The sequence below is a fragment of the Gavia stellata genome, chromosome 6 (assembly GCF_030936135.1).
Source record: "Gavia stellata isolate bGavSte3 chromosome 6, bGavSte3.hap2, whole genome shotgun sequence".
Taxonomy (NCBI): domain Eukaryota; kingdom Metazoa; phylum Chordata; class Aves; order Gaviiformes; family Gaviidae; genus Gavia; species Gavia stellata.
The window spans coordinates 14536604-14680782 of record NC_082599.1 but is presented as its reverse complement, the minus strand read 5'-3'; the positions used below and the strand labels follow the sequence as shown (position 1 = coordinate 14680782).

General features: G+C 37.5%; 1 non-coding gene across 1 annotated transcript; it reads left to right on the top strand.

The window, feature by feature from the left end:
* Positions 1-128162: 128162 nt before the first annotated feature.
* Positions 128163-128234, top strand: TRNAG-UCC (transfer RNA glycine (anticodon UCC)). The gene has a single exon. It is a non-coding gene; the product is annotated as a tRNA-Gly (tRNA).
* Positions 128235-144179: the final 15945 nt, after the last annotated feature.

Here is a 144179-nt window from a genome sequence, read left to right as displayed (position 1 = left end):
TGACTACGATCACCTGTGATGGGCTTTTTGATATATGAAGTAGTCAGGTTTTATAAAAAGTCTCAATTTTGTTTCTATAGAACACAAGGGTATGTTTTATCTGATCCAAACATTGTGTTTAAAAATGTGGTATCATCTACATTTACTTCCTTTTATATATATATAAAAAAACATGTATACACGCAATATACACAGTAAACATGTATTTTCACATGCACATACATTATATATTTTTAACTTATTTATACACATACAGACAGACACAAACACACATGTATATATAGCAGTGATTAAAATGAGGTGGTATATAATTCTATGGCATTCTGGTCCCTCAGATTTCAACCTTTTTCAGGCATGGGTGGCATACATTTTGTATTCTATTCCAGATTTTCATGTATGACTTCACAATTTTCGTGTCAGCTACTTCTTATCCTCATGTAATGTTCAAAAAACTTCGATCACAAACTCATCTCAAGAAATTTCTTGTATCATCTAGAACTTAAGAAAACAAGGAGTAAAACAGATGTTGCATTTTAATATTTTTCTTCACATATAAATTTAAAAAGCTGTTTTTTCTGTTTAGTAGATATTGGTAACAATAAATCAAATATTCTACAGCTGACTGAGTGGCATGTTACAACACTAAGGAATGAAATACCAATGCTGCATAAATTAGTGCCTGTTTATTTAGGATAATTTACAGGATACTTGTAAGCTATGTTGTTCAGAACATTTTTTTTTTTTTTTTTTTTTTTTTTTTGTGGATGATGTTTTAAAATCTAATTTAATTATATACCTGTAGGAGGAAGTGGCAAGATTTAGGTAATTGCACTAAAAATGTGCTTGGGACTAATGTGTATAAAATTGTATGCTGGTTTGGGGCTTCAACAAAAATGTGTTACTAGGCTTATCTCTAAAAATATATTGGCAGTATTGTCTCAAAGGAAAAACTTGTCACCAAATTGTACTGAAAGACAGGATTTTTACAAGTAGCCTTTAATACAGCATTTGTGATAATTCTATTGTTGAATTGAATCTATTTTCTTGCTGTTGATCAGAAAGTTTTGGGCCCCCCTTTTCTTCTGCTATATTCAAAATGCATACACAGCTAAGCGGAAGGATAACCTGATATATGTGACTTTAGCCACTTGTAAATGCAGGGGTTTTAGCCCTTTCTGTACTCACATGCATGTTGATATAAGTGCCTCTTTCTTATTACCTGTGAAGACACACACAGGCCATCCCTGTAGAGTTTCTCCTCCCACCACAGTCAACTTGATGTGAAAGGTCTTGCCAGGGGGTTATTTAAATCCTGATATTCTGTTCTTGCTTGTCAAGAATGCTGGGTATAAATCTCTTGGCACTTATCTTTCTATGCTGCCCACTAACATTTTCTACTACTTCTGTCTGTCCTCATGACATTTCCTGGAGAGCTTAAACTGAAAGTGCTAATTATTAATTTAGGGCTAGATTCTGGCTCCTTCAGCCAGAGGCATGCTGGAGGGAATGCAAAGGGACTCTGATTTGTTATATGCATGTTCCTTACCACTGAGCTCCTCGCACATCCACTCCTTGGCTCATATTTGGAAACACTCATGATTCTTTTTAATCAAACCTGTCCACATCAGTTATAAGTTCAGATTACAAATAAAAAAACAGACCGTTAAAGTTTGAAATGACTTTTTTCAAATATGTAGGTACATTTGCTCAGTTTGAACAATGGATTGAATTAATCACTGGTGGTTTTTTTTCACACCACAGAGGGGACTTAGCTCTAGGAGAGAAATGTTTCATCATCTTGAAGCCCAGTAAGGCTCAGTGTTACTATAGCAGTATAACAGGTTAACTGTGACATAAAGGTGAAGTGACTTGCCTAAGGTCATGCAACGATCAGTGGCAGAGCTGTGAATCAAGTACAGGGTCACTTAAATCCCTGCAAAATGCCTTGCTCTATAGGATTTTCTTCCACCCTCTTGTCAAGTATAAATAGTTTAGGCTTTCTTTGGCAGGCAGAAAGCCTTCTACTCTTTCTCTTCATGTATTCCCAAGATAAAATATATTCACTGACCTGACTCTAAAATTTCAGGCCAAATGAAAAGAGACTGTTTTGTTCAAAGGACTCCTTGAATTTCCTGCAACTTCACCATGGATTGACTTACATATTTTTCCAAACCTTCTTGTTTGTTTAGCAGCCAGTTCTTCTTATTTCCCTTGTTTTCAAGTCTCTTCCTCCAGCGCTGTCCCTTCCTACTTTTCAGCTGTATCAATTACTCCTTCTACTGGCAATTTTTCCTATAATTGTCTCTTATCTTCTTTTCCAGCCACACCCTTTATGCATGTTATGGCAAGTCAGAGGTTCTGGTTATGCACAGTTTACGAATTGTGAAAAAATAAGCCCCCCAAACACACAAAGAAGCCCTCTGGCTTTTACCATCTCCCCCTTTATAGTTTTCTCAAGAACACCTTCTGAAAAGGTACCTGCTCAAGAGTGGTATGAGAGAGTGAAGATGGAGAGTGAAGATGAAGAGAAAGTGAAGAATCTACAGCAGAATGCTGTAGATTGTGTAATAGCTAAAATGTCAAATGTTCATACAGTTGTATATATTTCACTGTAGTCTCTTTTCTCTCTGCCATATGAACAAGCCAGGGACGTGATGTCTGCATAGCACTCACTGATTTTTTTTTAAATTTAAGATAAATATTAAAAAAAAGAAAGTTATTGTTCAGTGGTGTTGCTCAAAAGTTGATGCCATAAACTGGAACAGTATGTGAACGTGTCAGCTTTTAACAGAAAATGGATTCTCATGTGGCAGAGAGAAGAAACCCAGGAGTCTAATCTAACGCATAGTCACCATTATGAATTAATGGCCCTGTGATGCTGTGGTTTTTTATTCCCTCGCTAGGAAAGACAGGTGTATAAACAAAGCCTCAGGGAGGTCAAATAAATATAAAGTGGGTACCAGAGCTGCCCACTCTTCTCTCAGCCCCCCTGTCCCTGTGTGAGGCTGGGCTGGTGGGTTAGGGGCTCCTGAGAACGCCAGGCTCCCCGAGAGCAGTTTTGATGAAGAGATCTGGGTTACTTGAATGGCTAGTGTGTGTGTGTGTGTCGGAGGCATTAGTAGATAGAAGGAAGCAGCTAGAAGAAAGGTTCGATTATCTCTTCTCTTTGAGGAAGCACAGCCAAATTTCAATTTTGGTTAGGAATCTGGGGATCATTTTGTTTGTTTTGCAGTTTCTGACTGCTTAGGCAGGAACTTTGAGCAAAATACTTTGGTTTTGTTTTATTTTTGTCAGCACAATCTGACATTTTTATTTTCACCCCTGCTGTATTATCAGGAATGTATTTATCTTTCCAGGACTAGGCTATTGTAATGATTGTATCCTAGACCATTGAAAATGAAAGCACTGCAGAATGTCGCTACCTGGAACTTACTCAGATAGCAACAAAGCAAACAGTTTGTATTTAGTGGTGTTGACTTGAAGCTACAAAGTCCTTAGTATTTTGAAGACTGCTTCAGAGACTACATCTCTCCTACTGAGACAAAGCCATAGTTATGGACAGCAGAACTGCTTAAACTGTCATTCCTCTGGTATTAATATAACTGGGCATTTTTACAGACATTTTTTTGGGGGAATTATTGATAATGGAAATTTGCCAAAACAGGTGAATCACAGAATGCATTTCTTCATGCACTGGTGAAGAGAAAGGACACCTATGGAAAAGAGATGATTATTCTGTTTCGCCATGTGTGATTTATATATATATATATAGAGAGAGAGAGGATGCTGGCAAAGAACAGGAAGTATTTTTTCAGGTGCTTAATACATCGCAGAAATAACAAATTGAGGAAATTACTCACATTAGTAAGCTTTTACATGCTTGGCGCCACATGCTTAACTATGCTTAAAGCTTTTTATTCCCAAGCAAGCAAAGAATGAAGTTTATATTGCTCCTCTTGATAACATTACAAAGTTGGCGTTCCTTCTCTTTCTTGCAGCCTGAGCCTTGCACAATTATTGTCAACGAAGCACTAACGAAACTGTAATCTTTTATTCTGTGTGTTTGGTTTGTATCAAAAGCTGCTAGTGATGGAAGGTGTTTAGAAATGTCTATGCCTGCTGAATAGGGTTGCATGAAAATGCCCCTTTCAACAGACAAAGGGAAAGCAATTGGACCACTCTGCAGGTACTCCAAAAGCCTCAGCCTTGACTGAAACACAAATTAGATGCCATCATTGGTAAGGTGCTCTAGGTATGGATACAGACTTCAACAACCTTTACAAGCTCCGTATAAAAAACTGTGCTGTTGTACAAAATGTGCCCCCATTATTTGGCATTTTGAAACAAGTTTTATTTTTCCTAAGCTATATCAACAAAGCCAGTGATTCAGAGCTCAACTAATCCTTATTTTAATGTTTTATGGGGCCAACATTTTTTAGTTCTAATGTTTAGTATTGATTCATGTTGCTTAATCACTGAGGAAATTCCCATTAGAGGGGGAGGCAAAAAACTGTTAGATCATTTTTGTCTAAACTTCAGCACTCTGAGAATCATTTCTAAAGCTAGTAGTCTATGGAGAGGGGCTCTCTGCTCAGAGAGCATTTTAAGAAATACTTACTCATTGGCCAGATTAGCACTAAATCTTGTACAGGGTGTGCAAGGTAAAACTATCTGAGTTTTCAGGGGCCATAATGAGTCAAAAAATATATTTTGAGAAAACTAGTTCTTTGAAAATTCAAGCTGAATTAGAAAAACATAACAACTACCAAAAATTATGAAAGAAGTTTAGAATATCAACTACTTCATAGCTTCTCACAAAACAATTGAAAATTTTAAACTGATTAGATTCCCCCCCAAATGAAGTGAAATATCTTTTTTTACAAGAAATCTTACTAAAATTAAAATTTGGGTTCACCTAAGGCAGGTGGTCAGTTTTGATTTAGAAATTTAACCACCAAAGTGAAAACAACAATCTATTCTCATGGCTTTAAAACCTCTCATTTTTGCACTGCTCTCCAATGTTCTTTAGAATAGCCCTTTGCCTCATGTGAGATACCTTCTAACATAACAAACAAATAAAAAAATTAATGCTCAGAATTCATGCTTTAGTTCCATTCTTAACGATAAAATTCTACAGATGTGAAATGGAGACAAGCCACTATTTGTACCAGAACTTCAATTTCTCATGCAGAGGGACTGACAAGTCTCTATGTCTGAAATCCCAGAAGGTTTCTCTGGAGCTATGACTTGCACTGAGCTTAAGCAAGAGGAAAGCAGGAAAAAAGTTTAAATTGCGGGGATTTTATTCCCAGTGGAATAACTGTAATAGAAATAGCAACAATGATAAATCAGATTCTCTTAGTGCCATGTTGGGCATTGGCTGAACATATCCTCTAGAGATGCCAGTTACAGTATGGTATTTACATCATGTTGTGGTGCAGAAGGAAGTTGATAAATTTTCTTTAGAAACTAAGTTCTCTTCAAGATACCTATATATGTTATTGATAGCTTTTGCTCAGACATCTTCCCAGATTAGTCCACGGTGGGGCCTAACTTGCAAAGACCTCATTATTGAAGACTCGTTACTGCTATGCCTGGAACCCTCTTCCCAGTCTTTTCTTACTGCAACGTCCCTATTCACTACTTGAGAGGTCAAGCTTACTTTCAAGTCAGAGCTTTACATGTATCAGCTAGATCCACTTGAGGGTAGACCCCACTCTCTACCAGTCTTCCTTACTCTATCCCAGCTTTGCTTTTTCTTCATTCTCGTTACGACATTACTGATGAGTCTCTTTGTAACTAGCTCTTCTAAATGGTATGCAAAGTAAATTGTGAAGTATCCCTTGTTATACTGCTCTAAAGAGAGGTAGATGGTGTTGCTGCACTTATGATGGTTTGGTAGATTTTTCCTTTACTTTCAGCCCCCTGTACTTTCCTAGGAGTGGGAGAGGAAGAAGACCTGTGTCCTTCATATGTCCCTACGTTGGGTAGTGACTGCTCCTTACAGGTCCCCATATTTTTTGGCTGCCATTTTAGAAATTTCATCTCGTGGTTTCTATCGTGGTTTCTATTGCAGGGGAAAACTGTTGCAAAGGGATTAGTGAAGGATTTGTGTGGGATAGGAAGAGGGGGAGAATAAACTGGTTTCCTTATCTTACAAAGAGCAGGTCGGGTACAGTGAAGCAATAGTTTGGAATTTCCAAAAGGAAGGTAGAGTAGGGTGTAGTCTTTTTCTGTGCTCCAGAGCAATTTTATCTTGCCAAAGCATGATACTCTCAGTTGTGCCTACACAGCATGTCTGAGCCCTGACATTCGAAGTTGCTCTAAGCAGGGAGTCTGTCCTTGTTTGATATGTTAAATGTTGTGCCCTCTGTATTCTTCCATAAATAATTGACCAATTTTTAAAAGGCAAATACTTTGTGAACCAGTGACAAAAAAGATATGAACATATGAGCAAGAAACAAGGAAGAGTTTAGACTGGAAGTCTGCACAGCTAGGATTTATGAAATGCAGTTAATAATACTACGCCACGTACGAACATGTTGTTGTCTGACTGGCCTCCCTGGATCTGAGTAATATTCTGTTTATATCAGACACTACTGTTCTTGGGGGCCGGGGAGAGTGCCTTTCTGCAGTCAGTGTGAAAAATAAAACATACCAAATAACTACAGTAATGATGCAAAGAGCTGGGGATGCAATGTAAAATTTCATATTAAATCAAATTCGAAAGTGCCTCTTGGCGTGGCCCACTAATGCTTTCTGCAACCGTAAAATTTGGCTGCAATTGTGCAATACAATACTGGTGAGAAAATGCAAAGATTATTACCATGCTCTCTTAAGAGAAATCCTAAAGCTGGACAACCAAGGTATGTAAAGCAATGGCAATTTATTTCCCTAACCAGCAGAGAAACACACAAGTATAGAAAAAAAGACCTCCCAGACCCCTATGATTACGAAAAGAAGAGAGGCATGTTTATGTAAATGGTGGAGAAATCCTAAAATGTTTCACCTGGCAAACGTCCCAAAAGAGGAGGGCCCAGAAACCATTTTTCCTTGTCTGCCTCTTGGCAGGAGGTTTGCTGGCTTTCATTTTGCACCATGGAGTTTATACCTCTTCTTTTTAGTGGAGGCCACAAGGCAACCCTGCCGATAAAAACAAACAAATGCCAACCTCATCCTCTTGATGTACCCCACAAGGCGCACACAAATTAGTAATCACAGTAATGAGTTCAAGGTGCCCAAGATCCCTTTGACCTTTCTATCCCCTTTCTCTAGCCTCTCCTATGGTTCAGACAGCCAGAGTCCAAGTTTTCTCCCCTCCCTCATCCACTCACTTTGTAACACACAAAAAATTTGCCCAAAAAAGTACTGTTATGTTTCCTCCCAAAGCCAATGACCTTATAAAATGGACTTAAAATTATAGAAAGTTTGCCTGCTGATGATCTTTTTTTGCCTTTTCTAAGCCTATACATGTGCACATAAAGACATACATGGTGCTTTCTGGATGACAGAGTGACCCTGAAGGACACACAAGTTTTTGGAAAGAGCTTGGTAGCTTCAAGCAGAAACGATCTACAGCTGTACTCCCTTCATCACTTCTCTGCTTTGCCTGCAATGTGTTACTGTCTCAGTAAATCTAGACAGTTGATGTAAGTAACCAAAAAGAAAGATTTTTTTTCCTGATAAAGTTGGGTAAATTAAAGTTTGTGCTTTACTGAACCATTTAAAGTTACAGAGGTCTTAGAGATCTTGTTGCTGGTGTGATTGTTGTCTAAAGACTGTCCCTCTTAATAGTCTGTTTTTTACCTTAAATGTGCTATCACTTTGAAGGAAAATACTTGCCTATTCACTCATCCTCTTAAGTCCAGCAGTGCTTGTCAACCTCCCAGTAATACACTATGATATAATTTTTTATCTCTACTTGCTTCAACAGTATATGGCATAATTGAAACATATGGAGTTGCTATTTGATAGTGGTTGTGGAGGGGCATGTGAACCTACTGTGAAGTGCTGTATCAGCTAAATACAGTGTGCCAAAAATAATGTAATTTTATATAGCTAGGTATTGGCGGTATAAACACTGAAAGGTGCAACTGCTGAATCTCCTCCCTGGTTTACTGTACAACTCTTACTTGCATGAGTAATATTTACTGATATGAATTCTATTTCCAGATCTACCAGGAATTTGACATAAAAGTTGCTGTAATGAGCTAATAACGATAGGTTTAGCAGAACAGTATAAACTGAAGTAATTGGATCACCAGCATTTTGTTTTTATATTATTATTGATAGAGACTAATTAGAAGATGAATGTGCTTTGAGTTATATACACACTATGTGCAGAGACCACTATTTATTCTTTTTAGTGTATATACTGGGTTGTCTAATTTTCTACAGACACAACCACACTTTATTTTTTCTTGTAAGAATAGAAAGGGGCTTTGAGGAAAAAAATTTGAGAGGCCAAAGATGTTGTAGTTGGTCACATCTAGAGAGTAGTGGTCAAGAGCTCAATGTCTGGATGGAAACCAGTGACGAGTGGTGTCCCTCAGGGGTCCACAGTGGGACCAGTACTGTTTAATATCTTCATCAGTGACACAGACAGTGGGATCGAGTGCACCCTCAGCAAATTTGCAGATGACACCAAGCTGAGTGGTGTGTTTGACACACCTGAGGGATGGGATGCCATCCAGGAGGACCTGGAGAAGCTTGAGAAGTGGGCCCATGTGAACCTCATGAGGCTCAACAAGGCCAAATGCAAGGTCCTGCACCTGGGTCGGGGCAACCCCTGGTATCAACACAGGCTGAGGGATGAAGGAATAGGGAGCAGCCCTGATGAGAAGGACTTGGGGGTACTGGTGGATGAAAAACTTGACATGAGCTGGCAATGTGCGCTCACAGTGCAGAAAGCCACCTGTATCTTGGGCTGCATAAAAAGAAGCATGGCCAGCAGGTCAAGGGAGGTGATTCTGCCCCTCTACTCCACTCTGGTGAGACCCCACCTGGAGTATTGCATCCAGGTCTGGAGACCTCAGTACAAGAAAGACATGGACCTGTTGGAGCGGGTTCAAAGGAGGGCCACAAAAGTGATCAGAAGGATGGAACACCTCTCCTATGAGGAAAGGCTTGAGAGAGCTAGGGTTGTTCAGCCTGGAGAAGAGAAGGCTCCAGGGAGACATTATTGTGGCCTTTCAATACTCAAAGGGGCTTTTAAGAAAGATGGGGACAGATTTTTTAGTAGGGCCTGTTGCGATAGGACAAAGGATAATGGTTTTCAACTAAAAGAGGGTAGATTCAGACTAGATATAAGGAAGATTTTTTTTATGATGAAGCTGATGAAACACTGGAACAGGTTGCCCAGAGAGGTTGTAAGATGCCCCATCCCTGGAGACATTGAAGGTCAGGTTCTGAGCAACCTGATCTACTTGAAGATGTCCCTGCTCATTGCAGGGGGGTTGGACTAGATGAACTTTAAAGGTCCCTTGCAACCCAAACTATTCTATGATTCTATGATTCTAGTTCAAAAAGACATTTCTGACTGAGTCACTAGTTGTGTCTACATTGACCTGTAATGTGGCCTTATAAGAACAGATCTGTATAGTGAAGTAGAGTGTGCAAAGGATCCATGTCCACACCATGGATTTCACGGGCATTTATTTCAAGCCAGTTTTAATCTGAACTGGTGGACCTTCAGGGGTGATTAGGTGTCATTCTGGAGCATACCTTCACATTTAGTTTTATCCCTAAAGAATCCAGATTGGTCTCGCTGATGAGATCATTCACTGATATGAACCAGTTTTGATGATTTTCAACCACTTGCTTCAAAAACACACTATTCATCTGAACTAAGACAATAATTGGACACACCCATGAAGAGGTACATGGTATAGCAACATATATACATATGTTGTGTATATAGTAACACATTTATATGTGTTGTGTTCATAGCAACACAGAGTATTTTCACACTACACATCTATCCTGTGCCTGACCTTGGGCTTATATCCTAATGAGCCTTGTGGCCCACTGTGTTTGGATTGGGATACTGCTTTTATTAGCTGTCTTCTTATTGAGACTGAATCTGGTTTGTGGAGGACCTGTGCAATCATTTCTCCAGTGGTGAAGAACGACATCTAACAGTTATGTTTCAACCAGAGGTTGAAAGACAACTTACCCAACCAAGCAGACAGCTGTTTCATATGACAGGCAGCAGTTAGCACCATAGTCTCTTAACAGTCAGCTGGTTGCAATTTTTGTATGGTTCACTGATGTGCTCCAGGTGGGAGAGAGCTCAGACTCTCTTGGGGGTATGGGCTGCCTTCCGACGTCTTACTCTTAGATTTTCCTGAGATATCCAGAGAGAGTCAGAGAAGGCACTAGAGCAAAAGCAAAGGGATTTAGTCAATCACCCATAAGCATGTAACTAAATTTCAGAAAAAATATACCCAAAATAAAAGAAAGGTTCCTTGAGACTTCTCTCTCCCTTCCAAACTTTTGTCAGCACCTTTATGGGAGAAGCAACTTGTCAAAACTGGGAAGGTTTCAGTAACTAAAAGGAAAAACATTCGAGATGTAGGATGAGATGGGTAGATATGGCACTTAGGGACATGGTTTAGTGGTGGACTTGGCAGTGTTAGGTTTATGGTTGGACTCAATGATCTTTTCCAACCTAAATGATTCTATGATTCTATGAACTATTTGTGCCCACCACCTTTGATAAATAATCTCAATTTGCTTCACCTATTATTATTCTATTTATTAATTTTATTTAAAATTATAATATCCCAAATGCTGTTACTCCCTGGCAGAGAACTTTTATGATACAGACTGTATGATAAAAGATGTCGTATGTGTATCCAGATCTTTTTGATCAGTAATGTCTCCTACAAAATCTCCTTCTACAGCTGGTAAAATATTCCCCAAATTATAATAGTGTAATGGACACAAACAATTAAAACTCCAGTGTTGGTAAATAATTCAACATCCCACTAAACATCTGAAGCAGTGTCTTATCACAAATGTACTGTGTATTGCTACTATGGAGATTTTTAATGTACAGATGTGGTTAATTATTACAGGAAGCTGCAGCATTTTATATGAAGTTTTTGCTGCCTGCTAAATTAAATTAATGGTTTTCTGATTAACTTGTTGCAGTTAATCAATTGGATAAAACTTCAGGGAGTCTATAAAAGAAAACTGGATTTGAGACGTTTTATATTAATCGTGATGGGAGAACTACAGCTGCTGCTCACTTCTGTTATAATGGATGATGATCAGTAATTTAGGAATAACCTGATTGCTGAAAGAGGAGAGAGAAAATATGAACTTATGTCTACTATATGATTACCTTAACTTTCCTATTTCTTAAAGCTTTGTAATTCTTGTAAAAAACAGAAAGAAAGGAAGGAAGGAAGGAAGGAAGAAAGGAAGGAAGGAAGGAAGGAAGGAAGGAAGGAAGGAAGGAAAAGGGTCCTGTTAATTGTAGTAAAAACTCTGGTAATAGTAGAAAAATTTAACAACTATTTGTGACACTTCAGCCTACATGCATGATATGGTCCTGCTATTCAAATTATAGCTGGATTGGAACACCTTAGAAGAAAATGGTAATATTAAATCTACCCCCAAAACTGCCTATTGAAAACAAAATTTTCAGAAAAGTTATATTTATTTAGGGTTCCAATTTTTTGTGAGGATAGACATGATATTTTCAAAAATACTGCAGAATATTATACAAAAGATTGGTCTTGCACCTAAACATTAAAACCTCATCCAAATATGTTTTTATTTCTATTTTACATTTTTTCCAGGTTTGAGACAGTTTGTATTTTAAGACTTACTTTAATGTCTGATTTTTAAACTAACTTAAAAGTATTCCTGTAGAACTACATACAGCAGAACTGTTGTTTTCACAGGGCATTGTGCTTTGGTATCTCAACACATGTAGGATGAAATGCATTCCTCCCATCACAAATCTTGATTATCAAATCATTTTGGTTTGAGATTGTCCCCAAAGACTGAAGCAATAGGATTTATATCCTTATTCAGAGGGTGAGCTGTGTTGTGTGGGGACTACCCCTTTGTGGCTGTTTGTACAAGGCCTGTGCTGGGGACAGTTTTGGTTTCCATAAAAAAGGCTACCTTTTAGATCTCTTTCCAATGCCTCTGTCACAGCTTATGCAGCACCTTTGCATCTCTGTGCTTAGATGTTGAGGGTGATCCATTATTCCACCCATCCCATTAATTCCCCCAGCTCTGGTTAACTTGGTGAGCTACTTGGTGATAAGACCTCTTTAGATTATGTTTGTAGGCATGTTATGGAGTCAAACCATTGAAATAGGTCAGTGCTTTATTATAGACTCTGTTTCAAGTTAAGAAACATCTCATTAGTATATTAATGCTCATTACCAGGAGTGAACCAGAGAATGTAGATCCTGAGTGTTGAGTTGAGGGGCAATGATTTAGCTGGATGCATGTCACGAATGATAGGATTCACCAAGTGTTGCTGCTGTATCAAAAAGTGCCTGTAGCCAGAAGTCTTAGAGTAAAAGTTCAAAATTCACTAGAAGGCAATGAGAGAAGGTTAGTTTTTCTATTTTTCTATGGGAAAAAGATACTAAATATTGTATAGAACTCAAAAGCTTGGAAATCAATAGTTAACTTCTAAATCAGTCCAAAATGGGGAAAAGCCAGTGGACAGATCAGAAAAAATGATTATTGTGTTCACTACGAAGATATAAGTGGTCTGGCTTTACCAGGTTCAATGGGTCTAGTATATAAGATATATAATTTAACTAGGAAAGAAAAAGCAGGGTGAATTGGCCCTTTTGCAATGTAAATAGAATATCAACCTTACCTATCTGATTGTCATTCTGGAGAGTAACATATTCATCCAAGTTAATAAGCAAGACGTAACAATTGATGTAATAGATCTACACAAAACCCAATGTTCACTTTTTAACTTCACAAGAAAAAAGGATGGAATCTGTGGTGAGCCAGGAAAAGTCCCAGTGCAATCAAGGACCTTGCATCAATACAATGCTGATGTAGGAGTTCAGTTAAATAGGAGTGAAAAAGGCAATTGTTTTTCACACAGACATAGTCCAAAGTATCCAGATAAGGCTTTGCTGACATCCTCAATTAACTGTATTTTGTGCTGCTTTCATTTTGGTTTTCAGTCTTCCCACTGTGATCTGAATCTCTGACAGTCATTGGGAAAAGCTGAATGGGACACAAGACCGGTTGGACAGCTATGCTAGAGTAAAATCATCTCCCATTCAAACCAGAGATCAGTTCTTTCTGCTACTGCAGACTTCCTTGGTAAAAGCAAAAATCTCATCTGACTCCTTCTGCCTCAGGTTCCCCCACTGAAGCTGGAGGCCCTATTGCCTGTCTGCCTTACCAGGCAATTAAAGGCATTAGATTGCAAATACTGTCTGTTGCTGAATGCTATAGCAAAGGGGACTTAAGACATAGCCAGTACCTGACAGCAGGAATGTATTTTGTGCTAGAATGAAGGAAATCTGAAACCAGATTCATAGCTGGTGCCACAAGAGAAAATACCTCCCTTGACTGCTCAAGAAACACATGTTCTTTTTTCATTGGAGGTTGTAGCCCACAAACTGGATCAGGGGTTTATGTGGAACGCATGTACCAGGAAGGGTGACCAGAACAGATACCCCATGCAAAATAATTACATTCTAGAGAAAGCCTGAGAGCATCCCATCACCAAAAGCAGTATTGCCTCATGGTTAGATCTTCCACACCTTGGCCAGCAATGAACATTTGACTCCTGTTGCCTACCTCAAGGGTGGGTACTCTAATTACTGAGCTAGTGGGTGGGGCAATCTAAGGAGGAGGGGACCATTTTTTGCATTGCTGGTTGGGAAAATACACTAGAGTACACAGCCCCAGTCAGACCAGTGGGTACTAGTTTGTGAGTTGACAAGATTTGGCAGGTGCCCAGTGTTCAAGAGCATTAGATTTAGTGGTGAACATGTTCAGAAATAGACTTCTAAGCAAAAGGAATGTGATGACAATGTGGATGCTTATGGACCTCAGCTTAAACATCAGGCATTTACATCTGAGATCAGGAGTTTTGATAAACTCCTTTTGGTGAGGTTTATGGATTTGATTCTAGGTTAACTGATAGTGTTACATATTTGCTCATGTAGTATAGTATGAGCATGTTATACTTAAAGAAACATGTAACATATGCAATGCCAGTACTATATACTATCAATAATATTCTATATTATATATAAGGACTCAGATATAGATATACATGTATAGATATAGAAGCCAAAAAAGGCAGACATCCAAAGATGGTAGCCAAGCACATCTGCTCAAATAGTTTGACAAATTTAGATAAGCATAGTGAAAACAATCAAAACAATTTATGTATGTGTCAGCTCATGGCTGCACTTGAAACAGCCAGTGTATGGGGCAACTGAACTCTAACACTACCTGTTATTTCTGCAGAGTAATCGTTTGTTTCAAATCAATCATATTTAACCACTGAAGAGTCATTAGTATGAACAGATGGAAATGTGGAATTAACAGGCTAACAAAAAGACTTGAGAATCAGGGTTCTTCTCATGAAGAAATGAGAGTTAACAAAGGTCAAGCTACTTTTAAGTCAGACAGAGTGGATTATATTACAATAAAATTAACATAGAAAGGAAAGAAGATTTCTTCTTCTTTGTTTCTTTCTTCACCAGAGAGGAAATTAACTATTTTCACAAGCTAGCAAAGGAAATACTGGGCCATTCATATTTTCATGCAAAAAAAAAATCAAGGCTAGTTGCTTCCCTGACATTGCCTTTAGTCAGAGAGAGAGAACTGGGTCTAGTACAGGGTAATGTTGTAGAGTAGTCTTGGTATAATGATCCTTTCTGGCCTTAGAAGCCCTTGAATTTGCCATCTACTGATTTTTTTTTTCTTGAATTCCCTAATAAGCTAGAACTTTTGGCATGGTAGATTCCATTCTACCATGGTGGTAGAAATTCTAAAAGTTAGATCTTAAAATGTTCTCTATTAAAGAACTGGAATTCTTTTAAAGAAGCAGGATTAGCTTCTCGATGAAGGGAAAGGGGCTACTCAATTTCCTCTCAGAAGCAGGATTCTGATGAGCAGTTGTGTTTGGGGTCATGGGTGAATGCTCTTCACAGAATAATAATGGCAAGATATCTACTACCTCATGAAAAATTAGGTGTACAGTGCACAGGCTGGGACTGGTTCAGTAAAATTCCAGCCTAGTGTATGTCAGAAAAGAGGAAAAGACAGATCTCAGCAGGATTTCTATAACTTAGCCAGGTTTCATTACATTAGTTGATCGGTAACTTCTAAGTGATCAATTTATCCAGTTTGTTAAAAAAAAAATCTTTACAAGCAGAAAGCATATAATGTCAAAATTTCTACAGGCAATTTAGGTGAAATTCTTTACAACTGTGCAGTGATGCACAAATCAGTGTCCTTGCAAAAAGCGAAATTGTACCATTCAGGGGAGATGCGTGCCAAAACAGGGTCTCCAGCTGGACAGCGGAAAGGTCTTCTGACACTGCAGTCAATTGTTTTCCAGCTGGAGCACAGAAGGAAAAGTCAGCCTTTTACTGCTTATGACTCCTGACCAGGATTCACCTGCAGGGCTATGACTACATGTTATTCTGGAGTCCAGAGTGAGCTTAAAAAATTGTTCCACATGTATAGTATATTCTTTTTCCTGGGATGTCCAGGCTAGCTAACAGTTTCAAAAATCTTCTTTCTGCTTTAAATAATTTTCTCTTGAATTTAAACTATCAGGAAAGGAAGGTAGTGATGATAGAACATAATCTGTTATTCTGTGATATTTTTCACAGAAGTAATATATTTTTATAGCACTGTTCTTTGACATATCACTCCTCCAAAGTGTGTGTAGAAAGAGGAGAAAAAGGCTTAGTCTTGTAAAATGTTGACTAATCTTTCCCCTGTGAAGTAAAATAAGTTATCTGTTCGAATAAGGGTGACTTCTAGGGTCTACTCCTGTACATGTATATTCTCTACCTCTAGTTCACATTTGGACTGCAGAGTAATGGCTCCTTTTTGAGTAAAAGGCTTTTAAGGATTGAAATTTATCTCAGCACACAAAAGACCTCTTAGGACCACTGAGTTTTGCAAACAAGAAACCATTTAATTTGCCTCCATTTTCCAGCTTCGAGTATGTATTCTTTCTTAATGTTAACTTGTTCTAGGAAGCAGTGCTTCTTGCCTGAAAGCAAACCCTGCTCTGTTTCTAGGGTTACCAGAGTAATATTTAATAAAAAAAAAAGAAAAGAAAGAAAAAAAAATGTAGCAAATAGCAGACCAGAGCAGTAGTCAAAAGTTTCCAGGTCTGTTTTGCAATACAGAACCCAAGGGTTTTTGATAGGGTCTAAATTTGGCAAAATCAGCTTTCCCATCCCTCCCTAACTTTATTTTTCTGTCCTCTAACTATTTTTACTCCAAGTTTTCCTCTGTCTCTGTGGATATAGAGAAAAGATCTATGGATAGGAGTCTGGGAATAGGATAAGTAAAGTAAAACTTCCTGTAAAAAAATAATGTTATTATGCTGAAAGCAAAACCAGGGACATAACATAAGAAATTAGTATATATCAGCATAAATGTGTGGGGACTATATAATCCATTAATTCATGTTAATGAATAGGTCGAGCATGTTGTCTAATTCACAGCCAAAACAAGAGCCTGTGGTCTCATCTGCATTTCTTTAGTGCATGTGATGTTTTGCTGCCATGCATTAGTTCATCAGGAAATGGGTAAGGATCTTATTCCAGTGTAGAAGTAATAAAGCTGATGTCGGCTATCTCAGGTAGCTTCAGCTACAGGTGTTCAGGCTGGCAAGGTTTTTAGATCTCATTTGTAGGCACCCACCATCTGATTCAAACCAAGTATATGAAGCTGAGGAAGGCGGTCGCATCACTTCTTCAAGAACTTAGCTGTATATAAGTCACAGGCATATTCTTCCCCATTCCCTGTGACAGCAATGGAAAGCAGTAAGAGGTAGTTCAGTACACACAGATATTTAAATCAGGTACCTAACTACTGTCTAATTTAAACAGCTTTGTTGTAATTGCTGGAGGCACCCACCTGTCTTCCATTATCTAAAAGGAAAACTGAGGATCTGAGTCTCTTCATTAAGGTGTGAAAAATGAAGTTAGACAGGATCAATAGTCCCCTTTGCACTAGATTAGTACTTTGGAGATGTGTATTTTGGTGAGCACTATGGCTTCTTACAGTACTGTAGCATTCAAGCTACTATGCAGTAATTGTCGGTTTCTTTAAAAAGGTTGTATTTTTTTAAATAACATCATTATTGGCACTGGCATTTAAAAAATCCACCAAGTCTCATGAGATGATAAAAAAAGATGATGAAAATCAGAGTGGATGGCCACTTGCATAATGTTTCTGTGTCCAGCAGTACTATACTTTGCCCTGAACATAAAATGTACAGAATATCTGCAAGACCTTAGGCTCTTTCCCGTGGTTCTAAATGCAAATTAAGATTAAAATCTTCTTTGTGTGCTATCTTTTTATTTTATTGAAAGGATACATTCTGCATTCATCACAGAATGAATGGTTGTCAGAATGAAGTTGGAGAAGTACTTTGTCTCTTCTTAGCAGCATGCTGATACTATGTTTTCCACATTATTTCTACCAATGTTTGGAAACATTAATTGGAAGAAATATATGTATTTGTTGTGTGAATTTGATTTACTACCTAAAAAGTTTTTAGACTTCAAAAGAAATGTTATCAACAACTTCTACCTTCATACAGATTTAAAAATAGTTTCAACAGATGATGTAGACTTTTTAAAAAAATTCTACTGACATTATGAGTTCTTTAAAAATCTTAGCTTTTTTTCACTGAAAGATATGCAGGAAATCCATCACTACTCGATATCTCTATAGGATTCTTGCTTGAGTGGAGTCAAGTCTCCAGCTGCTATGAGATTTAATAACACTCTGGTTATGATATCATCAGATAGCAAAACCTTCTGGACAGCTGGAACAATTTTTACACTAATGCTGTAATTAGATACATAGAATTGTCTTGCTACAGAAAATTACTTAAGGCGCAGACAAAATACAATGTACCACTTACTAGCCAAAGGTCAAAGAACTTGCTTCCAAATCCGCCAGCCTGTTCTTTAGAAGAATTGTCTGGGAACACTGGGTTCTGGATAGTTTGACTGAAGAGCTCATATGGAAAGACAAAACTGCAGTTTCCAACTGGAATTATTTTTCTTATCATGCCACCATATTTATACCATAGGCCAGTAGTTCAATGTTTTTCTCCTAGATGGAAATCTTTACCTTAGTTTGGATCAGTTTCATAACAGACAGATACTGTTTTCTTTTTTTTTTTTTTTTTTTTGGGGGGGGGGGGGGAGGGGAGGCGGGAATCACAAGAAACTGCATGCAGAAACATAAGCTTGTGACCAAAAGACTAAAAGCAGATCTACATGTCTGGGATGATTGTACCTATTCGATATCCAAACTCACTCATTCCATAAGCTCCATATCAAGTGAGTACAGGATGAGGCCCTTGCAAATAGGTCATGCTTCTCAAAGACTGCTATTTGGCCAACTTGGTTCATTAGTTATAGAATTATTGATGGTCCTTCATATGCCTTTGATAAAAGTGTATTGATTCAGACTGATTAAAGGTGCCATTTGGAACGTGAATTCTTGCAAGACCAAAATGGTGTTACATAGCACTACTATTGACAAAACTGAATTTGGCACACAGATAAAAGATTGAGTAAAAAAAATTCCTTGAATGATTTGAAAAACTGAAGCTGCAAAACTTGGCAAAATTGTAAATTTTTTAGGAATTAAATCTATAAGTGTTTGATAAAAGAGCGGGATCTAAGTCTGTTCTTCTAAATTCAGAAGAACAGAGCTGCCTGTGACGTTAGCCTGAGTTTTTAACTGCTACACCAAACAGAAAGGGAGCTATTCAAGCTTTTTATGCACTGCAGTATTATTTTTACTTCGTCAATAACTACTTGAATGAATGTGAAATGAGTTAAAGCAATTTGGCTGGGATTCAGTAATGCATGGGAAATACTTAAGATGCAGTCAAGAAGGCTGCAATCAAAATTAATCCAAGTAAAATAAATACCCATCCCCCTACGTGGCAGAAAATATAGTAGAATAGTGAAGAAAAATATGAGTGGAGAAGATTAACAGGGGGCCCTTGAACTAGATAGCTAATTTCTCTGTACAAGGTGTTGTACTCAGGCTGCTGAATGGAGACTAAAATCTAGCAGCATTTTAAAATTGATCTTTGTTTCTGTCTGTATAAAGAAAAAACAACTTTCCTCCAAATTAAGGATCAATTTTCTGGACGATAGAGAACAGGGAGGTGGAAGTGAAAGTGATTGATTTCACAGAAGATGAATCAAAGAATGGCACTAAGAGAGGTGATTAATAAAATTTAGAAGGCAGTTAGATAAGTTTCTGAAGGATTGCACCAAGGAACAAAGTGAAATGACAATGTTAAGTATATAAAACACAGAAAACTTTTGACAGATATCCTTTCTTCTACATTGTTCGTAGCCTGGTGAATTTGTGACATTGTTCCTAATATGATGTGCAACATTTGGGGTTTGAGGAAATTCATCAAGTCTTCATCAATTCTTCATCAAGCTCTTAAATCCACTCTATCTCCCACATTGTATCCCATCATTGAGATCATGACAGATTCCTGTGTAAACCCTGCCTCATTTGTGCCTCCCAGTGCCAGAGAAAATGCTTCTGAGAGAGTGACTGACTGGGAAGAGATGGTGCCCCTGGATATTAAAGGGAGAGTTTGTGTATGGATATGAAGCTGGACATTCTGAGTGGAAAACTTTGTGCCATAAAACCCAAGTATCATGGTTTGATATCTGACAGCTGCATAATATCCCAGCAGCTTTTTCCTCTCCCAACCTACCAGCTGTCCAACTAAAAATGGAAATGATTTATGTTCCCAAAGTCTAATTGATTGACAGGCAATGCAGGAAGGAGTAGTAGGGCCCCACTGTGACTGTGGCATCTCTAAAGCAATGAGAAGGAAAGTGGTGAGATCACAGGGATACTCACTCTGCTGGGATCAGGAGATTTCTCATACCTAAAAGGTTGAGCTATGCGTGCCCAGGCATGGAAGAGAGCTGGGTTGTGATTTTTACTGAAATTAAAAAGAAATGCACTACCCCACAGGGTACATATTTTTCTGATTTGTAACCCAGAGATACATGGTATAGTGGATTGTATATGTTCACCATATAGCAAACAATCAGATATCACTTTGACATAGTGTATGTGTATATTAGTTTCAGGAGGGTAAAAATATAAACTCGCTGGAGTCTCTGATTTCCCTAGGTAATAAAGATATTCAGAGAATATTAGTTGACAGCTACACCCACTTGCAATCATCAATTCTGCAAGGGCTGTTATGGAAGTTTAAAATGCCAGTATTCATCTCTTTCTCTCCCCTAAGTCTTCATTATAATGTATCTCACTATTTTTTAGAAACTTTCAGTCTACTTTTTGGCAGATGTGACAGGCGGCTGTAACATTGATACCATCAGTGTTGTTCATCCTGCTTCTTCTTCTCACAATGATTCTTAGCACACATTAATTAACAGAAATAGGAAAGGTGCAATCAATTTATTTAATGCAGTTAATTAAAAAGAACTTGCAAACTACTATCAGATAAAATTTGGCTTTTGCAATTGCAATTCTACAAATTTTAATGAAAACCTTTTCTTTTTTTTAACATAAATGTGATTCTCAAAGTTATTTTTCGTTAAACAAAATATTTTAAGGCACATAGGAGCTCAGTGTTAGGCAGAGGCAGGAGCAAGGAGGGAGGAAAGGTTTTGAATGCTTGTAAGAGCTGGGTTGCCTTTTCCTTACATTTGCTTACCTATTAGTAATTATTAGTAACATTTAAAAATATGATTTATAAGATATACTTATGAAATGTTACTTACCATATGCAAAAATATGCCACAAGTTAATTAAATCATATGCATAATTTTAAATAATTGAGCTAAGTACAGCTGGAGAGTTCAGTGGGACTAGTAATGAAATCCTTAGCATAGTATTTAATTACCTCCTTGTGTGATCCAACAGAAAAAAAATGGCCTTACAAAGTGATCTAAAGGTCAGGCGATTCAGCCTGCATTAGATCAAAGACAGTGGCAGGCAGATCAAGAAATGCAGCTAAAATATAGAGGTAGTTTATTAAAACGAATCCTTTAGATAATCTTGTGTGGTAGGGCTAGAAGAGGGAGAAAGATGTTTCCTAATGAAATTGAAAACCATTTGAGGGTTTTGCAGTTCACCAGCAAACAAACTGACGTTGGAAAGATATACTTCTACTCACCTAAAAGGAAAAGCACCTTGGACTGTGTGTTTGTCACAAAAGCTGCTTGAGATTTCCACTCATTTCTCTGTTGAGAAAAATATTTTGAAAAAGCCTAGGACTTGTTAAAAAGACTTGTGTTTTGAACTTCAAGGTTTTTTTATCATTTGATGGGTCAGAACTAAAGTGACACATTTCAAAATTGGATAAAAAAATCTTCATCGATTAAGTTAAGAGGAGAAGACATGAGGAGTAGCAAATATTTTCTTAAATTCTGAATTTGATCCCAGTGATGAATGGGGATTGTCTCAAATTTAGAAAAATATTGAATGGTTGCTCCTTTCTTTGGGGACAGCAGCTTCCAAGATTCATACTCAGTTGTAGAGCACTGCATTAATGCATCCTGTTGGATCACAGACCTTCATCTTCCCAGTTGTGGGAACTTTTCTATTCTGTGAGAGTTAGCCTGTAAAGTTCTCAGTGTCAGTGAAGGAGCAATGACTTGGCTGAAGACATGATTTCGTGAATTACTTATTATCCAATGGAGATTCTGCATAATGTTACAAACCGGAGGACAATATCTTTTTCATCAAGGAAATATGTTCTGTAGCATATCTTATACTCTGCTTATTACCTCCTTTCTACCATGAGCTTTGTTTTGCTTATTCCAGCCCGTTATTGTTCAATTTCAGTACAGTGGGAGTGAGTAGCAGGGCTGAAAGATGATCTTCATAGAAAAGTTATGAATAAGGATAATAATCACAGAAATGTTATGAATTTTTGCATTTCACTGTTATAAGTAGGCAAAACTAAGGAAAAGAAATTTCTCTCTCTCCTATGTAATTCAGCAGATTCTTATAAGGCAAAAATTCTGTAATTGAAATTACACTTGTACTGTCCAGAGGGGAAAAGAACAGAGGCATTTATGTATTGTTTTATCTCTACTGGTGTCTCTATCTGCTTATAGCTCCACGGTTACAAACATGCAGTAGATTTGAAACCATCATAATTAGAATTTCCGTATACTTGTATAGTACTTAATCATAAATGCATTTTTCATGTTAAAATCACAAAAGACAAACAATGACTGCTTTCTGACCAACACAGAAATATTCTTCAGTTCATGTCAATTACTTGTACCCAGTTTGTACAGAGTATTAGGATAGTGGTTCAGGAAGGATTTCAGAAACAATTGACAGAAGACAGAAAATGTATTTAAGTTCCCATAAAAATGTACTATCTATGATAAAAATATAAGAGAAATCTGGAAATAAATTAGTACAGTTGTTATGGCAAAAGTAGAACAAAATCATGGACATAGATGAGAAGAATTTGAATTTTTGCTGTAAAAAGCATGAGAAATTAATTCAGATGAAGACGTACACTAGATATTTGAGAAGTGAGGAAACACTGTTTTGCAATGGAGTAATTCTGAAAAGTGAAAGGCAAGCGAGAAGAAGGTGGAGATGGTGAAGTGGAAATTATGGATTCTCAAGTGGGAGGAGAGGGAAAATAAGATTAGACGATAGCAGCTTTGTTTCCTTCTCTAGATTTTTAGATGTGAAATTACTACTGAAATGGATTGTTAAAATATATAAAAAATTTTACTGGGTGCTTATCATCTCTACTGCTATGAAATGGAAGTTTCTAAAACTACCAGCGTCACCAGTTTCTTTGGAACTGCTTGTTATAACTACATGCGTGTAAGCGGGTTCGTGTGGGATGAACGTGTTTGTCTGCATGTACATGGATACTACATTGCCATATTGTGTGCATCAGTTTAACTGCACTGCAATTATCAGAGCTAAGTTGGTTTATAACAGCTGAGAACATGGTCCATATATACATTGTACAATTATGATGTCTGTAATAACATAGTCTGCTTTAGGCGTGTTTTAGCTTAGTAAACAAAGCTATGAAAGTAAATGCAAAAGTGTATCCCTATTGCAGGCTTGGAACTACTGAAGGACTGTTATAGTCCTTGCATCATAAATATCTCCTATATACTAAGCTAATCCATTTGGACTGATGCAGTATGGCAAAATAAAAGGACCTTTTTGCGTTTAGTCTAAAAACCTTCAATACCATGAAAAAATGCAACCATGAATTTTCTGTTTTTAGAGTCAACAAGTGAATTCTGTAATTTAAGTCATACATTTGCTTCTTAGAATTTATCCTGCTAATTTATTGCCTTTGGAAGCAATTTGGAAGTGTTGGGTGCATAATAGTCAATAAATCATATAAGGAAAGAAGAAAAGCATCTTTGTTCTTTAACAAACATGGTAGAGGCTGTAAAATGACGGCATTTTTTAAAGCAAACAAAAAAAACCCAAACAAACCACCAGAAAAATAATTACAGATGCAGGATCTGATAGTGTCAAACTGCAATGAGATAAAAGAAGTGAAAAATTATCCAAATATAACTGCCATAAACTGTTGATTTCAGAAACAGACCAGAGCCATATTCACAACAGACTTATTTCCATTTAACTCTTATCTTTACATTATGTTATGTCACTGATGAAATACAGCAGCCCATGCAACAGTCATCAGGAAAGCAACATTTTAATTGCAAGTAAATGCAAGTATGTTAAATCTAATCTCCAAAGAGCAAATATTTACCAAGAGTTTATGATCACAGATAGACTTGTAGAATAAACAAAGTGTACAGTATCTGCTTGTCTACATATGTATTTGACTTTTCTTATTTAAAAAGCATTAGACTACTGAATGCAAGTACAGCACTGGCTCAATGCAAACCTTCATTGCTCTCCAATCCTGCTATGCTAAGGACCACACACACAAAAATGTATTCTTGTAAGAGAGAAACATTTGTAAAAGAGCTTTCAGGATTTGAAGACTTTATGGGTCTTTGTAACATTTTAAATAAACCACATACATACATATTTCGAGCTTTATTTCATTAGACATGATCTGTGGTTTGTTGTGTCTGTGTAGATGGTTATATGCATTTCATACTACTAAAAGAATTATATGGTTCTTTTGGTCATTCAAATCAGAACCAAAAATCATATGAAAATTATCTGATTTTCAAGTTTGTTGAAAATTATATGACAAAATTATTAGTATTTTGAAGATAGATTTCAGTACTGACTATTATGTATCATACCCCAGATGTTATACAGTACCTCATTTCAGAAAAGATGGACTATAAAAGCAGGCACAAAGAGGATTAAGTTGTATATTTTAAAAAGCTGGGCTGAACTATCTTGAACAATTATAAAAGCAACACAAATTAGAATGACAGGAATTTGTCTTTCTGCATTTAAAATATTTGGAATAGAAGCAGCTCTTGAGACAGCTGAAACTACATTTATTCCTAGTAATCATCACATAGGATAATCAAATGTTTTGGAAAACAAAACCAATTTTATAGACCCTACTGATTTACTGGATAATATTGACAATGTGCTATTAGAGGAATCAGTCTGAGAATTTAAGAACATAATGGTAACTGCTGTGATGTAGTTCAGTGCTTTATCTGAATACTATAGGTGAATTATTCTTCAAGAAGGGAAAATGCCAATTAAAAAGTTACATTTATCTCTTTGGAAAATAGACTAAATTCTTATCAAGCTGCTAGAATTAAGGCTATCACCAGATTGAAATCTTTCTAATCCAATTTGACATTTGAGAGATAGATGACTCAGGTTCCTATTATTGTGTTGTTAGGGAACTAACGTAAAATGCTAAATTAAATGAAAAACAGATATTTGGTAATTGATGTGAACAAAACACTCTGTCCTGAAACTTGGAAACATAAAGTTGCATGGCCTCACTGACCTCAGCAAGATACTCAGAATAACATTATTTATGTGGGTTTTTTTCTTTGATCCTTGTACATAAAGACCAATCATAGATGAGAATAAGTAAGTTTGAGAAGGAAACTGGTATAATTTACGTTTTCTTTGCTCCATCAGCACGTCTATCATTACTAATTTTGTTTCCCATTGGACTGAGATTTTAATTAATGCCAAAAAAAGCTAAAATTCAAGTAGAGTGAGTAAAGAACAACAACTCTAACACCTTTTAACATTCATCCGCTCTCAGTATAAAAGAGTTGGATACTAATTTACACGCTGAGAAAGCAGAAGTTTTAAAACTAAAATTATTCCAAAGTAACAGCATCCCACGGTGACTTTCCCTCTGCCTTGGATAGGTTATATAATGACTATGCTGAATTCTGCCCCCCTCACTCAAAAGAGCAGAAGACCTTTTAACTCCAACCTTTCCTGGCAATGCCGAATCCACTCCCTGGAACAGATAGGTGAGATGGAAGAATGTTGCAAGTTCTACTCCTCCATCGTAACAGTGGCAGTACTCCCTCTGGCATGATGCAGCTCCAGCCACCTCTCAAATAAAGGCTGCAATAGAGGAGCTGGTGTTATTTTGCACAATTAAGCCCAGAATCATTGTGTGATCCACTGAATGGCAGTGTCCAGAGACTTTGTTAGAGCACATGAAAGATCCATAGCACAGAAGCAGTACCAAATGCCCAATCTACAAAGTCATTTCCATTTTGAAAACAAATTGATGTTTGAGAGCCATGTCTTTCAGCCATGGGCAATCATACTTCAAAGGCCACACTGTAACTGTCACACTGTCTACATTATTTTGCATACATCTTTCTAAAAGAGTCAAAACCACCTGCCAGTTTCTTCATGTGCTGCCTCATCAGATTACCTGTTCCTAGTGATGAAAATGGGGTAATAACCTGCTTAAGTTTGTTAGGAGACAGAGGGAAGACAAATACCCTGCTAGTAACACTGCTGCTGTGGGTGATGTGTCTTCTAGATCCCATCATGCAAGACACCAGGTTGTGCTCATAACCCAGAAAGTGGTTTTAGGATAAAGAAATAAAAAATGAACGTGTCAGGATCTCAGGACCTATGGGTTTGCTGTGGGGTAGTATTTTCACGATGCTGTTCTCACAGTCAGTCAACAAATTGTGTTATTACACAATTCGTAGTTGTCATAATTGAGGATATTTTTTTTGTTACACAATCTGTTGACTATCCTGACTCAATGCCTGTGAGGGAGAGAGTTAATTTTTCGTGTTGGGTCCTTCCACAGTGAATTACTGTGAGCAACAAGGAAAGAGACAGTGAGATTTGTGCTTCTGTCTGAATTACTGCAAGCTACAAATATAACCTAAAAATCCTGTCTGTTCTTCATTTACCTATTCCTAGATAAGATTGCTATTCCTTCTCTTTCAAATTGCTGCTGGAAAATACTGTACCTTGCCTGTGCAACCAGCCTGTCTTCTTGGTCAGCTGGCAAGAACGAACAAATGCTAAATACGTCTTGGTGACCTTAGGAGTTTTCAGCAAGCTTCATTACTGCTAGATCTTGTTCTCCTGCGTTGTTAGTCACTTCAGACACTTCAGGTCAAGGCAGTGAATCAGCGTAGCTGGCGCGGAGCTGGAGTGTCCTGCCGGCCAGCTGCCGTCATGTGATTAACCAAAGGCACTGCCAGCACAGAGGCACCAGCCAGTCTACTGGTTTTGCAGACTAAGGGTGGCAGTGGTTGTAGCACTGAATCAGTCATCCTTCTCTGTCAAGTGGTGTCACTTAAACCACACAAACTCCCAGATGATGAAAACCAGACTGCACAGTTTGAAGGCACATTGTGTTTGTTACTACTCTTTATCTCCACCTGCTGGAGTTTATTCCAAACATTCCCAATTCCAACCTCTTTCTCAGAAGGTTGAAGTACAAAAGCTAGAGACATGATACGCAAATACCAGTGGTGGTTATAACAACGCTATAACTAGACATGCATAGAAAATTGCGGATACGGACAAAAATAATTTCAAAATGCTAAAACATTGACTTTCTTCCGAACCAATACTTCAGCTTTCCCTTTGGAAAGAGTTTTAATTTCTATATTTATGTTTTGCTGTTACAAAGTAACAGAAAATTTTTAGGATTTATAAAATGAAAAAAACAATTCAAAGCAAAACATACTCAAAAGGTAGATTTTTTTGCATTTGAGGGGGATTCCAGTTTCTTTTAGAACAGATTATGATTCAGCACTGTTAATTTTCTCCTTAAATGATAAAAGATAATGCTCATTTATGGATATTTACAATATTTAAAAACAAATAGTACACCTAATTAAAAAATCTTTTAATAGGATATGTTAAGAAAAACTGAAATTTCTGTCTGTATTTGAATAGATCCCAGAGCTTGGATAGCTGGATGTACAGGAGTGTCAGTAACGCTATTTAAAAAAAAAAGAAGGAGAAAGAGTTTAATTCATTAATGGGGTTTCTTATGTATGGAGCTTTGTGTGAAGAAAAAGTAAACTGAAAGAATAACTTTTTCACATACTCTGACAGAGAGATATCTGTGGTTTATTTATCTCTTGTAGAAAAGTGAGTTCCATTGCATAGGCTCAGTGCTTTTGAATTTTCCATCTCTGCTGCTCATATATTTTTTAGGACAGTTTTATCATGACAATAGAAGGTAGCTGTTATGAGACATTATAGTCATAAAAGGAGACGTGATTTAGTATTGATGGCTGGGATGAAGAGTAACCTTTAATCCAAGCTTCATATTAATGGTTAGTCCACTGGTGTGGGATTAATACCAATAGGTTCAATCCTGCTTGCTGGCTGGGGTGGCCTAATTTTTCTACTTCATGGACCCAGACACTAAGCACTAGGCTGTTATGCAGAATCACTGCGGGCAATATAATGTTGTCTATATTGTTTTTCAGCTTGACTGGATGGAAGTGGCAAGTATGAGAAGTGCTCTGACTACACATAGAAGGGCTCTCATGACTTGATGCTTCCTTGTTGATTCTGCCAGCTGTTAGGGTATTTAGGGGGAGCACAGATGGAATTATGATTAGGGACATAGATATCTTCAGAGTTGAAAACATGATGGCAAGACTAAATGTATGGATTTCCAAAGTCTAGAAACATTGCAAAACAAGTATCCTGAATAACCTCTTTTAGTCATGTAAATACTACTGGTTATATATGTCCTAAGTACTGTAGGAAGTGATCTGAGTTTGGCTCCAAAACTCTTGTAGAGCAATGACATTTTTGGCTTTTTTTTAGCTTGCTTGATAGGAAAGTCGTCAGTGTACATGCTGAAATAAAAGAAGTTTGCCTAGGATCAGTACTTATCTGTGCCTGTATCTTTTCTAAGGAGACACAGGAAGCTGAGAATATGGAACCTGATTAAGAGGATCAGGATTAATGGAGAGATCATGAATATAGATTTTTAAGCAAGAAAGAAGGCAAATTTTGTGAACTTTTTCATCTTGTCAAAAAAGCAAGATGAACTTTCATAGTTGGAGACACTAGAGATTAGCAGGAAGTGGAAGATACTCTTTTCTCTAGAGTCGCAATATGGATTCACTCAGAGACTAGGGTTCAGGAGAGCTTATCAAAATATATTGTCTCTGGATCTGAATCTGTAGTGAATTAAACTCTTTGGAGAACATGTTCAGCTAACACAGAATAAATGATATCAATCCATCAAGTTTCTGTGATCAGGCAATGCATTATACTATAGCATTCATGTATGAGATATGTATTTTTCATAGCACATCATTCATACACCGCAGAACATTTCATTTTGTTGAATCATTTAAAAAAGAGAATCTGGAATGTGATGCTACAAAAATTCTATTAGCTTAAATGTATTCACATCTGTACAATGACTTGGGATCTTTAAATAAAAGTGTTTAAAGAGATGCAAAATTTTCCATTGAAACCACTTCATCCTATGTAAAATACAGTTCCAATTATATAAAAATAGATAAAAAGAATAATTTTTAACCTATAGATATTTATAATTTCTAATATACCCTCATACTATAAAGTTTTTTTTTTTTTGGGGGGGGGGCATTATAAGATACATAAATTGTTTACAAAACTCTTACAACTGCTGTAGGGGTTCTAGGAATATTATTAGTTTAAATATATGGCCTCTGTAGTTTAGACCTTCCTTTTCTACAAAGTCAGACCTTCAATGTGTTAATTTTGTCCATAACTGAAAATGGGACTAACCAGATCTACTCTTAGTCAAATAAAAATCAGAGAATGGATTGTTTCCTGAATGTAGGCATCTAGGTTTATTGAAGTTTTGTGGTATCATCTCATGCCTGACATCCATCTGACACTCTAGATGGTACGTCATGGTGTCCCTGAAGTCTTGTGTCCTGCCTGTAAGATCAGATCTTACAGATGATTTAAAGACTCTCAAATGGCACTAGGTGCTTATGTTTAGGCAGCTGAAATTCCTGCTGGGTGTATTGTTAGGCCATCAACCAAAGAATGATCCAGTTTAATACAGCTACATTTAGGGGATTACTTGTAATCTAAGCTCCTTATACAGTCCACAGAGGTCAGTCATTCAGTTCAGATGCCTAAAAATAGTCACCTAGTTTCAACATGAAATGCTTTAGGATATTTCACCTGGCTTCCACATTTAGCTCTAGAAGAACGTGGGTTTTCTCTGAGTCTTATCTATCGATCCTATATGTATATCTTGGATTCTCCAGGGCATCTGAGATTACACTAGAAATCTGTTTCAGCAACCTTATCCAGCCCTTAGTCAATTCAGATGGTAGAGTCAAGAGAGCCCCCCAGTTGATCAGATGTTGGTGTCCGCATTGGGTTCTGAATAGCTCTCCAGACACTTCTGTATAGGCACTTACATTCATCTGCCTTCAGCTGTGAGCAGAGTCTCACCTCCTATATTTCTTTTAGAGGTAATGGGAAATCAAGAGACAGTTGATCCCCATGGCAGTTCATCTGGAGGGAACTTAGGTGACTTCCTCTTAGGTGGCTAAATTAAGGGAAATGAATAACACACTAAAGAATTACATTAGTCAAATTCCTGTTGTTATTTCCTTTCTATCAAGCAATCAAGAAAGGAAGAAAGGCAGGCAGGAAGGTAAGAAAAAGAAGGTGTGGGAGGGAGAGAGAGAGAAAGAAAAGAAAAGAAAGAAAATAAGGAAAAAGAAGGAAGGAAGGAAGGAAGGAAGGAAGGAAGGAAGGAAGGAAGGAAGGAAGGAAGGGTGGAAAGAGAAAGAAAGAGAGAAAGAAAGGAAGGAAGAAAGGAAGAAAGAAAGAAAAAGAAAGGAAAAGCAGGCTTCTGACTGTGCTAAATACCTACACACGTGAATGTGTAAATATGCATGTGTGTGTGTATGTATGTTTGTGTGTTTGAAGTCATCATAAATACAGGAAAGCATCTGCTGTTTAGAACCAGAAATAAACACTGTCAAATCATTCAGGGTGTGTGAAAATATTGACCCTGTGTTAGTGTCCTGGAGCTATTTACTTTGTCTCTATCCTAAGCTCTTTGTTGAACAATTTTCTCCTACTTCCATAAGGAACTAAAGACCACTTAACTAGCTGAGATCTACAACATTTGTGTATACATCTATAATGTGCTTATTAGAAGCATTTCAGTGACAGGAACAAATTTATCACTTGCTACTCATACTAGAGTGCTCATTAATGTTTAGTGCTAGTATTTTCATGTTTCATTACAACTTACATGTATTGGTATTGAGAAAAAGAGTAAATTTGTTTCAGTAACTGTGCAGATCTACAACTAATGAGAACATCTGGGATGTCTTGAACATGGTAGATACTGACTAGAACTAAAGTTTGCAGTATTGTAGTGGAAGTAAGAGTAACTTGGCTGAAAAATAATCCAGAAAAGGCAGATGCAGAAAGACATAATGTTGTAACCTATCCTTCAAATATGCACATACACAGGTTTATGAGTGGAAGACTACAGGTAGTCTTAATGCACTTTCTACTGTCCTGTAATCCAGATCATGCAAATTTACAAAGGAATAGAACTGAATTATGACATTTTGGGTCACTATGTGGCAAATGGAAATTGCCTGTAGTTTATCAACATTTCTTTCTTTCCTTTACCAATTATAGACAATTATTCTTTTCAGTCATTAGCTTTTCTTCCTTGCTTTACTACAGTGCAATCTTACTGTAGATATCAAAGGAGATGGTAACATGAGGAAGATAACATAAGGAATCAGTAAGTGGAGGTAGTATCACTTGTTAAAGCACAGTTATAATTGGGGAAAAAAAGAAAAGAAACTTATAAAACAACTTTGAGAGATGCTGAGAATTAAAATTTATCTCTCTATTGATAATCATGGGCTCTGTAGAGAGATACTGATTTTACAGCAGAGTAAAATCTCTATTCCTCTCCCTCTCAACCCCTCCATCTTCCACAGGATACTTTTCTTTCTCTTTTCCATGGGCTGAAAGTACCTTACCATCTCTCTGTGTCTCTTTCCTCTTCCTCTAATTACATGTCCTCTACTCCACAGTCACCAACTATCTTTTCTTTCAGAGATGGTCTGATTGATATGTATCTAACTGATCTCTGAGCCATTGGTCTGTACTAGTATTTAGTTTTTAAAGTTATTTCAGACTTAAAAAAGGGCTTCTGTGCCTAAAAGTGTGTCTAATTTCTCCAGCCACTCCAGGTGGTAGAATAAAAGGTACTGTGTCTGCCTACAGACCTTGTCTTGCTTTGTTAGAGACCTCCTACGGAGCACCAGTGTGAGTTCAGAATTCCCTCTACTTGAACCCGAAGTGCTGGGCAGCAATTTTTTGACAAAGCATTATGACTCATTAGTGACTCAGAAACTGAGCTGGCTCAGGCACCCCCTGGGGAATTTATATCAAGGCATTCAATATGATTGATTCACCTAGTACTAAAAGCAAGAAGTTCCTCAAGGTACCTGACAACCCTAAGAGCAGCTTCTTAAATTGTCATCCCATATGACTCTGTTATGGCTCTCTTCTTCTTTGATGTTGTTGGTGTCCCCTTAAATACCAACATCTTCCCATTCGCAGAGTTATTTTTGAGATATGGAAACTGGAGAAATTATAACCAATAGCAGCAGTAAAATCAAAGGCTATGAGATTGCTGTCACAAGAAAACACATGACAATTCTTTGGAACCCAATGTAGAAACTTTTAAGAAAAAGAATGGAAAATGAAATAAAATAATATAATAAAAAATAAAGCAAAATGAGAGATGGCACAGCCCTTCAGGTCTTCTTTCCATAACATTAAGGAACAAAATAGTGCTCAAAATCTAATTATTTTTGTTTTTCTTTGAGAAGCCCTCTGAATATCGTAACTTATTACGAAAGTGCTTATTTAGCAGGGCAAAAAACTGAACAACCAGCTATAAATCAGGAGAATAGTTTTACTTTGCCTTAGTAATGACCCCTTTTAGCTAGTTAGTAAAGAAGAAAAAAAAAAGTATATGTGCACTAAATAAGTAGAATAATAGTGATCCATTTCTATTTAGAGAAACAATTATTAGTCTAGAGGCTTAAACTAAAGGTTTTGAGTTTCCACAGTCTTTAGACCACAACTACTGCAGACTATCTGCACCTTCAGGGCCTTTTGTGAATTCTCTCAATGCTCATAAACTGACTGTGGTTTGTCCATAAGACTCTACTGTAAATCCAATCTGAGTGTGTTCCTGAAAAAGGCAGGAACACAAATACTGCTAAATAAGCTATACAGGACCTGCCAAAAGAAAAGAAACAAGATCACCAATTCACAATTTCATTCCTTCTGTAAATTCCACCCCTGAAATATACAGGCTGACTTTCTTGAAAGACTTTTGCAAAGGTGACAATGCAGATAGTTTAAAGTGTTTTAAAAATAGAGGTTCTTCTTTTCTTTTGACAACAGTAAGTGGAGTTATAGATTTTAAAATCATAGAAGGTTGTCAATTTGTCTGTACAGATATGTATATTTTATGCATTTGTCCATAAAAATGAGAAAATATGAATAAATTACAAAAGCCTACAGAGGGCTCAGTTTACATTGGATAGCCATTGAATGAAGGTGAAACTTATGAAAGTACAGCTATATGGTTCCTGCTGCTGCTTAGTAATGTATAGGCACTGAAGGTTTCCATCAGACCCAAGATCAGACTGAGATCTAGTTGAGACTAAAGCTATAGAAGAATAAGATGAAATCATGAGTTGTTGAAATCATTACCAAAACTGGCATTAGTTTCAACACAATTATCTTCTGTCTATTTTATTGTCTTCTCTTTTATTGCTCTTCCTTTTTTACTAAGTTTTAATTTAGAAAATGGTAATAAAAAGTTTAGTATTTTCTCATGCAGTAAAAAAATATAGAAAAGTTTTATCTCACTCAAGCTGCTCAAGGTCAGCTTTGTCGTCTTGGCTTTATGCTTTTGTGTTAGTATCTTGTGTTATCATACTAAGGTGTTTGGTTCATTTTAGGAGACTACCTGTGTTTCTCTTCACTGTGTCATTGTCCTAACTCTCCTTGCCAAAGTTAAATTTATGACTTGATGTTCCAGGTGCTCAACACTCCACTGCAAGCAGACATTTTAATTCTTTGCCACCTCTGAAAATCAGACCATAAATTTAGTTTTGGCAAAGACAATTAGGAATAAGTAAGTTCAACAGAAGAAAAAAACCCATGCTATTAATTGATAAAGATTCAGACCGTCTTTGGTCTGAATCCTCAATCCTTTGAGGATTGAGATGTCTAAAAATATGGTGCTCGTCCATCTATATATGCCTGTATTAATGAACTACATGAGGCCAGGGCAAGGAATTGAGCACTTTCATGCTCCATAGTGTTTAATTATTCATATTTCCTTGGCATGGTTTTGGCTAGCATTACTAGCACTATCCCAGACAATGCTTGGGTAATGATGAGGCCATGCCAATGAAATCATCCTGTTCTGGGCTGTGTCACAGGTGGTGACATGTGTTCTGTGCCAATACACCTATTGACTGAGAGGAGAGAGAGCTCTTCTGAGAGAGGAGAGAGAGCCTAATTGAGTGGGAGTCACTCACTAATGGCAGCAGCCTTCACTGTCTCTTAAAAAGGAGCTTGGTAGGATGGGATGTATCCAGGAGATGTTTTAGGGCCTTTGCAGTCAAAGAGGGTTTGAGTGTAGATTTGCTGCCTTCCAGGAGGCTGCCCAAACAATGAAGGAGAGGGTTTTGAGAAAATAAGTTTTTAATTTTTTTTTCTGTTGAATTCATACTTTTAGGCAGCCAAGATTAGGAATTCGAGGGCTACAGGAGAGCAGGTAAAAGTAAGATTCCTGCCTGTTGCTGGGGAAAGTAAAAGTGTGTTCTTGGGATTATTTCAGATTATAGTGTTTTTTTCTATATTAACTCTCTAATGGAAAAATTAATATATAAAAAAACTATGGACAGGGATTTAGAAATCTATAGCTCTCCACTCAAAGCCATTTCTTGCTAGACTGCCTACTTGGTTCTTGCCCTATTATTCTTGAATAGGTTGCACAGTGTCTCTTTTCCACCTCTTGAAATTTCCTTACAGCCTTGAAGTGAAGTCTGTAGAGCGCTGTTTTAACATAGAATACAAAAGACAAAATTAAATATATGAAGAATGTATGCAGTTGTATTTTGCTGCAAAACCACATATGACTGGCTATTAAAATTTTTGCTAAATTAGTAACTGGTTTATTTGCTGTTTGTGTGGTACCATCTTGCTTTCTTCATACTTTGTGTGCTAGGTTGCAGTGTTGTCTCTCCATAACACAGGTTACTTTTGTCGTGGAGAAATAAGAGAAAAATGGATTAATATAATATTGTGTTAAAAATGTGCTGAAGATCTGCATAGTGACAACTCCTAGGAGGATGGAGAGGAAAAAAAAAAATCACACATTTTCGTAGACTTGTGCAATGAAGTCTGCAGCTTTTGGCTCACGGTTTATTTTTCAAACAAATCTGCAATAGTAATTTCCGTTCTGAATGCTCTCCCAAAGCAATGTAATTATTGGCAACATTTCAAAATGCATTGAAAACTGAAGTTGAATTAATATTTTATTAATTTTTGTTACTTAAAACCAGAATCTGGAAGATTATTTGATTGTGGTAGCTGTAGAAAATATTACACATGTCTGAGTTTTTGAGGTCATATGATACATACTCAGACATTATAGTGACCTGTAGTTTTGGAATGTAGAAATGAACTGTGTAATTATTTTACAAGCGGTAAATGGTGGGAAAGTGTACTAAAATGATCCAAAAAAAAAGAGATAATCAGCCATATGGATAGGCAAACGGATAGGGGAAGACAATTTATCAACCAAATCTGATTCGTGCACATAATGGTTCTGTATTCAAAAGAGTTCAGGCTATATTGCGTCAAGCAAGCCACTGTGTAAATGAATTGCCATACCAGGCCATAATCTGCTGTAAGTGTGCTTAACTTCCTTCTATGAAATGAAGAACCTTCTTTTTCCAACTTCTATTTCATTTTTGATTTTGATATCTCTATAGCATCTGTACATTTAATCAGCATAGTTCACAATGTATTACTTTCTTGTTACTAATTCAGCTAGTATTTTTTCTATTTTATTAGCACAGGATTTTGATGTTGTTCAAATCAAGGCATATTATGAAAACTGTAAATACGTTAACTAACTTAGAGCTGCAGCAAATAATAAAGAGTAAGAGAACCTGGTGAGACTGAAGAAGTTAAATCGGTATAATTGTTACTGTGTAGTATTTGTATTGCTATAATACATGGATGTTCACAGTTCTAAATTTTAATCCAGGAACAATTTAACTTTTTACGTGTACAGGCTAGGCGGATTTTCACATTTTTGACTGAGAATTAAACCTTCTCCCACTATGATATCTAAGGTATATGAAGTTATGAAGAAAAGATGAAAGGAATGCTGCAATGTGACTCTGGAAAAGTAATCAAATGGCTATCTAATCACTAAAACTTTTTCTATAAATTAGGAATGATGTGTTAAATTAAAAAAAATAAAAATTAGTTTATCTTCAGTATAGGAACTTTTTTATTTCAAGATAGTTTCAGTTTTCAGCAAGTTGCAAATTTTTTTGTCCAGGCTCCCTCCTCCTAGTAAATTTGTGCTTCTCAGGTGTTACCTGATGTGAATAATAAACTACAAACTACTCTTGCGGTGGTATGCAAGAAGCACACGCTTAAGGTAGTCTTCACCTTGTTACTTCTATGTCTGTTACCACAGTGTGAATGCTACAGTGCATTTAAACTACTTATTTTACTCTTGCATAGGTGCTCTTTGAATTCTTTTACCCATAAGCATTGGGTGCAGAGAGTTATATTTCAGTTTGCTTTCCTGCCATGGACAAGGGAAGAAAAGAATGTAAAATACTACAAGTTACACAGTTTGACTTATTCTAGTCCACAGAGAAAGGAAAAGGATCATCTACATGTGTGGAGCCTCAACATGGAAGTGTTTCTCCTTATTCTTGTGGTCTTTCTGCTGAATTCCACTGATTTTGATTTCTGAATGCCATTTTGCTTTCAATATAAGAAAATTCAAACAGTTGCTCTTGATTTTAGTATGCACATCTCCAAGTTTAAAATGTAAACATTTGTATAGCATTATCTTTGGTGTCAAATGTCAGACAAACTGGCATTATATTACACACTGGGCTGTGCTCCACACATATACACATTTCACTACATAAAACAATATCCCCTCTACAGTGTACAAAATTGCAAAAATTCCCTTTTCTATAAATAAAACCTGAATTTTGCAGTAACAAACCCAAAATGAGCAGAGGTTAGACTATGGCAGGATTACAAGAACTTATTTGATCAAGAGTTTTTTAAGCTAATTAAATAAAAAAGATACGTGTTCAGATATTTTCTTGAATCTGCAGATTCTTTGAGAAACAATTCACACTCTGAGTTTATTAGGAAAGATGGTAAATATATTTTGTCTGCCCAGCAAATTGAACAGAAAATGTACAGTGGCAATCTGAAGTAAATGCTCTGTCCAGACTCCTCAAGCTGCTGAGCAGTGTGCTCTGAAGTGGGAACACTGAGTTCTGCCACTTCATTAAACATTTTTGCTTCTTACTCCTTCTTCCTTGTTTTAATATATTAAACCTTGTCCAGCATAATTCAGACACTAGGTTACATAGATTGGGATCCTTAAATATTTTCAGAGGACTAGAGGGAGAAAGAGAAGTCAGTTTTGCAGTTTTGCTGATAAGAAATAGTGTTTCAGATGCCAGAGAAGATTAAAACATGATGAAGAATGCTGGAACAGAAAATTAATTTAGTGGCATTACAGTAGTTTTGAAGAAAAGGTTAGGGAAAAAGAACATTAATTCTGAAAATAAAGCCTTCCTTTCACAAGTTGCATAAGTTTATGTAGAGTTTTACTCCTTGTCCTACTTTTGGCTTCATACATAAAATACAAATTGACTTTGACTCCTGTGTAGTTTTTAGGGTTAGAGGAATTTTTCCTGCTCCCAGTCTCCATTACTTTCCAATAATATACTAAGAAAATTAGACTCATCACTGTTGCCAGTTTGACAATATTAACCAGGAAACATTTCTTGCCAGTGAGCTCTAATTTCAGCAAATTGCATTTTTATAGATATATATTTTTACTGCAATGTCTTGCATTTCTTTGTGGTAGCCTACTTCACCTGCCCTTACAAATCACCCCTAAAAATTACAATTGGGAATGAATTGCCAGAAATACACATCTTGCTTTAAATGCTGTGCTTTGAATAATGCACAGGGCTGTTCTTGGTGAACTGGTCACCACTATACTTTTAGTTATAAAGGGTGTTTGTTGGGTTTTTTTTGGAGTGTTTTACAAAATATGAATGTCAAGACTTTTCTCAGAAAATGAGTAAGAGGTTAATCAACTTGAAAAAAAATTTTTGTTACTATGTTTAGGAAAAAAAAATAGCTATGTTGTTTTTGAAAAAACATGTTATTTTGCTTATATTTGCTTGCTTCCTATGTATGGTCTGGACATCTGCATGTGAAGGTCCAGAAGCCACTTGTGTGTTTCACATAAAGCACAGATAGTGTCATAGGCTTTGGCTCATAGGATTCCTGATTAGGAGTTCATAGAGAGGTGCTAGAAGTCTTGCTGTGTGCTCTGAGCCTGGGACTTAGCAATAAAATCAGGCCACCAGCCAAACAATTTTTGCCTAGAGCTTCAGCAAATGTGGGGAAAAGAAAAAAAAAAGAATCCGGTTGTTATTACTAACTGTTGATGCATTCATTTGCTGAAAGTAAATTACCTGTCACCATTACTATTAATCCGGTAAACCTATCTACCTTTAACTAAATCTAAGGTCCTATAGGATCTCAACATTTACTCCACTTTGCTCCTTTGAAAGACAATGGTGTAAATCCTTTTTTGCATATTAACCAGCTCTTCCTGGTATTGAAATGCAGCACTTCCTAGCACAAGTAACTTATTATTGTCATTTGCCAGAGAAAAGAGAAAACAAACCCAAAATCCTAACAATAGCAGCAGCAGCTGGAAAGGTACCTAAAAATATGTATGTTTATCACTGTATAGACAATCAGCCTCTACACAGAGACTGTGCTGACAGTGGTGTTGACAAAACTCTACCCCAGATAGTTAACAGTTTGAGATGAATTATCACGTCTGACGTTTTGGGCTTGAGAATCTTTTTAGAAGTGTCAAAGTTTCTTAGGAGCGTTAATGCACAATACTCTGAACGGATTTTGATCATTCAGTTTTAGTGTAATGCAAATGGATATCTCCCAATAATTCTTTGTTCCATACCTTTTTTTATGCTTCCTTACCAGTAGCCTCACTTTCCATGTCTCCTTCTCAACCCAAACACTTATTTTCACAATACCTTTCTCCTGTTTACTTTCCCCTCTGCATTTCTATCATTCAAACACTTACACCTTTGTTAAATTAAGCTAACACACCCAGCTTCCCCAAAGCCCCTTTGCTCAGTTCACTTCTATTTTTTTACCTTTCTTCCATCTGTGTTTATAGACGTCAGCATCTCTGCAGCACAATCTGTCTTTTGGCACACTTTTGTGTAGTTACTTTTGCTCTAAGCAAGATGGGTGCTGAAGGACTCCCCCATTACCAAGACTAATATAAGAAGTTATTATGTATGACCAGGTTGGCTGACATATTGGTTGTCTGGGGAGTTAGAAAGGAAAAAGCCAATTTAAAGTTATATTAAAGAGAAAATTAATTTTAAGATTCCAGAATGGATTAAAAGTAAAGACTGGAAAATTAATTTACTTGGATTAGAAGTAGTTGTTGGGAAAAAAAGGTATTTCTGACAGGAAACCTTTGTTTACTTTTGACTAATGAGGTTCAAACTTCATTAAAACTTCATTATGGTTAGTTTTTAAACAGTGATTAGAAATTCCTGGATAAAGAAAAACATACAAGGCCAGAAAATATCAAGTAATATCTGGAAAGGCACTAAGTTCCTGTCCCATCCACCCACTGAATTCAAAGCTGACAACTAGATTCTGCTCAGATACGAGCCACTTGAAATTAGTGATATCATGGAGACATTGCCCTCTGACAGTGTTCTTGTTGCAAACAAAGATGGGGAATTTGGTCTGTAAGTGAATAAAGAATCCTTATGAACATAGACTGTGATATGATCTCTCTGCAAAATACACTGCTAGGAGAGTCTTATAATTTCTTGCAGTCTTGTCAAAGTATGAAAAAAAGACTGAAAGAACCTCCAGTACGGACCTCTGAAATGGACTGCTGAATTTGGTAAGATCAGGCATCAGCACTTCTTTGATGAAGCCTTCTGTAGACATCACTGAAAGTTTAAACCATAACTTCATAGCATGTGGAATCAAACAAGTGTGAAAGTACTTGTAATTAGTGATCTGCATGGAAAAGAAAGAGTTTGTTCTTGTCAATGAGCAACGGTCAGGCAAGGTGAACTGCATCTCTCACTTGGGGGGAAATTATTGGGAAAAAGTTGCTAATGAATAATTTTGATCAGCTGAAAACATTTTAGAAGGTGGAATAGCAGGGCTTTGTGGGAAAAAAAGGTTAAAGATTTCTAATGGATTAAATTACTTGATGTTTATACATGAAGGTTTTAACATGAATATATACACGTTTATATTGATCTTTCATATATCTTTGTGTGCTATGCCTGAGTATACTAACACAGGATAAGTGTATGTGTTTACACACCATTCTACCTCTTTCATTATGAAACATGGTAACTTGACAGCAAACCCCACATTTACTGTGATGAAAGAATGTGAAAGAAGGAAGTAAAACAACCTTCTCCCCCAGCTTTGGTAAAATCTTTGGCTCACTCTCTGCAGGTAGAATTCACCACTTGTGAAGCCAAACTCCAGCTGTTGGTCCAGCATGGCACACGCCTGCCCCAAAATCTTACATTTTATCTGCCAGCCCTGGGTTTGTTTCTACAATACCCCAGCCATCTCAAGCAGACCTGCATGTCTGTATTTAAGCAGCTGACAGCCAGAAGTTAATCTGGATGAGCCATGAGGATAAGGCAGCTAAGCCTAAATTAGACACCTATGCTTTAAGTACCACTGGCTATAAAGTGAGTTTAGGTACCTGGTGTGTATGTAGACATCAAGGCACTGCACAACCAATCACATCCAAAATACTTGTTTCTTTAGACCAAGATAACTTTTTACTCTTCTGCCACACCTAAAAGGAGTTTTCTTAGTGTGTGACTGTAGTGTTGAAGGCCTTGAGGTTAATAATGAACACCAACTGTAGTTGACTGTGTGTACATAACTACACTTTTTTCATTAAGAAGTATGTTATAATATTTTGACAAAATACAGTTCCATATTTAGCCCAGTCTTCCTACATTAGATACTCTATTGAGGATGGAATACCTGAGCAGGAGATGTCAGAGGGTTGGCTACATGACACCTAGGGCTGTCTTGAGCTGCCTCATTTCCCTATTGAAGTATGAAAGACAAGCGGACGATTTCTCCATGAAACAAGCCAGCGAGAAACTGTGGGCACAAGACTGCATCTCTGAGTCTCCTCGTCCTCTCCAGTTTGGTGCTTACATAAATGACTCAAGGCTGCAAGTTAGATATGATGTCAGCTGAATGTTTGCACTACCATGTCTCTGGAGTAGACCTAAACCTGGAATAGGAGTTTCTCTCTTACTTCACTATTAATTTATTCAAGATATTTTAAATGCATTTTTCTCCCGCAAAAAAGAGTTTATAAGAACACTTCTTCTCCTATTCTGTGTTTGCCTCCATGGAATTATTTTCCCTTGAAAAAGCAATATATACAACATGCTGAAATTTCTTCAGTCCCTGTTTTTTTCCTTAATATATCAGTGTTGATAGTAACACTTAGCAATGTACACAAGTTCTTTTATTGATTTTCCAGTATCAACTCACCCTAAAAATAGAAGTTTGTCCTAAATGGATACTCAATGCTATTAACTTAATTAATTCTGACTTGCCAAAATTTGTAAAGAGGAGGTGTTAAAGATACTCAGGATCCAACATATAATATAAAATCTATACTTTGGCAGTGGTCATTCAAAAACAATGAGCCCTACCCCATATATCCCAAAGTGTGTCACATGTTGCTGCTGCAAATCCCAAGCAAAATGAAGTAGCTAGAGCAAAACAATTCCCAGAAACAGGCTGACATCTTGATAATGGCAGTACCCAAAGGGGAAAGTGAAAACCAGTGATATTGCTCGTTTCCTGAAGGGGAAAAAAAAAAGGTAAACAAAAAGAGACTAAGAAGGTGTGATGAGTACTGAGAAGTAAGCCATGTTGTGATGAAACACCTAAAAGGCTGTGACAAGCAATGGAACGTTAAAAAAGGTAATTCAATGGGATACTTAGCAATTTTTTCTTTGAAAATGAGAGTCTCGTCTTGCAAATACGATTTAAAGCATTCTGCTGCTCACCTATAGCCTTCCCTTGTGGCACTTGTTAACAATGAATTGTTGCAATTACAACTCCACCCATTATTAGAATAGAAATTTGTACTTACTGTTTTTCAGCTGGAAAAAGGCTTTCTTGGTGACAGAAGAAACAATTGAATGCAACCTTTAATGGGACAGTGTTTCCTCTCAGAACACCATGGGATATGAGGTTTCCCTCTGTAGCTTTCAGTTAATTGCACACAAAAGACTGCAGGAGATGGTATTTGTTTAAAATTGTTGCTGGCATTGCAATAAGAGATGCCACTCCTAATTAAATTGGAACATGTTATAATTCTGCATGGGAAAGTGGTGATGCCAATACAGATCTTGAAACATTTTGGGGTGACAAATGCTAGCAATAAGAAGACATAACCATGAGCAGCAAATACATGAAAGAGTTCTAATTCATATCAAATAGAATTCCAGGAATACATTTTCTGGAATAGCTACAATTTTAGTTACCTTTAGTTAAGAAGTCAATTTGTTTGACCTTACATTTTAAGCAGATCTGAATATTCTTGGCTATATCCAGCTTTGGTGGAATGACCTAGATTTCATAATAAATCAATATAGGGAGTGATTTTTGTCCTTCAACCTTCTGTGAATAAATGCTCAACATCATTGTCCAAATTTACATCAGTAAAACCAATAATCCAGCACTGTTATTTTAAGGAAAAATTACATGTTCTCCAGCCTGTAGCATAAGTAAAGAAGGTTCTTTGGTATCTAATATTAAATCAAAGGGCAAAATTCAGAATCGAGGTAGGTTGAATATAGTCTCATAATTAAAGCAACAAATTAACTTTCACATCTAAGCGTTTTCTTTTGGAAAGAAAGGAAAAAAAAAAGCAGATGTGTTCCTTCACTCAAATAAGAGAAATTACTCTGCTCCTGAAAACCTTAGCCCGCCAGAAGCTGGCCTTGTATATTAGTAGATGACTTGAGTGTATAAAGTGTAGTATAAAGGAAAGATAAATACCAATCTTCTTTCATTAAATTTCTTCAACACGTCAGTGGAATATTTTGTTTCTCACAGGAGCTCAGAAACTACCATCCAAATTTCCTGAGGGTCTGGTCTAATTCAGAACAGCATTACTCTGTCATCAAAAACTTTCATGATTTCCTAAAACATGCAGGAGAGATGATTGACAATACAAAAGGATACAATTAAAAAATTGCATAAGAAAAGCTATTTAGATGTAAAAGAAAACGATTCCCGCTTTGCTATAGAGGGAAAATGGTTCGGATGTATCATCTCGGGATGTCTCCTGTTCCTGGAACTCATTTAGCTGCTAAATTTAGTAATTGTACAACCAACTTCAATCTAAGCTTTCCACCTGAAACTCAGTCTTTCCTTCACAATCTCTCTGTTCCAGACATTATTTCCCTCTCAACACCTGGTGAAAGCACTTCAGAAGAAGTTTAGTGTGCTTCTGGTCTCTAATCTGTTTGATTTCTATGAACTGACATTCTCAATAAACTAAAAAATCTCAATTAACATAATCCAAGATGCCATTCCATACTATATTTCAACAATCCACTTCAAGGCTTAAAAAAAGAAAAAGCACTGCTGAACTCAGATCAACTTTAGAAAAAAAAGTGAAACCACTAATTTCTCTGTAGTTTGCAAATGGTGGTCACCTATTTCACCACTTTTCATATTAACACCACTTTAATTAAAAATGATAAATGCTCCCTTAAACGTTGTGACAACTGCTTGTGCATTCTTCCTAACTGTGTGTGCTACTCTTTTAAAATGTTAATCACAAAATGGTATTAATTAAGGCTAAACTCTTTGGCAGTGCATGCTTTGAAGTGGGTTTTAAATCCTGTAGGTTTTCCCCACCCCACACCCACCCACCGGTGACCAATGTTTTGAACTATGCCAGCATAAAGTCAGGGCAAAATGTGCTTCATTAACTCTTTCACCTTAATAAAAAACAAATACATTTCAATAACGTTCCACTTAGAATCACAGATTTTCCACTTCCTGACTTTCCAGCTCCTGTTATATGACAGTGATCTGAGTTCAGGCCCGTGAATACTTGTCTATTCCTTTATGCAGCTGCTATCACTCCCAGTTGCTGAAACTGGGGACTGCACACCATACATACCCATCTTTTTTTAGCTTCGTTCATTAGTGTATGGTGAATAGACCTTTCTGTGCTGAGATGGATCCTGTACCTTTCTATCAGTAGTACTTGTTGGTTTTCCACAACTTGCGTCTAATTACTGAGCATCAAAGTTCTGAAACAAACAGACTTGATGATATTTCTAAAGATGCTTTATGAAATATGGAATTTAGTAAGTTAACTCTTCAGGCAGCTTTGAAAGCTGAAGGCTGAACCTGCAAATAATCCTGAAATTCCACCAGTCCTTTCAGTAGGAATAGCACAAATTACTCCATCTGCGGGTCAGTGTCTTGCCTCCGTCCTTCTCCTCATCAAAATCTGTGAGAACAGATACATCAGAAAGTATGTTTTTAAAGTGTGTTTTAAATATGTTTTTAATCTGGCCCCTGGCTAGCCACACTGAGAAGGGAATTCTACAGCTGTTTAACTCCATGTCGAGAATGTCCTGTGACAAACCTTTTCCCATTTCTATCCAGACCTGGGTAGAGTTAAGAAACATCAACTCTGTAAGTGTCAAAGACAGAGCGAGAAAAACTCCACTGTGATAACACTCATTATAAAATCAGTGGGACCCTTACTATTTCACGTACCCCTGCCAGGAGTGCCTCTGCTTCCTTCAGTTCCCATTAGAAACTCAGTGATAGCCAAATGAATTCACTCATTCTTATGCTTGTAAAAGGTGGAAATACACCGTGTATATTTGTTGAAGCCTTTTATATGGAAAAATGATGTTTTGCCAAATGATTTTGGATTTTGACAAAATATTTTCATTGGTTTAAGAAAAGAGAGAGAAGAAAAAAACTTTTTTGGCCCAACCAGAAAGAAAGAGTTTGTGTTTTTACTTGAAAACAGCTTTTCCTTCAGAAATCCTTTTTATTTAAAAAATGTTTTCAGAATAAACCATTTTTATCTGATAAGATGGTGATGGACATGGACATATGTGATGTTTCTTAAAAAAAAATACTTTGGGTTCCAAAGTGTCTTAAACCTTTTTTTTTCCCAATACATGGAAAAACCATTCTTAGACCAGCTGTCATGACCCCAGATTTGATGTTTATGTATATTTTCCCATTATTAGATTATTAATTAATATTTCCACAACAACTAACAGTCTTTTTTCAGGCACTGTGCAAAGACAAAGTCTCTCTAAGAAGACCCTGTACAGGCATCTTACAAGCTAACAGACCTGTTTTGTAAAAAAATAAAACCAGCATTTCTGGCTCTGTTACTTTGTGGCTCTCAGACTACAGTGGCAAAACAAAAGAATCCCCATTGCTTGGACCATTTAGTATTGCTGAAGTAAATAACTATGCAGTACAATCTAACTAACAGTAATGAAAAATAGCAATACAAATATGCGTGCATGCGTGGAATTAATACCTCTGCCAGTTTTACAAGAGTTGCAATGTGCAATTTCAGGTTATAAGTAAGAATAAAATTTCCCTATGGACAAAGACACATTTACTCACAATCTAACAATTTATAAAATAAATGGTGCTACAGGATTGTCTCCTAGAGGACTTGTCTCTAGCAAACCTAAAACACAATCCTGTCTCTTTTGAAAATACAGTGCCCACTTTATAGCTTCTGTGGCAAAATGCAGTTGTTATTTAATTTATCTTGATTCGAGAGTTCTCTTGAAAACAGTTTCTGTATTCCTCAAGAGCTTATGTACATTTCCTTAATAAATAAATATATGTTATCAGGACACAACCTTTCTCCAGAGACAAATCATCATGTTTTTCAGAGGGCTTAGAGACAGAGAAATGAAGGGGCAGAGTTGAATCATCACACATTAACAGCAGACACACAAAAAATTGTGCAAATGCAGGGCTGGTTAAAACGTACTCTTTGGAGCTTTGCAGAATATATTATAGTCTGCAGCATAATGGCTTCTGCTTTAGGTATCTCACAGTTCAGCACAATATATTTCAGTGAGGCAGGAAAATGCTAATAATGAACACGTATATACCGAATTAATTTCTCAAGGGACAAGCCTGTTCAGCCCAGACTACTGAGGCATCATTCCTTCTAGACTTCAGCTAATTAATGTAATGCAATTTAAGAAAAGGTGGAAGGGATCATATTGATAAGTGTCAATAGTGTACATTCAAAACATCTATTATTTCTCTTCTGTGTCCTTGGAGTCCTGAAAAAAATGTTCAGCAATCACTTATAGTTAATTGCTAAGCAGAAGACAATTAAAAAAAAATTAAAAAACCCTCTTCTCTTTTGTTGCTATTTTATCTGTAATCCTTTCCTCCACTCTCAATCTATCAGAAGCAAATACAGAACCAGGAAATACTCTTTTTAATCTATTAATTGCAACACTGTTTCTTCAGGAGTTGGATCATCATCTAATCCATTTGGACGTTAGAAGAATTATTAATTTTATGTAGGTTGTTTTTGTGTCTGATTGTAGGATGCTGTTGAAAGCCTGGCTTACACTGAGAATCATTCATTCTCACTGGTTTCAATGTAGAAAACACATTACAAAATTAGGACATCCAGGAACATTAAAACACATAGGTGCTCTGAATCTTCTGTAAACTCAGATCCTACGAAAAAAGAAACTTTACTTGAGACCTAACATCTAGATTTGTTTTTTCCAAGGTTAAAGAGTCTCCTTTTGTCCTTTACTGTGGAGACTTGTAATACTTTTTGTTTAATTAAGTGACAGAATAAATTGACCAAGGCGATCAGGAAGTGTTTTGATCCAGATTATTGGAATGGAAACTATACTCAGCTTTCCCAGTAACTTATAAGCCAGCATCCTTCTCCATTAGATCTGACAACTACAATTTACTCTGGACCTCCTGATACAGCTTGTCACTACCAACAGGCCAGTATGTACATGGCCAGGGGTTACAACATACCGATTCATTAGCTACAACCATGAATCTGCCACTTCAGAGAAAAGGCCTATCCATCTCTCTACATTTAGCTGTCATTCCTACCATGAATGTAATGCTATTACTGAGACAGCCAAGTCCATTGCTCATGCCAGATGTTGTTAGGAATTCAATCCATCCTATCTGTGAACACTAGTCCCTTCAAACAACAAGATGTTGAGTGAATTACATATTGAGTGGTGAGGTTTTTTGGCATTTAATTATCCAGCTGAAAGGAACATGCTTAATTGTTACTGCAGTTACTGGTTAGTGACTAAATAGAGGAATTTTATGAAGAGATGGTAGAGCATCGGCAGCTGAATAAACTTTTCACAGCACTGTAATGGCTATGACAAAAAATCTTTATGTCTTTACTGAACACAAACGCCTCTCTTGTTGGGTAAGATGAACAGGTTTTATCTTTGTTTTTAAGTAAAAACCCATGTCACTATTTCAATAAAGCAAATTCATGTTGCTCAACCTCCTGCTAACCAGTTTTGGCCCTTCAAGCAGGAATGTTGCCAGGGTGTACGGGGGTAGCAGCATAGTGCCGATTATTCATACATTCTAAGATATTCATGCCTGGGTAGCTAGGGAAACGTCTGTTGGGACTGCTGCATTCAGCAAAAGGGGTACATAATCTGCTTGGAGATGAGCCGGTCCTACAGAAGTCCAGAGCCATCGGACACTACCACGTCATCTCTCCTTATGTCTGCAAGGCAGCAGAACCCAAGACCATCACTGCACTTACCACATGGAAGCAGGACTATGAAACTGAAATGGAGTTAAGCCTCATCCTTTCATTAGGCTCATTAAAACTGTCCACATTACAGAAATAGTCTTCTGCTTCTGTACTTGGCTCAAGCTGAAGAAAGAAATATTATGAATATACATGATATTTTCAGACTAGCTAATAATGCTGTACTCTCCATGAATGTTCTATCTTGTAATATGCCCAGATACATTTCCGTAATAAAACTTTGAGGAAATTGAATCAGGGCTTGGGACTTTATTAATTTATCCATGTGAAGCTTCGTTCTTATTTATAAGAAAGCAAAATAAGCAGCTAAAAAGGCAAAAGATTATTCCCCTAGATTTTAACTGGGAAATGAGACATGCTCCATATGACAGAACAGAATAAAGCCGACATGTCGGAGGGTAAACATGGACACTGCCTTTGGGGTTTTTTTAAATTTTATCTGGCTTAATGATATAGTCTGGAATCTAGGAAGTAATAATCCCATTCATTCACTAACAAGTGAGTGATGTTTGGTTCATTTACTGACTTTATTTTGTTGCCAGCTAGAAAGAAATTATTTGTGATCTTTACATTCCTTTGATAAGGCCAGTTTGTCTAACGTTGTTGAACTGACTGTATTTAAAGGAGAAAAACAAGTGCCTGAACTGACTATCACTGGAGATTTTTGTAAAAGTATTTGAACTAAAATTACACTAAATTTAGTGAAAATTTAGCAAAAATTTAGCATAGTTTGTCAGAGCTTAGACTGAAGAGGGCTGAGCAGCCTGTGGAAGAATTTTTTGCCATTATAGATATAATTACTTACAAGGACAATGTCTGATAACTTGATATAGTCTAGGAGAATGTTTTTTCTGCTTCTGCTCTTATTTGGTGAGACTAACAGCCTTCAGAGCTGAAGGATCCCAATTAGCAGCAATATGTGGCTCCACTAGATTGGCACTCTTGCACATTAAGACCTAGACTTAAATAATTTCACAGATTCCAACAGATGTCACTCACACCAGCACAGGGAATGCTGTTCTTTCTTCTACCTTAATGCTTTTTTTCAAAATCTTTATATAAACAAGTGCATTGAAGTCAGCTACATCTACTACTGTTCTAATTCTACTCTCCTAATTCCTCCCATCTTAAAGCCACAGTAATGATCACTTGAGAGTGGCACATCTATGGGCTCTGGTGGCTAGATGTCCATTCACTCCAGCTTGGTAAATACTAAAACAAATGACAACTGACTCACAAATCCCCTGCTAAGTTTTAAGAGTTAATCTGTTGACAGCTTGATACCTGACAAAAGAGTGGGAACAGGTATTAATATAGTTAACTATTTAGGGTTAATAATCCATTTATACAGTGCCGTCTGCAAGACCTGATCTTGCAAGCTGGAAAGCAGTCTTAACCTTCTTTTGCTTTAATGAGGTTTAGACCCATCAGGTGCTGTGCCATGACAGCCTTGTACTCTACACAATACAGTCTGCAGTGTTAATCTTTATTTATTTGGTTTTAAAAACCTACAGCAAGCATCACACCTTAAAAGAATTTATGTACCTTATATAACCACAGCACCTTAATGAAGTATATACAACCACCTCCACAGATTTCACAGCAGTAATATCCAGTATGATCTGACTAGAATTTGACTTCACTGAGGCTCACATACAAATATTTGCATATGTGATATTTAAGGTAAGGACAGAGTCACAGTAAGATAGAGTTCCAAGCTCACAGGCAAAAAATATGAAGGAAATGAAAGAATATAAAAACTATTTTACAATTTACAGTCCCTGTGAATCTATCTCCAGTTGGTGGCCAGTCACAAGCGGAGTTCCCCAGGGCTCAGTTTTGGGGCCGGTCTTTTTTAACATATTTATCGATGGTCTGGATGAGGGGATTGAGTGCTCCCTCAGTAAGTTTGCAGATGACACCAAGTTGGGCGGGAGTGTTGATCTGCTTGACGGTAGGAAGGCTCTGCAGAGGGATCTGGACAGGCTGGATCGATGGGCTGAGGCCAACTGTATGATGTTCAACAAGGTCAAGTGCTGGGTCCTGCACTTTGGCCACAACAGCCCCATGCAACGCTACAGGCTTGGGGAGGAGTGGCTGGAAAGCTGCCCAGCAGAAAAGGACCTGGGGGTGTTGACTGACAGCTGGCTGAATATGAGCCGTCAGTGTGCCCAGGTGGCCAAGAAGGCCAACGGCATCCTGGCCTGTATCAGAAATGGTGTGGCCAGCAGGAGTAGGGAGGTGATCGTGCCCCTGTACAGTGCTGGTGAGGCCGTACCTCGAATACCGTGTTCATTTTTGGGCCCCTCACTACAAGAAAGACATTGAGGTGCTGGAGCATGTCCAGAGAATGACAACAAAGCTGGTGAGGTGTCTGGAGCACAAGTCTTATGAGGAGCAGCTGAGGGAACTGGGATTGTTTAGCCTGGAGAAGAGGAGGCTGAGGGGAGACCCCATCACTCTCTACAATTACCTGAAAGGAGGTTGCAGAGAGGTGGGTGTTGGTCTCTTCTCCCAAGTGACGAGTGATAGGCAATGGCCTCAAGTTGCGCCAGGGGAGGTTCAGGCTGGATATTAGGAAATAATTCTTGACTGAGAGAGTGGTGAAACACTGGAACAGGCTGCCCAGGGAAGTGGTGGAGTCACCGTTCCTGGAGGTGTTCAAGGAACGTGTGGACGTGGCATTGTGGGACATGGTTTAGTGGGCATGGTGGTGTTGGATTGATGGTTGGACTTGATGATCTTACAGGTCTTTTCCAACCTTAATGATTCTGTGTGATTCTGTGTGAAGTTTTCAGATTTCTATTCCAGTCATTATTATCCAGTCACTAAATCTGGTTGGCAGTTAATGTGCAATGTTATATTACTTATTGCTTTTTAATGTACATCATTGATACAACGACCTTTGTGATTTTCCCATTTACACCATGCTTTGCCAGCTTAATTGATTATATTTATAAAATTTATTTAATTTTATTTATTTATTTATTTATCATCTGCAGCTGATTTAGGTGAAATGGGAATTGTAAGACCATGGGAGTTTTTTTGGGCCACCACATGCAAGGTCATGGAAATAAAATAGTGTTAATAGACCTGAGCTCCTCTTCACTCACTTGGATTCAGGTCTTTGAATAATGATATATTGTTGACACAGACATTTGGGCATTGATTCACAAACTTCAATTATTATGGAACATTAGATTCCTAGTCTTCCAGTCACATGTGCTGATATTGGCTAGTGGTCTTTCTGCAAACAACTAGAAGTACGTTTTTGTCAACTGAAAATTTAGCTCACATTATTCATTCTGCTTTTGCCTTTAATTGCTGTGTATCTTAATTGCGAAGTATAGTGTAGTAGTTTGATAATGCTCTGAATATGTTTTTTCTTTCTCCTGGGAAAAGGAGAGCTATCTCTGTTAAGACAGTATAGAATCCTATAATGACAACCAAGATCATTAACATTTTACAGAAGCTATCCTACATAAATAATTATTTCAAGAATAGCTAAAATCACAGTCTAGCCTACTGCACTTTGGAGAAGTTAAAAATTATTGGGTGTTTGTAAGACAAGATGCCTTTAAGAAACCAAGGTTCTGACCACTTACAGCTAAGCGAATATTATTGGCCCAATGTCCTGGACACTTATTATTCTACATATTTAAAGTTTGCCTGAGATGTCCATAAGAAAAACTATTCTGCATTTTCCAGGCTGAAATAAGTACAGCCCTAGTTTGTATTATCTAAATGCAGCTCCTTTCTTGTGAAATGGCCTTTCATTATAAGGCAATGCAAATGCCTCACAGAGCTCTCTTCTGTTTGCATGCAGTTTAGTTTATTACATTTTGAGGCCCTAATTATGGACTAAGTTTTGCATACCTAAGAAGTACCATTAATATGTGATTCCTAGTTGTGAAATGTAGAGTTGAAGAATTACCAGTGTCACATTTTTTTGGAAAATCAGAATCATCTCATGGTTTTTACTAAATATTTCATGTTCTCCTCAGTTCTTATTATGCAGGGACAGTATTACAAACAAAGCGTATTATTGAGCATTTCTTCAATTTTGTTTTAGTAGCTCTCTTTCAAGTGTTTAACTTTTGGCTAAGATCTATTTTCTGTCTTGTACCATATCAGGCATTCTGTGAGCAATGCACAAACAATTAAACATAAATAATTCTTCCAATAAGCAGGAATCTAATAAAGTCACTTCTATTTAATATGGCAAATACTGGCAAAAAAGTCCCACAAGCAAACAAACAAAAACTCCTAAAGAAATTGAATAGGAGAGTTATATATGAAAATCAGGTAATAAGCCGTAGATAGACTCTAAAAATGATTTATGAAAATGATATCGTTGAAGGGAGAGGGGATGTCCTGAAGTTGTGAATAGATTTAGGAAGGGAAGTCCTATGGTTTTTCATAGGGACTCAAGTTTCTAAGTTTCCTATGTGCTTTAGTTATTCTCCCATCCAATAAATTACTTACAAACTATTCACTCTATTCCAATTAACTGCATCTCCCAAACATAAGTATAAATTAACTAACGCTAGTGTCATTTAGAACTGGTCTTAAAGGCTTGAGATTTAAATTTTAAAATGAGACAATTGATGATTAGCAATACAGGTTGTTATTATTAAGGTATTTTCTATAAACTATGCTAAAAAACCCAGATTTATCTGGTCAACACTGGATGATTCTGAGGGTAAATATTAAAGCAAGATTTTTTAAATGCAACATCATGTGTTTACTCATTCAGTGTGATCTTCTTCCTTGTAAGACTAGCCTTACTGCATGAGTTTCTGTGGCTTGTGACTGGTGTTGCAAGTCTGGCTGCCTTTCTCACTTCTAAGGGTGTAATTGCTATCAGGACAGACACTGTGCTTAACATTTTGGTTTAGGATGCAGCTTAGCCGAAACTGTAACAGAGACAACATTTGTGCAATTCACTGCAATGCAAATTTTTGTCCTCTAGTCAACTGTACAGTAAGTGTGAAGGGATTCCAGACAGCTAACTCAAATGTGTATGTCTACAGTGTAGGCTCTGCATTAGTTCAGTTGGATTTTATCCTTTTCATCCCGCCTTTGATGCTTTTTGCTGCAAAGATATGGTCAGTAATTTGTGGCACTTCATTTTCTGCCTACCAAGAAAAAAATTGGACCTTGAAAACAATTCTTGAAGATGAGGCCATGGAGAAAGTTATCCTGTCATATCTCCATTTGATAGTAAGGAATGGTTTCTGAGGGAACTGTGAAGCACTTTGGCCTATTTCTTAAAACCAGTATGGAAATAATAAAAATTATGTCTGGAAAATAAGTAGAGACTGCCTGTTGTGGGATGTATCAATGCACGTTCTCTCTGTAGGAACACTAAACAACCCTGATCCAGCAGAACTCCAAGTCACACCTTGAAGTCATTCAACAGGTTTAGTGAAATGCTTATACTTTTTCAGGATCAAGTCTGTGATCTGATACAAAGCTCTGAGGTGAACGGGAGAATTTAAATTGGCTTTGAAGGGTTATGATTGTGCTTTAAGCATAAGCAGCATTGGTATTATGTGTATTGAATAATCTGACTATTCTTCCCCAGGTACTTTGAACTGATACTTAGACTGTTGCTTGCCAAAAGAAATCTGTCCCTGCGGAAAGCTGCTGAGGTAAATCGCACAGGGAAGACACATTTTGTGAAAGACAAGTCCATCATAAATCATTCCTCCTGGCCATCGACCAAGTCTGTATGCAACTCGTGAGAAGTGTATATTTAATCAAGCATTGAAATTGGGACCTCAAATCACGTAACAAGTGCAATGTATCTGTTCAATAAATCTGTTTTAGCTGTTTAATTTTTGAATATTGGATTTATTTTGTTTTTATTGTAAAGTGTAGGGGCTGAGGTTCTATCTATTAGTTATAATTAGGTCAGTGCATGAAGATGTAAATGAGAAAAGCGGGTGATTAACCTCAGACACAGTTATGAGTTAAGGTGGGAAAACTGGATTTGTATAGTCCATTAATAATACCACTTGGTGTTAACCATGATGTCAGTTTTGTACTAAGCCACTTGTCACTTCATTAAGGCTGCAGTAGGAATCTAGCTATGGTTTTCCATAGCCTGACAGCAGTGTGGCAATTAAAACACACTTGTGGTGGAAAAGGCCTGTATTTACTTTTTGCTATAGAGTTCATATTGGCAAGAAAGTGTTGAAAAAAGAGCAGGAGGGTGGGCGGGTAGCAAGTGAGACTGAGGGAACAAAGGAAAGAAACCTTTCAGAGAATTTGCAAGGAGTGAGAAAATATATTCAAATATATTCAAGGTAGCAGTGGCTAAATGGCTACAGCCCAGATGACAGGACTGAAAGTGGTTCCCTTGGAAACATCCTTCTACTCAGAGAAGTAGAAGAGTGTAACTGTCTTTTAGGTCATGCAGACCATCTTTCCACTAATGCAAAATATAGCTGAAAAACATGGAATAACCAATATCAGTTAAAAATTAAAAGAGAAAAAAATTCCCACTTTAAATCCCAAAATCTTGCATCATAGAATGCAGGCTTATTCTGCCTCCACTACTTGGGGCTGTTCGTCACATAAAATTAGAACATAAAGGCTGGTTTGAGTTAGGGCCTGTCGTCTCTCATTTGGATATGTGGGGGTTTAAATAGTTTAAATAGTCATCATAGAGAACTCCAAAATACACCTCAGTTGACATGTTTCTGAGCTTGGCACTGTACATATATAAAAAAAGGTTATAACACTTTCTAGAGAAAATTACAAGCTGAGGAAGCAGAAAAATCCCTGCATTCGCTGGGGCAAGGTATGTTTTGAGCGATTTTTCAGCTTTCTCTTCAGGACTCTGTAAATGCACCTCAGTTTTGAAGGAAGTATTAGTCCATGAGCAGGATATTTATTGAAAATTAATTCTTTCCTATTTAGTTCAAAATTATTAATAATCAGAATTTTTTCATAAATAAGATATACTATTTTTTGTGAATAGTCACTGTTATTAATTTAGTTTTATTGTTTCTGAAATAAAACATTCATGGTTGTCAGGCTGGATTTATAGCCACTGAGAAAACTGCAGAAAAAGACATTTCCTGGCTTATAGATCATATAGGATCCATCCTCTGAGTCCAGCAGAGGGGGGGGGGGGAAGAAGGTGATTTCAATCTCTGATATCCCAGAAGCCTAGGATAAGTATTTCTAGACGAGATGAGGTACCTGAGGAATAGGCTGAATTAATTACTATGGAATTCTTTGTGGATGTGGCTGGGCAGCTGCTGCAGGTACCTGAATCATGTCAGGCACCTTCCACATCACCGTTGACTGAAATCTTATTCTTCAGCTCCTGTAGTGTCATTGTATTTTTTCATTTTGAGTATTTATGCCTCACTGTAGCTATGTAGACTGAAGGAGGGGTATTTTCCACTGTATTACATAACTTTGCCTAATCTACACAGCACTTATTCATACCTGTCTTCCTAATATTTTTTTTCATCTTCGAATTATCACCAAATCAGACCTCACTTCTTATAGAGGGCTCTTCTGCTGCCTTTACTGTATGTATCCATATGTTCACTGAGAACAGAAAACACCTGTGCTTCCTTCAGAGTGCTATGGTTTTGATTTTTTCTTGCCTGAGTACACTGACATAAATGATTATTTATCTCAGTTCAGCAAAGCTCTCTCTTGATACAAAATACATCCAGAGCATACTGTAAAGCAGAAGGGAAAATTTCAATTATAGCATCTCTTTCACAAGTTTCTTCCCCCCATCACTGCTTGATAACCACTATGTTTCAGATCTGAAATTTTTTTTCAAGAGCAGTGAATGGTGTATGGGTAACAAAATATGGCACCAATAAAATCAGTGATAGAATTGCCAGTGTCTTCCATGGAGGCTGAATTTTCATTATTTTGTGAATATATGAGCAGGCAAAGATTCATCAAAAGCTAAACATGCTGTTGAGTTGAACGATATGGTTGATACAAGATACTTTCTACACTTCTTCAGGAAACAGTAATAGTTTCATTCATGTTTCAAAAATGTCAAGACAATAAAGAAGCAGGTGAGAAACGATGAATAAAGGTAAACACTGTACCTGGAAGAGAAGGTCGCCAGTGGCTGTCCCAGGGTTGAGTGGAAAGCTGAAGCAGAGGATTTATGCTAATGTCCCTCTTGCCATAGTCCTATGATGTGAAGTGTATGGTGGCCACAATGACCTAAAATTTCCTGGCCCATCTTCTCTGCAGCTACTTGTTCCCAGTCTTCATCTCAGTTTGCAGTCTGCTCAGCAGCTTTAATGCAACTGTTTGTGGCACTACTTTTTAGACTGAATAAATGATCTGATCTGAGATGATTGTTTTCTGAGGGACAGAGTATGGGGCAGGGGGCGAAGAAAAGTAACTAAGGAGAGGAATTCTTAAATGTAGCCCTCCTATAAAATGGAATGACATCCTGACACAAAAGCAGCATTCTGTAAATATATGACAAGTTAAAAAAGGAGAATCACTGGCTAATGAAGTTGCAGGATTGCAGAGCTGAATAATGCTCATGGTCTAGAAAGGTCCTTCCAGTACTGGCAACAAGAAAGGTCAAAGGTGGTGCCATTTAAGGTTAAGATGGCTTCACAGTGAAAAATGGAAGATTTTAATACTGCGCCAGTAAAAAGAGAACAGATTTTCTTTTCTCAGACTGTGACTTACTATAAGCATTTGTAGATTCTTGCTGGGTGAAATCTTAAATTCCATCTAAATGAAACATTCATCTACTTGACAGTTTGTGGTGAATAGCAGCTTCTGTTTTCTGTCAGTATGAATTATGCATGTTTGGAAAAAAGCTTCCAAATTTCAATTAGTGAATCTTAATTTTCTTTCTTAGACCAGATGGACTTTGTTAACAAAAGGATTGTATCTATATCTAATGGAACCTCAAATTGTTCTAATCAGTTTCAATTGAGATAAATATTTGAAGCGTTAAACCTGTCTCCACTATTTTTTTAACAAAGTTGATTCTGGATATCAACAGCACACTGCTCAGTTTATTACTTTTTTATCCAATTAGAAAGCAGAATCCCCATGCACTAATTGGCAAGTACATAAAAGAATCTACATGTTGCTTAAGCAGCAGAGAGGCAAGGAAGTTTAATTAAGTTGTAACAGGCAATTTGTAACTAATTACATTTGGTGTTAGATGGTGCTGGTTTACTGGCATAGAGGGGGGAAAATTCTTGTACAGTTTATTGCAAGTCCCAAAATAGATAAAACATTTTTCCTATAGTAATGACATAAGTTTTAGTAATGAATATTTTACAGCCTTTTTGAACTGGTTAATGTCTTTGAAAGACTACAGTACTGTACATTTGGGGACTCTGGGTTTGCACCAAATTCCCTTGTATTCAACAGGAGTTGTACATTTTTTCTCAGACTTAGCATTTTTAATTATACAGTTCAATTACTTCAGCCTGTTCAGTAACTTTAGTATGTTCATTTAGCTCAATACCTGCAGCAGTTCTCTCTCTTGTTTGTGAAATCCGTTTAGGAAATGTATACGAAGTTGTGAGTAATTTAACATGAATACCTAATTTGTTGAAATTTTGCTAAATCATAGAATTTTAATTTGTTTTATTTTCCAGAATTCATCCAGCAGATACTTGGGAAGTTTTTGTAGGTACTTCAATATCCAGAACTGAGAAGTATACATTTTGATTGGATAAGTACTTTTAACCTATAGCTTGACAGTATTACTTAGATTTACACATTAACTAACCCTTAAGATGAGTTTTTACTGTGAATTTTTAAATTTAGACATTAAAATTCTTCATTCATTTGTTGTCCAGAAATATATTTTGTTGTTATGAACATGTATGAAAATGAATGTTTTCTTGACAATATTTGTATGAGTATGTATAAATGAAAAGATAAACATTTTCTGCATTCTTTTGGTAAGACTGTGCAGAGTTTAGCATTGGCTCGAAGAGATGCGCTAATTCTCATGTCCACTAGTGGCCTGAGCAAAATTAATTTGTGAATTCAATACAGCTCCATGAGTTTCCATTACATAGATAAGTCTATGAAGGACATGAATGTCAAATCAGAGAAATTAAAACCTTGAATAATAATGATTACAGACATATCTTCTAAAAGTAGCCATTCAGGAAAAACTTGCAGACTTATCGGCAGTTGCTTAAACTGTAACTGTGTTATCTAGTGTCTATAAACTACATGCATGAGATTAAAAAGATTCATTCACAGCTAGTTCCCTTCAGCCCCACTGAAAGAGTATGCAGCAGCAAAAAAAGGATGTTCATATTGCCAAGCCTGAGGACTTTTAGGCTCCCTACACAGTTAACAGAGAAAGTTACATTTAGAAGCAATTCAAAGAATTGAAGTGGGAATCCTAATTGCTGCCTAATACAGGTATTCTGAATAGCCCCTTGAAAATATCCACCTTTCTTCACAGAATATAGGGAGCCTAATCACTGAGGTCAGGCTCCTAAAGATAAGGGGTGTGATTTCTTCCACCAATTCCTAATAACTACACACTGTGGCAAATACTAGAGTGAACAGGTGACAGACAGAAAGCTTTTTCTGACTGCACAGCAGACATTAGGTCATTATTTCTCATCAGAAGAATGGCAAAACCAGAACAAAAAGCTTTTCTGTAAAATTTGTAGGTCTTCTTTATAGTATATATCTTATATATATGCATAGAGACTATATAACACTACATACAACCATCAAAAACTGCATTTTCCCTCTCAGTTTTTCATGGCTGTATGGATCAGTTTGGCTTCTTAATGGGTTTGTTGCCTGGACTAGTACGGTACTTTTGTCTATGGAGAAAAAAAATTCCCTAATCCTTTTTGAGTACTAATAACATCTGTTATGGTTTTGGATTATATGGAAAGACATTAATGGATGCCCAGTGTGAATTCCAGTTAAGTATCATTTTGTGTAAACAGAAATGTGGCAAAAAGAAAAGTAACGCTAGCAGCAACACATCTGTTTAAAGAACTAATGCAAACTACAAGTACTTTAGGACAGTAATTTAGGCCATTTTTCAACATTTCCTGTTTGACACATAACCATATAAGATATGTCAGAAGCTTGATTCAGTTGAGGTGATGTATACCAGCTCTTTCTTTAGGGAGAACAAAGGCATGAGGCACAATCTTTCAAGGTCTGGGGGGCAGTGAAAGGCTCAGTATGGGCTGTTAATTGTGATACATTGCTTCTCTCCTCTGGAAACATGTTCTGAATGTCTTACACTATTAACTGCTCTTTTATTTGCTCAGCGTACATCACCGCAAAATAAAAAGTGATCCGAAGTCACAGCTGAAGAATACTTCTCATACTGAACTGGAATATCAAAAGGTAAACCTCTCCTGGGTCTGCTGTTGTAACAGAAACAATTACAAGTTGCACAGCCATACTAGGTGCAACCTAGTCATAAATATGTGGATAACGTGAGTGGCCAGGCACCCACTCAGTGGCTTATTAGGTTTGCTGGATTAGGCATGGCTTTGTGAAAATATGAATCTACTGCTTCCACGTTCCTCAAAGTTATGCATGGGAATATGGAAACTTGTGGAACTCAAGTTCTAGTTCTTTGCTGATTTACACCTTGATGCATCTGTCTGTGCAACAGAACTTATGTGTCCCAAGAATAAGTTGTTTAAAATATTAAGTACAAAATGTTAAAAATATTCTATGAGAAAATGGTTTGTGCAGAAAAGCTTCTAATCCTACTTTTTTCCCCTCTGTAAATGACAACTTTTTGTGTATTCAGTTCTCTTCAGATGAAAATCTGAGGGGTTTTGGATTTGGGTTTCCAGGCCTAAGTGCGTACAGTAACTCTAGGGTGATAAGCACTGTCTATCTTTGGCTTTTCTTTTTTTTTTTTCTTTCTATTATTATTATTGTTGTTATTAATTATTATTATTTGTTATTTATTTAAGAAGTGCTGGGTTTGTGCTTGTGAAGTAAGTCAGTAAGCAGAAGGTGCATCAAACTGAGCAAGCGTCTACTGAGCAAGTACAGTAGATTACAGTGGTGATATTAAGACACCTTCTATTTCTACCCAGTATGAAATCAGGTCACTTCTATGAACCTACCTACTCAGAGTACTTCTATGCATATGCATGCACCCGATGTAACAAAAAATCCCATTTCTTAATCATTAAAAATCCTTATTATCTATAACAGTGGTGACAAGCTTTCTAGATCAGCACGTCACCTATGACTGAGGACTATTTACCACAACTTTTCTCCTGCTATTTACGGGAAGGACAGAGATAAGACCTCCTCTATGTGTGTGCTGAGCCAATCATTTGTGCAAGTGCAATAGGTGTCTAGACTCCCTGTGCAAATCAAGTGTACTGTACATACCCAGTAAACCTGGCCTTATAGGCAGGGTCTTATAGGATCTGAAAGGCATGGTGCACCTGAACTGCAGCTTGCTGTTAAAGGACCTTTGAGAATTAAGACAATCAGGCAACTGTAATCAGGCCATCAGCTGCAGTGTAAATACAACAACAAAGAGCTAGTCAAGAAGAATAATGGCAATGGAAGTTGTGGAATTTATAGCCTTCTTAAAATAGGTACACTTCATAGTCAGGGAGCAAAAAACTTATCATCAAATTAAATATCTAACTGAAACACAAACTTCTCTTTTCTTAGCTGGTTGTTTCACTGTTTTGTACTCATCACTGCAGCAGTATTTTCACTGCAACATCATATTCTCTCACGCTCCAGCATAATGCACAATGTATACAACATTATGTACACTACAGGTTTTATAAAATTTGGGTGAAGCCTTGACGAAAAATGCGTAGCTCCTCTTGGGACAGGTAATGAACATTCATCTCACCCGTTCTTAGCCTCATGGGACTGATTTATTCCTTATTGAAAGTCATTAACAAGGTCCTTACTGATGTTCATGGTGATAAAATTAAGGTGTGTGGTTTTGATTGCCAGGTTGCACATAACAATAACTGATATCTTACTGATTTAAGAACATAGCCCTGTTGATAAAGCACTACATTGAAATATCAGACTGGGATCTTTCTTTTCTTGGCCATTGGCATTCTGTGTGACAGGACACACTGACTTCAGTTCCCAAAGAATGCCTTCCTCCTCTCCTTTCCTTCCTGCATTTAACTATTGACTCAGGATACAGACCCTTTTAGTTGAAATATTTCATATAAATCTCTCTTTTAATACATGTCTGGTCTTGATTAGAGTTTCTAGATACTACCATAGTGTAAATAAATAATACAAGGAAAAGTTAGGATTGAATTGATTACAGTTTATAAACCCATTTTTGTGAATAAATGTTGCCAGGATCAACATGAGGTAGCGGTGCCAAATCCATCAAAGTACTGACATTAATTAGAAGCAGATTTTTTTCTTAATTTCTTGAAAGAGAGAAGCATGGCTTATTACACATTTTGTATCAAATGTACAGCATATCTATTTTCTTTATGAAATCATCAGATAAGCACAAGATGTGAGAAAGCTTGAAAAAATACATTTAATGTATTTAAGTTAACTATTATTGAATAAAACAATAAGATCAGAGATGGAATGGCTGATCAAGTCCTGGCCTCTTGGAAAAATAAAAATCAGTCTAGTACAGAATTTAAGATTAGTCGGTAGCTTGGGGTATTGGTAATGTTAAATGCTATGAATCCTGTTAAATGTTGGCAGTCATCTGAATTTTTACACGGGCTAAACTGCAAAGAACATTATGCATTTATTTTAACCAAGCTTGAGCTAAACAGAAATTCATATTTAGTGAAGTTCGTATCCTTGTAGGACACTGGGAAATGACAGGGGGAAAAAATGGTGTGTTGGAGTTTTGTGTGCTTCTGTGCCCTTCTGTAAGAGTGTTTATCTGTTCATATGTGCTCCTTGGGAAGGAAATAAATGTCAAAGGACAAGCAGGGTTTACCAGCAAGAATAAAAATAGTTATTTAAAAATAATAAATAACTTTTTTTTTTAAATTAAAAGTCATTAAACACGCTCACATTAACAGAGAACATGATTATGCTTTCCTTAAAACCAGGGACAAATTTGCAGGACCTGTCACACAGTGAATCTCATACACAGCAGAACTGAAGGACAAGCTCACTGTTTTCCCCATCCAAGAGCAGATCTTATTAATATTTTAGGCAACAGCTGGCTGATCTGGCATGTGGGATCAGAGCGAGACTTCCATTTTGTTCGAAAGCAGGAGATAAAGGGTGAGGATAGAGAAAATACCTCTTTGTGGGTTTCCTGTGCTCATAGAGCTCTCCCAAGGTATAAGCCTTCAGTACTTCACCTTCCTCCACTTCTCTAACCAAACATGGAAAGAGGTAACTTGAAAGGTTTATCCTGTCTGAGTAGGTTCTCGTGTTGCAACCTCTGAGATCTGCATGGAGCTCCAAAATGCTATTTTGACAAATGTCTTTTAAAGTAAGCCACTTTCTCACAAAGACTGTTACAAATTAGAGAAAACTCAATTCACAGGAGCTTTGAGAAAAACAGGATGCTGAGAAGCTGTTCTGACAGCAAGAGTGAGCTTTGTGTATTTTGTTAACCTTTCAACATATTGGTTACAAGATTTGCTGTAGCCATTCTGCCCAATAACAAACCAAAACAGAACCACAGTAAAACTGTCTGCCAAGTGTTGTGAAATATAGAAATGGAAGAGCCAAACCCACAAATATCCCTTAGGCAATACAGCCTCCAGGGTAGACAGGTACACAGACATCTGGAAATTTGAGGAAACACGCCTTTAAATTTTATGAGTTTATGACCTGATTTTTTTAAAAAATGCAGAATAATGGAATATTTTCAGAGTACTCAATCTATTTCATAAGGGGAATATAACACAAATTAAATGAAAACAAAATATAGTTGGAACAAATGAAAGTATTTTTCAGCCCAACCTGAGAATTTGCTAAGTAGCTTTGCCCTTAAAAATGAATGAATGATAATTAATTCTACTTAGATGTGTTGGAAGACTGGATTCATAAATAGTAATAATAATTATATTGCCATACATTGAATATATTTCTCTTCTATTGTAATTGAATGAACTGCCCAGTTATTAGTTGGGAAAAAACAGAAGTAATTTTAGCCCTAATCCGTTGAAAGTTTTATCTCTTCTTCACTGAACCATACTCACTGAAGAACTGTCTGCATTTCTGAATACAAGTGGACAAAATACTGTAAACCTTTACTCTACACAAACAAGTTCTCCCTGTAGAGAAACTCAGTTCAAACTTACCATTAGATTGAATCCATTGGATTAGACACTTGAAAAGGGGCCAAATTACTTACTTACCGTAGGGAAAATCTGAAACATTAGTGACAGCAGTGATGGAAACACTGCACTAAACTAACTACTCTCACTGTGTCGGGCAGTGAGGAATTTTAAAAAAGTCTCAGTGTTTACTCAGAGCTAGTGAATGTTAGAATAAACAAGCAAACAAACCAGAAACAATGGTGTTTTAAGTCAGTTAGTGTAATTTTGACAACAATGATTTTAAGTAGGACTTTGTACAGATAAATAAATACGGTTATGTTTCAGTGACCTCCTTGTGGTCAGTCCTAAAGTGGACAGGCTTCACATCCTCTGGGGGAGTAATCAAGAATTAGTCAGCATAAACAAATTTACATCAGAGAAACTAGTTCAATATACTGTAATAAATGTCATTTTTCTTAGTCCATAAAAGTTTTTGAGGTCTGTAGATAACATCCCCCTGAAATGAACGAAAAAATATTTTAAGAAGGGCTGAGCGTGCCCCAACATTTGCCGAGAACTACTCAACATTTTATGTTTGTGTGCATACAGAAGTGTAAAACAATCACTTATTTATCTTGTTCTCAGAAAATGTAACATATGCAAGATAATTAAATTTGTTCTTCTTGTAATTAAATTTATCAATCTAAAATATCCACTTCTGAGTTGTTGCTAAAATAGAGCCTATGAAAGAAGTTGCTCACTTCAGTTGCATGGCCTTTTTCTAAATGCAGATAATCATATTCAGCTAGGCTAAATGTAAACACAACAATCCTTGATCTTTCTGCGAATTAGTTACCTGGAATAATTTGTTCTTTATATCTTACTTGGCAATTGTCAACAAAGGCAGCGATAGCATTAATTGCCTTATCATACTTGCTTACTCCTGCTGGAAGATTTTACATTCCATTAGAGAGTCCACAAGCCTTGGCACAGGTTTCTGGGATAATTTATATGAGATTATGAAAACTGGTAAACTGCTTGTCAGAAAAAATATATGTTACCATATTTTATCTTGTTTAACAGGCTTGCTGTTCCTTCAGATTCACTGTGGGCTATGCTAAAGATGATAAAAAACCATTTTAATTACAGCTTGAACTCAAGCCACTTCTTCCTTGAGGTACACTGCAAAAAATTCACTGCTTAAATGTAAATGTAAAATTTGTGAATTACCTCGAAAGATCTTTTTCTCTAGGAATAAAATACAGTGATAGACAACACACATTATTTGCTCTGTAAGTCCATCAGTTTGGGCATTGAAGCAACACCCTGGTGATTCAGCTAATGCCACAGGAAATCATTTTCCTGTACTGTCCTTTGGCATAATAGTAGTACTATTTTAAATTACTCTTTCATTTGGACCTGTTACTGCTCTTGTGGAATTCTCTGCTAAATTCAGTTATTTCAATCACACAAGATTGGGTCCTCATATAGGAGTACCATTATGGTAATGGTATAGTGATGAGCACTTCCATTGTAAATAAAAATATGGAGGCAGAAAGGTCTGCTATTTTCTGAAATTTTAGATAAAGCAAAAATATTAGAATAAAGTTTTAAAGCAAACATGTATTGTTGTAATCAAACAATCTGCAGAAATATAATGATAAAAATTTAGAGTGGGCATTGACAACCTTCTAATTTCATTTTATTTCTGAGAGTTTTTTGAAGAGTCACAAAAACACCTATATACTCGTATGCAAGGACTCTGAAATTTGAATGGACAGTAATCCATGAATTAAAGTTACTGTCTTTTCTTCTGTCCTCCATGAGGAGGAGATGTGCATTCATAAATGCAGCCAAAGCATTCTGCTTTGTTTAAGTGATAACATATGGAAACTGACTGCTTAAATGTGAGGTAAATTCTGCAAAAGGCTTGTTGATAAAGTACACCTCAGCCAGACTGTCTCTTTTCAGTATTTCAGTACACCACAGGGCAGCAGCTCCTCAGCAGGAAGCTGGGAGTGAAGAGACCATAACTGGATAGCTTCACTACTGCCTGTTAACTACTGGTAGCAATATCACGTCTCTGGTGCTCCCAACTGAAAAGCAACCGTTATATACCACTGAGAGTTTACAGGTTTGAAGATGACTGCCTGTTCCACTTCAGGTGGAATAAATATGTGCCTATATCTGTGAAAAGGAGCTTGGGTATACAATTTGAGAAGGAGATGTTCAATCGGTTGTTATCAGGATATTGTTGGCAGTTGAACTCATGACATCTCACTGGTTGCATGTAGATATTGCAAAGAAGATGAGGAATGACCAACAGGCCTTTGGCAGGGTTCATTAAAGATTGGAACATTAGGACAATTGCAGTTAAGCCAAGAAGCCCAGTATAAGAAGAAGAGATTAATATTTTATGTATTTTACCTAACATATTCACTTGGCCAGGTCAGGTAAGCAGATAGATTTTTTTTTTTTTTTCCTTAATTGAGGCATTTCATACAAATTCCATGGAAAACTTCCACTTTGTACAGTAAGAAAGCTTGCAGAAAAAACACATTAATGAGACCTTCTTGAGCTCTTTTGTAAATAGCAAACCAAGAAATGAAGAATCCCCAGGCCTGGTTCCTTTTACTTTTGAAGTCTAATGGATGATTTACTTTTGAAGAAAACTAAACAACATTTTTCAATCAAATCTTTTGGGATAAGAAAGATATTACAACCCCTCATATACATTAAAAGTCAGAAATTTCTGAATGATCATTATTTTACTTTCCTTCTTTGCAGTGTTTATAATCTTGTAAAAGTTTGAATATGTTTTGGATTTACCAGTAAAGGGAAGAAATTCAGTAATTACAGACAGATATAAATTTAAAAAACTGACCCCACCCCAAAACCTCAATGAATTTTCAAAAATATTTTGAAGGTTAATTATTTTGAAAGTGAATTTGAACATGAACAACTAAAATAGGTTGAATTGTAGACTTGGAAGAATTAGTAAAAAAGTTCTTAACCATTTGCTCTTACTCTACTATTCATGACAAGCATCCCAGTAAGATCTTCAGGACAGAGCAAAGTAGCAGCTGGAAAACTCTTGGAACACTGAATTAGTTGTTTCTCATTGCTTAAGGATTTTAATTTTTTATTTGACATATGATGTCTGGAACTGTAAAACTAGCCTTCCTAGCTGATGTACAAACATTCTATAATGTAATAGATCATCTCTTATATTAGTATGAATACAATGAACTTGAATTATAGATGAATACCCAACCAACATCTGGTCCAAGTGATACATAGAACTGTATTTTATAACCCACAGAGTGCTCTCTGCTAATACCTATTAAGTTACATTTTCTGGCATGCAGATTATATTTAGTTTTAGATAAACTCATAATCTTAATATGTGTTCTCAGTTTTCTTCACTATCAACACTGGGAAAAAAATATTTCTTTAAGTCTCATTTTCATCACCTAACACTTCTTTTAACTTTCCTTGTGTATTCAATCTTATAGGGCATATGGCTTAGTTACAAAAAAAAAACATTGTTACCTTTTCTTGATGATCTTGCCAGCACTGATTATTTAAAAATCAGATTTTTTTTTCCCTAAGTAAATTATGTGTTCTCGCATATACATATAGTGAAAGGCATAAGTAGTTCCCTCAGTACTAGAAGACATATGAGTAGGTTCAGGATAATGAGGCTGATTCAGTAAGACTAGACCTTCAAGCTACATTTTCCATTCAATGAATACACATTCTTAAAACTACAATGACACATGCATGAATGAACAGAAATGAAGTGGTTAATTCACTAGGAAAAGAAAGAACAGCTGTGGGCAGCTTATGAAAAACTATGTCTGATCTGTCCATCATGGAAACATTTGTTCTTTAGTGCTGCAGGTGGCAGAGTTACTAAGAAAATCAACTTAATTCAACACAATCTTTGGAATGACTTGCTTTCTTGATAGGTTTCTGAACAGTGCACCTCTATGTCAAGTCATGATCATTGCTGTAACACTTGAAGATCCTGACTGGGAACCAGTTAGAGAAGAGCATTGTGAAGGAGACATTATGCTCAGCATCTTTGAGCATATGCAAATACAAACTAGAATGTAAGATTAGGACACAATTGAAAGAAGCATTTCACCATTCTAGAAAATAGTACCAATAAACTAGTTCTAAACTATTGTCCTTACTTTCTAATAGTTAAATCTACTAAAAGACTTTTTGCTGATACACACTTTGTGTAAGTTTAAAAATTACTTACAGATTTAATTTTCTTTATCTTGTATTTCACTGAAATTTAGGTCATGCTTTCTATATTTAAACAGTCTTCAGGTCCTCAAGCAGAATTCCTATGAAAATCAGTGGTATTATACCAGAAAATAACATGGTCAGTTAAACACTGTAGGAACTACAGCTTCCAGTTATCCATAGCTGCTGAAAATGTACACTTGAGGAGCTCACATATTTCAGACAAACAAAAAGTAAAATATAATTTTAATTGACCATGAGACAGGAAGAAGAGAAGTAATATGTTCCCTCTAGTCCTCTCTTAGAAGTGGCTCCAAAAAGCAGCAAAGACACCTAGCAGATTTTTTATATTCTTCTGCTATTTATTTCTATCAGTCTCCTTTCTCAATCTGCACACATAAAAAAACCCACTCACACCAGTAGCAGGGAGAGACAGAATACACAATGCATACATTGGAATATGAAGATGGGACATAAGTTGTGTAGGCTGCTGAATGCCTATTATTTTAGACCAATGACTACTGTGACCCTTCAGATGTCTTCAGGGACTCCCAAAAGAGGTCCATACACCACTCTCTGAGTTGCCAGTGTCGTGTGGCCCAAATGGACCTGGCGATGAACAGAAGAAGCTATTAAGTTAGCTGAGAATGATGGCAAAACTGTGAAATTTGGTATAGTAACTATACTTGCTTGCCTCTCAAGCATGAGAATTATGTGAATTATGATTTGGTTGAAAACATTAATTAGATAAAAGAATTCAATTTGTTTGAATATTTTTTCCTTGACCAGTTTGGTTGCAACACAGAAAAACCCCCCTTTTTTGAATGGAAATTAATTTAGTGCTCTTTTTCTCCATGAAGCAACCATGACAAGAGAAACCTTTTTAGGGGTCCATGGCTAGACAACTGGTAGAGTTAACCTGAAATACATAGATAGACATAAAAAGTCTGTTTTCAGCCAAATGAATGCAATTCAGTTTATTGTTGTGTTTACTATTTTAACACCCAAGGGAAAATTCAGAAGACAGTCTGTTATTCCAATGTGCAAGATGCCTGCCCTAAAGAATTTATCATATAAATAGACCCGACAGAAATAGCCATTAAATATATGTCATGATGTAACTCTAAGAGGTCTATTTTTTCCTAGGTGCAACACAGTTGATATTATGTCTGTCCTCTAAAAATGAAGTTTTACATTTTGTTTAGAAAAATGTCTTTGCACATTTTATCTCTTTCTAAGAAAATATTTTTATTTTGCTGCTACTTCCAGGGTTTTACTGTAAGTATTGAATTACGTTTGTGGATTTTTGGAACTGTAAATCTGAAAGGAAAATAGATCAAAACAGCATAAAGCAGGACTGATCGAACATTGTAGTTGCTGGCATACATTCCAATATAAAATGTTCTTAAAGCGTGGAAATGATTGCAATTTCATTGTAGTGATATGCACAGAACTGGCAATGATGGGGTTAAAATTGAAAAAAATCCCATAGATGTAGGTAATAGGACATGTGCTGCTTTCACACAGGTGATAATGAAAATTCTTTAGACCTGGGCAGGTGTAATTTAGTCAACTAGAGCACAAATTGAACAATTTCCTAATTGTTAAAGCAAATAACTAATATTATGTCTATCCCCTGAGCCATCAGTTGAAGAAAGTAACATATAATTATCAGGTCATCAACCTAAGGGCAATTTACCAAGCCTAAAATAAACAGGTTGTAATTCTCTGTATTCTAATAGTGACCAAGTTATAAATAACTTCTTTTGTATGAGTAATGGGCAGTCATTTGTAAATGACAGTCCTGGATAACTCTAGGATTACCTTTCCTTATTCAAATGTAGACACAAACAACTTGCTTAGAATCTAAGTAAGTGCAGATTAAAATGGTGTGAGAAGAGCTTTTCTTTTCAACTACAGATGTTAATCACAGGTAAACAAAGATCTTACAAAAACCTGATCTGCTGTGTATCAGTTTTAAAGAGACAAAAAGGAGCATTACCAGATAGCTTTTTGTTCTCCCAAGATACGTTTTTAATCTTTTTTACTTTATTTAATCTTTTCTTCAGATGGGGGAAGAGAAGAGGCTTTATCTCATATATATGGATTTATTTGGTCTCTAGGGTCACTGGTATAACCACACATATGTCTAATAAGTCTATTGGTTATGTTTCACTGAGTTTACACCTCTGTGGCCAAATAGTGATGTATCCCTTTCCTGCATATACCCATTCTATGTTGATTATAACTGAGTGTTCAGATTCTCTTGTCATGCTATTGTTTATAAAACAGTCCCATGAATATAACACAGTATATCATATGATCTGTCATATCATCTAAAGAGTAGGTTTCGTCTCACCCTATGTTAAAAATGTATGGTGCAGAGGCCTTTGCCATCCTATCACCTTTCATTTCTGGGAGAAGAAAGAAGCCTCTGTGAGCTGTAATGTATCACATCAAGATCAAAGAATTCAAGCTGCAATGAAGAAATGTATAGTATCTATCAGAAGCATATAAAACTATCTGTTCAACTGTTATACAACCCTATTAAAAGCTAGAACACACATGGCTTCAACATTTTATAAGATGTAGGCATCATGGTGCAGCATTTCGTTGTGCATAGAAATCTGGGCTCCACACTACCAAGGTTATCAGGTTATACTGAAGAACCCCAGTTTCTCCACTCCCTGTGGCAGTCCCATTTCCCTCAGGTGGGTAAAGCAGAGAAGTATGCTTGCACAGTAGTGCAAAAAATCCACCCTGAGTGGAGAATCCCGGTTAGATGTTCATGCTCTTTTCTTTGCTGATTTTGTATGCTATTTTAAGAAGTTAATAGTGGGTACATTTTTAAAGCTGCTAGGCACTTTGTTTGCCACACTGGCACTATTAGGAGGTAGTGGATACTCTTTAAAAATCAGAGACTTAAAGTCCAAATCCTTTCTCAGCTATTTTGGTGAAGTCTTACATACATCAGTAACAGTCATAATCAAACAGAGAATTACTAAAAGAAAAAAAAAGAAGAGAGGCTAAAAGGGTGAAAGGTCTCTACTTTTCATCAATTCTAGTGAAAATGGTGCATGTTGCCTTATGCTGTAATACAGCTCTTCAACATACTTCAAATCAAGTCAGAACTAAACTGAAGGCTGATCGTAATTACTCCTTATTTCTTTCTGGAACCTTGTACTCACAAGTCTCCAAGCATCTTGCCATTTAACAAAAAGAGGAATTGAGGGGGGGGTTTGGAGACATCAAAATTCAGGTACATGTATGTCAACAAGGTGTCTAAGCTCCTGTTATTATCAGTGGAGCTCTAGTCAATACAGTTACTGGGCTTTTAGAGCTATTTAGAATACCCTGAAACAGAGACCTACATTGGCCCAGACTTGAACTCTCCTATCTATTGTACAAAACCCATGCTGTTAATTTACTGAACGATATGAAAGCTACTGACTGAATCTTAAGCACAACTGGATCTTGAAGACAAAATGACCAAACCTCTTACATAAATAGGAACAGCTGTGATGTTGCGTATGTTGGATGATGGTGGTGAGTTTTTAAATCACCTACTTCTATATGGATATTGAAATGGCATGCTAACAAAATGAATGCAAGCACAGGTTAACAGAACAGCACACAGCTTCATTTACACTTCAATTCTTCTAAAGATATTTTAACTACCTACTCACATTAAGTAACTAATTGCAATTCCCAATCTACTTTATTGGCAATTCATTTGAAATGCAAGTTGGTAGTGCATGCTTTACTATTCACTAGAAAACAAGGACGAGTTAATCTTGCTTTATTTGTACCTGTGAGATCTCATGCCAACATTTTCAAGTGTAAAAACTCATGGCATATAAATTAAGCTTAGCAGAAATAGAAAGCTGCCTTTTGATGGAAATTTGACGTTTCCCATACATGCTGGTCCCCTGGCAGTTTGTATTATTTCTTTGTCTCTGTGAAGTACATTAAGTAACTATATTTTGAACTAGGGTTTTCAGACGAATGTATGCTTAAAATACCGAATGTTGAGGATGTCCATTTCAAATGGTTATATGTTGAAAAATTACGTTGCCAGGTTTACTACCATTCTGCCACCAGCTGGTCTTAAGCTGAGCCTGCAAAGATTGCTTAAACAGATCAAGAATGGAGGGGAGTGGGGAGGAATTTATTGTCATTAGTGTACTTTACATTTTTTGAAAGCAAAAAGTTGTATCTTCTTATTTCTTGAGCACCATGAAGACAGGCATTTTAAAAACAGTATGTTAAATTCTTCCTTTAAACAACTCATGCATTCACGGAGTAGATATTTAAATAGATTTATTAGACTATCCCGTAGTATAAAATGAAGGAACACTAACTGACCTTTATTGTAATTCTATTAATATTTTTCATGGCAGGAATTAATTTGGCCATATTGATTTTCCTATAGTTATTCTGCTCTTTCCTCACCTGTGACAGGAAGATGAGTCCTTTATCCTAAAAGTAATGTTGAAGTTGTTGCATTGTTGCTTTCTCACACAAGCTTTGAGAGTAACTGCTGAAGCAGAGATATTTTATTTCACATAGGACAGTGAAATAGAGACCTAAGAGTAAAAAACCTCTGGATTTCTTTTTACCTTTTCTTTGTGCTTCTATAATTTCTATTCCAGTGTCAAAATAAATTACCAATGGGCAGAATAAAGCTGTGTAGAAAAAAAAAAAAAATTCTTCCCCAGTAACAATAATTAAACCAGTGGAAATGCAAAACAAACAATAACAAAAACAAGCCTTGGGCAGCATGTAGGTTAATAATTTATTTTATTTAGGCTCCATTTCTCTGGTGTGTGACTACCATGAGTAATACAGCCAAAGACTGCTCTTGTCTTGCAGTTTGAGTAGTTAAGAAATTAAGAACTTGGATGGTGTCCCATCCACCACTCTTCTCACACTTTTTCTTTTAAATGCTTTTTGTTTGATACAGTTTTGCAGATTTTGCTTGTACACAAACATACAAAGAAGCAGGAGTTTGTGAATCATAGGAATCTTCAGCTTAAGTTCCTATTCAAAACTGTTCTTCCCAGAGATAAGCTTTTTAGGGAGCACTTTATCATTCTATTGCTTTTCATTCCCTTGGTTTGTTCTTCAAATTTCTTTCCTTTTTTGTTCTTTGAATCTCTACAGCCAAGATCCAAAACATGTTCGTGTCTCCAGTTTTGACAGTGATACTGTGACAATGAATACTTTCTAGTTTGTGAGCTTGTGAACATTCAGATTTTTTGCAAAATTTAGAATGACAAATGGAACAATAGCATTAAAGATTTGTAATGGTGACAGCATATGTTGTGAAGAAACTGAATTTTGTTATCAAACTTTGAAAAAATTCTACTGGTTATTTAACTTATGCCAGCAGAACTTGTGTGCTCATCTAATAGGTTACTCGACTATTGATTGGCCTTCAGCTGAACTTCGTGCCACTGATTACAACCCTTTGAGCTCGACAGTTCAGCCAATTTTCAACCCACCTCACCATCCACATATCTAGCCTACACTTCATCAGCTTGTCAATGAAGATGTTATGGTAGACAGCGATGAAAACTGAAACCATTACTAAAGTAAAGACAAACAACGTTCACTGCTTTACACTTGTCCACCAAGCTAGTCATTTTCTCACAGAAAGCTAGGTGGTTGGTCAGGTATGATTTCCACTTTCTAAATCTATGCTGACTGTTCCAAATCACTTTGTCCTTAAAAAATTTTGGAAATGGTTTCCAGAGCTATACGCTCCACCACCTTCCCTGGGACAGAGGTGAAACTAACCAGCCTGTAGTTCTCCAGATCCTCCTTGCTCTTCTTGAAGGTAAGAATGACCTTGCTTTCTTCCGGTCCTCAAGAATCTCCACATATTAGCATGACCTTTTAAAGATAATTGAGAGGGGCCACTCAATGGCATCGTCCAACTCCTCATGGACTTGTGTATGTCCAGTCTAGTTTTTCTCACTCCTTTGTCCAGGTCTCCAGGACTACACCAGTTTCTTCTTCGCTCTTTTCTACACAGCCAGCTCAGGAGATCACATTGTGATGTGCTCCACACCTTTTGCCTCATTGCTAAAAATTGTATTTGATCTTAAAAATTCTCCGTTCAGGCAACGCACTGCACTATGTGCCTCTTGTTACGAGCTCCAAAGGCATTGTCTATTAATTAGAACTAATTGTTTTACATCAGAACTGGCTGTGTTTAAGCAGGTATCACAAAGAGCTAAGAACCTGAGCTCCATATCAGCACTGTTTAGTAAAATCAGGTTATTTAATACCAACATATGTTTTACTCCATTGTCATCTTCACATACGTAACTAAGTTATTATTGCTATTATTAACCGTGGCAGGACAGAAAGAGACTTAGAAGCTCTCAGTTCCCAGATGCTAAGAAGAGCCCCAGCAACATAAATCATCATTACTATACCAAGAACTCACAGTTGAGCAGAGGCATCAGCACAGCAACAAGAGCATTCAGACAAGTAGCGACCAGGGGACCACCAAATATGTAACCACAATATCCCAAGAAGCTTGCAACCAAGACAAAATCAATTATTGAAGTATTCAGACTGCACAACAAATACAGAGATCTGGTTTGTATTTGGGTCTAAATGAACACATTTCCTGGAATTTCTGGGAAAGGGATATCGGTTCCAGGCCATTTTTAGAACTCTAATATGGAAAGACAGTTTTTCCTTCCTACTGAGCCAAATCATACATTTGATTTCATAGGAGACCTCCTACCTGTTTTTTGAAACATTTCTTTAAAGTTTTCTGGTGGCTGGTAGTGATCATTCTTTGGATTAAACGTTTTTACCAATCTCTGCTGATGAGAAATGTAGCCTATATTAGGGGAACACCTTTACTCCTCTCTGCTCCATCATGTTTGTATAATTATTACCCTGATTTGACAAATTATGCCTTCTTACACTATGGTTTGTAATTTTGGATGCCTAATCCTGTCACTGCTAAAATAAATCAAAGCTGTATTGAGTGAATCACCAGGATTATTTTTGATTTGAACAAATCTTGACAGTTACTGCTTTGCATGCCTAATCTGATTCATCGGCTCTGCTTTGGTTGCACATGCTCAATTAGAAACAAAGAAAGAAACAAACCAGTAAAGCTAACCATTTAATATGTGGAGTATTCCTTCAGAGCTGTGGTAGGCCTTAATGCGGTATTTTTCTAGAGCTGTGGTAGTCCTTGCACTCTGTGTTTTACAAATAACTTCGAATTAGACAAAAGCAAAAGTGATAGAGAATAGACCCCCCAATAACAGAATATACTTTTACATGTATATCCCCTTGACAAAACCTGTTCACACTGGCAACTGGAGCATGCTCTTGACATGATCAATTTGATTTTGATAGCCTCAGGACTCACAGAATATGCTAGTAAATTGTGAGGTCTCAGGATGGGGTGATAAACTCAGTCATTATAAAATCCTGGCATCCAGTGAAATCCTTTCAACTTGTTTGGTCTTGTCTGTCAATGAAGATTATATATAGGTAGATATGACTAAAATTTTTTCTCTTCTCTGATCTAATTAAAAACTTTCTTGAAGAATATTTTGTAGGAAATCAAGTAGTATGATACTTTCTGACAGCATACAGAAGAAAATTGTTTAATATTCTTATAGTAACTATGTAAAATATTTAGTGTGCAGGAATATGGATCTTCACTCATATTGATTGAAATACTTCCCTGTGAAACAGCTTTATTGATTAATGGAAGAGTAAATGGGAAAGCACACTGGTTTAATCAAATTAGAAAGCAAGGGACATGGAAAATTAAAATGCATAAAAAAGGTCCTGGATATGTTTTATAGCCATTCATCTTTTCCATGCCTAATCAAAACATAACGAATTAATGTGCCAAGACATAAGATTGATTAACAGCAGTAAAAGGACAGGTATGGAAGTCCAATCTTCCCAGACTTCTTGCAGTTGAGAATAACAAATCTCTTCTTGGAGTGTTTGATCACACTCATTCATATGAATATAACTACTGCATTAGGGCAAACTAAAGGTCCACTTCACCTGTTATTCCAGTCTCCGATACTGGTCAGTAGAAGAGGGAGTTCAAGCAGGAATAAATTCAGTTAAGAGGTGCCCACAGGCATGTGAGGCTGATATTGATGCCTGGCACACAGGGACTGAGTCTTCCCTGATCTGATGGGAAACATCTGAGGATGTTAGTGATGTGATACCAATAGACAAGTACCTCTGGGGAAAGCTGGATAGAAATTTGGGAGGTTGTGGAGGAATTCCGGCAACTGTGGGAATGCTTTTGGCTCCCTGGTCTTATCACACCTCCATGACTGGCCAGCACCTATCGGTTTCCCAGACACCTTCAAGGAGTCTTGAGTGCTGTTGGTGGCGTGTTCATTATTGGCTGTGACCTACCTGAGGAGTAGGGGATCCTTCTGATGCCTTGCTTTCACACTTTTTATCCTTTGGTTGTTCCTTTTTTTCATGCATTGTCCTCAATAATGATTTTATCTACAGCTGTTGGATTGGATTTGATGATCACTCTCTTTTGGAGGTGGATGGAAGAGGGCATCTAGTGATTCTAGGAATGAAATGGCACCTGGTTATTGCTAGAAATGGAAGATGTGACATTTTCATATGGGCAGTGACCTATATGAAGGTGTTTCTTCTTCCTGACTATGGCTTGTTCCACTAGCGCCAGTGCCACTGCACAGATCACAAAGCCTAGATTTTTTTCAACACAGTTGTGTTCAGGCTGTAATTGTGATGGCAATTGAATGTCAACAGTTCATGTAGTTTTGAAAAAATGTAAGCTTACAAAAATATGAAGAGAAGTTTGCTTTTTCACTCCAGCAACATATCTAAATCATCAAAATAAAGAAACATTTTCCAGAAGAGTTTGGTTCGTCTTCTTGACTAAATAAAAATAATAACAATAATAATAAAACCTACTAATTTATTCCTGGATGGAAATGTGTCAGTTCATTTCCTTTCAGGAAGCTGTTTCCTCCCAAGCAGAATTGTCCAAAATATTAAAACAGAGCTACTTAAATACCAGATTCTATAATGTGATCGTTCTGCTTTCAGTGTTTTGTTTCTCTATAGTGCCAAGATTTGAGAAGGGTTATTCTTATCCTAGCCAGAATAAAAAAAAAATCCTGTAAGGACACTGGATATAATTCTATATTTAAGGTCCAAACAATATTTTTAAAATCAGTGTTAGCATATCAAGAAAAATTGTGATATATATTTCTGAACCCCTGGATGTAGTGCTTATGAGTCAGGAGGAGAAAATAGTACTTAAAAAAAGCAAAGGAAGAACATGAAGCTTAGAATAACAGTTCTAACGTTTCATATAGAAAAATATATTTTCGAAAGACATTAAACTGAAAACAGTTGCGTCTAGAAATCTCTGACTTTGGATCAATTCTTTGAAAATCAGCATTATCATGAATTTTAGTTAATTTTAAAGACATTAACAACATTATAAAGACCTAAACTGTGAAATAATAGACTCCATTCAATAAAACAACATGTTGGCAATACTTCAACTCCTGAAAGTAATGACTATGGACTACCTTTCAGAGACTTCTTTCTATTTGAATTAACCACCAAAAACATGGGTGCATTTTAGTCTTGAAGCTATAAAGTGGAAAAGTTTGGGTCTGCTGCTATAATCTGGGGTGCCTGAAAGCTGAATGATGCCTTAGCATCATATGCCCATGTCCAGCTTGTCCGCATAGCAACTCCATGTCAACATAGCCTGGGGGAGCAAAGAGCTGGAGGTGGTTATGGGATAACTTGCAAACTGGGAATTTTGCACCATAAAAAATTATGGCTAAATAATAGAAAACCACTGCAGTTTGGCCTCACTGATCTGATTATTCTCTCTGATATTAAATAGTATGTCACATGTATATGGTTTCATAACTAGCTCAATGGATTATACAGAAAGACCATGATACTGAGAGAAAGATGGGATAAAGGGAGCTAAAGCAGACTTCAGATCAGCGACTCTTCTCTGTCTCCCAAACTTATATTGCTTTACTCAGAAATTCTCAGATTTGCTCAAACTGGGATTAACTCTGTGCTTACCTAGCTTTCTCTTTCAGTACAAAAGTGATAGCCATAATCTACAAATAGAGTTCCCAGAGTAGGATTAAGCCATAAAACCAGGTCTCACTCAGTTTTTGGACTGTGTCAGTCATTTATGGCTTGCAGCAGAGGTGCTGCTGATCTTCTTATCTGGCTCTTCTTCTCATGTATTTTTTTCCCCTACATCTCACTACCAACACAAGCCACGCAAAATGTTCTAAAGAGTCTGAAATGACTGTCTGCAGGGACATCCAGAACTTACAGCAGGTAGCTATAGGTATAGGTATTGCTATAGGTAGCTTACAGAAAGTAGCGTGATGGAAAGGGCTGCAAAAACTATGTGATCCAGGCTTTCCAGGGGGCCTGCGTAGACCCGCAATCCTGATTCTCATAAAGCTGTTACTGTAAAATCATTCTGTCTTGTTTGCATTTTGAATCAAATATCCTGGATACTTTTTATTCAGTGCACGCATCCTCCTCATCTGTAATACTTGTAGAGATACTACCCACTTCAATAAATGCTATAAATGGAAGCTGCTTCCTGAAAAGAAACTGCACCAGGGGACTTTATGCCCTAAATTTTGAACAAAAAGAAGTGAAACAAATGGGTTTTACCCTGGAAATGTTGCTTCTTACAGCAATTTCTCAGCACATGATTACAAATATAATTAATTTTCCGAGGGATCACAACATAAATCAAAGAACTGATTAAACCATATTGTTTGTTACATGAAAATCCTATTGAAAGAAAATCAGATGCTGAAGACAAAAAGTAATTTTGGGTCACACTGTTCATTTTCAGTTACTTTTCTTACCAGTTTAAAAGGAGATTTGAGTTACTTATTCAGCTTCCTTACTTAATAAGCTATCATTTTGATTTTCAATAAGAGCAAACAGGTCATCTTCAAGAAAACTTTCTGGAAGTGACAAACAAGCACAGAACACCCAGAGGCAAGAGGTCTCTAGAATCTTTAAAGGTAGCTGGAGGCTAGAGCTAAAGCTCTGGAATCTGATAACCAAAAGCTCTAGTCTGACGAATAAATGTTTAGAGGATAGACATGTACGCCACAAAACCAACCAAACCTAAGGCTGAAAAAAAAAGAAAAAAAAATGAATTTATTGTATATTGTTCTTAATATTAATTCCTTATAATTTGATTGTTCCAGAGACTCAAATGTTGTATAAAAGCATTGGAGAAAGGTTTTTTTAGCATGCAAAGACATACTATATTTGCACTTTTTGGTGGGTAAGTGTTTGAAAGAATGTCACATTTCAAAAGTGAATCCCACTCTGCTGGAAAAACACTGCAGGTACAGCTGTTATGCCAGTGAGCTGGATCATCGCTGTCTTTTCAATGCTTCCTTCAAATGGTGCTGCCCTTTCAAGTCCCATTCGGATTGTTCTTTCCATGTACGAAATAAAACGACAAAGGTAAATTGCTTGAAGACGTGATTTCTTCTTCTACAAAAAGTAATTAGTTCATTTGTGGTCAGAATGTGGACAGTAACTCCCCCTGGCCCTTATCTTGCTTTTCCATTTCCCTTTGTGAAAGTTTCCCAAGAATCTTCATACCTAGACTCTCTGCCTGTTGCCTGCTTTTCACTGTGCTCAGAGCTGGTATCGTTCTGCTTTAGTCTAAAAGCCAGGGATCTGTCTCAGCCTTGCCAGCTCTCCCAGTGGAAAATTGTTTTTACTTTGGATTCAGACTAATCTACGAAGCCATTTTTTTGACACCAGTTGGGAGTTTTTTCAGTTTACTTGCTGAATTCTGATTTACTGCAGTAAATTTTGTGAGTAAGAATGGCAAGGTTGCATTTTCTGACCTTGTTTTTCTTAAAGTCAGTTTGAAACCTTCTGACTTTATAAGTTTAAACATATGTATGTCTGTAATACAGGAAACTAATCTATTCAACAAATGCTGTATTTGAAGATCAGAAGCTACAAGCTGTTTGGATGACAAATGAGTGTGGATATGCAATGTTGAAAGCACCTAAATGTAATTTTTGCCTCAAAGGTAAGTTGTTGTGACATTAAGTACACATAAGAAGCAATCCAAATGAGTAATAAGAAATCTTTTTATTTGGATATCTGATGGAATATAGTACTACCTGAAAAATGTACTTCAACTTTCATAAATAATATGAATCAGAACTTGTCAAGAATTTTTTACTAAACAGTTTTGCACTGCTGTTTCAATTTTTAATGTGCAAAAAAATGTAATTTTATTATAACTAATGGTCTTTGTGAAAATGGGTCAGCTCTGGCTAATTTATCAACTGATAAAATTTGAAGAGATATTTAAAGTTTTTGAAGATTTTTTATGATAATTTGCTAAGGAAAACAAAGTCTGTTACAGTTCCCGATAAGATGTTTATATTTTGATTATGAATGACTAAAATAAAAATAAGACATTAAAATCCTTAGAGAAAAATATTCTATGTAATGTTAACGGACATATTCTTAAGAATATATTCAGCCATTAAGTGAAAAAGTTACCCAAATAATTGACTGAAACAAATAGAAGGGACGGAAGTACAGCAAAATTAAAACCACGCTAAACAAGTAAGATACAGAATCCCACAGGACTGATGACAGCTAGAACAAATGTGAATCCAAGAAACCATATAGGGTTTCTCTGTTTCTGTCTTTTCTGGTAGCACCAGGAGAGTTACCAAGGAGCAGCAGGCTCAGTTCTCTCTGTAGCCCAGTAGGCTGCTGATAATGTCTGTAATCCTCCCATGGGGTGCTAGGGAGGAGAGACATTGCTGCAATCCTGCTTTCCTGAGCAAACATTTGTGGATGTGAGAAGGGGAATATGATACTTAAAGTTGCTCCTTCTGGACATTTCTCCTGCTTCTTGTCCTGTCTTTTTTTCCATGAAGCTTGCTATCAAGTTTATTGTCAGGGGATAACTCGTCGCCTGCACAGAACAGAGCACCTTTCATAGCTGTATTTTCTTTCCACAGCTTTTCACATAATCACCTTTCTCCAATTTGGGGGAAGTTAGGAATACAGTAGGCTGGAAATATTTTTCCCATTACATGTTTTCACAAGGAGAATATTGATTTGTCAAACCTGAAGGCTTTTATACAGATGCATATTTATTTCAGTGAAAGTTTTGTTAGGAAATTTTCAGAAGAGCAAATGTGGTTAGCTAGAACTTGATGTTCATTTGAATTGATTGAGAGAAAGGGAATGTTAAACCTTATCTTTTCTTAGTTTGGATTTATGATGCTCCTATACTACCGGTTCATTCAAAAATAAAGGTTTATCATCTTAAAAACAAGAAACAAAACATTGTTAATAAATACTTAGAAGTTTTTTAATATCTTTTCCTTTTATTTTATTACTTTGCCAGGTGAATTATTTCCTCCTCAGACGTTCTCAGTGCAGAGCAGATGTTAAGACTAACTGCCGTGATATTGTTAGAAAAAAAGAAAGGCTGCTTTGCTTTTGCACAATATTAAATTATTTTTACAAGGTAAATTCTAGGAGAGTGACATTTGGTGTCAACACTGTATAAACAATAGCTGCCCTGCAATTGCTAATCTATTTCCTTCATTACTGCTGATGTCCTGAAACCCACAGAACACCAGAACTGACAGAAAAACAACCCATTTCCTCCAAACTTTCCTGCTGAATAATTACTTCCTGTGTTTATCTGATATGTGCTTCCTGTGGGCAATTTCCATATGTTTTTCCTGTGCATGGGATTTTTTAAGGACTCCAAGAAAAAACAGATTTTGCCCAGTGCCTCCTGAAACTAAGAAGTTGAACAGGTTAACATGAGACAAAAAAAGCTTTAAATACCTTTGAAAATACGTTTGAAAATATTTTCTTTAAAGTTTTTAAAGACTATTTTTACTAATAGTTTGGTCATAAAAACTTACATTGCTTCCAGTTTTTACAGGTGTATCAACTTTGCCTATTTATGACTGCTGTTGTAAAGAAAATACTTTTTAGTCTTCTTCCCTGTGTACACAAAACCTTTATTTCAGCTCATTAATTCTGAAAGAAACTACTGTGGTATTTAGATACAAGAGAGAGCATTTATCTTTACAGGAGCTTCAAGAACTCAATACGTTCTCCTCTTCAGTTGTGTGGGATGGTAGGAAAGCTGCTCTTTTCTTAAAATCCTCTTGCTAGCATGCTCTAGACATCATCACAAAGACGATGTGGAACAGGGCTCGGGGGCATAGATCGTCTTCCGTTTTTCCCTGTCTCCTGAGGCATTCTAAATTACATGAAGGACTCACAATACAGATTTGGTGTTTCCGTACACACTCATAACACTAGTCATTTTGGCTAGATACCCACCTGCATGCTTTCTTCAACAACCAGGCTAAAAGAAATGTGTATTTCAAATAGTAAGTTTTATTAAATGTTGATGCTTCCCTTGCCATGTTCCAGAGCTGTGGCTTTTTCTCTGGTGTTTGTCTAATACAAGTTTTTTTTTTCAAGAAAACTGAAGGACTTGTTGATCCCATGAGGTATTCCTTGTTTTATGGGTCATACTGTTAATGTTGCTAGCTGCTGTGTGTGAAAAGGCTTTTCACTAACATTTAGCAGAATTGTCTTTGGTATATATTGGCCTCCAAAGGGGTTTTTGCTGGGAGCTATGGCTTCTTACATGCATGAGTAATATGTGAAACTCACTAATGACATCAGAATATCTGTATGTTACAAAATTTCTTTGGGATTCTTCCAGAAACTGACAAATGATTACATCTCCTTGTTGGATGAATCTTAACGAATGGCTAGATGGTTAAGTCAGCTGCTTAGCAGATTCAAGCGTTTCCAAACTCCCGGATTTTAGTGTCTTCTTAGGTAGGAAAATTCTGATATTGGTTTATGGAGATAAATGACAGACCAAGTGATTAATTCAGCTATTTATGTTAATTCTTCATCAGAATCAGTTTTCAAGTAAAAGGGGAATGCATGATTCATCTCTTAATGAAACAAAATTGTAAATTTGCAGTACATTTGCTAAGACAAATGTTTCCTTCTTTTCCTTGCTCTCTACATTTACCTGAAAGGGGGTTGCAGAGAGGTGGGTGTTGGTCTCTTCTCCCAAGTGATGAGTGACAGGACAAGAGGAAATGGCCTCAAGTTGCGCCAGGGGAGGTTTAGGCTGGATATTAGGAAAAATTTCTTTACTGAGAGAGTGGTGAAACACGGGAATAAGCTGCCCAGGGAAGTGGTGGAGTCACCATCACTGGAGGTGTTCAAGGAACAAGGTATTGAGGGACATGGTTTAATGGGAATGGTGGTGTTAGTTGATGGTTGGACTTGATGATCTTACAGGTCTTTTCCAACCTCAGTGATTCTGTGATTCTGTGATTCTGTAATAGAATGAATCACTCTCCATTGTCAGAAGGACATCCATTATTTGGAGCTAGAGCACAGATCAGTCTAAATATATTTGACTATGTATATACATGGCTTAATGTATTATATTAAAATAGTCTTTTGCTATATGGGTTGATGGACAGCCACCTGAAGATGAGCCAGCAGTGTGCCCAGGGGGCCAAGAAGGCCAACGGCATCCTGGCCTGTATCAGAAACAGTGTGGCCAGCAGTAGGGAGGTGATCGTGCCCCTGTACTCGGCGCTAGTGAGGCTGCACCTCGAATCCTGTGTTCAGTTTTGGGCCCCTCACTATAAGAAGGACATTGAGGTGCTGGAGCGTGTCCAGAGAAGGGCGACGAAGCTGGTGAGGGGTCTGGAGCACAAATCTTATGAGGAGTGGCTGAGGGAACTGGGATTGTTTAGTCTGGAGAAGGGGAGGCTGAGGGGAGACCTCATCTCTCTCTACAATTACCTGAAAGGGGATTGCAGAGAGGTGGGTGTTGGTCTCTTCCCCCAAGTGACGAGTGACAGGACAAGAGGCAATGGCCTCAAGTTGTGCCAGTGCAGGTTTAGGCTGGATATTGGGAAAAATTTCTTTACTGAGAGAGTGTTGAGACACTGGAACAGGCTGCCCAGGGAAGTGGTGGAGTCGCCATCACATGAAGTGTTTAAGGAACGTGTGGACAAGGCATTGTGGGACATGGTTTAGTGGGCATGGTGGTGTTAGTTGATGGTTGGACTTGATGATCTTACAGGTCTTTTCCAACCTTAATGATTCTGTGATTCTGTGATTCTGTATATTAATAGAACCTTCTAAGCCTTGCTAGCATACTTATGTTGATTAAGTGTTTGGTGATACATGCTTCATGTAGAAGAAAAAACATAGTGCTTTCAGCAACATGTCTTGTCCTGTACAACTTCATGATGTTCTTTAATTGTGCTGAATACATTCAATGAGGGAAGCTTATATCTGCAGCAGGTAAGATTTTCATTGTGAAAGGACTTGTATTTTAGAATAAATGGAGAGAGCTAAATCTGAGAGATGGCTGTGTTTTCAAGAGGCAGGCTTCATTTGGAGAATAATGAAGAAGGCTGGAAGTTTCTGTACTGTGGAGAGAGGGGAACTTAGCTGATGCTGAATGGCAAGACCAATTACTCAATGCTTCCGGCAGGGTATGGAGCTTCATCAGAGGCAACATTTTGCTTAGATTCTTCCACCCTCTATCCAGGATAAACTGGAATCCTAAATATGCAAAATTCTTGAATTACATTTCTCTTTAGAAAGGGAAAAAAAGTCCTTCAAATTAGGTTTTAATTTGAGAAGCAAAATCCTAGTGTAACTGATTTGAATTAAAACTCAGCTATTGTGCAGTTTTTATCTTTATGTTTGTATTAAAGGGTACAGGGAGATACTATCGTCTCAAAAGAAAATTGAAACTCTTGCCTAATTTTAACATTTTAAGAAGAAACAAATGGATTTCAATATTTTAAGCATCTAGACTTGAACAATGAATGAATCCCATTAACATCTGGAGGTTTTTTCAGCTATTCCTCTTGCTGACATTTCTCCCTATGGTTTCATTTTAGCAAACCTTTATCTTTAAACACAAATCCCCAGGACAAATGCAAGAGTGGCTGGATTTGATACAAATCTAAAAGTACACATATCTGTCATTAGGGCTGAAGCCTAAATAAACAGTACAAATTGTGTAGTAGAACATAAGATTAATTTCTGAGTTTCAAGGTTTGACTTTCATAAAATACCTTGTGTGAAAAAGGAGAAAAAATCAAACAGGATTAAAAAAATTAGGTCAGCTGAATCTGGGATTTCAAACATTAATATCCATCATTCATGATTGCATGGTTATTTCATGCAGTCATTACCTTGTAAAACAGCAGAGCTTATGTTGTTTTGACTGTGTTTTTTTCTATCTTAACATATTTGGAAGTCTTTCAAATTCAACTTTAGAGCTGATTTACATAAGTTTATAGCGCTTTTTTCAGTTCTGTTACATCCTGTATTTTGGCACTCTCATTTGGGGAATACATTGCCTTCTTATCAATACTCATACAAAATAGCTTAATGGATTCTAAAAATGTCATCCTTCACTACGACCTTAGGTGTGTCTTTCTTGGATTAGTAGGGTTTTTTTCCTTTTTTTAGTTCCCTTTTTTTTTCTCTAGTTAAAAAACAAAATGGATGTCCTATAAGTATAAATATGCTTACACTTTACCTTTCCCAGCTGTGTTGACCTAGTATGATTTCTGTATTGCTTTGGCTAAAACAACACACAGCTTGCTTAGTTTCAGGTCAGGTCAGGTATCTTCACACTAACCTGCTCGGACCTGGTAGATATGAGTGAAGGTACTGGGATGGAAACACTGCAGTGTAAAGTAACATAGAATGTCCATGACTTTGTCAAGAAAAGTCACTAGAGGTCACCATCAAGGGTGAACTAATTATATGTATAAGTCATGCCATACCATTTAGTAAAGGTCAAATATTTAAAATATGAATCAAAGGCTGTATTTCTTGTGTGAACTTCCATAACAATAGATGTTACTTTTGGGATACATGCAAAATTTCTTGGTTTCACACTATGTTTGCATAGTATTATACCAAATGGTTGCAACTGTCTAATTATAATAATTAGTCCTTTAGCTATGCTGATAGTGCACAACTATGATTTTCCACTTTATATGATGTGCTACATGGAAAATTTTATTTTTAGGCTACTGCTCTCTCCACACAAGAATGACCCAAACTATATTTTGATTGAATCAACAACAAAACTTTCACTGGCTTCAAAACATTTTGTACCTACAGTTTACACTTTTGTTCTGGTAATGCGTAAAAGGGAAACTTTTATTAAGAAAAGAGCGAGTGGGATTTGAACATTAGGTAAACCACTGAGGAAGTAATACTTTGCTTGTGTTTCCATGTCATACACACACTGCTAAACAAAAAGCAAAACCAAGTACATTATTAACATCATGACAGATGTTCAGCATTCACTATATATCTGCATAATTAGTCAGACTGACACCAAACAAGATTTCCACGACTGTGCACGGAAAGGACTATATTATTTTCACAACTATCTCATGCTTCATGACAGTTATGAACCTGACCAGGATCAGAGGTTAGGTGGTGCTGATCAAAAAAATGGAAGGTAATGCTTGGGGTATGTGGGGACACATGGATTCACCAGATCATTTTGCCAGCTAACAGCAACGAGGCTATAGAGACATCAAGTGATCATCAGTAAACTCTTTTGCATACTCTTGGAACTGTCTCCTGCTTGATATTAACATGTTTTCAGTCTGAGTTTACTGGTCAGTCATTCATAAAGTTTACATGCTATTTTGTAATGTAATGTCTCTTTTCTGTCAATACACAGTCTGGGCTCTAAGACTGGGACTCAGAAATATTTCACAGCATTTCCCCTTCTCTACAAGCCATTAAGCACCTTGGGAAACAGTGAAAATTGGAGAAATGTAGACCACCATGTTGAAGGACATTAGGATAAACAGGGACTAAATTTAGATATTCCATGTTCCAGACAAGTTCATCAGCCTAGGTCTTAAAAACATCATTGCCTTCTTCTCTGGATGATGTTTGATAGAGGAAAACAATCTTTTGCTTTAGGTAGGCTTCTCCAGAATGTGCTATGAAATAGGTAGAGGAAAAACTAATTTCTGTTTTCTGAATGGTCTTAAAATACTGTGCTACTGAGTCTGGTCAAAGCTGTACTGGGTTTGCATGGCATTTTTTTGGTAGCTGGGGGGCTACAGGAGTGGCTTCTGTGAGAAACTGTTAGAAGCTTCCCCTATGTCCCATAGAGCCAATGCCAGCCGGCTCCAGGACGGAACCACTGCTGGCCAAGGCCGAGCCCATCAGCAACGGTGGTAGCGCCTCTGGGATAACATATTTAAGAAAGGGGAAAAACAACTGCGCAACGGCAGCCAGAGAAGACATGAGTGAGAACATGTGAGAGAAACAACTCTGCAGACACCAAGGTCAGTGAAGAAGGAGGGGGAGGAGGTGCTCCAGACACCAGAGCAGAGATTCCCCTGCAGCCCGTGGTGAAGACCATGGTGAGGCAGGCTGTCCCCATGCAGCCCATGGAGGTCCACGGTGGAGCAGATAACCACCTGCAGCCCGCGGAGACTCTATGCCGGAGCTGGTGGATGCCTGAAGGAGCATGTGACCCTGTTGGAAGCCTGCGCTGGAGCAGGCTCCTGGCAGGACCCGTGGACCCATGGAGAGGAGCCCACGCTGGAGCAGGTTTGCTGACAGGACTTGTGACCCTGCGGGGGATCCACGCTGGAGCAGTCTGTTCCTGAAGGACTGCACCCCATGGAAGGGACCCACACTGGAGCAGTTCATGAAGAACTGCAGCCCGTGGGAAGGACCCTTGTTGGAGAAGTTCATGGAGAACTGTCTCCCATGGGAGGGACCCCACGCTGGAGAAGGGAAGAGTGTGAGGAGGAAGGGGTGGCAGAAACAACATGTGATGAACTGATTCCATCCCCCTGTGCTGCTCGTGGGGAGGAGGTAGAGAAAATCGGGAGTGAGGTTGAGCCTGGGAAGAAGGGAAGGATGGGGGGAAGGTGTTTTTAAGATTTGGTTTTATTTCTCATTATCCTACTCTGATATTGATTGGTAATAAATTAAACTAATCCCCCCAAGTTGAGATTGTTTTGCCTGTGACGGTAATTGGTGAGTGATCTCCCTGCCCTCTTCTTGACCCATGAGCCTTTTGTTATATTTTCTCTCCCCTGTCCAGCTGAGGAAGGGGAGTGATAGAGCGGCTTGGTGGGCACCTGGCATCTAGCCAGGATCAACCCACCACAAAAGCCAAAATACTCAGATGAATGAGCAAAAGTAGAAATGTGTTATAAAAACATCCAGGAAACAAGGGAACGCATGTTGAATTAGACAGACACCAAAAGGGCAATTTTGTACTTATGGAAAGTTTAAGGACCTTTTGGAATAAAACTAATGTTATTTTTCAAAAACTTCCTGTACATGTACATGGACAGAAACTTGTTTCAACTTATGAGGGAATAACCTTGCAGGCTTTGTCCCTGCAAAGGCCAGTAAACAAATGGGATAAACAAGTTTTCTTGCCCAGACTTCAGACGATGCTGCGTAGCTTGCACCTATATAAAGTCCTTACTCCTTCAAGAGAAGTTACCTTTGTTCATGTTGTCCACTGGGGACAGCCTCTAGCCCTTGCCAACCCCTGAGCTATGCTAAGACACCGTGTGGAAAGGTCAAGAATTGTGCCAAATGCTGACAGTTAAAGAGTGTAAATAATCATGAAGTTGTTCTTGAGCTTGTTGCTGTATCATGTACACGCTAGTAGCAAAGAAAGTCCAGGCAGAAAGACTGAGCTCACTGCAGGACCAGAAAATGAAGAGTGCAGCACACACCACAACTGCCTCAAGCAGAAACTGCATCTGTTCACACCTAAGGTGGATGGTCAGACCAACTGGCTGGGTAGCTCTGCAGTGGGGATGCATGCTCAGAGACGTGTGTTACTCATGATGAGGCTTAATGGCTCAAGTTCACTGTTATCTTCCATATGATCTTCACGGAAAATAAACAAAAAGTTCTTGTGCTAGGTTAAGGTGGAAATTACTTCTGTGTCTTGAAAAACTCTCAACTTCCAATGTTTCGTCCTGACTCAAGGTAAAAATTCTGGGTCTGGCTTTCACTTTTCACACACTTCTCTGTGAGTTTGTGTGAATGGCTTCTGTAAGTACCTGTGTGTATGGACGGATAAATAATCACCAGAAAACTGCAGGTGAGGAGAGCAATAGTATAAGAGAGAGCATGTCAAAGTCTTCCAAGAACTGAAAAGCTCTGGAGACTACTGATCTTGTTAAATCTGGAAGAACTGATAAACTCAGGACAACAGGACTTGCTGAATCTGTCCAAGGCCACCAGCACACATCGATTCCATCCACATTGTATAACTCAGACCACACCCAAGAAGATGGTGGCAACTATATGCAAAAAATATAGGATTATATTTACACACCTGAAGCAACAAGGGAAGCTGAAGGAATTTCTGAACATCTTCCAGAAGCCACTGGTGCATCAGTACTGTGGTACTAATTATGTGCTACTAAAAATAAGTTTGATTCTATTAAAAATAACAGTTTAATTAAAAACGCCACAACTTTATGATCTGTGCCTCTGCTGATTTACTAATTTGTCAGGTAAAAGGGAATATACAAAATGGATACAGTAAGATATCAGTAAAATAAATTTCTTATCAGAAAATATTTAATACTCCTGCTATTACTAAGCCATTTAATAGGGTTAACAGTGTGACAAATTTGGCCTATGTATGAAAATGTTCCCTGTCATGACTTACTAAGTTGCCTTCATTATCAGTGGCAAGAAGATCTGGGGAAAAGGTCTTGAGAAACGAGTCATGTATTGAAGTTCTCTCGTCTTTTTTGTGATCACAGAAGTTGAAAGATGCAAAGTACAGTTTATTTTTATTATTATTACACTCTGGTTAAGAACCAAAGGTTAAGACACGTCCTTTGGAATGACATCTAATATGCAGTGTGTTCTACTCATCTAAAATGTCATTTGTTATGTGGGTATGTTTCAACGCACTTAATCTCAAGGCCTATGTTTGTTGTTTGATACAGTACTGTATGCAGTAGATATAGCATTATGTGGATTGCAAAACAGTTCTGAGCCAATGTTTTAAACCGTGGCAGCACAATAACCATGAGTCGAGCACCCAAGAATGTGGCAGGTAACCACAAGCTATAATTCTGGCAATTACAGCAATGATATTTTGAGAGACTGGATGGCTGCAGTGGTATTTTTATATTCCCTCTTAAGGTCTCCCTTCAAAGTTGACTGCTCAGTTTTGCTTAGCTGGGCTGGCATGAATGTTTAACTTATACTGGAAAAGTTATTTCAACCCAGCAAGATGTTTAACTTGTATGTCTTCTGTCTGTTTTCTATTCACAGGCTAGTATGTCAGTGCAGGGAAAGGGCATGCAAAACTAAGAAGATTATGCATAGGATCTAGGATTCAACAGTGGTTTTTTGCTTCAATATTTGTATATTTCTTCTAAGGATTTCCACGGTGTTTTATTAACATGGGCAGAGGAGGTAGATATCCTGGATTTTGCAAAAGAAAGCAAAAAGCTTAGCATTTTTCTCATAGCTGCACATATAATGTATTACTTAGGTAGGAAAGGAAAAACAAAACAAATGTTATTACTCAAATGACAAGTGAACTTCATATGCTGCAAATATACTTAGACAAATAAAACAAACTGGCACTTGTGGAAGAGTTGTTGCTGCCACAAATTTAAGGTGGTAAAACACAGTTTAGCTTATTCATAGTAGTTTGGCCTTAAAGACAAAAATTGCCTCATCTAATTTTTATCATATGATCAGATAGAATAAAAATGAGTAAACAGTGCAACTATGTAAAAACCTCATTTGAAGTCATGGCAATATCCCCATCTTTGAATGCTTGTGTATTAGCATGTAGTTATTTGTATCAGCCATTTTACTCACGGTGTACTTACTGTCACTTTTGTACCAAATGTAAGGCTCTCCATTTCCTCCTCTCCACTTCCATTTAGTGAAAAGCCTCATGAAAAAATGCTGCTGCTTTCCATATCTCCAACAACCAACTTGCGTTTGTCTCATTCAGTCTCATTCAAGAACTGTAGCCACTAAATATGAGCACCTTTATTAAATGAAAAGCCCTAGCTAACTTTCATAGATAAGCCGTTACGCATGATACTTGGCAGACTTTTTTAACGAAATTTGACATTGATCTATTAGTTGAATACCTTAACCTGATGCTTCATCTTTGCTTGAGTATGCTATTAATAACCTCCCATACATGGTTTTTTTTTTTTCTGGTGCTTGTCTAAATATTATTGTTAAAATGAATGATATTAGATTTTGTAATATTTATTTTGGCTAATATTTATTATTTGATGGTCCAGTAAAGGCATGATGCATCATACTATTTTTCCTGTAGAAACATCTAGTTTATTTTTTCTCTTTTATTATCTAATATCTTTGTTCTCTGGTAAAAATTATGTGATTCAGTGGCCTGAATATATGTGAATATATATGAAGATGGGGAAGCATAAATGACAGAAAGTAAAAGGTAGGTTTCATACTTGCCATGCAAAGGCACAGATACATCTGATTCACTGAGGTGAATCAGAAGATAAACTGGCTTTTATCTATATCTGTTGTTCTGAGGTTTCAGATTCCTTTGACTATCTATTAAATACAGCTACCAAGAGGTTTGCTTCTCATACAGGTTTCATACCCTGGGTTGTGGAAGTCTGGGAAATGCCATGTGGACCAAACTAGTATTGCATCTGTGAAATGAGATCGAGGATTTGAAAACTGCTGATTTTCTTTCCTATACTGACAACGTGTTTTGTATTTAATCATAGCATAGTCAGTTTCTATTTTTAAGCATTGCCTGAGTTGAAATAGAACCAACACATCAGTGTAGGTGTAACAACACTCTAATAATTTCCACATGTGGTATATTCCTCACTGTTATTTCTTAAACTGAATATACTTAATACTTAACTCCCACAGAAACCTATCAATGTTGAATAATTATAAAGTTGCCACTGATATAAATCTTTCTATGAGGTTTCATATCTTAATAGAATTTACAAGTTAGATAGCATGTCAGACCTCTGAGTGCTGGCACAGAATATCATTTATAACAGTGTGCTTACCTTGAATTCTGACCTCCCCTGAACACTCTGACATTACTGATAAATCCTGTGTAATTTATCAGAGGGCAGCAATCATCCAATAGAATTCCTGAAGCAGCCTTTGGTTTCTAAACAGGATCATCTGTCATTGTTTTTTAAGAGAAATATATTTAGAAATTGCCTTAAGTGCTATTTAACACTAAGTTTCCCTTCTAATACCTATGACATTTATCAGTAAGAATAAACTAACTGAAACTGTTTGTCTGCAATGTCTGAAGGGAGTATGCCTTCCCATTAATTTTCTCCAGTGCTTTGAATTTTGGATACCTTTTGGATGTCTCATTGCAAGAGAACTGCTTGCCATATCTTATCTTTAAGTCTACAGGAAAACTATCACTGTCCTTTTTGCCAGGGTAATGGGGAGTCTCTCCTTGCTTTAATTACAACAAAAAAGATAGGGCCAATCTCATAAATAAATGAAATGTTGATTTATTTATGTGCTCAATTGTATATACTTTTAATAATAACAAAGCCAAAGTGAAATAACAATATTTATATAGAGGCTAGATTATACTGAATGAGTCCATGGTATATTTATGTAATGCTCCCAACGCCCTCTTGATATGAATCAGCATGGTACTGAAGTTGATAGAGATATGAATTTATATCCATTGACCTTCCAATCCTGTCCATTATATATCACGTAGACAATTTTATATTTCATAAAACTTGGCAAATTCTTGTCAGTGTATGCAGTACATGATTTTCTAACTGTAAAATCTGCCTTGGAATGAAATATGCCAGAGTTAATCCATTGCCATCTGTCTTTATTTTGCTCACCCACTGGATCATATCCCCCCCCCCCCCCCCCCCCCAGCATATTTTTTAAATAAGCAAATGCTCATTGACTAGGAAGACCATAATGGCTCTGTAGGAGACAATGTGGTCTGCTGTGTCAATAGTCCACATTTTATAGCTCCTGAATTACACACTGAAAGAGCTTGTTGCTTCAGGGGCCTGAAGACTGAACACGAGAGAATGTCTGCTTGCATTTACTGGAAATTCTTTTATTTTCTTAAGAAAAAAGGGGAAAATGTTAATAATCTGACTTTTATTGTAAACTGAATTCAAGATTCCTCAAGATATACATACGACCTTATTTTTTGATGTAAGTTCTGTCTTTGTTACAGAGGCATTCTGATTCTGACTTATTTTGAATCTTGCATAATAACACTGTGTAACACTGCAAAATTAATTAAGAGCATACCACAGTGTATTGGTAGTGTTTCATATCTACACCGGAAAACTCCATGAGACACATAGCAGAGCCAGACTCTATAGTGGTTATTCTATAAGACAGCTTAAAATAATTGGCGATACTGTTTCATCTTGAATCGATCTGAAACTTATCTGTGTAATTATTTATAAAATGCTAATGGGGTGCAACCTAAGGTAATCCTTGCTAAACTATGTTTATCTTCATTTGATCCAACCTTTCTCTCTTTTGCCCTCTCCATTCTTATGGAGAATGCTCTCTCCATTACTTTTAATCAATCTCCAAATGTCCTCTTTTTAAAAAATAGTTATTCATAAAAGTTTCTCCTGAAGTCATAGGACCTTGAGTGACAGTGGAAGCTATTGGAGTCAACCAGAAATATAGTAATATCTATGAAAAACGTTGTCAGAAAGTCCCAGTGGATACAGGAATCCACTTTGTTGCCAAGCCTGATTTTCCTTCTCCTTCATCTGGTCATTCAGGAGCATACAAACTGGGGAAATTGCTCCCATGTGATCTTCAGAGATGACTGAAAGTTTCTGGGTGGTTTATTCTCTGTGAAGATAGCTTTCCCCCTCCTGGGGTGAGGGAAAATATCAGCCATTCCCCCCCAAATATGAATATTGAAATATTTTCAGTGAAACTCAAAGTTTCCAGTAGAAGAACGAGAGTGATATTTTTCATCTTGTGCCAGATCGATATTTACAGCACCTCTTCGAAGGAGGAGAGATCAGTTTATAGAATACACTAGGAAAAAAACATGAAGCAGCACAGGAGGACCATAATGGAGGAATCTGAAATGAAATTTGATTGCAAATGTTTAATGTCTTGTTTAGATTCTAGGGAAATGAAAGGTTTTGAAATTTCCAAATAGAAATGCATACAAAGATCTATTTCTTCTGCTCAAATACTATTTTCCAGCCAAAAATGCAATAGTTTTATGCCTTCAGATTTTTAAGAAAAAATGAAAATATATTGCAGGAATTAAATGATTTTTGAAAAGGAGTAAGTCAGGTAAAAATCAATTTTTCATGTAATAGTATTTAGATGGATTATGTTTTTAAGAGACTTATTACTGAGTCTCTGTTTATCATGTGAAGTCCCTTAGAATAAAAAGATGTTTCAGGTAGAGGTAGGAAGGAAGAAAGGTATTTTGGGCTTAACCTTACTGATTCCACAGTGATCAGTGTTTAGTGTGGTTTAGTAGTGCTGTAGCTTCCTGATGTTGTGGACCTCTCTAATCAGAGAACCTCTAGTCAGAATGGGATTGTATCTGTCTCTGTATTTGGTTTTTGATATTGCTGGATTTCACGCTACTGAAATAAAGGTTATCTCCATAAGCTGTGGATATCTGAGTTTGGTATTGCTTACCACAGTAGAGTCTACTACAGTTCATGGTAGCAAATGTTAGTATATGCAAATGAAATATTTTCTCTTTATTTCATCCTTGGGCAATTGGCACGTGCTCTATATGCTTGAGCCACTTAGAGAATAAGTTATGTGGAAATGGAATTTATTAACATCTGGGCAAATGTGACAGTGTTGATTTGTAAGGTACAGCAACTAAATCAGCTTCATCAAACTATGTCAAGCAGCAATTTTAAAAAAATATTTTTGGTCTATGAAACTTGATGTTTCTTGGGAGTTGCTGGTAGGACACATCTTTGTGCTGTGTCTGAAGATGTATGTTGCATTGTATCCCTAATCCAGTAAAAACAAAAATTCTGCAGATACCATTTTCTGTGAAGCTGCCCAGGGTAGTTATTTGTTAAATTTTTGGTCCAAACTGTATTTGTACAATGTATTCACAAAGACAAGACATAACATTTTGAATGTTCCTACAAAACAAAATTGTTCAACCTTTCTTTTTGTTCTAACTTGTCACAGAATGAAGTAGTAGAACAGAAAGAAGTAGTAGAAGCAAAAGCTTTAGTAAACTTTTAAAGACCAGAAATCAATTTTCTATATGATTTACTGTAACTGTTATTCATTTTGATTTCACATCTTTTTCAATTTATTCCCTAGATACAATCCTGACCAATACATTAACTTAAGTAGCTGTTATTGTAGACAGCTGTTAGCTCAAATCTGCTTGGATTAGTTTTCTTGCAGAAATTTACAGATATGGACACATTATATGGACATCTAAGTTTTCAGAAACTAATGTATTACAGATACACTTTAAGCTTTTCAGGCCGTGTGTTTGAAAATGTTGATGCATTGTGTCATATCAATTTGCCACTTGAGAACAGAGAGGGGGAAATGAAGAGTTACTGTCACAATCAGCTACTAGAACACATGATTTCATTTTAACATTAGAAGGTTACATTCACAAATGCTGATGTCTTTTTTTAACTCAGAGGAAATAAGGGAAAGGTGTTATGAGTTCTGAGCATCTGGTTTCTGTTTCTAACTTTCCTATATTTCTAGAAGTCATTATGTACCAGTTTATAGGGCCAAGGAAGAACAAATGCTACAACAGAGTAGCCAAAATGAATCATTATGTTCCCCTTCTAGCACCCATTGTTTTTGGAACTACTGTAGGGCCCAATTACAATTTTACTTGAGTACTTCTGGCTTTTCTTGTTCTCCATTCAGGAAACAGATGAATAGGGACACTGTTCGTATTGTGGTAGGGAGGTAGCAATTCATCTTGGACAAGGCTGCAGTGACTTTGCAAATCCTTCCCCCCTACCCCACCCACTTCCAAAAAAAACCCACCTTTCAAAGAAACAAGTGTTTTAGTAGAAGAAAAAGGTGGGGACATGGTGTTTTCCAGTTTCCTTTTTGATTCTATAAATGTCTCTCCTAATTAATGCATTTCTGTTTTCTGCATCAGAGCTGATATGTTTACATTCAAGCAGCTACTAAGAACAGAACTTGAATGCACTTCAGATCTTACACTGAAGTGCTGGAAATTGTATGTACTTTTTTCATGATTCCTTTTTTATTTTATTTGACTGTTACTTGCCTTTTAAACAATCTTATCTCATGAATTTCTATGGCACCCACTTTGGTTGCAATTGGGAGGACATGAGAAAGTAACGAGGCCTAAAGTCTGTACTTTCGGGTCTGTTCCATCTGACATACACGCACTATGATTTCAGTGTGTGCAGGGTTTTAGACCTCCCTACTTGAATGATTAAAGATGAAGGACGAAGTAACATAAAGGCTGAAATCCAAAATGTAGATTCTTAAAACTGACACTCAATTGTCACTTATACCTGGAAGCCAGATTTCAGGGGACATATCCAGAACTGCCCCTGCCCTGGCGGTGCTGTGCAGCTGAGTGCTCACAGGCATTGCTCTATTCATCTCCTCTGAGAGCCATGAGCCAGAAGCTTCTCTCAAAACAGCTTTGGTAGGCAGGGCCTTATAGAAACCACAGAAGGAGAAGGGGGTTGTCTTTTTTTAATGTACCTTTTGCCAACTAGTCCTGTGATGGGAGAACTCAAAAGAGGCACTACAAATTCAGGTTCAGCTTCTTTCTCTACCCAAAAGAGACATGAACACAATTTCTAACATTAAGAGCACATCAGGCATCTTGGGGATATTCTTTTAATCCTGCCGTATAAGTTGCTGTGAAAATCAGGGGCTCTAACAAATTTTCTGAGTAAGAAAGCAGTGGTTAGGATGCTTTCTTGGGAACACGTTGGCCTAGATTTAAATATTGTGTACCAATGTTCAGAGATGCAAGATGTAGACCCCCTGTCTCCTCCCTCACTTACAGAAGCTCTGATTTTTAAAATACAAAGTCATTCACCTTAGCTCACTTCCTGCCTAAAGTGGCAAAGACTGAAAGACTTCCTTTCTCACTCCCAGGGTATGTTCCTACATCCACAATTAGGGCATCCTCCTAATAGTCTGGGCCAAAGGATGTTATCACACTGCTTCAGGTGGACACATGCCTCTCCTCAGCCTGTTGGCTAATTTAGGTAGCTCAGCAGGCTGGTTTTATATATACCCCTCTCTTAGACATTAATTATCCTTATTCATTCTGTGGGTAACATAGGTTATCCTAAATAACAAGATGATTAAGAGTAAGAAAATATGGTATTTACCCTAGTAGCATGCAAATTAATTTGCATATTTTGTTCTAAAATCACCTGGTTTAAACATATTTGTACGTGCTCAATGTTCCACAGTTGACTACTCCTTGAACACTTTGGAATTGCTCATACAAATAAAACTTACAACAATCTGCCACCCTGGTTTCAGATATTTAAAAGCAAAGGTTAAGATGGCTGCTGAATAAGCAAACTCAATATATTCCTTCTTTTGGAGACAGTGTACTTGTACTTTTCTATTTGATTGTTTATTTCAGCCTTGTGTAGTCTAGAATAAAATTCTGTGTTTTCACTTTACCAGCATAACAACCAAGACAGGACAGTCTAAACTGCTAACAAAAGTGCAATATCCCAAGGAAAGAAGAATTTGTATGGGGTGTGATGCCTCCTCCACAAAGATGACCTTGAGTAGTGCTCTTCCATCAACCTATCCCCAAGTTCATCTGTGGTCTCCTGCAGATTACAAGACCTCTTTGTTTGTTTGACTTATAACCTACATGGTTTGTGGTTGCTTTATTTATTGAATGCTAAGTGTATTTGTTTAGAGATTTTTTTATTTATACAATTCTCCCACAGGCTAAAAGTCTATTGAGTCATACACAGCAGTCATCATGTGCAAGTAAAACACTATTTTATAACTTTTAAAGTGAGGGTCTCAATGAAAGGTTCAGCTAAACAGAGGGTTTGAATAAAGTTCTAACATCCTCCACAATAGGCCATGCATTGTGGCAGGTCTGAATGCGGAGCTCGAGCCCAGTTAACATCGTTTGACCTAAGGAGTGACTCAGGAAGGCTGTAGGAGGTCTAGCAAGAAAAATAACATATCACCGCACCTCTGTGAAGCAGAGGAGTAAATACAGTCAGTGCCTCAAATACATGTGCTTGGCAGCAGCTAAACTTCCTCCCCTTTTTCTGTGCGTGAATGTGACTGTACTTACAGTGAGAGGAAGATACAACTGGACACCCTCTCATGTGTGCTGAAATGCCTTACCATGGTTTTCAACACATTACAGAAATACAGGCCCAGATTTTTGGCTCTGATCAGGAGGCTTCTTTCTCAGGCAGCACTTTCTGAGGTGTTATTTAAAAGTAGGAGCAAAGGGACATTTTAGTTCCCTGCATCACATCTAATCTGAGTTTGTCTAATTCCCCATCTTTAATCTGTGTCTGCCTTAATGGTCCTTAGTTTTAGTGTTATATTCCAACATCCCTCTATTCCGTTGGGTCCTCAATCTACCCAATCAGTGGAGCCCATGAGACAACTGAGACATTGGCAGGAGAGGTCCTGGATTAGAGGAATTTATTTTCAGGCATGCCTGTGAAGTGTCAGTCATGCTGTTAGCACTGGATAATCTGAAACTGGCAAATGTGAGGAAATTAAATTTAAAGCTGGCACTTCATCTTTAATTCACTGTTCTGCATGCTGTAATGATATAATTTTACAGCAGTGTGAATTAAGGTTGGAGTAGGATCAGACTTTAATCTGACTTATCTGTTTTTTGTCATTTTGATCTAGTTTAACAGCATGTTTAATTTGGAAGACTTTCCTAGTCACCTTAGGGAATTGCCTTGTAGTTCGTTGCAGTATTTGATACTGAAATCTAAAAAAAGATGTCATCAGAATCTGCTTTCTTTTACCTGATCGCATTCGTATTAGCACACATCCTGGAGTACAGAGTGTCTCTGCAATAGCCATAGGCTGACTGAACCTTGGACCTTCAGCACTGAAAGCAAAAGCCTCACCTACACTGAAGAGAAACTTTTTGAACTAATAGCCTGTGAATGTCATTGCTGCCAACAACAGCCCGTGAAACAACCATTAGCACTAGGGCAAGGTATTATGTATCCATATTCTACAAACATGATTCTGCTCATATTGTTTTCACAAGTGGAGTCTTTCGTGAAGTAAGGGCACAGTATACTTTCCTAACTTCACATTTTGCTGGACAGGTTTCCGTCTGAACTCAATAGTGGATTTATTTATACCCACTACATGTTTTTTCCAGAACTTGTCATCAGTACAATAGTTCAAATCCTTACCCCATAACCTCACTATGTTTTATTCCCCTTCATTTTCAGATGGACAAGGGGAAATTTGTACATTATCCAGGCTGGATTTCTGTCTGATTAGATAGTCGCAGCCACAGTAGTGGAAGGAGGGTGATAAGCAATATTCTAAAAATCAAATGCTTTACCACGTGTCTTGATCATAGACCTTGTCAGTGAACATATTTTATCACTTATGGACCCAGTGATTTACTTAAGCTTGGATAGCACAGGCTAGCCAAGGGAGCATAAAGCAAAGAATTGAAAGAAAAGCTGAGTATCTTGCCAGAGCCTGTCATGCTGCTGTTCTTAGCTTCTTGGTAGCTACAAAGCAAGATGAAAGACCAGCACTGCTGGAGACTGTAGCCAAGGACAGTTACGAACTTGTGTTGGAAATAGCCTGTAATAATGTATCTTTGCACCTCAGAGGAAGGGAACTAACACTAGTAATTCCTCTTCTATGTTTTGTGCCCCACAAGTAGAGAGACAACAATGAGTGAACCTTAGAAATGAGTGGGGCCTTCACAGGCTGAAATTATTTAGTATGAATTGTTCCATGAATACCTTAAAGTTACAGATATGCCTTTATAAGTTGGGGTTAGTTCTCAAACAAAAGAACAGAGCAAAAACTTCTATGTATGTTAGTTTGGATTTAATCACCAAGGCAAATATGGCTGTCGAGTTTCAAATGAGAGCCAAGATGTGACATTAGGTTGTACTGTTTACTTCTGAACACAACAAAGTGCTATCTAAATATGAAAAAATGGGTTTTTACGCACTTAGCTTTAGGGACCAAGTATGAGGATGTTGGTATACATCTTCCACTTAGATTTATTCAAAGGCATTTTGTGCCCTCTGGTGACCATTTAGAGCTCCATTTTGCAAGATTAACTGCAACATTTTTGATGTCAGGATTCTACCAGGACTACTGATAAGATTTTCTACTCATAGGTTGGGCTAAAATAATAGTTTACCTGAAAAAAAAAAAAAAAAAAAAAGCAGGGCTAGCTCTTTATACACTCTTTTATATACTAGAAAACATATGCATTTGACAGATTTTCATGTGAGTCATGCTGGGTTTCCCAATTCTATTTTTGTCCTGTAATCAAAGCATCTAGAATTGATCATATGAGGTAAAATTGGGAAAGAATCATTAAGTGAGATCTTTTATATAACTGAGCTACCTCTCAATGCAAAAGGAACTTTATTAATGTACAAAAATCATATAATAGTAACAGCACATCTTATGTTACAAAAAGTAAGATAATTTCCATACTGGAAGATCATTAAATACATCCTGTTCAAAATACCTTTTACATACAAAATCTTGACAAAGTCAATGGGTCTCTTACATATGAAGATCTTGTCCTGCTGTGTCTTATGTTTGGAGGCCTCACTAGAACCAAAATGTAACCACAGCATGCAGAAACAGTTGAAACCAGTCAGCAAATTAAATCTTTTGTGGCATATAAATAGGCATATGTATAAAAAGAGTGATCAAATTAATAAGTTAATAGTTCAAAAATTTTGAGGTATTCTAAAGAGGCACCAAATAACTAGAATTTAGCTGGATAGTTGGAGTTGTCATCAATACTTTTGCAAAAGTTGTCATTTAGTAATAAGAACTTACTTTTTTATTTCATACAAAAATAATCAAAAGGAGTATGGCATGTTGTCATACCACACTGAGGCACTGGTCCAGTACTGCAGGGGAAACCATCATAAACTGTACTTTGCCCCTGAGATTTTCTTTTGCCTTCCAAATACTACCCTGAAGTAGGAGAAAGGACAATTGGTCCTCGCCCACAATACCACGACTTTTCTGTATCATTGCAATGTTATATTTTTACTGGCAGTAGTCCTGATTAACAGTCTGATATGTCTCTCTGTGGGCAATTCAAAGCCCCATGAGGTCAGCTGAATGGCTCCTGCTGATTTTGGTAGGTTTTGGATCAGGCCCTAAAGGAAAGTGGTCTGGCATACTAAGACTAAGAAAAAACCCAACAAAACACAGGCAATATCTGTTCCCAAGTCTGCCATGGATATAGTATTGCCTTTTGGGCAAGTCTCTCAATTTGAAAAAGTGTCAGTCTATTTAGTTGGGACCATAGTAGTTACTTAAGCTATTAAAATGTTTGGAGAATTAATTAATGTTTGTAAAAAGTTTGTAAGTGAGTTAAAGGTGTTAGAAAGTGCACAGAATTTTAGTACTGTTAGCAGGTCTATTTTTAATAAATCCCCCTTGATCATAATTCATTATCCCTCTGAGAATTCATCCAAGGCTTTTTAGTCAACACTTTCTCCTGCAATCCATATTAATTAGCAATATTGGTCTGTTGGTTCTACAGTATTTACCATTTTTCCCTCTGGTTTCAGAACACTGTAATTAAAGCATTCCTAAGAGAACTGATTAATGAATTGACCTGAAATGCCTTATTATAGATCCTACACAAAACTTACTTTTAAAATGTACTACAAAGTTTTGTAGAGTTTAGCTGGAAATCCACTGGAGCCTGGTGCCTGATTCCCTCTCCCCAAAACATAAAAGACAAAGCACCACAAAGTATAAAACCTAAATTTCCTTCTACCTCTGTGTGTAAATCGATCTCAGGAAGTGCAACATTACAAAGGGTGGCTCATGTTAGAGAGTGGCTTTTGCTTATGCAAAAGATTAGTTTCTAATCCTACTATAAGAAGGACAGAAATACTTTTCTGCTCTCATCTGAAAGTCCAGTGATTTCATTAAAGTTCTCATTACGGAATTGACATTTCATTCTTTTTTTTATTTATATCACCATTTGTGATCTTACTTACCCTCGCCCCCGTCTGCTAACTGTATACAAGTAACACTAACAGGAAACTTTTATAAGCAACTTTCTTTTTCTTGTCATCACCAATACTCTTTTTGTTATTTTTAAGAACTAGAACTCTGGGTGTTTTTGGGGAAAAGAAAACACAAAGATCCTGCCAGAAATCATCCTCCAGTCTAACATGCAATTTGTAACACAGGCAGTTTGGTTATGCAGGCATTTTCCTTCTCACACTTCTCCAATTAAAATGAATGAAAACCATTCCTCTCAATATTTTTCATATGCTGGATTCTTGTTATGGGATAAAGAGAGAAGCAAACAGATGTTTATGCAATTGTAACGATGGAAAAGAGAAAGGGCCATTCATGGATGGATTTGGAGAGGGGTGAAAAGGGTGGTAATATAAGTTGAAGTAAATTTTCCTTATCCCTTGGGGAAAGAAATGAGAGCAAAGTAAACTCAATGTGGGAGCACACAAAGTTTGCTTATTTATTTTATGTACTTATACATTAAAGTTTGAATTAGTTATCAATGCTAATGTAATTTTAAATGTTATGCCTTTGGACTATGCTCAGGAGAGGATTGTTTTTCATTTAACCATGTAGCTAGTAAATTGGATTACTGTGAGATAAAATTCATATGTAGCTAAATAATGCATTGCTTTGGTGCTAATAACCAGATTCCATGGAAAACTGGAGTTTTATGAAAAACTGGCAGATACTTGAAGATGACCTCTCAATGCAATAATCTGAAAATACCACATACATTTATGGTAGTCTACTGAAGTGGTATCATCTTTCTATAAATAGAAAAATTCTATCACACTGCCCAAGAATTGGAGGGTGTCCAAAAGTGTGTCATTCTTCTTAAGCATTATAAAAAAAAGAAGTCTGAAGCTTCTGTTCACTCTGGCTAAATGTTGAAAAGTCAGGATAATTTTTCAAACTGCCCTAATTCACTGAATTTACAAAACCGGCCACAGATTTCAGGAAGATGAATGAGAATGAGGTACCTTGTGAACTATCCAATATCGCATTCAGAGCTGAACACAATGCTTTATTTTTCCTCCCTTGAATCCACCCATCCACTTGTTCGACATATACATAGCTCAGCCCTCTAAGGTTGGTATTGAATGTTCTCCACTAAATCCAAGAGTTTAAGCCTTTCTTGAATCACAGGAATAACTCAATATAGTAAACTGCCTTTAGCTTAGAGTTTGGCAATGTAATTTTAATGGGGTGGAATTTTGTATTCCTTGATTTCAGTAAGAACGATCCATATGCTTATAGTTAGGTATGAATTAAAGTCCCCAAACTGCAAAAAAGAAACAAAAAGGTTGTGAAAGTCATAGTTCTCTGTGAAGGCCTTAAGACAGCATTATAAGATTAATCCTGACCTGCTACATAAACTGTTTCATATCTGTGCTTTGAATCTAATGCTTAACTAAGCATGTTCCAGAAAGGCACGGGGTGGTGAATGTGAGCAGAAATGCTAATACGCATAAAAAACACATATAAAACAGTTTGCTAATTGAGACCTACAATCTCTATTGGACTAGGATTTATTTTCCAGGAAGGATTTTAGGAGCCCAGAAACACGTGAAAATTACTCTTTAAGCTTAAAAAAAAAAAAAAGAAAAAAAAAAGAAATAACAAAATGGAAACGTGACATACAAAAGAGTTTGAGATATCAGGGTTCAAGAAAAGATTTCTCATTTAGCCATGCTAACCCACTACTTTCCTAGTAGCCCTAAGGTTTCATTCCCATAGCTCCAAAGATGCGTAACTTCATTTTAAGACCTAGCAAAAGAAGGCCCCAAAGCTATGTCAGATGTCAGTTATCGGATTAAATTTATTGTCAGTTTTGGCTTACCATAGTCTTTTTCATACTACTGAGCAAGAGCTCAGTACTAATATCCACAGTTTTACGCCCAGCAGCGGTGAAGTAACTAAGTGTGCTACTCATTAAGTAAGTTGAGTTGATGTTTCCCACATCTGTGCATTAAAAGTATATAGTTTTACAATGTGGTAATTAATTTTCTTCAAGCTGAATGGTGATAAGCTCTGCAAGTCTGTTGATCTGCTGAACAAAACCAAGGCCATTGATTTCAAGTTCATGAGGGAAGATACAAAAGGACCTTAAATAATTTAGTATGAAAATAGTTAAATGATGTTGTCACTATTTTTTTTCTGTTTCCTCCCTCGAGAAACTTTTTAAAGAATAGCAGTTCAGCTGGGGAAACTCTGAAACTCAAGATGCAGGAAGAATTATTTCAATTGCATGTTGCAATACTCACTCTATGGCATTGTTAAATATTTCCCATTTTATTAATTGGAATGACCCCAAGAAATAGAACCAGTGACTCCTGAATTTTCCAGAGAATGAATCTTTTCATTTGAACTAATGGTAAGTTACCCCCAGAAAATTGAGTTTGTGTTCATAATGAAGTTATGAAATCTACTGCTGAATTCATTAAATTGGAACAACTTTTATTTCATTATAGTAACAAACACAGCAAATTAATTTTCTCAACTAGGCATCAGTATGTGTTTTTAATAGAGAACACTATTATGCGTGAACAATTAAAATAATTTACATTTGGAGAGCATTGATTATGAATGATGTTATTATCCCATTAATATAGCAAAACCAATCAAAACTGAATGTTAAAGAGTTGAAATTGTGCATTTAAACTAATAAGCAAATTATGAGCAGATGTAGACAGGAGTCTGGAACTTTGGTATGAAATGTTGGCTGTGACTGGCACATACGATTAGCAAATTTACACTGTCCCTTAAGGTCTAATTAAGCACTATACACTGTAAGACATGAAGCTCCATACACATAATTACCCATTGTGTGCTTGCTTATCTATTTAAAATATTACTTTTGTTGTATTTAATTATGTGTGAAAAATGATGAACATCACTTTATCTGTGTAATCTTATCAAGTAATCACTCTGCCTGTCAAGAAATGCCAACATTTTAATTCTTTGCAAAGAAACACAACTTGAGGATGTAAAATTACATTTTTCAGGAAACTCTGATCTTTTATATGTTGTTATGATTTTTTTGTGAGTGGTTTTTTTTTCCTAACAACATTCTTTTGGGTAAATGAAGAGCTATATGTAATTGGATCTTTTGTTTTTGCTGAAATAGGAAATGAAAATCAGGCAACCCTACAATGTAACATGGATACTCTGCAGTAAAGAAAGGGCAGGTCTCTCTGCAAATAGGGTCCTTGCTCCCTATCGCTTTCAGACTCCTAAAGTTGTTCTACTTCAGAATTAGCATGACCTGGGTTAAAAAATTTACTCTCATCTGCAGGCAGCAAAAACCTCAGTGAAATTATGCATTAATCCAGTAAGATTTCTAATATTCTACTTGAGGACTTACCTTGCATAGGCTTGCAACAAGGCATAGTGGAAAAAAAATAAAAACAAAGCAGTAATAATTCTGCTTAATAACGATTGTTTACACAGGCAGCTATGAAAATAATCTTCCCAAGCTTGATGGCTAACTCCACAGGAAGTCTGCTGCTTTATCACCTGATCCTCCCAAGAAAATTCAGGTGTCTTCACACTATCACAGGAAAATAGGGCTGGAAATAGATCTTTGGAGGTCATCTTGTCCACTGCTTTGCCTGAAGGCAGGATCAATGATTCCTGACAGAGGTTTGTCTGACCTAGTCTTCCTGAAATGGGTACTAGAATTTTTTTTTATCTTTGTCAGTTCTTAACTCTTGCAATTGCCTGGAAGTCAATGAGGAGACTACTCATGTGTCTTGGCCAAGCTCCATTCTTTCACTGTGTGATTTCTCATTTATTTTTTTAGTGTGAATCAGACTTTTGCCTCCTTCCAGTGATGGCATTTAAGTCTAAGAAATATAATGAGTCTTCATTTCATTAATCAGCAAATAAAAATGTCCTTGTAGGTGCTAAGGACTCTATTAACTCTCTGGCTACAGGAGAAAAGGATATTCAAATGAGTGGAAGGTTATGGTCTGATGTCAGCATACTCCAATAAATAAGACCTGAGCACCTGAAGAAAAGTAAATGTATGAGAATCCATGCATCTTTTTTCATGCAAAACCAACATTTATACTCACTTTGGTGGCTAAGAAAATATTAGTAATTTACTCTTCAAAGAATAATAGTGCATTTTATATACACTCAGCTGAATTATACAAGAGAAAAGGGGGAGATTTGTCTGTTAACCTTTACAAATGCTGCTTTTTGAAAGCAGAAGGTCTTATTCACACAGACGTGGCTCCAGTTTGCACCACACCTCTGTTGGCAGCCAGCAGGTGCCTGTGGAAGCTTACAAATACACAACTCCTTTACACCCTGGAACCACGGATGTCTGAGCAACTGATAATTAGGTCTTTCATTTGTCCTTCCTTCTCTTTTTTTCTCATTTGGTCCTTAATTATCCACAGCAAGATATATTTTATTTGGTCAGAGCATTGCCATATTCTTCCTTCAAGCTGCTGTGATATGAAGAAGCATGCTCCCTGCATGGCACAGAGCTATCTAGATCCTTCCTGATGCAAGTGATGTTTGTCATCTTACCTCCTGCTTGTATTCATCTGCAGATGTACCAAGAAGTGTCACTTGGTGAGTCTGAGCTCTCATACCAAGCAACCAAGTTTGGATACCTTCCTGACACAGAGCAGAGTGGGTATCTGTTTTGATGGGGTGAGTGACGCCCTGTTATGACAGAATTTATGGAGTACCTGGACTGTAGTCACTTTGTCTCTTTTCTCAGCAGCTGCCTGTTCATAACACAGGTTAGCTTCAACTCCTGCATGACCTACCCTTCCAACCCAGGTAGCGGGTCAACCCAGTCAGTTGTAATGTCCTACCTAAAAGAGAAAAGGGAGGTTCATTCTCAAGAGGAAAGACGAGGTCTTTTTTTTCACTCAGAAATTAGAGAGGGGTTAGTCTGTAATCACTTCATGCAGAAAACTTTCTTGGCAACACTATAATTTGGGTATCAAAGATGCAGTTTGTGCATACTGAGTAGACTATTTGTGGGGTTATAGTTTGACTAGCTGTGAGATCACGGTAATCACAGAATTCAACAAATTACTTTTCTTCTCCTCATTAACTTCGGCTTTTGCCTGGATTAGTTTGAACCAGCTGTAATTCATCTAGGCTTTGGTCTCCTTCCTGCACTGAGAGATAACTGGTAAACAGCACCATCTGCATGGAACAAGAAGGCTGAGACTTCTCTTTCAGTTAAAGATTCTTGTGTTTTGTTTTGTTTTGCTTTGCCTTTTTTTTTTCCATTTCAGACAGCAAAGCAGCACCAGCTGAAATTAATCTTTATGATGAATAAACAATTGATTCAGTCCTTGTGAACACCCAGCAGGATTAGTGGGACAGGAAAAGATTTACACTAAGTAGGCGATCGCTCACTACACCACGCAGTCAGAGAAAATACGATCGCTTGTGTATGATGCTATCGGTACTTGCTGGCCTGGTGGTCACATCTGCACCACTTATGGTATTGTGTCAATGTCAGCTGGGGTGAATTAGTGTCCTCCCACTATGTCAAACACAATTCAGCTTGCTGTTTGGAATATTTCTTTCAGCAGGAAAATATACAAATGACTGTAATGAAAACAAGCACAGCTAAAATATATATATGTCACTGAATGGTTTTATCTTTCTAAATCTGAAAACAAAGCCAAAATATCTACTCCTCTGTTTCCTTCTCAACTTGGATTAATAATATACTTGTGATTGTGAGTGAGGCCATGTAGCAACAACAGGGGAGTTCTCACGTCAGTGATTACCTCATAAGCCAACAAGAAATTATTTTCTCCCTGTCCAAGATTACAGTGGCATAAATTTAATAACAAAGTTGGTCAGACAGATCAACTTAGAAGCTGACGTCATTAAATGAATTAAATGAAAATATTCTCTTTGCTATTTCTGAATCAAATTTTATTTAATATAGGCTCTGAAATTGTTCACTATGTCCCCAGTTTGTGTGAATAATAGAAGTTGTTCTGTAAAATTGCATTTGAATTTTTAAGTAACATTCCTACTGTCTTGAATTTCAAGACAGTTTGTGTGACTACAGTTCATGCACAAAATTGTTGAATATTAAATATCACAGTGATTACACATGCTAATAAAAATGCTAGAATTACTCTCATTTCCCTCCCAATAGAAAATATTTACAGTACAAATACCCTAACTCAACACTTCCTATCTTCCCTACCCTTCTGCTTGACAGGTATAAGTAACTACAGAAAAAGGACAACTGGTTATTTCAAATGATTGTCTAAAGTAAACCAACTTACATATAGTAAATGCTTTAATAGGCATCAAGACTTTGTCAGAAAATTTTTAATCAGGCCTTAAGTGTAAACAATTATTAAGGAATAGGATTACTAAGGCAAGGAGAACTTAAAGGGAAATGGAATGACTTTCTAAGATTTTTTTCAAAGGAAGAGCTTCATAGTAGAAAGTTAAAAATAGAGTTTTCCCAGGAAAAAACATCTGTTTAAGGCAACTTAAAGTAAACAGCTATTTTGTACTCTTAGCTCTTTAGATTCTTAAGGAGACTGCTAACAAAACAAAATAATTTATTTAAACAAAATAAATAGGTGAATGATAATTAATTTAGAAGTTCCTCAAATTCTTAAGTTTTACCAACCTACAGAGGATTTCAGAACACTTGTGTAGAAATCTGTAATAGTCTGACATTTCTTTCCAAATGTTTTTTCCTCACAAGCAATGACTTCAGCAGTTCAGTCACTTTTGGTAAGTCACCAGGGTCAGACATTTGCTCATTTCCAGTGTTGTTAGAGGCAACTCCAGACTTGGGCTTCCCCATCCACGCAGAGTCGCTCCAAATCTGACAGTCACAGATTTCATTCTAAATGGGATTCATTACTGGGGTTGTTTCTGTGCCAGTGCAATATGACACAACTGAAATGCAGCACTGTGTAGTAGTGACAAAACACCACAAAGTGACAGTAAGTTGTCTAACAGTCCACATATAATGGCTATGAGCTGTTTCTCCTTCTATGTATGTTTCAAATGCCATATCCTAAATTATTTTTGGGGTTCTTGGTTGTTCACATTTACCAGCTTTCTATCATATGATTGTCTGCCATAATTAATAGGTTGTAATTATAGATCACTTATTTATCATACCATCTTATCCTAGGCGTTATTCTCATCTTACTGTCAAATATCCAGGTACAACAAATGAGCTCCACAAGTGTGATAACTGTACCTGCATTCCTGTTATACTGACCATTACACATTGTATTTGGCTGACAGATAGATTTGCTTTCTATTCAGCGGGCAGTTAAAAGCAAATCCTACATTTCCATATGTAGCTGCCATAATAGTGGGTCACTTCAAGCTGTCCTTGACCTATAAGAAGGAATATTGTTCTGGCTTGATACCAGGATCGAAAAATAATTTTCTTCTCTTCACTTTGCTACTAATTTCAAACATTTTTTTTAAATTACACTTGTATCATGCTCTGTCCAGCTCCTGGATCCATTAGAGACCTAAGCCCACCCCCTTTGCAGACCACCCTCTTCAGATGTACCTTCTTCCTTGGATGAGGTAATGATGAGCCTGTTCTTGTCTTTTTAAACTTGCCCCCTGCTACTTTTTACCTAACTTTTTTAAACTATATGCTCTCTGGTCTCTGTCTCCCCATTATTTTCCTACTACCTTTGAGCTATTTCTATTCTTGTTTCTTACAGATTTTACACACTTATTTACCCTTTGTAGTTCTCATAATCATGTCTATTGTCCATAAAAATCTACATGTTTACTAGTCTTTGCTTTTATCTTTGATCTGGAGTCTTAGTCAGACTTTCAGTTCATGAATGTGATTGTTAACGTGACTTGGGTCTTCATCTGATGCAGTTAGGGTTCGTAATTTCTGCTTCAGTGGAAAGGCTGTTCCTTGATGTTTTTTTAAAGAAGTCTTACCCTGATGGGTTATTTCCAGATAGTTTCCAGATGTCTTCTTTAAAACAGTTTCAGATTATTTAAACTGCATTCCTTGTATCCTGCCTTTGCTATTTATACTCTCAGTTGTGCATAGGCATGGCAACTATGTATAAATCAAATGCAAAATTGTGCATTCAGTGTTGCAGAACCAAACAGATGAGTGCAATGTTATGTGGTAGGTGTTAACCACTCTTCTTGTCTCAGCTTCCTATCTGAGATCATACAAAGCACCTCGGAACAGAATAAAAAATAAAGACAAAATAGGAGGAGGTCCAGTAAAAGAGGCTATAAACCTTCCTCCCTGCTAGCACTCTCTGTTGTGGCATGTGCCTTATACACACCATGGAAAAGCAGTCATGTAGTGGCTCAGCTCTGGCAATCCTGCTGGGAGCACATCCGCATCCAGATTTATGTGTGAGACTAATTACTTACTGTTCTTAAGCCTCTGTGAGATGCTTGGAGCCAAACAGAAATGTCGTTGGCAGTATTGGCAAAAGCCTTGGATTTGGATGAAGACAAAGATGCAGGCAGGAGTATGGGCTTGTGGAGACAATGGCAGGGTTGTCTAACTGAAATAGATCCAGGATTCCTAAATCCTAACATCCCTCACATCCCTTCCCTGCAGCAAGTTGACAGCTGTGAAACAAGGATGTCTCTCCACATTCCCACCAAATGACTAGGCAGATATTCACCAGAGTGCTGTAATAAGATCCCAAAGTTGCTTGTAAGCCATGAGGATATCAGTGTGATTCAAAACGGTATTTCTTATTTTCTTCAGAGAAATCTAGGGAGCTGAATATCAAACACTACAAAAAAGATCATCAAGGTTGCAAAGCTTGGATCCAACACACAGGTGATGTTAAAAGTAGGTTGTTCAGAAAGACTTAATTAGTTACCCTTTCTTAAGGCATGAGTGCACCATGTTTAATTATGTGGTCACATACTTTTCTATTTTCTTCATGGGAGGTTAGCCTTATTTGTTTACTGGCAGATAAAACAAGTGATTGCCTGTATGTTTTCTGTCACTGATTCCTCCCTTGCTGGAAAGACTCGGATACTAGTTATCAAAGGGCAAAGGGTGAATTCCAGTGTCAGAGGATTTCAGGAGAAAGGGTAAATAATATAAAGAAAAAATTCTTCAATGCTTTGTCTAAATCTAAGATATTATGGATAGTATTAGAGGAAGAAGAGAATTCAGGCTAGTTTACACAGAATTTGTGAGGGTTGGACTCCTTCTTTCCACATAAATGATACATATATTAAATTTAGAAGTGGAAGAGGACGTAACCACAATAGGTAGCAGATGTGATAGGGTAACTGCTAGCATGGAAAACCCCTCCAATACTGTAACCTCAGATTATTTTCATTTTCAAAAATTCTGAACCACAGCATCCTTATTAATGCTTTGATATGTTTTGAAAATGTGCAGTTGGAGAACAGTCTTTGTGTTTGTAGGCAAGATCAGCTGATGGCACAATTTAGAAAGGGTGTGGGAATGCAAGAGGATGAGGAAGATCATAAAATTACTGCTGCATCCTGCAATCTGTGGTGTGACATATAGGATAGCAAAAATTGAGTGTCTGCAGTCTGCTTTGTAAATCTACTTTACAAGCACAAATGCTTTCTGAGCTGGAAAAGAGGTGTTGTGTGGATCAGTTCTACAATTCCTCCGCTGACTCTGTCATCATCGCCTCAGAGACCAGTTTATCATCAGTGGGATGTGGCTCATGGGCTAAGCACTGGGAAGTGTGGTTTTGGTGGAAGACTGACTGTACATTTTTTTTTCTTTTTAATAAGACAAAGAAAAAGAAATTTTTGAAAAGTTATAAAGAAAAATTCTGATTTGTGCTTTTGCACTTTTTTTGAAATGTCAAATTTAAGTGCTACCTAGTATACTTTGGGGATGGTTAGAGCCAACTACTCTGTTTGGCTCTTGTCTGTACAATGAATTGGTTAAAGCCTAAATTTCCATTAATTTAGGGAAAATCTGTGGCTTTGACATGGTGGGGGTTATTACCACATGGCATGGGACTTACTCTTTATATAATGTTTAAGATCAGTGTATGATTTTCTGTTTCTCAGCTCTTTTTGGAGAAGAAAAACTAAGACTGTTGAATTACTATTTTATATGCAGATTATGTTGCAAAATCTTCAGCAAAGAAACTAAGTAATTTTGATCTATTCAGTGTTAGATACAGAAATCTCTATGAATTGAGAACATACTATTTTTCTGTATAGTTCTAGTGGCTAATATGATCAGTGAATGAATACTATAAAACTATTACATATTGATCGATTGTAGTTTTCCATACGTATCTCAAACATTGTAAGCCACTCTCATCCTCATTCTCAGCAATAAGTTTGTGCTCCATTCAGACTCTGAGATCTCTGTTTATATTCAATAATAATAAAGCCATAATAATGATTCACAACTGAACAGATAGTATGAAAGTTCATTGACAAGTCACTGCAACTTTCCTTGTTCAGAGGTACAATTAGTTGTACTTTTTAGGTCCAGGTAACCTGACTTTACAGATATTAAAAATCAAATGTAGGTTTTCCAATGTTCTGTTATATTCACATTTTATCAGGAAGGTATTTTAGGGAAGGTGGGATGGAGGAAGGGAACCTGCCTAGTATAAGGGTACATACATTAGGCCAAATCACAAAAAAATTCTAGAGTCTAGTCTACATTTTATTTCAACCCATTGCTGTCCTGCTAGTTTTCTGAGGATATTCTATACTTTTTTAGTTTTTCATTACGTAGACTTCTTTAGACAAATTAGGACAATGATGTCAGGTTTTTTTCTTGTTTGGTATTTATTTTTTTCTTTGACTTATTTCAAAGAATTTGGTTTATTAATGACAGAATTACAAGTTAACCATTATTTCAGGGTTTATAGAGTAATGATACATTGTTAACACTGTGGTTGTTCTCACAGGAAGAAGCAGCAGTGAGTCAATAATTAGCTACATAGGCTTTCAGTAATGTGATAGATGAGGCACCTTGTATTTGGCAGAGAATATCTTTTCTAAAAGCTGATCTATTATACTCTTCTTTTTTTTTTTTTCCCCCCCCCCAGGCTGGAATCATAATATAAATAAACCCAAAATCAGGTTAAAACAAACTCATTTGAGGCCTTTTTGATACTTAGTAGTTAGCAAGGTTTGACTGGATAATTTAGCAGTGTTTGCAAACTTCTACCTAATTAAAATGAAATGGGCTGATACATAAATTCTGAGAAAATACATGCTCAAGCTTCATAGCTTTTTATGCTCTCAGCTCAAAACTAGACAAAACATATCAAGTCGGGTATAAATTGTCCTTTGTGTTACAGCTGTGACTAAAAAGCCAGATTAGAACCATAGGAATTTATCCCATGTGATTCAGAAATAAGGAAAATGTGAAACTCATGAGAACTGAAACCAGCTGTTCTACTTCCTTTCACTGAGCACAGAGTGACAGATGACATAGAGGCCCCATCCATCAGATTTAATGACCTCTTATTAAAACTGTGCTTAAGTATTCAACAATAAGCCATATATTTAGTCATCATAGTACAGCACTTTTCTCAGGAAACAAATTTCACCTGTAAGCAAGACAGAATACAAGCCAGGAAATTAGGAAGCTTGGAAAAGTATTGATTTTAAAATACTGTAAGTGAAAGCAAAAAATGTTTATCGGTACTTGTGATTACACCTATACAAGGTTGTCCTATCTATTATAGTTGCAGATGTTGTGTGCAATACTTCATATTTTTCCAAATAACAAAAGTCCAATTCTATTTACAGCATAAAACTGGCTACAGAAATCAGTGGCTGTGAGGGAAAGGGCGCCTGATTTAGCCAGTCACTGTGTTATGATCAAACCTGAAACAGCACAGAGTCACCTTACCATCAAAAGATTTTTGACACCTTGATACTGAAACATATCTTGATTATACTGAGTAACAGATGATATTACCATCTGTACTAGTTTCAGCAAGATCATAGGCATCAGCAGGAATATTAAATTTGTACTCGTATTATAAATTCCTCTTCTGTGCTTTCTTTTCTTTCCCTATTTGGATTCATGCCTTCTTTCCTTGCTCATACTTCTAATTTTCTCACCTGGGTTTCGTTTTTTTGAATAGCAAAAGGATCATCCCTGACACAGGCAGTCTTATACCACTGGAACAGTAGAGCAGCTCACAATGTCATAGTGTTTCGTACCTAACAGTATGTATAAATGTACAACTTGTTCTTGGAATGAAGCAAATATGCTTTGCTGAAATATTCCCTCCAAAAGTATTTCTCCCAAAACTCAGGCAGATGTTCAGCAGGCAAAAATTCAACCCAGAGAGTTAAAATTTGCATATTTATAAATTTCTTACATGATTTTTTTAGCAATTTCTACCAAGACTGTTTAAAATAAATGAAATCATATCCTCTGGATAGTAGATCGAAGTTCATACTAATGATTTTAACAGTCCTTTACAACTCTGGAAGGAAGGGCTTTCTACTCAATGATCCCAAAACATTAAACAAAAAGCACTAAGGCTTCTTAACATGCCTCTGAAGTAAAGCTTCTTAGCTTTGCTAAGACAATGTAAAATATTATACAATTTATATTTAAAAATCTAAAATTTCTGAAACAATTTTTATTTCTTATTCATAAAAATATTTTCAAGAATCTTCTCTTTAATTGTTCCTTTTTTTCCAAATATTACAATGTTTTGACAAAATTCTTAAACATTTTTGGACAGAGTCTCTCTTACACAGGATATCACAGGATAATTCAGGTTGGAGAGAACCTCAGGAAGTCTCTTGTCCAACCTCCTGCTGCAAGCAGGGTTAGCCATGACTTCAGAGCAGGTTGCTCAAGTCTTTAACCAGTCAGGTTTGAAAACACCCAAGCATAGAAATTGCAGAACCTCACTGGGCAACCTGTTTCTCTATTCAATTATCTTCTTCGGGAAAAGAGTTTCCCTGTACCGAGACTGAGCTCACTTATTTCAATTTCTGCCTATTGTCTCTTGACCTTCCACCATAGAGCACTGTAGGCCAACTCCACCTTCTCATAGAACTTCCCTAGGTACCGAGGGAAGACTGCTTTTGGGTCTCCCCCAAACCTCCCTTCTCCAGACAGACCACTCCCAGCTCCCTCAGCTTCTTTGCATAGGGTAAATGCTCCAGCCCCAACTGCCTTGGTGGCTTTTGCTGTATTCACTCCAGTTTGTTAATCTTTCCTGTAATGGGAGGCTAAAACTGGATGTAGTATCTAGATGTGGTCTAATGATAGCTTAGCAGATGGGATGATCCCTTTCCTCTGTCTCCTGACCATGACTTGTTCACTCAGCCCAGGACACTGTCAACCCTTGTTGTTCCCATCAGGCTCCAGGCCTCTTCCCACAGATGTGCTCCCTGGCCACCCCAGCTGACTCCTGTAACACTGCAAGGGGCTCCTCCTTTCCCCGTGATGGACTGGGTATTGGTCCTGGCTGAATTTCATAAGGCTCCTGTTGACCCATTCCTCTAGCCTGTTCAGGTTCTTCTGGATGGCAGCTCTGCCCTCGAGTATATTGCCTTGTAACCCAGTTGAGTGTCACCTGCAAACTTGGTCAGAGTGCACTCACTTGCCTTCTCCAGAATGGAGAAGGCATCTATACAGAGCCTATCAGAGCTCTATATGGAGCACACTCACTTGCCATCGTCCTCTTAAAGATGTTAAGAACAGGATAGACCCCTGTGATACTCCACTTGTTACCAACCTCCATTAACCACTGCCCTCTGAGGCTCACTATCTAACCAGTTTTTTATTCATGCAGTTGTCCACCCACCCAAACTGTAAAATCCCACTTTCAGTACAAGAATATTGTGAAAGATTATGTGGGAGGGTTGGTCAGGCATGACTTACCCTCAGTAACCAGCATGGTTACCAAGTGGACTGTTTCTGATCACCTTCTTCTCACCCATGTGCCCAGAAATGTGCTCTAAGAGGACTTCTCCACAATTTTCCCAAGGACTGAAATAAGGCTGACCAGCCTGTAGTTCCCTAGATTGTCCTTTTGATCTTTTGTGAAAAGGGAGTAACAAAAGGCAACCTTCTGTGTTCTTCACAATCTTTCAAAGATGTTAGAGGGCAGCCTTGCACATCAGCCAGTTCTTCCAGCACCATTGGATGCATCCTGGCAGGTTCTGTGGACATATATGGGTTGAATTCTCCAAACAGTCTTTGACTCCATCCTCATCCATTCTTGGTAGTTTTCCTCCTTGAGCCTCACCTCTAAGCATGGAGGCATGGGAGACCTTGCTGGGGAAGTCTAAGACAAAGAAGATACTGAGTACCTCAGCCTTATTTGTGTCTGCTGTCACTAAATCACCTGCTCCATTCAGTGATATGCACCCATTTCCTTTGTCCAGCCTTTTACTGTGAACATGGTGGTAGAAGTTCTCATTCATGATATCCGTGAAAGTTTCAAATGTATTTGAGCTTTGACTTTCCTAACACCACCCCTACACATCCAGGAATTGTTTCTAAATTAGTCCTTTATAGCTTATCCCTGCTTCTTCCTTTATGTTGCCTCTTTGCATTGGATCTCCATCATGATCCTCCTTCATTTGATCATGAAGGTGTCTGGAATCTGTATTTCCCACATCACAAGAAATCTTTCCAACCTCTAGTTCATGGGGAAGCCTAACAATACATATTTCATTTCCTAAGTTTTCTTTTCATTTTATTCTGTCATTCTTACTGTTTGTCATGTTTTCTTTTATATTTCTTCAGGTTTTAGGAGCAAAGCTTGAATGTGTCAGAGAAGCATTTCAAGTGTGTTAGAAAAATCATTGTAGAGAAGCTGCTTCACTCTAATGTTCTTGAAATACCTCTTTTTTCAGAATTATCTCCTTTGTAGAAGATTTACTTTTATCCAGGGTTTGAGTCCTAGACATTTCTTTCCCTTACATCCTTTTTTTGGTGGTTTATCTCTAAGACATTAGATAAACAATGTTTCTTTCATTAGACTTCCTTTTGTTTCCAGAAGGACGAAGGAATTCACTGAAGCAAAGGTCAGATGAGACAGAAGGTCTCTATCTGATTTTTAAAACTAAGTCTTTCTAGGAGAGAGGATAAGGTTTCCCACTAAAGCATGATTTTCAGAATGTGTTGGGCACCTGCAGCTCCCACTAACTTAAGAGGAATATGTACATACTAGGCATCTCTGAAAAATTAGCACAGTGCCCTTCCATTGCACTTCTCCAGTCTGTGCCAAACACAACAGGAACCCAATGGGAGTAAAAGGATTTATTCTGAAACAGGTGCACATATGGATTCATGGGGAAAAAAAGGGTATGTCTGTCTTAGCATAACATGCTTGCTCACTTGATATTTCATTTAATCCTGTGTTAACTGTTCCTTCCATATGACCAACTTGCTGGTTATGGCTTATTTGGCAAAACTACAATAGATACTATGAAATGGAGACAGAGTGAAAAAATGTATGGAGGGAGTTAAAACTACATAACATTGATTAAAACCAAACAACCTATACAATGTAGGACAGAAAAATAAAGTACTGTGAAGACATTTTAGTTTGTTGACAGCTTACAAAGGAATCATGCAGTGCTTCTGAATCTTTGTAAGGAATTATCCTAAACATGAGACATACTTGTCCTTAAGATGGAAACTTTAGGCAAAGAAAACCTTTGATAGCATGAAAAGTCATGAGAATTTGTTGGCTTGGCATTCACGAACAGAACTGCAGAACCTACACTGAGTGTAAAACAGCAAAGAAAAGAAAGAAAGTTCCACACAGCACTCAGATAGCACATCCTGCCAAAATAAGCATGGCAAAGGGGGGGTCTTTGGAGAGAAGTGGCTACAGTATCTCTTTTAATAGTAATTAACTTGACATGCAAGGCATAAAGACTTTCAGAATACTGTCCTTAACATTATTAGTCATGTGATACGCTACCCAATTAAAATTCCTGATATTCACTACTAGTAGGACTGTGTAGAAAATAATCTTTTCATCTGGGGCTTTTGTGAGACTTAGTACGTTTGAAAGTCAAGAGACGCTGGCAAAAGGCATCAGTGTGAGAATGTAGTGCACATCTTCAGTTAACACAGTCATGAGACCCATGTATTTCCTTCATATTGCATTGTGTGGAGACACAAAGATAGCAGAAATGTTAAGTTTTTAGAGAGACTAAGCTTGGTATGATAGAGCAATTCAGCAAAGGGAAAATCTGGTATGATGACTTGCCAGACCTTGTCTGAACTTGTCTTGGTCTGTTTTGAGTGTTTTTCCTCCTTTTTAAGCTGTAGCATCTTTCTAATGACCAGATGTCTTATTTCCTGATTTGTTTAACTTGTGCTTATCTTTGAATAATATTATGCAATGTAATTGTAATTTTTCTATAGGTAGTTTTAACAAGTAATTTTTCTTTGCAGAACAAAATATGTGACTCCAGCATAATAATGCAGTGTTAGAGCTATACAAGTGAGGTGTGATGGCAATGGGAATGCAGGATGCCGTATGGAGGAGAAGGAGTACAGGGTGGTAAAAGACAGGGCACAGAATAACACTGGAGACCCCCGGGATACAAAAGCTCCACAATGGTCAGTTAAATAAATGCAAACCTGGAAGCTGAGCAAAATTGGTTTAGGGGTAGCAAAGAGAATAAAGAATAAGGATCTGAGGTTAGTAAAACATAGCTTTATTACTAAACTCGGGTATAATGTGAAGAAAGAACAAGGTATGACAATGTATAATCTATAAAAATGTATAAAAATGTCCCCACCTGGAGTCTAGGGGAAGGTGAAAGAAACCATTCGCAACATACTGCTCCCAGCAAAGGAAAAGAAGAAATCCCATCAACAATATCACTCTCATCAGGGATGCTGTTGACTCACTGCAACTGTCTTATTCTTTCTGAGGAAGATTGGCTCTGTTGGCCTTAGGATAGAGAGCTGTGGTGGAAAAGTGCATATCCAGAGAAAAAAGTGTAGAAAACTAGGAAGTTCTGTGTAACAATTTTTAATGGTATTATTAATGACATTTGATTTCTATTAAGTAGCGAATTGGAATAGAAGAATGTTCAATATTTGATGAATTTGGTGAATGTTAATAACGATAGCTTTTTTGTATTTTAGCTAGATTTTCACAGAATCATTAAGGTTGGAAAAGACCTATAAGATCATCAAGTCCAACCATTAACCCAACACCACCATGCTCACTAAACCGTGTCCTGAAGTGCCACATCTACGTGTTTTTTGGACACCTTCAGTGATGGTGACTCCACCACAGAATCACAGAGTGATGGGGTTGGAAGGGACCTCTGGAGATCATCTAGTCCAACCCCCCCACCAGAGAAGGTTCATCTAGAGCAGATTGCACAGGAATGTCTCCAGGCGAGTTTTGAATATCTCCAGAGAAGGAGACTCCACAACCTCTCTGGGCAGCCTGTTCCAGTGCTCTGCCACCCTCAAGGTAAAGAAGTTCCTCCTCATGTTTAGATGGAACTTCCTATGATCAAGTTTGTGCCCGTTACCGCTTGTCCTGTCACTGGGCACCACTGAAAAAAGACTGGCCCCATCCTCCTGGCACCCACCCATTAAGTATTTATAAGCATTAATAAGATCCCCTCTCAGTCTTCTCTTCTCCAGACTAAAAAGACCCAAGTCCTTCGGCTTTTCCTCATAAGAAAGATGTTCCAGTCCCCTAATCATCTTTGTAGCCCTTTGCTGTACCCTCTCCAGCAGTTCCCTGTCCTTCTTGAACCGGGGAGCCCAGAACTGGACACAGTACTCCAGATGTGGCCTCAGCAGGGCAGAGTAGAGGGGGAGGATAACCTCCCTCGACCTGCTTGCCACACTCTTCTTGATGCACCCCAGGATGCCATTGGCCTTCTTGGCCACAAGGGCACATTGCTGGCTCAATTCACCACCTCCCTGGATAGCCTGTTCCAATGCTTCACCACTCTCTCAGTAAAGAAATTTTTCCTAATATCCAGCCTGAACCTCCCCTGGCACAACTTGAGGCCATTGCCTCTCGTTCTGTCACTAGTTACATGGGAGAAGAGACCAACACCCACCCCTCTACAGCCCCCTTTCAGGTAACTGTAGAGAGCGATAAGGTCTCCCCTCAGCCTCCTCTGCTGCAGACTGAACAACCCCAGCTCTTTCAGCCGCTCTTCATCAGACTTGTGCTCCAGACCCCTCACCAGCTTCGTCGCCCTTCTCTGGACACACTCCAGAACCTCAATGTCCTTCTTGTAGTGAGGGGCCCAAAAATGAACACGGTATTCGAGGTACGGCCTCACTAGTTTCGAGTACATGGGCGCGATCACCTCCCTACTCCTGCTGGCCACACTATTTCTCACACAAGCCAGGATGCCATTGGCCTTCTTGGCCACCTGGGCACACTGCTGGCTCATATTCAGCCGGGTGTCGATCAACACCCCCAGGTCCTTTTCTGCGGGGGAGCTTTCCAGCTGCTTGTCCCCTGTACAAGCCTGTAACATTGCATGGGGCTGTTGTGGCCAAAGTGCAAGAACCGGCACGTGGCCTTGTTGAATCTCCTACAATTGGCCTCAGCCCATCGATCCAGCCTGTCCAGATTCCTCTGTAGACCCTTCTGACCCTTGAGCAGATCAACACTCCCACCCAACCTGGTGTTGTCTGCAAACATTACTGAGGGAGCACTCAATCCCCTCATCCAGATCATCAATAAATATATTAAACAAGACTGGTCCCAGTACCGAGCCCTGGGGAGCACCGCTTGTGACTGGCCGCCAACTGGATTTCACTCCATTCACCACAACTCTCTGGGCTCGGCCATCCAGCCAGTTTTTTACCCAGTGAAGAGTGCACCTGTCTAATCTACGAACCACCAGCTTCTCCAGGAGAATACTGTGGGAGACAGTGTCAAAGGCTTTACTAAAGTCCAGGTAGACAACATCCACAGCCTTTCCCTCGTCCACTAGGCAGGTCACCTGGTCATAGAAGGAGATCAGGTTGGTCAAGCAGGACCTGCCTTTCATGAACCCGTGCTGGCTGGGCCTGATCCCTTGGTTGTCCCGCATGTGCCCTGTGAGCACCCTCAAGATGAACCTTTTAGTAGGGCTAACAATAAATTCTTGGATTAACATATATGGTATTCTCCCCTTTTTACCCATAAGCAGAGTTAGAAAGTAACAAATAAAAAATTAGATAATGGTGACTTAAATCTATTGTATAACATCGGATCTGCGGAAACTGTATATCTGCTTTTAGTCAAAGCAAATGCAGGTCAACTTGATTTGCAGTGAATATGAATTTTACTCCACTGTGCGATTTGCTTTTGCAGATCATGGCCAGTTCATGAAGGACGAACAAACAATTCTACAGCTCAGCTGTTGTCTGAAAACTTGGTGAATCACAGTAGCTGGTGGATTAGGTAGCAAAATTATCAAATTCTAGACCAAATCATAACAAAAGAAAGATAAGAAAAGGTATCCAATATACCTAAATCTGTTCTAAAAAGCATTTACAGTTAATCCAATGGAATGTTGGTATGACTTGTAATGTAATTTAATTTTTAGACAATAAAATTCCAATTTAAGAAATATACAAGAGTGTCTACAGAAAGTTTTGATTAAAATAATGTAATTATCAGTATACAAAGCTACATTAGCTTAACCAATTCTCAGAGCAGCTCTGCCATACTTCAGATGCAGAGTATTGACAGCTGAAAAACTTTAATTCCAAATTAACTTGCACAGAAGTTGACAGTGAGATAATAAAAGGCATGAATTATGAGTTATAAAATTACAGTTTTGCACTTATGTTTATAAATGCAGTCTTAGTCCATCCCAACTAACAGAGTTAAGACAGAACTGTAAGAGAGGTTTTCCTGAATTGCAGCAAGAATTTCAAACAATAAAATCTTTTCCCTCCAAAATGAATAAGTATTTGGAAACCAACATTTTTTTCTAGAAAGCTTCCCCAGCAAAATGCCTGAAACTGACAGTCCTGACTAGGAATGGGTTATATGATCCAATGCACATGTTAAACCTCAGAACAAAAGTCATTAAAAAGGCCTAGCACAGAGAAATACCCACAATCACCTTAAATAGTGCACCCCATTTCCATAGAAGTCAATTTCTACATTGAAGTGCAAGAATCAAGTGGCTTAATTGCTCATTTGTCTGTAAGCCTGTGGGATAGAGAATGTTAGTTTATTTAATGCATAAATACTCCAGAGTAATTTCCCCCATATTTATTTTCCACTGGTGCATCAATCATATTTATTTGACAGGGTTCTGGAAAGCGTAACCTTTCGGACTGACCGTAAAAAATGAAATATGCCAAACTTTTCAGAAGGTGATGGGAAAAAAAGAAATCCCTACACAACTAAACATAAGTACCATGTTATACATACTTCCATGCACATATTTCCCTAAAGAGGCAGAAGTCATTCAGTAATTCCCTACTAGTCCCTTTCAACTCCCAGAAAGATGGAGATGGAGTAGAGCAGAATCTTAGACTCCAGATTACTGTACATTATATATCCAACATTATATAGCAAAGATAAATTGTATAGCAAAGATAAAGAAAAAGATAAATTATTGCTGTGGCCAAAATCAAGCAGGATAACCTAGTCTAAAACAAAAGCAGAAACTTTCCCCTCCAAGAGATAGTAAGAAAGAAAGGGATAAAATAAATTGACAAAATAAATCTGAATCTTTGTCCATGGAGTCTGAATCCTTCTGCTACTAAAAAAATAAATTCCTATTCTCAATCAGGTGTTTGTATTCAGCCTTCACAGACAAATCTTCCAGTGATGCCTTCCGACATTAGGTGGAGGCTGTGGGTGTGCCTTGCCTTGCTTAAAAACATGCTAAGAAAGCAGTCTGAAGAAAGGAGGAATGGGAGTGAAGAACAGGAGTGTGCTGGAGGGTAAAAAAAAAAAGGAAAAATACCCTACTGAATCTTTGGGCTTCCTTAATCATATATGATGCTAAACTATGTACATGATGTCTACATTTTCAGTCTGTAGAAATAAAGAGGTCCTTTTACCACTCTTCTCAATTACCGTATCTACATATCTGATCATCTAGAACAGATATTGTTATGGAAAGGGGTACAAGTATAAAGGTGAAAGTGTCTGAAGTCTACCTACTTAAGGACTTCAGATCTGGCTAATAAATCTGGAATAGTGACAGAAGCCTGTGTAGCTGCCTTCTTGAATCAGCCACATGAATTCAAAGAAAAAAAAAACTTGTTTTTTAATAATCCTCTTTGTTTGGGCTTGGATTTTTTGAAATGTTTGTTTGCGTTCTCATCAAATGGAACAAATACAGTGACTTCTGTTTCCTTGGGGCACCATAGAGAGACAGTAAAATTCTTGCTGATTGAATAGCTCATGTCTAAATATTAAATAATTTCTGAGGCATGCATTGTGTTCATCCTGAAAACACCTAAATCACTGTTGAATGTCTTGTGTCTGGTCTGCACAAAAAATCATCAGTGTCCATACATTAATGAACCTCAAACTTTGTCTTCCCTGATGATATTCCCATTCTCAAAATAACATAACTGCCAATAAAACAATGTAGGCTGAGATAAAATGAGAGAAAATGAGAGAAATTTAAAAATGTTTAGGTTATATGAATGCCACCTTGTGTAAAACTTTTAAGTTTGAGCTAACCACTTCATGTTTTTAACATCAATAGAAAGAAAAAGGTCCTTTCAGAAGGTGATTCACCAGCTTATTTTAGACACTTATCCCAGGCTGAGATGAATCACCCTCTGAAGGTGCCCGTGTTCATTTCTACATAGCATCCCAGCTTCTGAAGTCAAGTGAATGCATGAAAAAAATCTCAGTTCAGATTTTCATTTAACTTCCTATCCCCTGATAATTCAAAGAAAAGCTAAAGAGCAAACCAATAATAGCTAAGGAATTATTTAAGATTTTTTAAACAATTGTTTATGATTTTGGGGACAGTTGCCTGGTTTTCAGGTGATTTCATCATTGGGATGGCTAGAAGGAAGCTGACTGGCGAGTTCTTTATTTTAGCTGTACTATACCAGCTTTGTAGGGTCTCCACTGCATCCAGGACAGTGAGCCCTCCTTAACACTAAGAATCGTATTTCTTGGGAAAGTTGATTTTATTTTTTCGAGTTAACAGCTTACTATTAATTATAGTATTATGAATTTTACATACACCAGAGAAAGAATCTTATTGCTTGCCATTAAATTTCTGTTAGTTATTGGTAGAGACAAGAATACTTAATTTAGTCTTGATGTTAATTCTAGATGTTAATAAAAAAAAAGACTCAGTAATCATCACGAGAAATGACAGAATTATTAACATTTTCTATTAAATCCAGAATCGTGTCATTTTATTAACTAGAGAAAGCATGACTGTTAGAAATGAAAAAACAACGAAGCTAAGAAGTGTTACAAATACTAAAAAATATTTGCAAGACTTCTTGATGAAGAGCAACAAGTCAAGAATTTTGAAATGCTATGTTCATAATCCATTTTAAAGTATTCATAAATTTGAGTTGTTATCTTCTTTGATAAAGATAAACATGTGTCTACATTTGTGTTATCTTTATTGCATGTTAAGGACTGACCACTCAAGGAGACTGACCTTGACACGACAAAGTATATAACTATGTGAATACTTTGATTGGAGAACAGCATTTGGCTGAAGTCAGTATCTAAGACATTTAGGTTATATAAAAAATAAAGAATAGTAATAATAAGAAAAATAGATAAGATTTTAAAGCAAGAGGCTCATGAAGGTTATTAATCTTTTAATTTAACTTGTACTTGGCTTATCTGAAGTAAATTGCTTCTAAAAACTTTTTTTTTTCTTTTGGTGTATTAGGTCTAAATACATAAAGCTCTCAAATAGCTTCCAAATGATCATGTGTCTGTAATATTATTATGCCATTATTTGCCTAACATATTTTAGGCATTTTTCTTTTCTAAAACTTAGATGCCTTTTATTTTGAATATTTAATACTGTTTCTTTACTGGAGCAGTTCATAAAACTTGTGATGGGTAATAGACAGCTTCTGTTCAGATGGCAGAACTAAAGTGTTCTGAAATCTTTTGGGATATGTTCTTCTTCTAATTTTTAACCTTTTGCTCTGATACTGACTAAGGAATCCATTGGACCTACAGTATAAGCATATTATCCTTCCAGGCCAACTAAACCGAGATCTATACTCCGGGGAGAAGCTTATTGCCAGAAAACTGGACAAATTCAGTGTTGGTTAAACCTACGTTTTATTTTTTATGTTTGAATAGCTTCTAGATTTCTACAGGCTGTGGATCTGCGGCACCTCAATTACACAATTAGCTGAGGCCTTGCACTGTAAACAAAAAGCATATGTAGCCTGCCCAGATCCTCAGCAATAGCAGAGGTCACTAGCAGTGAGCAAGACATGTCCTTTGCCAGAGAAGCAACGTTGCTGCACCTGCACTGAGCAGTCTTTGAAACAAGGGTTAATTGAGAGGTTAGTGTGATGATGCACTAAGTAGTTGAAGATGATATTGCAGCAAAAACAGTCACATATGCAACTAATTTCGTGTAAACCCAAACAAAGAAAACCTTTAATAAGAAAGCAGAGAGCATGTTATTACGTGTGTGGTAGGAATCCTTTTAATTATGCCACAGTAAAGTACTTCCTCTCTACTACATGCAGTAGACTCATAGTCAACAGATGTGTTGCCTAGTGAATTAAAACCAGATTAGGGAAGGCTACCATTTCACGTTCATCTTGTTCTGATAAGACATAATAAGGGTTAATTTGATCTGTTTGTTCATCAAGTGCTACTGGAATCTGTGTACATATGTGTGTGTGAGAGAGAGAGAGAAAACAAGAAATAATCAGGACAAATTTCTTGCAGAGCCCCTGATTTGGCAGTGTGTGTGTATTGTCTGAATATACAAGAGTTACTGAAGTTAAGGAGGCTTTGCATTGGAACACTGGGGTCAGATTTCAACGGATTTCCAGGTGCCTACAGATGTTCAGAAGTGTTTCTCAAATTCCTTAAGCACGATAATACTGCTCTGGCTTTGGGAATGCGGCCCTCTGAGTTTATCTGCAACTTTGGGTGCTTAAATTCTTTAGGAACCTCGTGCGTGTTTAAGCAGCTTTATGAACTGAGACCCAGGCGGCTGCCGTTCACAAAGCTCCCTTTAGCCCGTCCCACTTCTCTGTCCTGTTCTGCCCAACCAGTTCAGCTTCCAGCTTTCTCAGAGCAGGCAATCCTCATCCAGCGCTTTTCCTGTATTCAAAGGAGGTCCATCTCTCTTCCCAGTTCTACCACACAGTTTTAAAATCACCCTCTTCACTCTGTATTGCCTTAAAATATGGGATGGCGAGATAGCAAAGAAGACATAGTTAAGGCTACAACTTTAAGAAAGAGAAATATATCATTCTTAGTAAGAAAAACATCCACACTTCCTCCAGACTGACTTCTTTACTAAGGGTATTCGAGTTTCCTAAATGGTAAGGTAATGATTTTCAAATGGTAGTCCACATCTTTTCAGGTTCCATGGAATATTTCTGCAGGGAAGTGTTTAAAGAATAGCCTTTTGCGATGATTGTTAAACCATGCTCTTCAGTAATGTTGGAAGCAACTGTTGCTAGGCTTAAATTTATTATCCATACCTTTGCAGTTTTACTAGAAAATATTTATGGTGTCTACAGATTAGAAGAAAAACATTAAAATAATTACAATAAGGTATGTTTTTTTCGGAAGTGATTATGATTAGTGAGTTTGATGTGTCCCACGGTATCATCTTTTGAATCATTAGCCTACTGGCTCAGGGCCAAGGCCCCATGTAAAAGGATTCCATGAGTGCACAGAAAATCTGGTGCCAAAAGGAATGGTTTGCTGTGCATGCACCGTATGACTGAAGTGTGTGTTTCCAAAGCAATACATGTACAGTGCATGTCACATAAAGTGAAAATAGGCTCTACATCATTCAGCAGAGCCCTCTTAACTTGTTCTGTTAAGTCTTAGTTATAAATACACTTAACAGTATGCAATCACAACCTATTTGCAGAGCTTTCCAAATAGGATCCTGGCTGGTTTTGCTGGTTTTTAAAGTAAACTGTGAGGAGAAAATGCGAGAAGACTTGATATCCTTATTATGGTGTAACTGCGCTCTGTAGACTTTTCTCTAAGGTTGCATAAAATTTCACTAATACAAACACTAGACGATTCTGGGTAAAACGGCCAGAGTACGCACAGGACTGGGGGACCTGCTATGGACCTATTCATTCCTCAGATGCAGGCAAAGTGACAGAAAGGGTCAGGAATCAGGAGATCGATGGATGTCTGACCCATATTAGGCCTTACAACTTTTCTGAGAACCATTGCAGTAAGCTTAAGACTGAGGACTTGAGACTGAAAGAGACCTGAAGGTCTCTTTATTAAGGAACTGAGAGCTGGCACTGAATGTTTTCATCCATAAGCTTGCTGAGAAAACCTATATATTCCTGCATGTTAAGAACCAGATCTGTCTGTAAACAGGACATTCTCAGAAGAGAAATCACAGATGCCCTAGAATGCCCTGGATTATTCATAGGATATCCTCACAGCATGTGAGTTTTGAGAATTTGTCCCTCTAAAGTAGTTTGTTGGCTCTATCCACTGTAATAGAAAAACTTTCATCATACATTATGTCATAAAAATTTACTTAAGTTTGAGATTAAAAATTTCAAAACTTGTGTTTCAGATAATCCCCTTTCAAATATCAACCTTCTGTAAATCTATTCAGTTTATTTTCAGCTATATTTTCCATGTGATCCTGTGTTTCTTTGGATGATACTGAGAAGAGAGTAGAAGCAGTAGCTGAGGGAAAGGAAAACATACGACATTCATTACAATTTTTTCCACCTAACTTTCAAACATGAAAGAAAAAGCTCATCATAGTTTAATGTTAATGCTGACAAGAGTATTTCTTTTACTAAAAATGGTGAAATGAGGATGCTTGTTTGATCAGACTGGAACTGTTGGCTGGCCTTTTTTCCAATTGTGCTATTATCTGCAGTGCTGTTTCTGAAGGTTTTAGTCCTTTTATTTGGAATTTCTTTTAAACAAATCAGGACGTTGGAAATATTTCAGTGAATGATGCCATAATTTTTTTCATTGTTAAAAAAGAAACCAAAAAAGAGAAGAAAAAAGTTTTCTAGTAGCCTTGGCAGCTGTGGAGAAAACTTGAATGTTTCCATCAGTAGTCTTTTTTTGTGCTTGTGGTGAGCAGTTAGTAAGCCCTGTGGTTAAACCAGGAATGGATGGAAACTAGAAGAGAAGGAAGAATTCAGCCACAAGAGCTGTTGTAACAGAGCGTTGGTGGTATAGTGGTGAGCATAGCTGCCTTCCAAGCAGTTGACCCGGGTTCGATTCCCGGCCAACGCAGTTCTCATTTTTGACACCTGTTTCAGGGGAGCAGCTGGTACGCCAGTGGGTGGTGCTGCCGTCCAGGGGGACCTCGACAGACTGGAGGGAGAAATGGGTCAGGAACCTCGTGATGTTTAACAAGGAGAGGAGAGTAAAGTCCTGCCCCTGGGGAGATGCAACCCCCACGTGCAGGGGGCCTCCCTGGAAAGCAGATTGGCAGAAAAGGATCATCTGGGGCTCCTCCTGGACAGCAAGTTGAACGTGAGCCAGCAATGTGCCCTTGCAGCAAAGAAGGCGAAGGGTCTCCTGGGCTGCAGCAGTCAGAGTATTTCCAGTAGGTCGAGGGAGGAGGTGATCTTTCCCTTCTACTCAGCACTAGTAAGGCTGCACCTGGAACAGTGCCTGTGTCCAGTTCTGGGCTTCCTAGCACTGGAGAAGCACGGGCATACTGGAGAGAGTCCAGTGAAGGGCCACAAGGATGGTTAAAGTGCTGGAGCATTTCTACTATGAGGAAAGACTGAGAGAGCTGTTTAGCCTGGAGAAGAGAAGGCTCAGGGGGGAAATCTCATTAATGTATATAAACAGCTGAAGGGGAAAGTGCAAAGAGGATGGAGCCAGGCTCTTTTCAGTCATGCCCAGTGACAGGACCAGAGGCAATGGGCGCAAACTAAAAAATGGAGGGCTCCCTCTGAACACCAGGAAACACTTTTTTACTGTGAGGGTGACTGAGCACTGGCACAGGTTGCCCAGAGAGGTTGTGGAGTCTCCACCTTTGGAGATACTCAAAAGCTGTCTGGACACGGTCCTGGACAACTGGCTCTAGGTGTCTCTGCTTGAGCAGGGGGGTTGGACCAGACGACCTTCAGAGGTCCCTTCCAACCTCAACCATCCTGTGATTCTACGATTCTGTGCGTCAAGCCAAGGACTCAGGCCAAGGCAAGAACTGAGGGCAGAGGACCTATACAAGATTTTAGCTGTTTCTCTAGGAGTAGGCATGGCACCAGGAGCTGGGCTGAGAGACAAGGCAGACAAAGGAAGAAGTGTTACTCCAGCAGAGCTGGAGGAACGCATACAAGCTATGGTTCACTACAGAGCCAGTAGTTAGTGCCTTCAGGAGCCATCAGATACATCAAAGTCTAGGGTTAAGTACCTCCCAGGAAGCCCTACTGTCTGAGTGCCCCTCCAGGTCTCTGAGCAATTGGCAAGTGCCAACCAATCTTGGTGATGCAATTAATCACTCTCAGTCCCATGGCTCAGGATCCTGTTGTACCTGAAACCTGACTCTTGACAACTATTTTAGAGAAAAAGTTCTATCCCAAAGTAATTTTGAAAATAATTTGTATTATATTTCCAAATCCTGTTTATATGACAATTGCAGACAGGACCTACTCACATGACAGGCTACAGTATATGGAAGAATATTCGATTATACTGAATGTTTCTTTCTTCTGTTTCAGTCTCTTTTTTTTTTTCTTTTTTTCTCAAGAGGGATAAAACACTCTCAAAGGTTCATAACAATCAAAAGAAGGAAAGGGCTAAAGGAGCTGAGGTAGCCCAGTGAGAAGTTCTAGCCATTTGCACTTCATAGCTAACTAAGAATGGGTAATGACTAGAGTTCCTAGGAGGAGTGGAGAAAGGGAGATACAGGCTGTGAAAATGTAGTTGAAATGCACTGGATAGATTTACAAAAGGCTGATATTTGAAAGAGCATCAAATCCTCTGTCCTTCTGGAAAAGAAGAGGCTCTGAAAGCAGTGGGTGGGTGCTATGCCAGCAGGAGGCAATGGATTGAAAATCAGACCAGAGGGGATTTACCTGCTCACATTCTCATTGCAACTTGTATGTTCCTAAACCTAAGCTGATGGGTCAAAATGATTAGCTGCTCTACTTGAATCAAATTAGACTGCTGTTGGAAAAAAAAAATGTAGTTATTTTCTTTGTCTGCTGAAGTCTGGATCCCACTTAGTGGGAAAATCCTCACATGAAAGCCTGGAAAATGCTCCAAAAAGGGGTGCTGAGACATCTAGACCCAGAGGAACGCAAGGTGTGCTCCACTCCAGACCGAGGCCAGTGGCTGTTTGGAGCAAGCAAGGTGTCACGCTCCGTAGTACATGGGCTACTCAAGGTCCATTCCTAGCCACTGCTATCAACTTCAGGCTTTAGGCTGAGCTCTCAGCTGAGGGGTGAAGAGGAAGACAACAACAATATGAAACTGCGAAGAGGGATTTAGTCTCAGTGTCCTACATGCCCAATGCAGAGAGAAAATTTTCTGTTATTTCAGCTTCAGATTATAAGCCAATACTATATATTTACCTGCCTTTGTAGCAATTGTTCTCATAGATATGTCTGTGCTTCCCAGATGCACTCCTTACAGTTTCTTATAGCTGTGGTCTTCTATAGTAAACGGAAAGACCAACCTAGGTATTTTCTCATGGTCTAAAGCTTTGCTGAAAACCTCTAAGCTATGAGGTGCTTCTGGATTCTTTACATTTTTACTGCACAGGAAGGCAATGTTGCCTTTTGTTGTTTGTTTTTGTTTTGACACTTCAGTTAGAATTGTGCAAAGTCATGAGACATACAACTGTTCCTGTAGTGTGCCTGATAGCAGTCTATGCTAGAAATAATCAATTAGTAGCATCTTGGCAATGAGCTGTAATGTAACTGCAATCAGCTACCAAGAAAGGTGCCTTTGTCATTCCAGGAACAGAATAAAAACCACATTCAGATGCAACTTTATTATTTCCCTTCGATTTCTTCCTTCTTTTGGGAACAAGGAAAAAACTTAACTATTGCTGGTATGGGTGGCTTAGAAACAGAAGGGAAAACTTTCCAGTAATATCTTCTTCCTGTCCACTTACTCACTGCAGGGGCACAATGTCTAAAATGTCAAAAATAAATTGTCTACAAAACTTCTGAAGCATCCCTCTTCAAAAAGAACAGTCCTTGAGCTTTCCATCTACAATAATCCAAGCAAGAGAGACCATTATTTTAAATATCAATCAATAGTGAAACTTTAAAAAAATGTTTAAACAGTTAACATGCCAACTAATATGATTCTGCTGCTTTCTTCAGCTTCCTACTCTGTTTCTGTGTATTCACATTTTGGTTTTTGCCTTACAATTAATTTATATAGTTTTCGAGTATAAACCAGACACATTTGTTCAGTGTTTGAAACATGCTCAGTGAAAGTAAGTGCAAAAATACTGAGGGTTTTGCACTTGTGCATTCTTGGTGCTTATAGGAAAAGGAAGGAAGGAAGGAAGGAAGGAAGGAAGGAAGGAAGGAAGGAAGGAAGGAAGGAAGGAAGGAGAAGGAAGGAGATAAAGGGAAGGAAAGGAGGAACACATATATACAGCTACTGACATACACCCACATGCATTTCTGAGTACATGGTTTGACTTACACAGCAATAACGTTCTACGTGATAAATGCATAACAAACAGTATATTTTTTTCCATTTCTTTCCTTCATATCCTCAAAAAAGACTCAGGGAATTTTTATACTCTGGCATATTTTTGGGCTATCCAGGAGAAATATACTTCCAAGAATCTTACAAAAATTCTATTAACACACATCTTGGCCTGAGATTTCTTTGAACATCAAAGTAAGCTACAAGTTAATTCACTTGCAACCAGCTGCATTTGGTGGTATGCTCATCATATTGAGGAGGCCCTTTTCTGTTTCCATCTTTCACTGCTTATGTCAAACAGTTTACATAGAGGCAATATAAATTCAGCGCAAGCGCTAGGAATGCCATCAATGAGTTGGGGAGTTTACATTGTGTTTGTGTGAGGTCACCATGTGTTGTCTTCAATGATCAATGGCCTAGTGAATGCTTTTAAAGCCAGAGGCTACCCTCAGTGACTTCAGTTACTCCATGTTAGGTTATGTTTTACTAGGAGGGCTCAGGCAATTCTTCTCTTGTGTTTTTATGTAATGGATTTGTGACTGTTCAGTGTTTTTTGTGGCATTTTCCCGTACTAATAACAACAAGATAGATGATATTTAACCTAGAGGTGACAGATGTAGCAGAGGTGAAGGGGTTATATCTATTAATAAACAAAGTTTGAAAGCCTTTTAACACCATCTTTCACATCACGCTTATCTGACCTTTTGCACAAGATGACTTCCACAGACTTATTACAATGGGAGGGGGAAAAAAAAAAGCCAACAACTTGTTGTGTTTTTTCTCTTTTTAAAAAAATTACAATTAATCGTTAAGAGTTTATGTTGTCTTCCTAAATGAATGAATGAAGTACTGGTGGTACCGCAGTTAGGATTTCACTTGGATGAAAAAATGTGGTAGATTTATTTTGGTCCCAGTGGGTGCTGACATTTTAACCCACTTATCTTTGATTTATTCAGTCCTTGACAGTCCTGAAAAAGTGATGCATTTTGCCTGAAGGCTGTGTAGGTGAGGCAAGTCGACATATGCTTTTTCTTTCTGTTAAGGGGGTGATCTCCTCTGCAGTCCCGTGGATGAAGCAGGGGAAAATGGAAAAGGAAGATATACATGATAAGGATTTTTCTTCTTTTTTCAAGTCCTTGGGTTTGTTGTATAAAAAAAACCTTACAATTTTTCTCACATAAATTCAGCCTTTAAAGGTCAATGTCTAGGTGATCAGTAGTAAACAACAGATTGTTAAAAAGATTTTTGTAGCATGGTAAAGCTAAAAGTAATCTGGGATATTTTGGAATAATTAGTTATTTTACCTTTCTATGCTAATAAAAATACTCAGAGCATATACAGATATGAATCTATCTTGGTTAAGACTAGATAGAAGCATATTTTATATTCACACACTTAGATGAATTCCAACACCTTTGATAGCATATAAGCCAGATCCTGGGGTCTGAGGTTTGGTTATGTGCTGCACCACGGACAGATCCTGGTCTAATACTCAGTGTCATGAACATCAGAGAATTACTTAAAAAGGTCTGATCCTGTATTTCTGAGCTGTCTGTGAAGATGGAAGTAGAAGAATCCAAGGGAAAGGGAAATGAGCAGCATATGCTTGGAGTGTACTTGTAGAGAAATGTCTTGCTTCAACACTTCTGGGAGAAAGGACAGGGTCCCACCATCTCAGTGGGAATGCAGGCAGGAGTCTGCTTTTCTGTATCTTGAAGAGAACTTGTTTTCCCAGCTAGCATACACTGCTTGTTGTTTTATTGGTACCAGCTTGTATTAGTCCTTATAATAAGTCTTACACTCTTAAAAATATGTTTATATATATTCTCATTTCTGCAATGCTTCAGAATGCACTTGAAGCTAGAACCAAGTAAGCTTACCTAAACTGAGACCTAACTGAGGGAATGTACTTCCCCAGGGAGCACAGAACTTCTCCTCCAGGGCTTGCAGCATCGGCTGCCTTAGTAACTGATCTCGCCTTCGGACTCTGGATTTCGGGGGAGATGTGTTTTCTTGCCAGTTCAATGTCAAGATGTGCAGAATGAGAAATACAGAATCAGGAAGGTAATTCCTTTTACAAAAGGCCATGTGCACAAGACTGGGGTTAAGTCTCCTGCCTTTTTAGCTATACAGTAGTTCATTTTTGACTGGAAAACAGTTGAATTTTTTTTTTTTTTTGAAAAATGAAATAAACTTAATCAGACTTCTGCTGATTCCTTGTCTCATCTGTAGTTTAGGGGATGCAAAACAAATGAATACTTAAAGGCATTTTTTAATTTATTCCCCTGCTTCTTGTAGACATTTACAATATAACAACATTAATTTGAGCATAAGGCCATCTAGAAGAAGGAAAAAGTAATTAATGTTTTATTCTACATAAATTACCTTAGGTACTGGCATTTTCATAGTCATGCAAAGCTAAATACTGGTTTAGCTGGGCATAATGGGTCACCAACTGCCTGATAGAAAAAATCAGTAGCCCAAAGAAAGCAGAAATCCTGAGTAGGTTTCCACTTTGTACTCCTGTCTCTGCATTTATGTGTTTCTTTTTCATCTGAGGCTGTCAAACTACTTCAGAGCTATTAAAGCTAAATGACATAATCCAGTTTCCAATAGCACAAGGGCAAAATTGACTGTTGATGGACTACAGCCATGCAGATGCCTAGGGCCTGATCCAAGTCTCCTTCAAGTCAAACGACACACATCCACTGACTCCATTGGAAACTGGCTAAACCATTAGCTGCAAGCACAACCAGAACAGGAGATTCTGTTCTCTCTGTTCTGTATGCTTAGCAAGCCCAGGTATGACTTTCCATTTGGGAGACACTTCAACATATTATTCAATTAGTAATTATCTTTCACTCCATCCCAGAAAGCAATGTTTTATTCTTTCTTGATAAATAGACTAGTATGTCTAGATGGTTTCTCAGAGAACTAAATCCCCCTCACATTATTTTATCTACATTTCTGTCTGATGCTTCACAACAGTTCAAGTATAATAACTAGCCTCAGCAACTCTTTCCTGACTCATACTGAGTCTTCAAGCAATTAAGAAAATGAAACCTGAAATAAGGATTTATGTGCCCTGGATGGCATATGATAATTTTTTAGAGAAAAAAAAAACCAAACCCCTACAGTGTGCTTAACATACTTCTCTGACACTCCAGAGATTGTCCCAAAGCAAACATAGCATTAATCATTAGATCCTTTACTCATTTTCTGGTCAATTCATTAGAACTGAGATTTTTCTGTGCTCACATAGGAAAACTGAAAGCATAAATAATGCCATTGTCAAATCATTCTTGTTTGTCTTTGTGCATTCCTGGTAATTTCAGAAAAACTTTCAGACAGTGATCCTTGGTAGCTGCCATTGAGAAGGCAGGTTTCTTAAAAGCACCAAGTTCTGTTACCTGCAATTTCTTTCTTCCAGGTTCTGAACTTAAGGTTTCTGTGTCATATTTAAATGAATTTTCTTTAACTTCCTTATATTAACATTGAATTTCATATTTTTACAGTTTCACTTTAGGACAAACTGTTGATGACAAACACTTGTACTCTTCAGTTCTTAATGGACACGGAGATCTCTTCTTTCTGGAGACTCATGAATAGGGAAAAAAAAGCAGCTTTCTTAAATGAAATTATGTTTATTAGTAAGTAAAAAAGCATGTTGGCTTAGGTGCTTCTACAGCTCCTATTACCATAATGTTAAAGCAATTCAAAGTCTTTAGTGTATTCTGTGAAGTAGTGAAGAATTGTCATTCCCAATTTTGCAGATGGGGGAAAAAAGGCAAAGGAGCTACATTTTGTGTCTCTGAGGCATAACAAAAGCTAATTGACTGCCTCAAGAAAATCTGTGGCAGAACAGCTACTTGAATCCAGGTTTTCTAAATGGTCTGACCAGTGGACTGTTCTTCCTCTCCTGCAGTTGGAAAAGTTATTTTAAAAGTGCAAATATACCTTTTTGTACCTCAAAACATTTTCCCATCACTTTGTATTCTGGCGCCTCTCTCTGTTACCTTAATCTCTCCCTGTGGCTTTGTAGACACCTCCCTCCATTTTCATTCTAACCAGTTCTAGCTGGAATCTGGTCCCATGTTTCCCAGCCTGCCTTTCAGCGTTGGGAAGAGGAAAGGACAGATCATTAGTTCTCAATGGTTTTCTCAGCAGGTAATCCTAGGCAGGTAAATTAGTCCATGTTCAAAGCTCTAGGTCAGAAGGCTTTGCTTTGTGGACAGTGGGAGGGTCTGACTTTCTGTGCATCGAAGGCAAGCGCTTAGAGAACGCATCAGCACAGGCAGTGCTTTTGCTGGCAATTAGAGCCTATTTGGTGTAAAATTATAGGTCTCATGTCTTTGGACGAATATGCTGAAACAGTTATCTCTCCAACAATTTTGTGGTACAGACATACATTCACTATAGAGCATTGTGAATCCATGAGAGATTTTCATGGGGAAACAGGGTTAGAAACATCAAGCTCTTGGCACACTAATTACGTATAAATTGCTTTGCTGACTGCAGTGTTTAAAGTCTCTGGTTATCCTTCGTATGTGGTAAAACTAGTAACCCATTAGGGTCACAATACTTTTGTGATGTGTGACCCTCTCCAGATCCTGGTGGTTTCCTACCAGAGAGGATTGCCCTGCTCGCGTGGGGCAGGTCATTTGGGTGTCACCCCACTCTCCCACTGTGCTGCTGGAGAGGGGCTGGGGTGGCTTGAGCAGTGGGGGAGATCTTCCTTCTCTGTCCTCCTTTCCGTCTGCTGCAATGTGAAGCCTCGTTCCAGTTTGTGCCCTGCTGAAGCCCTTACTCATGCTATATATTAGTAATACCCAACTAGAAGACTCAGTGGTATAGCTTGATCAAAGTAGGGTTAAAAGAAGTTAGTAGCATGGCATTAAGCAACCTGAAAAATCTCCCCCCAAATCTGGGTGAATACCTAGGTCAATTAGACCTCACTGAGCTCCTTGCTGCCACAGATGACTGGCTGCAGGTTTTTGGCTGGTTAATTTAAAATCGCATCCTGTATGAATACACTATACTGCTGTTACAGGAGAGTAAACTTAGCCATAGTTTAACTAGAGCATTATGTGTTGTGAATCTGTCCAGATAATTCAGTTTGACCACCAGTATGGAACAACTTTTCATTCAAAGGCTTTTGTTTTACATTCTATACTAAGTTTACTTAATATAGATTACCAGATACTCCAGGGAGAATCAGCTGCCATCACTGTTTAGTTTTGTCTTTGCAGAAATCAAATTAAATAACATATCTAAATCCTTAAAGCAAAGTGGCAGTGTCTGTTCTGGCTCCATTTTCACTTGCTCAGCACTTTTTTTTAGGAGAAGAAACGTCTTCATGCTTTCTCAGGAATTCACTAAAGATTAGTTTAGATTCACTAACAAGGGAGCCTGGTGGAAACTCCATAATGTTCCAATTTTCCACTTCTTCACCACAGATGTATTTTCTACCTATGGCAATTATATGCATCAGGATGGATCATAAAATGATATTCACTAAATTTAATTTACATTCTTTTATATATTTCCAAGTTAACTTTTGATTTTGATGGAAAAAGACATAGCCTTAAACCCATCAAGCTCTTTTTAAAAAAGCCAAATACTTTTTTTTAAAGTAAATTTGTCTTCTAACTGTGAAATATGAATAGAATCTTTGTGGAGTCAGCAATGCCAGGATTTCAGCAGTGCAGTGAGCTAAATACATTATTTTTACACCTCATGAAAATGAGTTTAGTCAGGTCTCATCCTAGGTTTAAGCATAATAATCAGACACAGTTCACCAGAGATATTCAGATACAGTAGTTTCAGGAAAGGATTACTGTGCCTTCAAACTGAATCAGTTTCTCCTGGGTCACATATTTAAAGAAACCCAAGGTTTCTTGGCTGCTATTAAATGAAAGCTCTATCAGAAAACAATTATACTATACTGGACCCCATTAACTGCATGTCCAAAGCTGGGCATGCTCCTCCTTTGGCCTCCTGAAAACTGTTGCCTGCAGTGTCTGTTTAAGATACCACGGAGTTGTAATACTAATAAACAATAGTCTGGGAACTTATTTACCTTAATTCTTAGAGGAGGCTTCTGGATCAGAACCAGCACTGGACCCTCTTTTTTCCTCCATGGGCATTAGAGTGAACCTCTGTCGTATTTGCCACTGTAGAGAAACTTCAACAGTGGCAAAAAAAAATAATTGTCTATATGCAAAATTAATATTTGGAATGCATGAATTGGTTTTCAAGTAATTAGCACAAAGGACTGATGGCTTTTTACACATATTCTGGCAAAAAATTATTTTGGAGATTTCAGCAGCAGCTGGAAAGAGCAGTAGTGTGTGCCCAGCCAAAAAGCAAATTTTCTGTGCAGCATAGTCTAAAATTCTTTGGTTTAGATACCCTTACTGACCTATGCCAAATGAGTGAGTAAACACAAACCAGCTAAGTAATGGCAGCCTTTTGCATCCCAGAATGCACTGTAATCTGCCCCAATTTTGGCAAAGAAGTGGATTAACACTTTGTTCAGGAGGGGGTAGAAATGAATGACCTCAGTGGGACCATGAAGACTCTGTTACCTGTTATACCTGTCTTCTGCCTATATGGAGAAAGTCACCTACCACATCCATTTCTTCAATATGTTCTATGGATAATAAAACATTCCCAGTTCAATAATATTCAGCCAACAAAAAAGCAGTCTATGGCATTGGAAAGAAATTTATTTCTTAGGTAGTCAAAAAACCACAGGGTGCAACCAGAAGGGGAAGAAAAATGCCTTAAGATGTTGGTTGCTGCTGTCGTGGGGCAGAAAATAGATTCTTTAGGTGCCTGCCTTTGCTGTAAAACTGATCTGTGCTCTTTCCAATAACAGCTAGCTGCCACCTTCCCATACTACTTGGAATGAAAAGAAAAACAAAGCATCTATTTCACTATATAAAGAATATGGCTATCTGATTAATGTTTTTTGGAAGGAAGTGATATGTTTGAAAATATGACATACCTTTTTGTGTTAGATCCTCAGTGGGTTTAGGTCTGTGCCAGTCCACTGAATTCAGTCGAGTGGCACAGACTTTCTGAGAACCGGCACTTTCATTTTAAACCAGTAGCAAAAACCTGTCTGCTCTCTAAATGTATAAATTATTGACACAGAATCAGTAAGACTGTGCAACAGCTAATTGGCCCCTCTGGTCAATTCTCAATGGTCCTGAGAAGTTCATTGGTTTCAGATAAAGGTTTTTTGCTGAGCTGTAGGCTGAAATATTCCCAGAGTTTGAACAAGTTCATGTTCTTTGTTTGCTTTTTAAATAGCACATTTCAAGGCCAAGGCTTGGCAAGGAACAATGAGGTCAGGATATGTGCTTGGTAAGGAAAAATGTGAGATTTAGAATTGGCTTCTAACATGGATTTGGTCTTGAAATACTGTATCTTAAAAAGCAGAGGTGGAATTTCAACTTCTTAAAACATTTGTGGTTGTAGATCTAGTAATTTATCTATGAAGTTAAAAGTGTACATCTTTACAATTATCCAACTCTCCATTTATGTATCAGTTGTTTTGTTATTTCTGTATCAAGTATTAATACCTCACTGTTATGGTTCTTAAAATGTTTACACTGATCTCTCTTTTGAATTGAGCGACAAGGTTTCTTTGCCATCAAAATTTTCAAGTATCATCTGGGGAAATTTTCAGGAAAACTAAAGGTAAATTGGCCAAATGTTTCCTCATATAAACCAACTTAAATTATGTACTGAGTATTTCAAACTAAAAATGGAGAGGCTAAATTCTGCTTTCTGTTACCAGGGTAACCTATAGGTTACATACACATTATAGGCACCCTGAGATGTTGTGTAAATCAAAGTCTGAGTTAGTTATCTAAATTCTGTATTGTACATGTGGGGAGAATTAAACACTTCTAAATGGGATCCACAAAGGCGATGCACTAAGGAGAGCTACTGGTACAAGGTACAGAGGAAAGTGGAAAAGCTTGTGCACAGCAGCCTGGAAGGGGTCAGTCCTCTATTACTGGGCCACCTTCATGGGATTCAGACAGGTGAGTTGCCTCTAAGAGTTAGCCTTAACAACTTAATGTAAGCCCATCACTTTTAAATTTAAAGATTGTTAGAGACCATCTTCCGCTAAAAACACAGACTCCAACAGAAAGACTTTAAGTTTACAAGCAAGAAATATGAAATATGCTTTCCATAATTACTTTTAATAATTTTCTTAGAGGTCACTCTATAGTCCTTCAAATCGAAAACATACAGTCTAAGATGACTGCAGTACTGTCATATTTATTCACCAAATTAAAAATCTGCCTCAAAGGAGAATGAAGAAACATATATATTCATGCACTAGGAAAAGTTTGCTCAATTCAGAAAGTCTAGCCTTCTTTTTATGAGTTATGACCAGTTACAAATATTTCAGAAGCCAAATATTACACATTCTCAGAAGACCCTAGTCAACCCTTTCCATATTTGCTATTTACAATCTTTCTGTTTGACACCACAGAATCACAGAATCACAGAATCACTACGGTTGGAAAAGACCTGTAAGATCATCAAGTCCAACCTGAAAAACAAACAAACAAACAAAAAAAAAACCAACACAACCCACGCAAGCCAACCACCACACAACAACAACAAGGCACAACACACCAAAAACCAACCCACCCAACACCACACAGCACCATGTCCATCAAGCTACATCCCACAATGCCACATCCACACGCTCCTTGAATACCTCCAGGGAGGGTGACTCTACCACCAGTGGGACTATGCACAGATGTAAGCAGAGACAGTAGTAAATGCATTGGCATGGTACAGACTTAAAATGGATGAGGATTATAATGACTGCTTTGAAGAGGGAAGAAGTAAAATAATGGAAATAACAATTACTATATGGCCTGATTATTATATAAAAAATGAAATTGTTAAGCAAAAAGCCTGTATTATTTCATTTAACAGGATTTTGGTAGTGTATGTTATATTCTCAAGCTGTTGAGACAGACACTCTGCAATTTTGATACTGTGTACAGTTCCACTCCTTTTCTGACACTGCGCAAGCTGGTGTTTAGGTTTGGTGTGGAGGGTAATCTCTTCTGTAAGGACATGCTCCCCCAGGGCCTTGGCAGAATCAGAGCACCTCTCTGCTCCTGCAAGGTTGCTCTTCCATCTAACTCATATTGTACCAATGCCCCCATAGGGAAGGTAGGGTCTGAAGGTCAGGCCAGTTAGTGGGGAATCTTCAAGGAGAACCTGCATGCTGGTGGTTTCATTGGTGTCATGATTTGCAAAAAGTCAAAACAGTGAACGTTCACACATAATAGCGTTATGGAAACCAGGTTTTCTTTTTATTTTGGAGCTGACAGATAAGATACAAAGCCAATACCATCAACATTTGTATTAAAGAAAGAACCAGCTTTTTAAAGCACTGAGATTAGCTTCTCGTGTCCTGACCACATGCCAAATTAGGTTAAACACATTCTGCCAACCTAAATCCCTTTGGTAGTTTCAGCTGCTCTAGTTACTCTTTGCTTCTCCTTCTGGGGCCAGAGTCTACCACTGAATGTGCGTGTTTCCACTGACTCGTGTCCAAGGGCAAATTTTGTCTGCTGGAAATGGTTCTGTACCATAGTGCTACTGGCCCAGAACTGATTTCTTCCATCCAAGGGGTAGCTTCATTGCACCGAAACTATAATCCTTTTATTCATACAGGGTATTTGGAAAAGTAATAGGGAAGAGGAACAGAGTGTAAGGAATAACAGAGGTTTGAATTATGAAGCCTGCAGAGAACATTTGACTGTAATAGAGTCCTACTGACCTTCCTAAAATTGAGAGGCTGTGATGCTTTTACAAACTGCTGACATTTGCAATCTTCAAAATTTGGGCAGTCATAACCCACAATTAGGGGCTTGCTAAGGACCTCCTTATGAGGACAAATCCTCAATGAGACACAGATGCTTGTCAGGACTATACCCATGTTAAAAAAAATCTAAGGAACTGAATTTGTGTTCCTCAAGGCATCTTCAGGGTTTTTTGGCATTTCTAGTTAAACTGCCGATGAGTCTATGAGACTGTAGACAGCACAAATGAGATGTAAGTTCATCATCCTTGCATAGCATACTTATAACATTTTGCTGTTTCCCTTCTGCTAATTAGTGATATGTGTTTGCTTGTATGTTTTTTTTAAAGGACAGAGTATTCTTGCACATTGGGTTATATATTTTTAATGAAGCTGATGGCCTGCCTCTCCTCTCACTTACAACTGTAGAAATCAGGAGTCCTAAAAGGACACAAAGTTTAGTAGTACAAACCCAGACTGTGAGCATAGGTGGCCTTGATGTGATATCAAAACAAATGAAAGGTGAGAATGTAATAATTTGTTAATAGGAAGCTGAATAATGAAAGGGGATTAGATAGCAGGCGCTGGTGGGTGGAGAAATATGGAATACGAGAGTGCTATAGCATCATCTGTTCATGCTCTTCTTGTACCATTAGCTGGGTGTTTCTATTGCAGACCTCTAAACATCTGGCTGTACTGCTGGGGTTGCAGGCTGCACCCTGGTTTGGAGAGGAAAACATTATTTCTGCAGTGGAAGCTTTTTGCTGTTTCCTTTCCTTTCTTACGTATCTTGCTCCCATCTCTGACCTCAAACTCTGCCCATTAACTGAAACGCAAGAACAATTAATGCAAATTGTATGTTTGCTGAAGAGAGTAGATTGAACAACAGCAAATATAAAAGTACCTTATGCTTTGTTCTTACTAAAACCATATGGGAACTAATCTGTGACCTGACATAATGGTCCATCTTTTGTTTGCAACTGCCTCTGTTAATGGGTATCACAGCAACAGCAGAGTAACTACCATGAGACTTCAATGTGCTTGGTTCTGCACAACCACACAGTAGAGAGGTGATTTTTGTCTCAAAGAGCTTACACAAAAATGATATTCACCTGGAAATCCATAATTTTCTTTATTCTTCTATACCCCAAATGTCTGGGGTTTTTTTCATCTTAATAATCAGAGATTGTCAATAATAACAACAACAACAACAACAATAATAATGATAATACCACCAGTAATAATAATAATATCAGTAATAATAGTAGTAATAAAAATAATAATAATACATCTAAGAGGTTTAAATCTTTGCAGCATTCAAAAATTCTTGTAGTTTCTTTCTTTAGAAATATACGTTTTAAGGAGATGAATACACCTCTATTTCTTTTACACCTTCAGTGTTTCCTTAGCAATGGCACTCAGCTTGTCTCCTGATTGCCATACAGTTTCCTATAAAGAATATATATTACCATAACTTTTGAAATGTGGTGGAAAACAGGAGTTTATTTCCAGACCTGAATCCAAAGTAAAGTCCTATTTGGGAGCTAAAAAATGTTTCAGTCGTGAAACATTATTTTGGGAGCTAGGAAAAGCTTTTCCATACTTTTGTGATTTAAACATACCTGCTTGTCTCCAATTTGGCCACCCTATAAACACCATTGCCTCTTAGTGACATCTGCTGGAACAGATAGCATTGAAACATGTTCAGGTTTCCTCCACATTTGCTACCCGCCAGCACTTAGCTCCTAAGGGAAAAAGCAACTCACTCTGTATTTCAGAGCAATACTTGGCCAGTTCAGGTTTGAATTTTTCCTTATTCCGCGGGACAACTGTTCTCCGCCTTCTTCTTGTCCTTACATAAAGAGAATGATGCATATGCCAACATGACAAAGATCCAGAAAGTTATAAAAGCTTCATTGTAAGGCTAAATCCTTGACAGGGATTGAAGCAGCTTGCACAAAGGAAAAGAGAGGATGTGCATTAAAGCAAGATGTCATTAAAATAATGGATCACTCAGCAGAATCCAGTTTTTCTATAGAATTTATGCATTTTTTTGCAAGCAGATTTACATTTTCAAGATTGTAAGTTTAAGCTGCATCTTCCACATAGTTTTTCTTCTGCTTCTCGCCAAGAAAACCAGCTGGAGGGGTTTTGTCATGAAATAAGATGGGAATCTTTTCTCTCTTTCCTTCATGACACTATTACTGCACGCATCTCTTTACTACTTAATATTGGCTCTTATTGTAGTTGTAACTCTATAATTGTACATTCTGATATATCTTGTACTTCTTTTAGACTAGAACATGCGTATTACTATATAAAACTAGAGACTGAATTGTTTCATAAGTATGTCTGGGCATATGTGACTAAGATTATAAAGTCAAAGATAGAAGATGAAGTTTTTTCCAAACTTTTCTTTCTGATTGCACTATGTTCTCGTGCAAGCAGCATAATAGACTGATCGCTGTGTAAATCAGTGAGAAGATATAGTGCTTTACTAGAGGAAGCCAGGAATTTGCTCTCCAAAACCAACAAGCATTCATATTATTTATTTTTTTCCCCGGTTTTCAGGTTTTGTTTAGGACAAACACCAGTTTAGAGCAGATATCTACCTCTTTGCTGGTTAATGTTAGGTGAGGTGAATAACTTCCCTCAATGACTACAATAGCTAACAGCTTCTAATATGTATACACACTTCTAGAGGAAAG